The sequence below is a fragment of the Vombatus ursinus genome, unplaced genomic scaffold (genome assembly GCF_900497805.2).
Source record: "Vombatus ursinus unplaced genomic scaffold, bare-nosed wombat genome assembly UNPS02014870.1, whole genome shotgun sequence".
Taxonomy (NCBI): Eukaryota; Metazoa; Chordata; class Mammalia; order Diprotodontia; family Vombatidae; genus Vombatus; species Vombatus ursinus.
Window position 1 is genome coordinate 1,515,228 of NW_020954648.1, and position 144,179 is coordinate 1,659,406.

The window sequence follows — 144,179 nt, forward strand, 5'->3', positions numbered from 1 at the left end:
ATTCACAGGGAAAGCTACTTCCCTCACAACTCTTTTTTTTGGTTGGTTGTTTGTTTTTTCAGGTAACTGGGGTTAAGTGACTTGCCCAGGGTCAAACAGCTAGTAAGTGTCAAGTGTTTGGTCTGAGGTCGGATTTGAACTCAGACGGGCCCTGACTTCAGGGCCAGTGCTTTACCCACTTCACCACCTAGCTGCCCCTCCCTCACAACTCTTAAGGAAACCTGTGGCCCTTGGCTTACACTATATTCCTCCCCTCCCCTCTAAATGCTACAAATAATAAAGATTAAGTTAATAAATTTTTTCCAATCAGAACAGAAAACAGAAATTAGAGATGCTTTAGAGATTAGAATATGCTAGAAAATACACAAAAGTAAATGAGAGGTTTTAGCTTAAACTAGCACAGGGAGACTAGTCCCCACCAGGGCAGGTCTTCTCTCAGCCATCTCAGAATTTTAGACCCTGGAGGGTGAAGATCATACATGGGGACAGTTCTCATACACATTGGCAGCTTAGGCAGCTGCCTCTGCTGCTCAAAGTCTTTCTTTCTCTCTTGTCTCCTTGGAGCTCCTTTCTCCCTGTATCTTTCCCAAGAATACCTGGAAACAGCCTAGACAACCAGAATTCATGGCTTCCTTGTGCTATATGGCACCACACAAAACTGCCCCAGATTTCGGTGGCAGCCTGCTTATTACAATTGTATAAATTGTCTTCCTGGTTCCGCCTGCTTTACTTTTACATAAGCTCCCACTTCCCAGGATTCTCTGAAATAATTTCTTTCATTATTTAGTACAGCTCAATAGTATCCCATTACATGCACAGTATAATAATACATTTTTAATAGAACAGCAATTCTTAATTTTACCCATAATCTATTTCATATATAAATTGCATTACCTGCCACCATTAACATATTTTGAAAATTGTTATATTTTGTTCTTATATTACCCTCATCTCCAAATAAAACTCTCCTCCCCCCACATCAAAGAATAAAAAAGAAGGGGAAAGTAGTCCAGCAAAACTAACCAACACATCAATTAATCTGATAGTACACACACTTCTCCACACCCTTAGTTCCCTATATATAAAAAGAAAGGAGGGAGGTATTTTCCTATTTTCTTATTGGGGATATGCTTGGTTATTATTTGGCAGCATTCAGTTTCATTTTATTTTCCAACAAGTATTTATTAATGTGCATTCAGGGAAATGGAGATAAAAAGACAAAAACCAAAAACAATTTCTGCTTTCAGAAAGCTTACATGCTTTTTGAAAGGCAAGGCAACAATTGTTTATTAAGTACCTAACCGTGTTAGGTACTTGTGCTAAGCAGCATGGTTACAGATACAAGCACACCCCTCTCTTGCCCTCAAACAAACCAGCCAGTCCATAACCTTAAGGAGATTATTGGGGGAAGATAAGACAGCAAAAGGGAGCTGAAAAGTGAACCAAGAAGGGAATGAAGGTTGGTGGCCTGGGTCTTTCCCCAAAATGGAGGCCCTGAGTGTGGGGGGGATTGGGGGCGGGTGGAACTCACCAGTGGGAAAAAGGGACTGGGTAGAGGGTTGTTCCAGGCTCAGAAGGCCACAAGGAGAAGGAATATTACAGGGTAAGAAGGATCCAGGCACAGAAATATTGCAATTTCCAAAAAATGTTCTGGTGAGCTAGCAGTTAAGGCATGGCAGCAAAGTCTGGAAAAGCAGAAGCAGAGCCAGGAGAGGGATGATGGTTGGTTTGCCTGGGTCCTTCCACAAAATGGAGGCCTGAGGAGGAACATTCTGGTTGGAGAAGGAGGGGAAACATGGTAGAGGGATGATCCAGGCTGAGAAGACTATAGGGAAGGATGGATGTTCCAGGATGAGGAAGGGGGAAAACAGTAAGTACATAGATAACTCAGTAGAATATATACGAAGTAAATACAAATTAATTTACCAGGATGAAGCCTGCAAACAATTGAGGGACATGGGAAAAGGCCTTATGTAGGAGGTGAGTAGGGGTTCCCAGAGGCTGAAATGAAGGAGAGTGTGGTAGGCATATAGATAATTGTTTTCACTCATCTTTAATCATTGTACATACTGACTAGGAATCCAATCCATTACAATGACAAGAAGAATGGAAGTCCAGTCCCTTGTTTAGGGTATAAAGCTCCATTTCCAGGGCAGGGGAAAAAATTAGGGTGCAAAGAGATAATTTGATGTGCAGAGAGCTAAATTATAGGTACATAGATTATTGTTCTTTGAATCCATCTTGACCCAGCTTAACACAAAGCCTGGGCTTTTATTGTTTTCTCACCTAAAGTAAGGCATTTAACAAAATCTCTCATGTTCTCCTTGTGGACATGGCGGAGAAAAACAAAGGCGTGATGATAGTGGAGTTAGATGGATTCATAGCTGGTTAATCGACTAGATCTGAAGAGTGTTGATTAATGGATCGATGTCAACCCAGAGGGAGACCTCTCATGCTTACAGCAGGGCTCCCTGACCTTGGCCCTGTCCTGCTCAACATTTTTATCAATGACTTGGATGATCGCATAAAAGATGAACTTATCAAGTCAGTGGATGGCACATATTTAGGCAAGAGAGCTGACAAGGCCAAGGACATGGCACCGGGATGAGCATTGAAGATCTCTATTTTTAGATAATACATGAGACAGCACATGTTTATAAAATGCTTATGATTTTATATGTAACTGCTTGCACTGATATATTGGCTTATGTTTTGCAGAATACTTTCTTTGCAACAATTCTGTAAAGTGAGCACATTATTATTATCTCCATAGTGCAGATGAGGAAACTGAGGTTCAGAGAAATTTAATGACTTTCATATAGCTATTATAATGGCTTGTATACTGGAGCTGGGATTCAAACAGATCTTTTGACTCTAAGACATATAGGGATGTTTCCATTGATAGCATCATAGACTTATAGCTATTCAAGTTCAACCCTCCTATTTTACAGATGAGGAAACTGAGGTCCATGAAGGTTGAATGATTTGTCAGGGTTACACTGGTAGTATTGTCTGAGGTAGGATTTGAACTCAGATCTTCCTAACCCCAGGTTCAACTTTCTTTTCAATGTCACTTAGACAGCAGGTGCAGTCACAGGGAACATTCATATAGCACCTGGAAGCTTGAAAAGCACATGCTTTATCTTTTTTTGCTTCATAATAGCCCTGTTACTAGGTACTACAGGCTTTATTATCCCCATTTTACAAATGAGGAAACAGGTTTGGAGAGGTCAAGTGATTGTCCATGATCTCAGAGCTAGCAGGTGTTGGAGGTGGGACCTGAATCCAGATCTTCCTGACTCCATGTCTAGGACTTGAATGAGCAGACTGTACAGCTATTGTTATCCTCATTGTGCAGATGAATAAACAAACCAAGATAGTTAGGATTTGAATTCAGATCTTCTAACTCAAAGACCAATTCTCTTGCAACAATACCATGTTGAATACAAAAGGACTCTGAAAACTGTGATGTACTGTATAGCTATAAGACATTGTAATATTATTCAAGAGTCCCAAGACGAAAACCCTCGTGTTCTCTTAGTGTGGGTGTAGAGTGGTGCAATAAGTAGAGTTCTGGGCGTGGAATCAGTAAGACTCATCTTCCTGAGTTCAAATCTGGGCTCAAACTCTTAGTAGCTATGTGACCCTGGCAAGTCACTAAACCCTGTTGGCCTCTGTTTCCTTATTTGTAAAATGAGCTGAAGAAGAAAATGGCAAACCACACCAGTATGTTTGCCAAGAAAACCCCAAATAGAGTCACAATGGGTCAGACACAACTGAAATGACTGAACAACAACAGATATGACCAAAAGCTAACTTGGAGAGCCCTCTAAAATGGTTTTCTGAGTGTAGCCTAGGCATTTGTTACACCTCAGGATCCTATGTAGGGAGCTGAAAGAGAGCTCAGCTGCATTAAGTCTAATCCCCTCATTTTAGAGATAAGGACACTGAAGCCTAGAGCAGGTAAGTGACATGCCAAAGGCGGTACAGGTGGCAAGCAGCAGAAGAAAGATGTGAACCCCATTCTTCTGACTCCAGGGACAGTATTCTTTCCACTGTACCTACTTGATTCCCCCCTTGGTTTCTCTCCTTTTCTCTAATTTCCTTTGAGACCCCTTCCTGCACACCCCATTCCTTCCTACTGTATTCCATAGGCTCAAACAAAATATGCTAATTTTACCTTGGATGCTCCCATTAAACTGGATTTGAAAGCCATGTTTATTCTGAGGGCCGAGCAGAAGACAGTCTGTGGAAACAATTGGGCAGTGTCTTACTTATTAGGCTAATGCATTCTCACCCCCACATAAAAGTGTCAATCTCTCTTTTGAAACCTTCTTAGGATGATATTAGATTCTTGCTAAAGTGGAGGGTGGGGTGGGTGGGAAGAACTGATGGTCCGAGTAGCCATGAAGGACTAAGTGTTAATTATCAGAATTAATTCTAATTTCAGATCACAGCCAGCTGGCTACAAAACACAGCAGGGTCTCCTTGCTTACTGACCTGGGGGCTTCAACATAATGTAATGGGAGGAAAGCAGAGGTATTAACTGGCCTTGAAATTCTTAGGGATTTGGGAGGGTGGGGAAGACAATCTTATGGTTTTAATCAGCCTCAAGACAGCTGGAATGCCACATTGTTCCTGTCAAGTGAACTATGCTACCTCCTCGGGGAGGAAATGTATTGTGATAGGAAGAGGATGAGATTTAGAGTCAGAACAAGTCAGATGAAAATCTAATATTCTCATCTGTAAAATGGGCATAAAAAGTCTTGTATTATCTACCTCAGGATTGTTGGGGGGCTCAAATGTAAATGTTTTGTGATTCCATCAACGTGGCTTCTTCTAACGGTACAGATCACGACCAACCTATGCCTCTCATCGTGTGAGACTCTTATTTGTCTTCCCATAAATCATCCACCAAGGTCCACCCTTTATGTTTGGGGCCCTTCTCCTGTTATCTTCAAATTGCAAGTGTACCAATGCAGCAGTTGGGTTTTCCATCCTTTATCCATCACTCTGGCTATATAACTGGGCCGCTTCCTTTTCTGATCATACATCTCTTTGATGACATCCTTTATGTCACTTCATGTGCACCATTCATCATCTGTAATATGCTGGAACCTATTTATGCCCATCATGCATCTCTCCATTGCCCTTTTGTTGACCCATAATTTTGATTCCTCAGAGACTGTGGCACTCCATGATTTGTAGCCATGTTATATCCCTTGACGAGTACTGTTGTTAAAATGATACTATTTTATTTCAAAAAGGAGCCCGCAGTCATTGGAATCACTGCACAATTTCCCAAAGGCAATCAAGACTGCTCTCTTCTTATTCAATTCTGGGCCCAATCCTTTGCCCTTGTGCAACAGCAGTTCAAGATATAGGTACTATCAGACCAACTCTTCTGCCCACCCATCTAACTACATATTAGGGAGCTCCCTCTCATGGTAGGTCTCCAGGCAAAGGCCAAATGACCACTCAACTGGACAACAAGTATCCTCCATTCACCAGTTTTCCCTTTCTTGTTAGGTCTTTCGAAAGTTGTTGTTTGTCCTTTGTTCTTGATGAGGACCAGTGACATCATGGTGACTTGGATCTCATTTAGGTGACTCCACCATGTTCTGGGGGTTGAATCAGTGCCGTGTCAAACAGGAACATATGGAGGACCTCAGGGAATTACCTCTTCAATTTGGACGTTACTTTGCACGTTCTATGTGGTGATGGAAAACATTCCTGGTGAGTCTACATTTCATGTTTTATGCCTCGATGAATATTAATAATAATTAGGTGGTTATTAAAGTGATCTGTTTTTGAGTTGATCGAGGAATCTTAAAAGATCTAAATATTTACATGGAAGACACCTCATTGGAGGAGAGCCAGCTCATTTGATCTATCAAATCAAATGCTTTAAAAAATAGCTAATCATCAGTAAGCAATGGGATCTTGTGTTTTCTGCATCATTCATTTGATTATGTGACTGTAAAAATGACATTCTTGTAAGAATGTCTCTAGTGGAGTGCTACTGGGGTCTGTGCTTGGCTCTGTGCAGTTTGAGGTTGATATCATTGACTTGGACAAAGGTGGGGATCCCGTGTATATTAAATTTATGGATGACATTGAATAATAGAGTCAGGATCCATAAAGAGCTTGGCAGGCTGAATCTATTAACATGGACGTTGATAGAGGTAAATGCAAAAATCTTACACTTGTCTTCAAAAATCAACTACCTAAGTACAAGATGAGGGAAGCATGCTTCCAAAAAAAATCCTGGCATGTGAGTGGACTGTAAGTAAGGTGACTGGGTGGAGCAGTGGGTAGAGCGCTGGGTCTGGAGTCAAGAAGACCCACATTTAAATCTGGCCTCAGACGCTTACTAGCTATGTGACCCTGGGCTAGTCACTTATCCTCAATCTACCTCAGTGTCCTCAACTGTAAAGTGGGGAAAATAATAGCACCTACCTCCCAGGGTTATTGTGAGGATCAAGTGAGATAATATTTGTAAAGCACTTAGCACAGTGTCTAGCATACAATAGGTGCTTAATAAATGCTTGTTTCCTTCCTTTCTATAAATCAACAATGTGATTTAGCAGTTACAAAAGTCAATTTGAACTTAGGATGCAAGGGGAGAGGCACGGTGTTAGAGGTGTGACTGCCTGCCTTGATCAAATGACATCTGGGGTATCGTGTTCCTTTCTGGGAGCTACACTATGGTAAGTACCTTGCTTTATTGTAGAAAATCCAGAGGAGAGCAAACTAGGGTCCGAGAAAGGCTTCAAGATCATATCAGGTGTAGACTGATTTAAGGAACTGGGAAAGTTTAGCCTGAAGAAAAAAGACTTGGGAGGGTGAAGATGATAGCTGACTTGTTGGAGAGGAATTAGATCTGTTCTGCTTGGCCCCAGAGAGCAGAAGTAGGGGTCAACAAGCATTTATGAAGCACCTATTATGGCCAGGAGCAAAAGTTGTAGAGATAGATTTAAGCTCTTTAGTAAGGAAACACTTCCTAACTACAGTTATCCCAATGTGGAACAAGCTCATTTTGGAGGGAGTGAATTTCCCCTCATTGGAGATCTACAGGCAAAGGAGGGATGACTGCTTGCTGAGTATTATGGTGGAGGGGATTTTTGTTCCGGTCTAATTTAGACTGGCTGGCATCTGCGGTCCTTTCTAACTCAGATTCTGTAGTTCTGTGATTCTATGTGGTCTGCTGTGGAATAATGGTTTTTGAAAGCCTTCCTGATTCTTCCCATCTCATATTTTCAATAAGAATGCCTTTTATACAGGGTAAATTATTCTTTTAATGATTTTGGAGTGATGGAAAGTAGGCATATGGATCTGCAGTTATTGACAGCTTTTCAATTGCCTTGGGAGGAAGGATAAGAATAATATCTGTGATTTTTTTTTTTACAATTGTTTGTTATCTTCCCCTCTTTCAGATATCTTGAGAATTGATCCCTCAATGCCCTCAAAATTGTGCTGCTTCTTGCACAGACAAATGAAGGAAAATGGTTCACATTTATATAGTTTTTTAAGTCTGGAAAATGCCTTCCTCACAGTATCCTGTAGTAAAATGCCATATATAAACATAAGCTAATACTATTGTGAACTTACAGGGTTGAGCAAAGTCCCACTGAAGAAGGACTATAGTGGGTATTGAGCCTGCGGGGTACAGGACTCTCAAAGCTACAAATCAGGGCTTGATTTATTGGTATTTTTTTATTGTCCGGATTTAAGAAAGTGATGAAGAAAATGTGAGTGATGCAGATGAAATTTAAAATTGTGCCCTGCAGCTTGTTGTTAAATATTTACCAGCACACTCTGGATGCTGGCTCTCCCAGGTTTGATCTCTCCGTTCTAGTTTCCTCACCATGTTCCTGGAGTGCCTTGATAGTTCATCCAACTTGAAATTGGAAAATTGCCCTTGAATAGGACCAGAATTAGTTGGCATCCAGGCTTTGCCTGGGAAAAGAGGGTAGCTGGCTGGCTGGGATTTTGAACACCTCAGTTCCATTCTCAATTTTGCCAGTGGTTCTGAAGATGGGCAAGACATTCAGCAGGGCTGTGCCTTGGTTTCCCTGAGGTGAGCAAATTGAAGGGGAGGAGCAAAAGTGTGTCAACTTCTGAGGGGACAAAGAGGACAGATTAAAAATGGGCATTGAGGGGGAAAAGCAAAGAAAGCACAAAATTAGAGTTGGCACATGAGGGAAAGAGATTAAAAAGAAAAAAAAATCCCTAGCAGCTTTGAATTTACACAGCCAGAGTTTTTCCGCTGGGCAAGGGAAGCCTAAGTAATCCAAATTAATTTCTAGTTAAAGGCAGTCACTCAGAGAGCAATCAAACAGGTGACCACAGCTGGCACCAATTTCACTGGGAGATAAACCGCTAGAGCTAAAAATAAGCCATCGCCAAAAGTACTTGTCTTTGAGCTAAAGCAGGTGGTGGCTGGGGATGAAATAGGCCTCAACCCAAATTGGGGTGGTGGAAAGCAGGCCAGATCCTGGGTTTGAATCCTGCATCTGAGAGGTCACACTTATGTGACCTTGGACAGTTGGCTACTTGCCCTTCCCCACTCTATAAAGGTGAGGACAGGCTTTGGAGTGGAAAGGGAGGCCTCAGGCATAGGGGTAACACATTCACCTCTTTGAGAGTCAGTGTTAACCCCACATTGTCATGGGGAAGGAGCACTCCCTCTTTTTTTTGGCTAAGCAATGGGGTTAAGTGACTTGTCCAGGGTCACACAGGTAGGAAAGAGCACTCTTTAGGCAGAATTATCCTGGTTTAGTTTTGCTATAGCTCAGAGGAGGTGAGAGGTCATCAGAATGGGCAGGGAATCTGGGAGGCAAGAGCTATGACAATTATGATTACTCTACATCAGGGAATTCTTAGCCTTTTTTGTATCATGGACCCTGTTGGTAGTCTGGTGAAGGCTATGGAAACTCAGAATGTCGTTTTTAAACGCATGTAATAAAATACTTAAGATTACAGAGAATATTAATTATATATTGAAATACAGTTATCAAAATAAAAAAAATAAAAACAACTTCAGGTCGTGATTCTGAGGTAAAGAACTCTTGATTTATATTGACAAAATAATTGTAATTCATATGTCTATCATGCTTTAAGATTTATGAAATTCTCTCCAGTTCCAGTGAGCTGCTATCAGTCAGATTAGCTTTTACAAAGCAATATTTATTTCAAAGATACAATCATAAATATATAGACTGACTTCCTCAAAATGTGGGCAGCCTAATTTCCTATCCGCTCACATGTCAGTGTCTGCAGAGGGGAAGGGATAGGTTACCACAGACCCGTAGGCCAGCATCCTCCTTGGGCTGGAGTCCCAGACACCCTGGCCTCTCCGGGTTTCCCTGGTGAGCATGCAGGCTGCACCACCCCAGTTGGAATCCTGGCTCCAGAGATACCATGCTCAAAGTTCCAACTCTGGTACAAATTACTGTTGGCATGAATGGCAAAGAAGAGGAGCAAATACCCCCTCCTCCCTCTACCCCCAGGCTCATTTATCAGAGCCAGGGTAAAAGACAGGGAGACCAGGGGAAGGAAATGTTCCCCTGTCCTCAGTTCTGTTCACAGTGCCTCCATGTAAGGTGGGTAAACTGTGATCTTCACACCTTGGAGGCAACAGGAAAGGATGTGAACAAAAAAACCCCATGAGCTAGAAAGTAGCAGAAAGGGGGTGACTGTCTTAGGCTTGTCAGTTTTGAGGACACAGCCTATTCCAATTTTACAACCAACTGAAGCAGGCTACACCCACCAGTGTGGGAGGGGATATAGAATGCCTGCATCTTAAGAGATCTGGGCATGTCCAGGACAACGTCCTTAGGGCACTTCCATAGTAGGCAAGCTAAGCATGCTCCAGAGGCCGGCCCTCATCACGTGTGTTACGGACCCCTCTGGCAGTCTGGTGAAACCTACGGACCCCTTCTCAGGATAATGTTTTTAAATATGTAAAATATTTAGGATTAAAAAAAGAAACCAATTATATTGAAATGCAGTCATTAAATATTAACAGCAGCAGCAATACCCAAGTTCAAAGATCCTGAGTTATGAATCCTCTACAGACACAGTTGAAGTACATGTCATATTATTCCTGAGACTTGGCTCAGGTTTAAAGCTCTCAATAGTCCTTTTTAAATTCTCCCTGTTACCAGTAACCTTTGCATTTCTTTTTTTTTTTTTTTTGTTGGGAGGCAGACAATCAGAGTTAAGTGACCTGTGCAGGGTCACAGCAGCTAGTAAGTGTCAAGTGTCTGAGGTCACATTTGAACTCAGGTCCTCCTGACTCCAGGGTTGGTGCTCTATCTACTGCCCCACCTAGCTGCCCCACCTCTATACCTAATGCCCTTTTTTCTAGGTCCTCACCCTCCCTACTCCTTGGGGTACTTTTGCTGGTATGATAGATCCTAATTACAGGTGAATTGTAAACTCCCATTTGCCCATTGGATTATGGTTCTAATTAAGTCCTCCTATTTTCTTTCTCTGACCTTGGCCACAGGCCCAATTCGTAAGCTATTGACTGGTCCCTCTACTGTCTCTTTGCTAACAGTCAATCTCTCTGTCTCCCCCTCTCTCCCTCCCTCCCTCCTTCCCCCACCCCGTCTATCCTTCCCTGTCTTTCTCTCTTTACTGTTTTAAAAAAATTCTGAAATTAATAAACACCAAAGAAAATGAGCATTTTCAAAACACAAATTAGAACAGAAGAGGACTGTACATGAAACCTCGAATCTTTATTACTTACAAGCTGGCATTTCTTTTTATGTCTGTAACAGAGTCAACATGTAACTTTCAAAGCTGTTGTGCTAGTCTATGATTCTTTTTGGCTTTTCTTCTGTTCTCTTAAAAATTCCTTCAGCGACCGTCTTTTGTTTAATTTTCTTTTTTTCTGCAACTCTATAACTAGTACTCTTCTCCTTCCTAACTTTATTTCTCATGGTCAAGTAAAAGAATTTCCCACATTAGGAAAATGTTCATTTCTCTTAATATTAGTGATTTAGAGTATTTTTTTTTAATTTGGTCTTGGTAGTTTGGAATTCTTTGAGAACTGCTTGTTCATATCATTTGATCAATTAGCTCTTGGAGAATCAACATTTCTTTTACAGGCCACCTCACCTATACTGTCTCTCCCCCAACCTTCTCAAAAAATACCATTTAGGTCTTTCCAACTGTGACCCAAGTTTCCCGCTTTTGCTGTCCCCAGACTAGCTGACCATCCTTTGATCTTCCCATGTATTTTTTAAACTCCCTTTCTCTAATCATATACTCTATTATAATATTCCCATTTAAGGATTTACAGTAAACATTTCTGTTTTGAAAGGGAGCCTCCTTTAGTTTCTAGCAAGACTTAAATACCTAAAACCCTACATGAGCACTTTATATCCTTATATCTTGGGTTTCAGTATTTGAGGGCATGTATGTGTGTGTGTTGGGGGGGAGGAGGGAAGTGGACCTTGCAGTTCCAAATCTCTTTAAGAGAAAGAGAATTTTGACATAGAGGGTGCCATGTATTTTGCTATTAGGCTTGTAATCTCACCAAGGCTACTTTCCAACCTTAGGGATCGAGAGGAGTTTTAGCCAAACCAAGAAAGCACAACTACTTTTCCTGAGGAAAAAAACAAAAACAAAAAACAGAGCACTTCATAGGCTAAATCTGATAATAAGTCAGATTACAAGGAGTAGAACCCATTCCCTTGCCTCCAGATAAGTTTATAGATAAACCATGGATTGGAATCATGGAAGACTCCATTCAGAGAAAGGGACTTGACAATAGGATATTCTTTGTCAGTATCCATTCCTATATCTCTCTCTGTTAGGATGTTGGTATGTTTAGCTTTGAGACGTCCTGATAAGTCAACAAAGATATGATACTCTTTCTTGCCCCTGAGAGCAACACAAGCCAACCACAACTGAACCTGCAAAAATTCAGAGCTCTTGAGTAATTCAGTCTACTTTTGGTAAATCCACCGAAGTACTCTTGGGAAATAATAATAATGATGATGGTGATGATGATGATGTATTTATATAGTGCTTTAAGGTTTATAAAGTCATTCAAAGTAATTTTGTGTTGATATTATTATTCCTATTTTATAGATGTGGAATCTGAGACTCTTGAATTTATGTGACTTGCTCGTGATAACATAGGCATAGGTGTTTGAATCCAGGTCCCTGACTCCAGGTCCAACAATTTACCACGTCATTATCTGGGTTCTAAATTCAGTTCCCTCACTATAGAAATTGAAATAAGGATTCCTTGAGTTTAAAAATGAGGGGGAAACTTGATGAACCTTTTCTGCCCATTTCAATTCCTTTATTTGGCAGCTAATGCCTTTCCAAAGGCATCATTATGTAGAAACCCCTGCATCCACACTAGGGAGCAGAAAAGGAAAGCCACACACGAGACTTCTATATCCAAAGGAGATTTGTTAAAAAATATTCTTTATAGCCAGCTGAAGGTGAGAGTGGAACATTGTGGGCCTCCAAATCTGTGTCCATATTAGGGCAATAGTCTGACAAAGTCATCTTCCAAAGAGAACTTCACAATTTTCTCCTTTTGCACATGAAGATTCTCCTCGCTAACGTGTTTTAGAGATATTGTTCTCTTTTTGGGGGGAGGGATTTCTAGGATGTTGATTGGTGGGAGGTCAAATGTTATCTGATACTTCTGCCTCCAGATCTATGCTGTGGTATCTTCGAGTTCAATAATTGGCTGAGGGAGAACACGCGTATGAGACTAGGATGTTCCCTGGCTTATTAAAGGTTAGCCAACTAAGGAAACCTGGAGGGTCTTATCTATGATGCCAGGTGGTTTGGGACCTTCAGGACTTTATCTGTCAGAAGTGTTATCATTAGGCAAAGAAGAGACCTTTTTAGCTGGTTTTAGGGGTAAAACCAAAAAAGCAAAGGACAATTAACACTTAGGGGATACATACTAATTATCTGGTAAGTGCCATTATGCTGGCCTTCGGTTGTTTTCTCAAGTGAGGAATTAAAAGCCTCATGGAGATATATATTTGCCACCCTTGCTCTACCCTCCCTCTACCCCCAATCTACATGTAAAATGTGAATTCAGATTCCAAAAGGGACAGGGAATAACTGCTCAGTGTACAAAGATTCTAACAAGGGGTAAAGGCCTTACTTAATAGTATAATAGCTAGGTATAATTGTGTATGGCTGTTAGGTGGATGCATATATATGTTCTATAGCAAGCAGTATTTGATTTATTTACCTTCTTCAGAATGAAGAAAGAGATTACTTGCAGTTACAAAACTCTACAAAACAAAACCATATCCTTATACACATTATTAACATGTGTATACATAAATGTGTGTATATGTGTGTGTATATATACATACATATATGTGTATATAGTATATATAATAGACATATACACACATATATGCAAACATATGTATACAAATATATATGTATATATACATACATACATACACTATCTATCTATTTATCTACACAGAGAGAAAGAGAGAGAGGGGGAGAACACCACAGAGACCAGATGTCATAGAAAGCATTGAAGAAGTTTTGTGGGTTCTTTCTCAGATCTTTTGTATTCCTTAAGGATTCTGTTGATAGGGATAGTAAGAGTAATTCTAATCTGTTAGAATGCTGTTCCACAATTTGATTTCCTGGTATCATCGAGTTTCAGCGCTCATAGGCATCTTGGAAAGCATCAAATCTGCCTCCTTCATTTACCTTTGGGAAGGACTTCCTTATCTCCCCCAACTTGCACAGTGCCTTGGATATAGTAGGCACTGAATAGATGGTCACATAATCGAATTATATTTTGCTTATAAGCAAACAGAGACTTAGAAAGGTCAAGTTTATTATAACTGTCTGTGCTGGTGTCTTCTCCTACCACTGCACTGTAAGCTCCATGATGGTACGGGCCATGTCTTTCCTAAATTTTATCTCCACTTATCACCAAGCATAGTGTCTTATACATAGTAAACAATTAATAAATGTCTGTTCTATTGCCCTATGCCAAGACATTTGCCCAAGGCCACCCAGATAGTAAGTGTCAGAGCTAGGGCCCAAAGCCCGGTCTTTGAACTGTTTTTCTAGTTCTTCTGGCATCCACAAAGCGGGCGGGGGTGGGGTGGGGGTGGGAGAATGGAATTTTGCAGTAATCCTGTTGTGGGTTTGTGGTCAGTTCTATAGGAGTAAAAAAAAAAAATTCAGATTGAATGCTGGAATTTTACTTTTTTACCCTGTGTTTTCTGGTTAAACCAATTCAGAAAAGCCCACTGTCGCAGCATGATGCTTGTTTTGGGTACTTGTTTCATATCCCTAACCACAGGAAAGGTTGTTAGGCTGAACTGGATTTGTTATGTTATGTTACTTGAACATTACATGGTCCAAATCCACTTATCCTTACCTAGTGGAACAGGCTTGGAAGAATGTGATTTCTCTCCTTCCCTGAAGGCTATTAAGAAAAGAGCAGATAACCATCTACCTGAAGCAGCTTGAGCAGAAGCCTCCCTGGAGCCAAGTGGATGGACTAGATGATCTCTGGAGAGCCCTTTTAGCCTGAGGGTCCTATAAAATTACACCACCCCATATATTGTCATTGTTAGCTCCTGGTAAGGTATACTCAGGGAGCTATTTTGGTGATGAAAATGGTGATGAAGATCATCGGCACTGCTTGGCCACCCTGAACAATGGGAGTATTGGTGTTTAGATGGATGGATGAGATTGACTGTGGAGCCATCTTCTTCCAGCCTTCTGAAGCCTTACGCTCTGCTGCTGTGTTGGCATGCCTATACTTCAGCATTGCCGTGTTTCCCTCCTACGTTGCATTGCTTCGTGAAAAGCCAGCATTTAATCTAGTGGTTGATAGACACAGAGTAAGCTCCCACAAATAATTGCCTGAGAGGCTTACAGTTTAGAAGGAGGTCTTGCAGACTTTTCCTTATCTTTATCTATGATTGGCAGGACCATGTGGGGCACACAGGAGGGTTATTTTGCAAAGGAGTTGTGAAGAGAAGCAGTGGGCCCACTCCACAAAAATGTGTCTGTCAGGAACTTGAAGAGTAGGATAACATATCTGATCTTCTTTCCCCTTAACCTTGTCAACTGTCTTCTAGCTCAGAAAGTGCCAGCAGTTGACAACAGAAAGGGAGGATGTTGGGAAATCCTTTTCCTGGCAATAAGGAGCTCATTGTGAGGGTCAGTGAAAGCGATAGTGCGGTCTCATGAAGGGCTTCCCAAATGTTTCCCATAATTCACCTGTGGACATTTTGGGACACATTGGTCCTCTCATCTCTGCCAGACCCATTCCTCTTTCAGTCTGGTCAGTTGTCTAACCTTCTACACTTCTCCTCCCCTCCTCTGGGGAATCCCTACTCTGTCCCACCCACCCACAGTGTACATATATACCATGTCATTTATATTACACAGATATCATACTATTTAAAAACATTTCTTTTTATTTGGTTTATTGATGTCTTTTATTCTGATATCCCATTCATTTTCAAATACATCCCTCCTCTCTCCCCTGCTCATTGTCCTTTTCCTTGTAATTAAAATTTAAAAAGGAAAAAAAAATGAATAAAACCAACTAACATGTCAACCTCATCTGACAGTATATGTAACATTCTGCTCCTATAGTACCCCACTTCTCCAAAAAAATGGAGAGAGGTACATTTTCTCAAACCTTTTTGGGGCCAGGTTTGGTTATATTTCTGTAACATCAAGTTTCTTTTTATTGTTCTTTCTATTTACATTGTTGTAATCATGCATATCAAGAGACAGCTTGGCATAGTGAATAGTGCTGGACTTGGAGTCACAAAGAAGTGAATTTGAATCATGATTCAGACTATCTCTGTGAGCCTGGACAAATCACATGACCTCTCTCAGCCTCAGTTTCTTAATCCATGAAATGGGAATCATTATAGCATCTCTTTCACGGTGTTATGAGGATCAACCAAGATAATATACATCAGGCACTTTGCAAAACTTAAAGTGCTAAATACATTAGCTATTATTAATATTGGACAACTAGGTGGTGTTAGTGGATGGCATTCTGGACCTGGAGTTGGGAAAACTCATCTTCCTGAGTTCAAATCTGACCTCAGACACTTACTGGCTATGTGACCCTGGGCAAGTCACTTAACTCTGTTTGCCTCAGTTTCCTCATCTGTAAAATGGATTGGAAAAGGAAATGGCAAACCACTCTAGTATCTTCGCCAAGAAAACTGCAAATGGAGTCACAAAGAGATGTGATTGAAACAGCTGAACAACAGAAATTATTAATATTGCTTTCCTGTTTTACTTCACTGTCTAATTTCATATTTTCCCCATATTCCTCTGAATTCTTCTTATTTTTTACATTCACGTACCACAATTTGTTTAGTCGCTCCCCAATCCAAGGTTATCTAATTTTCCCCAAGTTCTTTATGTGCTAAGAAGTTCTGCAATGAATATTTTGGTGTTTCAGAGACCCTTCTTTCTATCTTTGAACTCCTCGTTACATGTGCCTAGCAGTGTGCTCCCTATGTCAAAGGGTATGGATGTTTTAATAACTTTTTTTGCGTAATTCTAAATGACTTTCCAGAGTATTTGAACTAAATTACAGCTCCAACAATGATGTGTTAATTTACACTATTCCACGTAGGGTGTCTGAAGTCACTTTTGCCCTGAATTTTAAAGTAGCCTATGCCAGTAAGACACTAGTAGTAGTAGTAATAATGATGATGATGATGATGTATATAGTGCTTTAAGTTCTGCAAAACACTTTACGATGGTCTAATTTTGTCCTTACAACAACCTTGTGAAGTAGGTACTTTTATTATCCCCATTCTATAGATGAAGAAACTGAGGTTAAGTGGCTTACCCAGGATTATACATCTAGTGAATGTTTGAGGCTAGATTTGAACTCAAGTCTTCCTAACTCTAGGTTCCGTGCTCTGTCTTCCATGCTACCTAGATACCCATTTGTCATTATTAGGTTGCTTTTCAGTCATGTCCAAATCTTTGTGACCCTTTTTGGTGATTTCTCGGCAAAGATATTGGAGTGATCTGCCATTTCCTTCTCCAGCTTCATTTTATAAATGGGGAAACTGAGGCAAACAGGGTCAAGTGATTCGCTGAAGGTCACATAGCTAGTAAGTGAGGTTAGATTTGAATTCAGGAAAAGAAGTCTACTAAATTTGAATATGTCTATCAAAATGGGTTTATTATTGCTGTTATCAGTCTAGAAGATTTATTGGTTAAAATGATCTCATACTTTTGATAGTAATAACAAGAACAGTAAGCATCCTCAATAACAATATCAAAAATGAATACCTTTTATTATAATAATAATAATAGCACATATTTCTAAAGCATTTCATATTTTACAAAGTACTTTCTTCATAGCAACCCTGTGAGATAATGGTACAAGTATTATTTTCTCCATTGAGAACTCCATGAAGGTCAGCAAGGTTAAGTGACCAGAATTAAACTGCTGGCTGACTTGAATTCTACACTTTTGATTAGAAATCCAGTATTCTTTTCTTTTTTCTCTGCTGCCAAGTCTAACTTTTAAAAGTTATTTGATAGTATCTATTAATAGGGTGCATTATATTTTATGTAGCGACTTATTCAGATCCCTGTGAGACAGATAGCACAAAGTTATCAACATTTTATAAATAGGAAGGCTTGGGTTCAGAGAAGTTGTCCCTTGTCCATGATCATCCAATAACTAGTAAACGTCCCTAACAGGATTTAGCCATCCATCTTTGGTTCTAAGTTGAGTGCACTAATTCTAGGACAATAAGAAACTTGTCTTGAGTTAATAGAATTTTAGATCTTGAAAGGACTTTAAAGACCATCTAGGCCAATGTCCTCATTTTACAGATGAGAATATTGAGAACCTTAGAAGGGAACTGACCTGTCCAGCTCATGGCTAATTTACTAGTGACTGGCATGGATAGAAGGGGCAGAAAGAGGATTTGAGCCCTGTTCTTTGGATTCTGTATGAGGTTCCTCTTTTCCTGGCCTAGTTGCAGAAGAAAAAATAATGGAGAAAGTTCTTTAATTGAGAGGTTCCACAGGTACATTTACTAGGGGTGAGGGAGGGCTTTGGTTGCAGAGATTTAGAGGAAGTGAGTTACTTGAAATATTTGGAAATATGCACCTTAACCGAGTTACCTTTCTTCTCTCTACTATGATAGAAAGAATTCTAGTTTCAGAAATGAATGTAATCTAAGCCAATTCTTTCTTGCTGCAAGTATGAATTAGTCCCCTTCCATCGCATCTCCCACATTGACTTTGCAAAGCCTTCCTTTGACCTGTCCTATAGGTCAGTATGGCACCAAGCCCCTAGGAACCCTACTCTAGCTCCAAAAACACTGCGTTAGAGTCACGGATTCTCACAATTAGAAGATATCTCAGAGGTCATCAATTTCAACTTGCGCATGCCCAAGGATATCATCCATAGCATCTCTGGTGAGTTGTTATCCAGACTTTGCTTGAAGACTTTCAGTGAGGGGGAACCCACAATGTCTGAAGAAAGTACATTCCTTTTCAGAACAGCTCCAATTGTTAGAAAAGTTTTCTTTCCATGGAGCCTAAATCTGCCTTCCTGCAGCCTCTACCCTTTGCTTCTAGTCCTGGCCTATTTTTCCTATTTCTCATTTTTTCCTAAGCAAATTTACTGATTGGTTGTTTAAAAAGGGTGTTGCCCTCTCTGAAAGTGTGGCTTCCTTACCTATTGTTCTAAATAGATATCTTGAGGACCGTCTTAGTGGGCGACGTGGGGCCTTTGATGGTAGAAGCTGTATTTCCCTGGACTCTCTCCATATTTCATACAGCATAGTATCTAGCACATAACAGGTGCTTAATTAGTACTTGTTAATCTATTAATTACATCACCTTCCTCTGACCAGCCACAAGTAGATTCCTGTTATTGTTTTCTTCTTTTCTGTCATCTTATTTCTTGGAGTTCTCACTTCTTGTATCGGGGGAACTTCCAGATTTCAGCTTATTTGAATAGAAAGGATGAAATTTAGTCCAAATCCTGAACTCACTGACTAGGACCCTTGCTTAAAGTTGCTATTCCTTCCCTTTCCCCTATATTCTCTCTGATGGCTCATTTTTCAGGTTTCTCCAAGCAAGTGTTCTTCTAGAATCCTATAATTATGATTTCCCAATACAAAATACTTTAAACCTTCAGTAAAAAACAAAACCAAACCAACTAAATAATAAATGTCATTTTTATCAAGGGAAGGGAAGACTCATAGGTCAAAAAGCAAAGGTAAATTGTGCTAGTATCTGTTGGGATTCTACCCAATGTAGGGGAAGAGAAGAGGACAGGACCATTGACCTTAGGTAAAGGACTGTTGGAAACCCTACTGCAAATTCAGGTCTCTCTTCTCATACTTCTAACCAAGCATGGACCTAATAATTTCTCATCTATTTTCTTCTGAAGCAAGGTTACAAAGACTAGCTTGGCCATATCACTTCCCTGCTTAGTAAACTCAGATGGCTTCTTATTACCTCATTTCCTATTGCTCATAGGATCAAATACTAATTCCTTGGGTTGGCATCCTCTATTCTTGAGTAGGGTGGCAGCTAGGTGGCACAGTGGTTAGAATGCTGGGCCTGGAGATATGAAGACCTGAGTTTACATCCAGCCTCAGACATTTACTAGTTGTGTGACTCTGGGCAAGTCACTTAACCCTGTTTGCCTCAGTTTCCTCATCTGTAAAATGAGCTGGAGAAGGAAGTGGCAAACCACTCCAGTATCTTTGCCAAGAAAACCCCAAATGGAATCATGAAGAGTTGAACTTGACTGAAAAATGACTAAAAGACAACTGCTTGAGTAAATTATCACCTCTAGCATACCTACTCTCTTACTAATCTCAGTCTCTCCTGGTCTACTAGCTGATTCCTTATTGTTGTCAAATGCATGTATTTCTCTCTCATCCTCAAAAAAAAAACCCCTTTATTTGATTCATTCATCCTTACTAGCTAATGTCCCATATATTTCCTCCCTAGAGAGTCGAGAATATCAAGGAGAAAAGGGTGATTGTCAAATGATTCATAGAAGTAAAAAAGAATAAGAATTGAGAAAAGGCCACTGGAATTGTCAGTTAAGAGATCATTAGTAACTTTGGAAAGCACAATTTCAGTTGAATGATGAGGACAGAAGCCAGACTGTAGAGTTAAGAAGAGAGTGAAAGAAAAGGAAGTGGAGGTACCAATTGTAGACAGCCTTCTCAAGGAATTTAGCCAGAAAAGAGGAGAAAAAAGGACAATACCTAGCAGAGATGGATCAGATCAAAGAAGAGCATTTTAAAGATGGGGGAGGCATGGGCATGTTTGTAGGCAACAGGGAAGCAGCCTATTGACAGGGAAAGATTGAAGATTAATGAGAGAGTGGAGATAATAGAAAGGACAATCTGCTGGAGAAGATAGAATAGAATGGGATCATTTGTGCACACAGAGGGATTTGCCCTGAAAGAGAAGATCTACTTCTTCATATGAGACAAGAGTGAAGGAGGAGAGTGTGGGGAAAGTGTTTGAGTGATGTGAGGAGGAGATGAGTAGGAAAGGGAGCTTTTAGCTAATGCCCTCAGTTTTCTTCAGTGAAATGTGGGGCCAGGTTCTCTGCAAGGAGGGCTGGGAAGAGGAGGCATGGGAGGTTGGAGGAGGGATGAAAATGTTTAGAACAGCTGTTATGGTAAGTGCAAAAGTGAATCAATTGGGGAGGTATAAAAGGATTGTCATGCTGCAGTGAAGGCTCAGTAGAGATTGCATGACAATTTTTTAGCAGACCCAGTCATTTCATGATTTTCTTCAGCTTCATTCAGTAGTATGTGAATAGGAGGGAAAGCAGTGGGTGGTAGGAGTGATCCAGAGCTGAGACTTTGCAGGACACATTTGCCAATAAAATCAATGGGCAAGGGACTTGGAAGAAGACAGTATAGAGTTGAACTGGTTCACCAAAGAGAAGAGAATGTAGCCAATGTAGGAGTGATGGAAAAGGAAAGAACTAAGGAACAGAAGAATTGGAGCTCACGGCGAGGATGAAAAACAGGGTTAGGAGGTTGTAATGTAGGAGCCAGATGGACTTATAAAAATTATGGTGGGATAAAAGAATTTTATCATGAGCCTAGAAATGGAACACTTATGGGTGATGGCAAAATCAAGGGTATAACTATCTCTGTGTATAGCTGAGGTAAAGTGGAGGAAGTCAGTCTTTGAAATTGAGTAAATCAAGTAACTAGTTATTTAGGATGTTTGAGGGACGTCCCCTAGTACGAGGGCAGGAGTTAAAGAGGAGAGAAAGATCATGAGCCAGCCACCATTGTTGTTGTTGTTGTTGATGATGTTGATGATGTTGATGATGATACTTGAAAAGGAACAATGACACCAAGAGGGTGATGTCTTGACTTGCAAGGGAATTGGATTTAAGTAATGCAGAGTTGTGCAAAGTAATCAACCTCACCCTCTCCTCAGAGTCATTGGAGTCCAGTGCCATGACATAGGTCAAGATGATTGGCCCTGACCCCTAGGAGAAAGGAAGGAGAGTGTCCCAGGAGTTAGCAGATAAAAGTTACCAGAATCTTGATTGGGTGATGAACGTGGCTTGGATTGGAGAGGTTACTGAGCGATAGGGGAATAGTCTGGAAGTGAGGATGCTCTTATTTTCTCATAGTCCTCAGCTCTCTCTCTCACTCAATAGGAATATTCTGACTCCCCTACCATGGTCAGTGAGTCCAGGGGAATGAGGGAAAGTGCAACCAGTACTGAAAAGGGTAGCCAGGGAAACTGAGTCATCAGGATAAAACCAGATTTCAGTGAGTGCTGAAAAAGGAGGAAGTGAGAACAGAGAAAGTTTAAAATGAAAGCAAGTTTCTTAACTATGGAGCACGTATTCTAGAGAGATTAGTGGAAGGGGGTATAGAGCTAGAGTGAGACATTGTAGGGTCTGATTGAGGAAGATGGCATTAAGGGAGTGGATGTCAGGGGATAGGGAAATGAGGTTTGTTCGATGACAACTGGGAGTTCCAAATCAGTGGCAGGGGTAGAGTATGTTGGGGTGAGAGAAGGTTAACAAGTGAGGAATGAGTTTGGGTAGATTATCAGTGACTAAAAAAAAAGTCCACTGAGAGAAGGAAGTGATCAGTTGGGTAGGTGATGATGTTGAGTTCTGTAAAGTTTAGAAGGCCCATGCCACAATAGGTGGGAATTGGTGAAGGTGCAGTTCAGGAAAGTCTAGACAGATATCAGAATCATTGAATATTTATTAAGCACCTACTATGTTCTAGGCACTGTGCTAAGCTCTGGGGATACAAAGAAAAGCATAAGACCTCAGAGAATAAAGTTTGTCTTTAAATAAAAAAAACAAACAATGGGATTTGGAGGCCACAGGCAGGTAGGCTTGCATTTGGACTGATGCCAGGGCAAAGGCAGAGGCCACACGAAGAGTGGCATCCTTTGCCCCCAGCACCATTCCTTTTTCCTTTCTAAATCATGCTGATTTTGGGATTCACCTATCTTCTTTCCCTATATTGAGTTTGCCCGTTGTACAGTCCTCAGCTCTCTCTCGACCAATCAGGGAGCCCCCTGAATACAGTAAGGATTTCTAGGGTTACGCCTGTATTAAATTCAACAAGCATTTATAAAATTCCTCCAGTGTATCAAGCTCTGTCCGAGGTGCTGGAGAAGAAATAAAGTTTAAATAAGATGTCCCTATTGCTTCATGATCACTAGGTACGCTCTCACCAAGGGAAACAGAAGGAAATGCAAGTGAAGTCATATAATTATATGGCTGACACTTATCTAGTCCTTTAAGGTTTTCAACATGCTTTACATACATCACTCATTCCACAATGAGGAATTGGAATATAACTTGAGTGGAAATATTTTACTATATTTATGTAAAATATAAGAGGCAGTGCGTTAGAGTGGATAAAGAGACAGTGTGACATAATAAGAAAAACAAACACTGGCTAAGGCAGACAGAGGACCTGGGTTTAAATCCCACCTTTGATGTTCACCACCCATGAGGCCTTGGGCAAATCATGTAACCTCCTGGTCCTCAGTTTCCTCATCTATAAAAAGAAGGGTTGGACTAGATTACCTCTGAGATCTCTTATAGTCTACATCTATGATCCTATGATCTCATTTAAGTGTCTACAACAACATTGTGTGGTGTTTTTGCTCCCATTTTTTAATGAAGAAACTGATTCTGGAGGGATAAATGCTTTACTAGCCCAGGGTCAGAAAGCTGGTAAGTGGAATTTGAACCCAGGTTTCCCTGACTTCAAGTCCAACACTCTATGCAATATGCCATGCTATCTATAGACAATGTTCCCATTATCTGAAAAAAATCAAAATAATTCAATCTGGCACACAGGACACTCCTATAGTTCACAAAAGACAGCTCCTTCCCTAATAGTTTCTCATAAAAATACTGTCCTGAGGAGCTTAAAAGTCCCTTACATATGTTCCTGTGATTCTAAGTAATAAGAAAATATTGACATCATCTTTATTTTATACACTGAAGATCCTAGGGGATGTTGGGGGTGGGGTGGGAAAGCAGCCCTTTAGCCCACTCTCTGGGAGCAGCATAAAAAGAGCATAAAAACCATTGTAGCCAAGGGTTAAAAATATTAAGAAGCCTCTTCAAAAACCTACCCCAAATGGTACAAATACCCAAGAGAAAGCTGGGGAATAATTGCAGATAGCTGAAAAGCCACTGCAGCTCTACAAATACCTTTTAAATGTGATTGGAAGGCACTCTGCAGATGTAGCCATGCAATATAAATGCTAAGTGGTGATGATAGATCCCATGGAAATGAGTGAGGAGCTTGCTGCCCACCCACCAATATCAGTTTTTTAAAACAAAAATTAAATCATGGATCTGTAGGTCTCATCCAAAGCATGGGGTACGGGGCAACTGCTGCTTCCCTGGGCCATTTTAGAGCAGCCCTGGAATTAGAGGGGGCAGTAAAGAGTCTTAGGGTCATTCCCCTTCATTTCATAGGGGTTATTGTAGTAGAGTAGCAAGGGCACTGGCTTTGGAAATAGGACCTGTATTCAAATCCTGCTTGGAAATGTTTATTATCTATGTAATCTTGGCCGAGTCAGCTATAAAATGAAGAGGTTGCACAGATTGCCTCTAAGGTCCTTTCCATATCTAAATTGAAGATTATGATCCTATTTCAGAATGAACTTACTGAGACCCTTTTAGCAGGTTTCCCTTAAAGCACCATTTCTTTTAATGAGCCATTCCATTCCCTTATTTTTTGAATTGAAATAGCAATTTCTATGTTATGATTTTTGGCATCTTCTACATCTGCTCCCACCCCCACTGTCACGGTAGAAGCAGAATGGCACCTCCCCAAATAAGGATTATTTTATGTCTTTCTATGTCGTGGGTTACCACAAGGGGGCAACCTAATGGTGATAAACCTCTCCAAACTAAACTAGTCTGGTCCTCCAAGATCAGCCATCATCTGTGACTGGAATGAAGACTTTTGAGCTTGGCAGAATCTGCCACGATTTGTGTCCCACTCTCACAGTCCTCGAGAACCCAGTATCGCCCCCATTCCACAGTGAAGCATTGGAGTAGCACCTTCGGTAGAGGAAATGTGTGATTAAAAAAAGGAGACACAACAAGAAGGGATAGAACTGGGATAGCCTGAGAGTTGTTCTGGTACCCATGAAACTTTACAAGACCTAGAGAATGGCCACCAGAATGTTGGGTAGATTTTACTTGGAGGATTTATTCATGGACATGGACAGGAATCTCAACAGGTTGCCATATGTAGAGTTGGAAGTCGAACCCACATAGACAACCAAGATTTATCTACTCCTTTAAGGTTTGGAGAGTACTTTTGCACATCTTATTCTATCCTGACAATAACCTGTAAGGTATGTTTTATTACTATCCCCATTTCATAGATGAGGAAACAAAGGCAGGCAGAAGTGAAATGACTTGCCCAGCGTTACATAGCTGGCAAATGTCAGAGGCAGAATTTAAATGCAAATCTTCCTGATTCCAAGTTTGGCATTCTGTCCACTACACTACTGAGATGTTAACATCGATGAAATCACAAATCTGGTAAGATAATAGGTATGATGTATCAAGTCTTAAATCAGTAAAAGAAGACTTTTCATTTTGTTCTCTTACCAAGGAAGGATTGAGAAGTGAGACTGGGAAATTGTTTCATCCTAAGCTCCTATCTTGTAGTAAACTTGGAGAGCCATGTTGCCCATGGTCCTATCCTAGGTGGAAATACCCTGGAGGCTTTGGTATCTCCTTTTAGACCAAGTGGAGGGGAAAAAAAAAAACACAATGTAGCAACAATAATAATTACTTGCACCAGTGTCACACTTGATGACTGCAAAGCACCATCACACGTTCTCAACTTGTAACTTTACAGCAGTCCTATGAGATGTTTTTGTTTGGTCTAGATCTGAGCTATTAAGGGTGCAGGGACTTCCTCAGTGAGGAAGTCTCTATCAATTCCTAATGGCTAGCTATTCTGTAAAGTTATGATCTTAGAGAGCTGCCTCTAAGGTAGTAGTACATGTAGTATTAATCCCATTTCACAGGTGAAGAAACTGAGGCACAGATAGATTAAGTAACTTGGGTGAGTAAGGACATGATAGCTACCTTCAAATACCTGAGGAGTTGCCACGTGGGAGAGTGATTTGACTTGTGTTGCTTGGCACCAGGTGGCTAAGCTAGGAACAATTGAAGAAAGTTGCAGGGAAGCATATTGTGACTCAATATAAGGAAAAAATTTCCTATTGATTGGAGCTATCCCAAAGTGGACTGAGCCTTGGGAACTTGCAGGTTCCTTGTCCTTGAAGGTCTTTAAGTTTAAAGTGGATGACCATTTGTTAGAAATGTCATTGAAGGGATTCCTGTTCACATTGGACAAGATGATTTCTGAGCCTCCTGCTGCTCTTCTGATTCTATGGAGATAGGAACTAGACCTGTGATTTCATCAGTACAGTGAGGAACTACCTCTACCAAGGCAGATAGGCACCTTCCCTGCAATTTAAAAGGCTTAGAGAGTTGCCTGGAGCACTGAGAGGTTAAGGGTCATACAGCCAGTAATGTGTCAGTGGTGGGACTTGAACCCACATCCAATTCAAGGCTATAACCAGGCTGTTTACAAGGTTGGCTCTATATTCACTATGCCGTTATCTTGATGATTCTATGGGTTGCTCAAAGTCACAATTGGAATCTGAATCCAAATCTTCTAACTTTAAGCTTGGAGTATTTTTCCTACCACTCCACATCGCCCCTCACCAAAATGTTATCATACTTGCAAAATCTGGGGACATGATTGTCTTTTGGCAAGCTGAGCAGAGAAAGGGGTCATAGTAGATAGTGGTCATAGCATTCAACAAGAAAGTAGGACTTCAGCATCCATAAAGAGTGGTAAAGAAGACAGGAGGTAAAAGGTGGTGGTTTGGGCAGCAACCCAAAGCAGTTGCTAATGGCAGCCAGTCTTGTCTTTACCGTTTGTGCCTTTTTTCTTTCTCTTTTTTTCTGTTTCTCTTTTCTCTCTACTTCCCTTTTCTTCCAATCTTTCATTCATTTATTCTATTCTCTTCTCCTCCCTCCCATCTTCAGGCCTTAGATGGGCTAGCACTTCCTACAGGTACTGCTTAACCTTTCTGACAGTGAACTCAGGCTAGAAACTTAGCTGTCTTTTGAGTTAGACTGTTATTTGCGGTGTGTGTGTGTGTGTGTGTGTGTGTGTGTGTGTGTGTAGATCCAGAGTCACACATAAGGCTAACAGGAAAGGGGCAATCAAGAGAGATGAGACTACATTTAGCCCAGTGCTTGGATAGTCAATGCATCTCTTGACCAATGGTCCATTTCACTCCTTCCCTAGTAAGGGAAGATAAGAAATGTTCTGATATTTCTTTGGGAGATCTTTAACAAGGTAATAGGGACCATTAAGCCCCCCTTCACCTAATGTTCATTCCTGGCTCTAATTTTGTCCTGGGACAGATGAGGGGAAAGGACCTGTTTCCTCCCTGCCTTTCCAGTGAGCTAATTCTCTGGGAGGAAACCATGGTTTATTGAACAGAGTGCTGGATTTGTAGGCAGAAGAGCTAGATTCAAATATTGCCTCTTCCAGTTACTGCTTATATGACCTTGGGTATGACACAATCTTTTTGGGCATTAATTTCCTTGGTGTAAAATGAGGGAGTTGGATTAGATGTCCTCAAAGGATCATTCCAGCTCTGATGTGATATACATTCATGTCTTCCTTCCCTCATTCCTTTCCTATCAGGCCCATTCTCTGCAGAGATGTTTTGCTGTACTTCTTTATACTATACTTAGCATCTATGTCTATACTTCCTTATACTATACTTAGCATCTATGTCATTTTCAGGTCAAGAAAGGCTAAATTTCTTGAGAAACCAGGGACTAGGAGACTTGGGGACATTGGCTTTTCTTTTTAGGTCAAAGTACAAGGTAGGAGATGGTGGGAAGGGTATTTCTTCATGGAGTCCATCCCACAGGAAAAGAGATTAAGAGAAGAGATAATTGGGGGTAAGAGAAACAATAAGAGGCATGTCCACAGGGGACCAAAATGGAGCCCAAATGGGATGGCTTCCTGTCTATGTGGTTTGGTTTAAGTAAAATCCTGCCTGAGGGGAGGTATTTCAGTGAGATGACCTCTGTCATGATCCTCAAAGAACTCCTGTATCCCAAAGATGAACCATCTGTGCCATTTTCCCTTCCAGTGGTGGAGGAGTCCAAGAAGGACTCATTCATCTTCATTCAGCCCCAGTCCTAGCCTGTTCCCTTAGCATTTGAAGCTGGCACTGTTCCAGGAGGCCCAGTTAGGCAGGGCCAGCCTAAAAGACAAGCTCATGGTCCCTTGACTAATTCACTCTTTTCCCTTTGCCTCCTGGGTGCTGCTGGAAGGCTACTCTCAAAAGAACTCAGTCTGAGTGCTGGGCTGACACCAGGGTGGCAGTGTGTGAACCTGTCTCAATCCGTATTTATTGACTCTGGTTGGCTGGCACTGTTGAGTGCCCAGAGGGAGGTGGAGAGAGAGAGCTCGGAACAGCCCAGCACACCACACACTGGCAGGCCCATTGCTATGAGAAGAGACAGACTGCTAAGTATCACCTTAGCACCTGTCAATCATCAGAAAACAGTTTTTCTCCCCACCCTTCATTTCCACTTCCTTAGGTGTTGAGAGATGTCAGTTGTTGATTATATGTCTCTAGCTCAGCATCTGTCTGGGCCTGATTTGTATTAAAAACTGTTTTCAATGGAATGCTAAGCACAGAGGCTGGATCTAGGAAGGACTGTTTTAAGATCATTCTGTTCTTGAATGGACAGGGACCACCAATGGGGGCCCTTGGATAGGGTTGGGAGATGGGGAGGAGGAAGAAACAGCAGTTTCCAATTGAATTCATCCTTCCTGAAATGCTGGGCTGGGGAAGATTGGGCAGAGGAAGGATTTAATGTACTTCCCACATATCCTACTTAAAGCTTCCTTTCAGCGCATGGAACTGTGGGAAATGAACTACTCAATTATTTACCTACAAAGCCCTTTGCAGTTGCTTTCTCTTAGTAATGCCCAGAACCCATATTGTGCCATCCCTAGACTTCACCCTTCTAGAGGACTGGTAGAGTACAAAGAACACTGAATTCAAAGTCAGGAGACATGGAACTTTGGTTCTAGATCCAGATTGGAAATTCAAGGTCAAAGAGTGAGTTTGTGGTTGACACAGGACATGATCTAGGCCTTTTAATTCCCAGACTTAATACTATGGCTCTGCTTGGTTTATTTTTGTCTGAGACACATGTTGTTGCTGAGCTGACCACACAAGGCAACTATTGCATTGGGTCCAGCTATTTGATTCCCTCTTCTCACTTGAGTTTTCTCCCTCAGGAAGATCCCACTCCTTCTCTGCTCCAGCTTTTAAAATTGCTGATGTTTCATAGGTTCTTGGATAGAGAGCTGGAAGGGACCTTAGAGATCATTTTGTCCTATCCCCCATTTTACAGATGAGTTTGGTCATTTCAGTTGTGAATTGATTGTGAGACATGGGAGACACTGGCACAGGACCCCACCCAGCATGACATGCCCACATCAAAGAAGGCACTGTGCTCTATGAGTAAAGCAGAGTTGCAGTAGTTCAAAAGAAACATGAGATGCACAAATTTAGAGACATCTCCACTCTACATTTTCACATGGACTATTTGTATCTGACCTGTGGTAGAGCCTTCCAAACTCATTGGTCTGATCTGCCACGGTCGGACACATTGGACCTTGACCCCAACATAATGATGTCATTTTGGTCCTCTTCAAGCATGAAGGACAACAAGTAAGCAGCCACAAAGTGGTTAAGTGACCTGTACAAATTCACACAGGTAGTAAGTGACCAAGCCAGGATTTGACCCCAGGTCATTTTACTCCAAATCAATTGTTCTTTCCACTGCATTGTGCTGTCTCATAGTTTGAATAAGCATGAACCTGGGGAGAAACATAGAGTAGTAGAATACTCTGGCCAATTGCAGAATGCTTTGGCTCAGGGAGATGTTTTGTTTATGGGAGATACAAGAAAATTAGGTGTTCTTCTTTTTAGAATTATACGATGACTAGTCTTATTGTTAAGGGTCATTAAAGTTGCAACCATAGTCAGTGGTTATAATGTTATTCACTATCATTCCATGGGAAGGGTGTCCCTACTAGAAACCTCACGAGCTTGATTTTTACTTACATTAGCATCTCATGATTCATATTTTATCAGTTGATGTGACATTAAATAAGGGGCATTACCATCTGCTTTGCTACTGCAATCTTAGGGCCATGGTGTCTTTCTCTGTGGCTTGCAGATGAACCCTTCCATGTGTTGTCTCCTCCTTTTGAATGTGACATTTTTGAAAGCAGGGGCTGTCTTACTTTTCTATTCATATCTCAGCTTTTAGCACAGTGCTGCACATACAGTAAGTGCTTAATAAATGCTTCATTCATTCATGTCCCATGATTCAAAGGAGCTGGGAGGGAGTCCCTGAGTAGTCAGAGGCTCATAGATTCTAAGCCAGAAGGGACTTTAGAAATCATCAAGGTCAAACCTTTCAATTTAGGTCACAGCTGAGACACAGAACATTTAAGTGACTTGTCCAATGTCACGTATCCAAGAAGTATCTGAAGCATGGTTAGAACCCAGGTCTTCCTGAATCCAAGTCTAGCACTCTATCCGCTATGCCACCTAGCTTCTTCAACATTCAAAACACATTGGCATTGTGACCATGGACACATCCCTTTATCTCTCAGTGCCTCAGGGAACAATAGAAGATTCTGAACTATGGCCTACCTTCAGAGATGCATTGGTAGAGGGGGTTTCTATACCTTTGGCCACTGGGAATATTTTTTTTAATTCTCAACCTTAAGAAATAAGACAGGCATTTCCATAATATAGAATAGAAAAAAAGATGATTGCTCATGAAATTGAAAATCTATTATGTACAATTTGCTATTCCTTTTAAATATATAACATTATTATATAACTTTCTTTTATTCCCTTTTTTCTCCCCCTCCCCCATCTAGAGATGGCTACCATTAGACAAAAATATGTGTATATGTGTAAAACCATTTCTATTTATTATTTCTTTCTCTGAATGCAGATAGTGTCTTCTTTCATAGGTCCTTTGTAGTTAAGTTGGGTATTTTATCATAGTCAAAATGATTTAGTTGCTCAAAGTTGTTCTTAAAACAGTATTGCTGTTACTGTACAATGTTCTCTTGGTTCTCATTTCACTCTTCATTATTTTGTGCAAGTCTACCCATAGTTTTCTAAGATCACCAAGCTCATAATTTCTTATAACACAATAGTATTTCATCATGATCATATTTCAGAACTTGTTGACATTTCCCAATTGATGGGCATTCCTACAATTTCCAGTTTTTGCTACCACAAAGAGAACTGCTATTAATATTTTAGAACATACAGATTCTTTTCCTTTTTCCCCAATCATCTTTAGAAACAGACTTAGTGGTATTGCTGGGTCAAAGGGTATAGACAGTTTAATAACTCTTTGAGCATAATTCCAGATTACTTTTCAAAATGGTTGGATCAGTTCACAGTTCCACCAACAGTGAATTAGTGTCCCAGTTTTTCCACATCCCCTCCAATGTTTGTTGCTTTTCCCTTCAATCGTTTTAGCCAATCTGATAAGTCTAAAATATCTTAAGGTTATTTTAATTTGCATTTCCCTAATCAATGATGATTTAGAGCATTTTTATGTGACTATTAATTGTTTTGATTTCTTCATTGTAAAACTGCCTATTCATATCCTTTGATCATTTATTGACTGGGAAAAGACTTGTATTCTTATAGATTTGACAAAGTTCTTTATTTATTTGAGATGAGACCTTTTTCTGAGAAACTGTCTATAAATTTCTCTCCCCCAAATTTCTGCTTTCCTTCTGATCTTGGCTTTATTTGTGCAAAAACTTTTAAATTGTATGTAATTTATATAATTGGAATTATCCATTTTATACCTCACACTGCTCTCTATATCTTGTTTATTCATAAATTGTTTGCCTATTTGTAAGTCTGATAGGCAATATGTTCCATGTTCTTCAAATTTTCTTGTAATATCTATCATGTGTCCATTTTAACCTTATTTTGGTAAATGATGTAAGATATTGGTCTATGCCCAATTTCTGCCAGGCTGCTTTCTAGCTTTCCCAATAATTTTTGCCAAATAATGAACTCATCCCCCAAACTGGTCTTTATACTTGTTAAACACAAGGTTACTATAGTCATTCACTGCTGTAAATTGTATGTCTACTCTGTCCACTGATCTACCTTTCTACTTCTTGGTACCAGATAGTTTATATTTACATATATAATATATATAGTTTTTATAATTACTGCCGTATAATATAGTTTAAGATCTGGTAAAGTTAAACCTTCTTGCTTTACATTATTTTCACTAGTTCCTTTGATATTTTTAATCTTCTGTTCTTCCAAATAAATTTTGTTATTATTTTTTCTAACTCAGTAAAATGATTTTTTGGTAATTTAATTGGGATGGCATTGAATATATAAATTAGTTTAGGTGAAATTGTCATTTTTATTACATTGGCCCTGCCTGCCCATTAACAATGACTATTTCTCCAATTATTTAAATATGATTTTTTTGTATAAAAAGTTTTTTTGTAATTTTGTTCATATAATTCCTGGCTTTGGTTTGACAGGCGTACTCCCAAGTATTTTATATTGCCTATATTCATTTTAAATGGGGTATCTTTTACTACCTCTTTTTTCAGGGTTTTGTTTATGATATATAGGAATGCTGATGGTTTATGTGGATTTACATTATATCCTGCTACTTTGCTAAAATTATTAATTGTTTCAACTAACTTTTTAGTTGAGTCTTTGGGACTTTCCAAATATATCATCATATTATCTGGAAAAAGAGGTAGTTTTATTACCTCATTTCCTATTCTGATCCTTCTATTTCTTTTTTCTTCTCTTATTGCTATTGCTAGGATTTCCAGTAAAATACTGAATAATGTTGGAGACAATGGGCATCCTTGTTTCACACCTGATCTTACTGGGAAGGCATCTAACTTATCTCCATTACAAATAATGCTTCCTGAGGTTTTTACGTAATTTTATTTACCAATTTAAGTAAAATTCTATTTATACCTATGCTTTCAAATGTTTTTAAATAGAAATGAATGTTGTACTTTATCAAAAGCTTTTTCTACATCTATTGATATAGTCATATGATTTTTGTTACTTTTGTTATTGGTATAATCACTCATGTTAATAGTTTTCCTTATGTTTAACCATCCCTGGTTTCTGGTATAAATCCTACCTGGTCATAATGTATAATCTTTGTAATATATTGTTGTAATGTTTTAGCTAGTATTTTATTTAGGATTTTTGAATTCATATTCATTAATGAAATTGGTCTATACTTTTCTTTCTCTGTTTTTACTCTTCTTGATTTACATATCAGTATCATATTTATTTCATAAAAGGAATTTGGTAGGACTCTTTCTTTGCCTATTATTCCAAATAATTTATTTAATATTGGAATTAGTTGGTCTTTAAATGTTTGTTATGGTTTCCTACATGGATTGTGCCATGCCACCTTGTTCTGTATTATTAGATTTCATGTATTTAAGTCTCCTTCAGGACTGCAAAAAAGCCATTACTGTGGGTGCTCTGTCAAAGGAAATCCATCACAATCATTACAGTTCCATGATCCATGATCCCTCCATGCTTTAGTAGATGGTTTCATGGGTTACAATGGAAAAAAATGTCACCTGGTGGCAAGCTTTCTGGTGATGAGCATCTCCAAGTTTACCTTGGCTAGTCATCAAATAATAGACAGAATCTAACAATGGGACTGTTTTCCAAGCCTTTGGAGTTTCATAGGAGCCTGATAGCATGTGCTTTGTTGGGGAGTCTTTAAGAACCCAGGCTCACCTCCATGTCACTTCTCTTGTAAGGGTCCCCAACCAATTAACCATAGGCTATCACTGGCTAATCTCCATGCCTTATGCTATAGATCAGTGGTGTCAAAATCAAACAGAAATGGATCTCTGATACTACATATTGACTTAGAAAACCTCAAATTAATATTATCGATGTTATATTGTATTTTTACTTATTTTGGCAAGCATTTCTCAATTACATTCTAATTTGTTTGGGGTGGTACTTGGGAGTTTGTGCTAGATACTTACAGGCCCTTGGGTCTTAAGTTTGACACTTTTGGAGATGATGTAGCATTTAAAACTTACAAATAGTAAGTGGTGCTTTTAAAAAGTATTTCCAATTTATGGAGGGCTTAGGGGATTGTGAAAAGTTTGTTCTTTTAAGCATTGGGACAATGGTGGTCAGGACTATGAGGAAAAAACATGAAAGACTTGATCTCTCGATTAAGGGGTCATCATAGCTATGAAGCATGCTTTGCTGTCAATCATGCATTCATTAGGGAGATGCAGGAAGCCTTATTTCTACCAGCTCTGACTCAAAAATAATAGCTTGCATTTATATAGTGATTTAAGGTTTGCAAAGTGCTTTATGACTCTCATCTCAAATATTTCATTTGATTGTCACAAAAACCCTGAGAGATAAGTGGTATTATTATCTCCATTTTCTAGATGAAGAACCTGAGACTGAGAGAGATGAAATGATTTGTTCAGAGTCACAAAGCTAGTAAAGTGCCTGAGATAGGATTTGAACTCAAATCTTCCTGATTCCAAGTCCAGTACTCTATCTATTTATTGTACCATGAGCTAAAATAAATATTCAAAAAGGGAGACTCCTACTGGTTTAAATCAATCCCACATAAATGACTCTCTTCCTTCCTTTGGAGCCTGGCTAGCTTCTTGTAGCATAAGGGTTATTGCTATTTTCTTCCAAGATTCAGGCATTGTTGGGAGACCTTGACTTTGCACAGCCCTACCTCACTTAAATCCAATTCACTTGCAAGTCAGGACATCACCTTCCTGATGCAAGAACGAAGGACAAACACCCACTACTACCACCACCACAGTTATAGTTTCCCTGCCCCATTAATGGATACCAAGTTGGGAATCTTCATAAACTGATGGCCCCTCTCTTTTTCAGGCTCAATATTCTGTCAACAAAATTCCCTGCAGTTTAACCTTAACAACCACCCAGAGGGGTACCATTTGTTCTGGAGAAGAAGACTTCTGCTTCTTCAACTCAAAAGACCTTGGCTCCCAAGAGAAACTTCTCCCTAAGGCCCTCCCTCAAAGCTCCAGTCCTAATGCTCATAAGGCATTAGTACCTTTCCTCAGCCAAGAGATCAATAACAGATAATGCTCCTTGGATTTCAGCGGTACTTCTCTCTTATTGAGCTGCATTGTAATGTAATGCATTTTAAGCTCATTAAAAAAAAAATCCTACCACTATGAGGTGAGTAGGGGATACCTCATGCTTTTTGCTCAGACTGCCAACATAGGAGGCCTATGTATTAGAGAATTTTGAGTAGAAATTATTATTTTTTTTGAGACTAGGTTTTCATATCTTACCCAGACTGAAAGTGACGAGCATGGAAACTTTGACTTGCTCTATTTTTGATCTGGTCTTGTTTTTCCCTCCTTAGGCATTCTGGTGGCCCATTACAGACTGGGGACTTACCATATTGATGCTGGTAGTGAGGACACTACCAGCCCTACTCACCTCCCTTGCTTAATGGATCCACCAACAACAGGAATGTTCCTCTATGCCCAGGTCTATGCCAAGTAAGGATTCATATCCTGTATTTGTGTCATTGATCCCTTTGGCAATCTGGTAAAAACTATAGACTTCAGAATGTTTTTAAATATGTAGAATTACAAAGGAAGTCAATTATATTGAAATGAAGTTGCAAAAATATTAAAACAAAAAACAAGTTCATGGACTCTAGGTTAAGAACTGCTGCATCTAGCACAGTGTAGCCACAAGATGAAGTGGCCAAGAGCATATTTAATTAGCATTAGGTCCATCTTTTGAGGTTGCCACCTTAGCACCATATCTAAGGTAGGATAAACAATCATGGCTTCCAGGAGTCTGAAAGACACCAGAGGGATCACTCTTTTTCTCTGCCTTTCTTTTTTTAAATTTTATTTTAAAAATTAATTTATTTATTTTTAGTTTTCAACATTCACTTCCACAAGATTTTAAGTTCCAAATTTTCTCCCCATCTCTCCCCTCCCCCATCCCAAGATAGCATGCATTCTGAATACTCTTGCCTCCAACCTGCCCTCCCTTCTATCACCGCCCCCGCCCCATCCTCTTTCCCTTCTACTTTCCTGTAGGGCAGGATAGATTTATATACCCTTTTGCCTGTATATCTTATTTCCTAGTTGCATGTAAAAACAGTTTTTAACATTTGTTTTTAAAACTTTGAGTTCCAAATTCTCTCCCTTCCTCTCTCCCCACTCACCCTCATTGAGAAGGCAAGCAATTCAATATAGGTTATGCATGTGTAGTCATGCAAAACACTTCCATAATAGTCATGTTGTGAAAAACTAACTGTATTTCCTTCCATCCTATCCTGCCCCCCTCATTTATTCTCTTCTCTCCTTTGACCCTGTTCCTCCCCAAAAGTGTTTGTTTCTGATTACCCCCTCCCTCAATCTGCCCTCCCTTCTATCATCCTCCCCTCTATTATTCCCTTCCCCACTATTTTCCTGTAGGGTAAGATAGATTTCCAAACCCAATTGAGTGTGTATGTTATTCCTTCTTTAAGCCAAATCTATTGAGAGTAAGATTTACTCATTCCCTCTCACCTTTCCCCTCTTCCCCTCCACTGTAAAAGCTTTTTTTTTTTTTTGGCTCTTTTATGTGAGATAATTTACCCCATTCTACCTCTCCCTTTCTCTTTCTCCCAGTACAATCCTCTCTTACCCTTAATTTTATTTTTTAGATATCATCCCTTCATATTCAACTCACTCTGTGCCTTCTGTCTATATATATATTCCCTCCAATTACCCTAATACTGAGAAAGGTCTCATGAGTTACAAATACCATCTTTCAATGTAGGAATGTAAGCAGTTCAACTTTAATAAGTCCCTTATGATTTATCTTTCCTGTTTACCTTCTCATGCCTCTCTTGAGTCTTATATTTTAAAGTTGAATTTTCTATTCAGCTCTGGTCTTTTCATCAAGAATGCTTGAATCCTTCTATTTCATTGAATTTCCACTTTTTCCCCCTAATGGATTATACTCAGTTTTGCTGAGTAGGTGATTCTTGGTTTTAATCCTAGCTCCTTTGACCTCAGGAATATCATGTTTCATGTCCTCCAATCCCTTAATGTAAAAGCTGCTAAATCTTGTGTTATCCTGATTGTGTCTCGACAACATTTGAATTGTTTCTTTCTTGCAATATTTTCTCTTTGACCTGGGAACTCTGGAATTTGGCTATAATATCCCTAGGAGTTTTCCTTTTGGGATCTATTTCAGCAGGTGATTGGTGTATTCTTTTAATTTCTATTTTACCCTCTGGTTCTAGAATATCAGGGGAATTTTCCTGGATGATTTCTTTTTTTTTGCATTTTTATTTTTAAATTTTGAAAGTTATTTTTAGTTTTCAACATTCACTTCCACAATCTTTTGAGTTTTAAATTTTCTCCCCCTTCTTCTCTGCCTCCCTCACTAAGACAGCATGCAATCTGATATAGGCTCTACATATACATTCCTATTAAACATTTCCACATTGGTCATATTGTAAAGAAGAATTAGAACCAATAGGAGGAACCACAAGAAAGAAGAAACAAAATGAAACAGAAGAAAAAAAAAGCAAATAGCATGCTTCAATCTGCATTCAAACTCCATAGTTCTTTCTCTGGATGTGGATAGCATTTTTCTTTCATGAGACTATTGCAGATGTCTTAGATCCTTGCATTGCTGAGAAGAGCTAAGTCTATCAAAGTTAGCTGTTGCACAATGTGGCTGTTACTGTGTGCAATGTTCTCCTGATTCTGGTTACTTCACTCAGTGTCAGTGCATACAAGTCTTTTCAGGTTTTTCTGAAGTCTACTTGCTTATCATTTCTTATAGCACAATAATATTCCGTTGCATTCATCTACATCCCCTCAACTTCCAATTCTTTGCCACCACAGAAAGAGCTGCTATACGTATTTTTGTACTCGTGGGTCCTTTTTCCCATTTTTATGATCTCTCTGAGATACAGCCCTAGAAGTGCTATTGCTGGGTCAAAAGCTATGCACATTTTTATAGTCCTTTGGGCATAGTTCCAAATTGCTCTCCAAAATGGCTGGATCAGTTCACAACTCCACCAACAATGTATTAATGTTCCAATTTTCCAGCATCTTCTCCAACATTTATCATTTTCTTGTACTTAACAATTTTTTAAAATATGATGTCTAGGCTTTTTTTTTTATCATGGCTTTCAGGTAGTCTAATAATTTTAAAATTATCTTTCCTAGATCTATTTCCCAGGTCAGTTGTTTTTCCAATGAGATGTTTTACATTATCTTCTATTTTTTCATTCTTTTGGTTTTGTTTTATAATTTCTTGATGTCTCATAGAGTCAGCTTCCATTTGCTCCACTCTAATTTTTAAGGAAGTATTTTCTTCAGTCAGCTTTTAGACCTCTTTTCCCATTTGGCCAATTCTGCTTTTTAAGGCATTCTTCTCATTGGCTTTTTGGACCTCTTTTGCCATTTGGGTTAGTCTATTTTTAAGACGTTATTTTCTTCAGTATTTCTGGGTGTCCTTTAGCAAGCTGTTGACTTGTTTTTCAAGATTTTCTTACATTGCTCTTATTTCTCATCCCAGTTTTTCCTCTACTTCTCTTACTTGCTTTTCAAAATCCTTTTTGAGCTTTTCCATGGCCTGAGACCAATTCATATTTTTTCTTGGAGACTTTGGATATAAGAGTTTTGACTTTGTTTTCTTCTTCTGGTTGTATGTTTGGATCTTCTTTGTCACCAAAGTAAGATTCTATAGTCTGAGTTTTTTCCACTGTTTACTCATGTCCCCAACCAATTACTTGACTTTTGAACTATTTGTTAAGGTAGGGCTCTACTTCCAATGTGGAGAATGTACTGTCCCAAACTGCATGGGTTTTGTGCAACTGTTTTCAGAGGTACTTCCAGGGACCTGTAAATTTTCAGTTCTTCCAAGGTGGTATGATCAAATGTGAAGTGTTTACTCCTCTCCTGGCCTGTGCTCTGGTCTGTGAGTGACCACAAGCACTCTTTTCTGCCTTGTAACTGTGAGGAGTATTCTCTCTCCACAGGCCACCACCAGCTCCTCCACTCCAGCACTTTTCCTTGCACCGGCACGGCCTTTCAGGACTGCAACCCAGATCCAAGCATGGGAAAGCAAGAGAACCCTGCCTCAGTGCCAGCAAAGAGATCCCTGCAATCCCCCTCTGATCAGCTGCTCAATACCCCCACCATCTATTGACCAAGAGCTCTGGAAGCAGCAGCTGCCTCTGCCCTGGGGCTGTGCCAGGGCCAGGCCAGACTCACCCATGTTGAACAGACCTTTTCTACTGACTTTCTAAGTTGTCTTTGGCATTTGTGGATTGAGAAGTCTGGAAACCACCACACCTGCCAGTGATTCAATCCTCTGAGGCCTGCTCCAGTTCACTGGGGCCCATGCTGAACTGCATTCCTCTCCCAGTCCGGTGCAACAGATCTTTCCCATCAACCATCCAGGTTGTCTTGGGCTGGAAATTTGTTTCATTCTGTCTTTTTGTGGATTCTGCTGCTCTAGAATTTGTTTAGAGTTATTTTCACAGGTATTTGGAGGCATTTGGAAGAGACACAAGCAAGTCACTCCTTTTACTCCATCTTGGTTCCCCCCCCACCTTTCTTTAGGACTTATGCACAAGACATGGATATAAAATGATGAGGCTGATTTAAAAAATTATCAACTCTGAAGCATTGATTAGGTACCCACAATGTTTCAGGCAGCATGCCAGATATTGGAAATACAAAAGACAAAAATGAAACATTTCCTGCCTTCAAGGAGTTTACAATCTGTTGGAGTAAAGCAACATACACACACACACACACACACACATATATATACATATACACATATAATACATATATACATACAGATGTATGTGTTTACAGAATAAATATATAGGAAATAAATACAAAATAAATTCAAGGTAATTAAGGAGGGAAGAAAGGCTTTATGTTTAGTCTCCAATTAAGTGTAATGGAAGTGAGGAGGGAGTGAATTCTAGGCATGGGGGTGGCTCATGAAAAGGCACGTAGATGAGAGATGGAGTGCCAAATGCGACAAGGAGAGAGGTTAGTTTCATTGGATTGTAGAGTACAAAGAGAAGAACATTGCATAATGAAGATGGATATATAAGTTGGGTCATGGTTATGAAGGGTTCAAATGCCAAATAGGATTTATATAGAATCCTGGTGACAATGGTATGTAGTCATTGCAGATTATTACAAAGGGGAGTGGCACAACTTTGACTTTTTGAGATGACCTTACAATTGTACCGTATATATCTTGTATAGGTATAGTAATATACATGTTATCTCTTGCTTCAGAATGTGAATTCTCTGAGGGCAGGGACCATGCTTTTGACTTTCTTTTTCTATCCTCAATGTTTAGTACAGTGCATAGCAATGTTAAACACTTAATAAATGCTTTTTTATTGACTTACTTGGTAGAATGGAAGAATGTTGATAACCTTGCCAGAAATAAAAAAGTTTGGTAAAGGGTTGGTTTGAGGGGAAAAGGTAGTGAGTTCTAATTGAATACATTGTATTTCAGCTGTCCAAGGGATATCCTGTTTGGAATATTTCGTGGGAAGTTGGTGTTTTGAGATTGGAGGTCTGGAGAGACACAGGAATTAGATGTCTAGATCTGGGAGTCATTGGCATAGAGGTGAAAGAAGTATAGTCAGAGAATCTATAGATTAGAATGGAACTTGATTATTTTATTTGGATTAGATGGCAGCAGAGGTCTTTTCCAGTTCTGTATCTATGATCCTATGATTTTGATTGGTGGCAGCTAGGTGGTACAGTGGATAGAGTGCTGCACCTGGAGTCAGGAAAACTTATCTTCCTGAGTTCAAATCTGGCCTTAGACACTAGCTGTGTGACTTAACCCTGTTTGCCTCAGTTCCTCATCTGTAAAATGAGCTGGAGAAGGAAATGGCAGTTTCCCTGCCAAGAAAACTCCAAATGGGATCACAAAAAGTTGGGCATGACTGGAATGACAAAACAACAAAAAATGATCTTGACTTACATTAGCCTCATTATTGGTCATCCTGATTCCAGTATTTTCCCTTTCCAAGCTATCTTCCATACAGCTAACTAAATAACTAATGCATGGGTCTCATGTCATTTTCTCACCCTAAAGTCTTCAGATTCCCTCTTGCTTCTACAATAAAGTATAGAATTCTTGGTCTTTGGCCCAGAAGTTAATGTATTTGGATGCAATATGTGAGGGTACCATGAGCTTATTATTACCCACAAGCTGAAAATGATAATTTCAATTCAGCCTGTCATTTTGTTAATTTTTAAAGCATCAAACAGTTCACTATTGAAATTACACTCAGCTAAAGAATATAGATTTTCTTCATGTGAATTGCTGCTAATACAATTGTCTAACATCCTTCATTTGTGCATCTGATTTTCTTTTGAACCTAAATTGAAGACTTGACATTGCATCTCTGTTAAACTTAACCTCATTGGTTTTAGCCAACTTTTTAAGCTCTTCTTGGAACAATTTCTGTCAACTAATATACTGGCTATCTTCTGGAGATGTGTTGTCTACACACTCTACATGCCTTCCATATCTTCATTCAGGTCATTGATAAAAATGAGGAAGAGTGGTAGATCCAAGACCTGGCCTTAGTTACAAGTTGTGTTGTGGCAGTGAGTGGGAAGGAAGGTGAGGGGGAGGATTCATAGGAAGGGAGCTTCTTTGGCAGAGCACTGGGAACTTCAGCCCTGGAGCTTGGGAGTGGAACGCAGTGACGGGGAATGAGAAGAATTGGGGAGGAAGATCTAGGACTTTTGACTTGTCTTTCAACTTGTGTGACTGTGGGAAATGGATGATGATGATAAAACAATACACAGTTATTGGCGGAAACAGACAGTGATTAAAGAGACTAAGAACTAATAAAGTAAGGGGAGAAAAACTAAAAATTGGGTTTGGTCATGTAAAAGTAATACTGATTACAGTCATTTATGTAAGCTGCTTCCTATTTATGCCTAATTACCAGGCAGCACAATAAAGATTACAACTATCATTAAATATATATCAGATTAACTTCATTGCCAGTTTTATTACGACAATAAATTATACACATATGGTCAGTCTTCATAGTTTGTTGCTCATGCAGCATGACTGCCTGTTCATAACTTGAAAAAAATTTCAAGGGAATATTGACTGATAGGCACGCTGAGTAGAACATTTTAGCAGGTTGGATGCAGAGCTCTGCACATTTCTTCTAACCTGTCCCTGGGACATTTGTCATTCTTCCCTTTGAAACTTCCTCCCTGCTCCTTCCTCCTCCCTTAATGCTTCCCCCACCCTCTCTGCCCAGCAAGGACTCAATGGTAATTTCAGGACATCTTACAAAACAGTGCCCAAGATTAATATATGATAGTAATTTTACGATTTAATAACCAAATACTTAGATTTACTATTTAATATTACCATTATAGTAATAGTATAATTAATAGTAATAGTTAGCATTTTTATAGCACTTCAAGGTTTGCTAAGTGTTTTACAAGTATTATCTTATTTTGTTTACAATAACCCTAGGGTGTAGGTCCTATTATTATCCCCATTTTACTGATGAGGAAACTGAGCCAGGTAGTGATTAAGTGACTTGCTCAGGGTCATACAGTTTGCAGGAGTCTGAGTATAATTTGAGTTAGGATCCAAGTTCAGTGATCAATATTCTCTGTGCCACCTTGGTGACCACACATCTGGGATCAGATCATTTTGTCCAGTCCCCTCATTTGACAGATAAAGAAACTAAAGGCTAGAAAAAAATCTAAGTGATTTGCCTTAAATCACACATGCTCTAAGTATTGGGGCTGGCATCAAAACTAGTTCCTCTGACTCCAGTTCTTATTCTCTTTCTTCTCTTATATGTCCTTTCTTCTTTTTTATTTTTAAATTTAAAAATATTTTATTCGTTTTAACCATACAAATTCCATCTTCTCACCATTTCCTCTACCCCCAACTCAGGACAGAAGAAAAACAAAACCCATTTCACAAAACACAGTCAAAGCAAATTTCCATATTGGCCAAGTCCTACAAAAAAAATTGCCTCATTCTTCACTCTGAGTCCCTCACCTCTCTCTCTCTCTCTGTCTCTGTCTCTGTCTGTCTGTCTGTCTGTCTGTAGTGTTTTAGCATTAGTCCTGTGGAATCCTATTTGGTCATGATGCTGACCAGAGTTCATTCAGCACAATAGTATTCCATCACATTTCAGACCATAACTTATTCATCTATTCTCCCCTCTCTTTTTATAACAAATTGCCTCTCTAATACTATTTACTCTCAAATGCCTGCTGCAAGTCACATGACTTCTCAAGTATCAATCTCCAGCACCTCCCTGGTGGGAGATGCAGCTAGAGTTACCACCATCTAGCCTGAAATATCCCCTTTATCCACTGACTGGCGAGGAAATGCAGGACTACCCTTCAGCCCTCCTTGGTCCTCTCTCCCTATTCCTTTGAATCCTAACCTCAAATAAACCCCTTTCCCAAAGTTTTCTTACGACATGAATGAGCTGGACTCTCCTTGCACACATCTTTTTATTTCTTCCCTTTTAAGTCTCAGTGATTTGGAATTATTAATTATTTATTGTTTATTGTAATGATGTGACACTTAGACTTCAGAATTTCAGTGTCCTGTATTCCCATTGGTGTGGGGCCTTTATTCAGTGATGTAAATCACAAGCCTTCCATGTCTTCTAATATAGTAGGATTCTTGTCCATGGTTTCCCATAAGTCCCCTACAATAGGCCCACTTAACATGCTAGAAGCTTCCCCTCTAGTTCTTTTAATATTTTGTGGCTATCAATCCCGAATTCAGCCACTGTTACCTCTTTCTTTATGAGGGCTCATTTCTTTTTCTGGGTTAGACCCATGATTTTTCAGCACAAGGAACTCCTTGATGAAGAAATTTCCTCAACAGGTTAGCACCTGTGCAATTTAGAGTTTTGTCCAGACTCTAGACAAATATCTCTACACTCTAAAGATTGTGAGAGGGGACCCCTTTTTATATTGTATTAAATTTTCCCGCCTCAGGTTTCTGTTTTTGTTTGTTTTTTGCTTGTACCTGCTTTATTTTGATATTTAGTTCATACATTTGAATGTTACTACATACTAGTGGATGAATCCAGGTAGGAGGTGCAGGGAGGCCAGGGAGGTTGGCACAATGGATTCTGGATTCCCTGAGTGTTGGACTCTTGTGTCTGTTTCCTTTTCTCCGTCCGTCTCTCACCCGTTTGCCCTTAGTACCTGATATTTTACAGCTAACCCAGTCCCCTTCTCTTTATTATGTTTATATATTATTTGTACATAGTTCATACTTGTACATAGTTGTTTTCACATTCTCTCTCTTATTAGACTGTGAGCTCCTTGAGGCAGGGACTGTTTTTTTTTCCCTTTCTTTGTATGGTGGGTACTTAATAAATGCTTGTTGAATTGACTTCTGTAGGAGAACTTTCCCGGTTCCTGCCGCTCCCCTTCAGCCCTTATCGCCTTTCCCTCTGAGATTACCTTGTATCTACTCAGTACATAGCTTATTGGATTTAAGTGAGGCAGTTCAAGAGCGAATCATATGGTGATGTCTGTCATTCATCTTCTTCCAAAATGAAGGATGAACAACGTAGAGCTTGTATATACCTAGCTAGTTCCATGTTTTCTCCCTCATTAGAATATAAGCTCCCTCCAAGCAGGGGCTATGTAGACCCATCCCCAGGACTTGGCACAATTCTTGGCACAGAAGGGCAGCTAGGTGGTGCAGTGGATAGAGCGGTGGCCCTAGAGTCAGGAGGACCTGAGTTCAAATCCAGCCTCAGACACATAACACCCACTAGCTGTGTGACACTGGGCAAGTCACGTAACCCCATTGCCTAGCCAAAAAAAAAAAATACTTGGCACATAATAAGCACTTAATACATGTTTATTGTCTTGACTTGAAAAGGCTAAAAGTCGCAAACACATAATGGATTTGAATATAGGTCACACTTTTATCCTTATATCTGACTTGCACTAAACTGATATGTGACTTATAAATGAGTCAAAGAATGAGAGTTTCAATGAAAGTTAACAACAATGACAAGAATGAATACACTTAGTATTGTTTTTTAGTCTTTCCCTAGATATTTTGCTTCTTTTCAGAGATCTCATTTTGGGGGGATGCAATTTAACAATTGGGGCAGCTAGGTGGTGAAGTGGATAGAGCACAGGGCCTGGAGTCAGAAAGACTCTTCCTTGTGAGTTCAAATCTGCCCTCAGATTCTTACTAGTTGTATGACCCTGGGCAAGTCACTTAACCCTATTTGCCTCAGTTTCCCCATCTATAAAACGAGTTGGAAAAGGAAATGGCAAACCTCTTCAGTATCTTTGCCAAGAAAATCCCAAATGGGGTCACAGAGTCAGATCCAACTGAAAATGACTGAACAGCAATGACAAATTTAACAGTCATAGATTTAGAGGGGAAGAAATCTTGGAGATCATAGTCCGATGACTCATTCTGTAGGGCAATGAAGGCCTCTAAAGTCAGATGGTTACATAGGTAGAAACCGACCTTTCCAGAATTTGATCCTAGTTCCTCTGACTCCACATTCTGCTTTCTTTCTGCACCACACTAACTTATATCTAGGGTAAGTTATATATGAACCAAGGGGCTGCTAGATTGCACAGTGGTTAGAGTGCTGAGTCTGGAGTCAGGAAGACTCATCTTCCTGAGTTCAAATCTGGCCTTAGATGCTTACTAGCTACATGATCCTGGGCAAGTCACTTAACCCTGTTTGCCTCAGTTTCCTCATCTGTAAAATGAACTGAAGAAGGAAATGGTAAACTACTCCATTATCTCTGCCAAGAAAACCCCATGTAGGGTCACAGAGTTGGATATGACTGAAATGACTGAACAACAACAAGAAATATTTGGATCAGCGTAATAACTGAATCTTGACAAAATTAATATTCCATCTTTGTGCCAAGGTGACCCTGGGTCCTTTAAGGATGTGCCAGTGAAATACAAGATCTAGCAAGGCCCTATCATTTGAGGGGGAACATTTGAGTACAGTCCTGGCAAAAGACTAGCTAAGTACAGACAGGTTCATTGACTGGCTATGAGGTGAGGAATTCCTTGGCTGTGGCAAGCCATGAGATGAAGAAAAACATGAACCAGCTTTGTTTTTTTGTGGATCATTTTGACAATGGGAGAATGGCAGGGGACCTGAGAATCACAATTTTAGAGCCTTTATAAACATTATAAAAATAACTAAGCGATTAGGGATACAAAGGAAAGCAAAAGCAGTCCCTGCCTCTAAGGAGCTTACAACCTAATGGGGGAGACAACAGAGAAACTCTGTACAAACTATACACACACACACACACACACACACACACACACACACACACACACATATTATGTATGTATACATATATGATAAATTGTAGGTAATCTCAGAGGAAAGGTACTAGCATTGAGGGAGGCTGGGAAAGGCTTCTTCTTTTGTAAGAATTTTCGGATTTTATTTGAGACTTTAAGGAAGCCAGGGTAACCAGTAGGCAGAGATGAGGAAGGAGAGAATTAGTAAAGGAATTGGTAGAGCTGATTTTATTATGTATCCAAAGGCAACAAGAAACATCATTTCATGGGATATTTGGTCATTTTACATATTGCAGTCCTCATGTAAGCATGAGCAAAAGATTATCATCAAGATAAATGCAGCTTATTGCTGAGGGCATGGAGGTAGAGAAATTCTGCAAGGAATTAGGTAAGATGCTAAAATTTAAATCATGTATTTTAATACTTGGCAGGGTTAATACAAAGGTGGTCATAAGGAAAGACAAAGAAAAATGTTGGAAAACATGGTTTATTAATAAAATATAACTACCAAGAAATAAAAGATACTAAAGGCCTATAGATTATGTAGAAGGCTTATGTTTATATATCAAGAAAATTTTTTTAAGGAGAGAGTTAGGAAGCCCTTGACATGGTAAGCATCAAATAATTCTGAAAAATTATGTTTTCACAATCATATGATCATATGAGATAATATATGTAAAGCAGTTTGCAAACTTTAAAGTATGAGATAAATGTTAGCCATTATTATAAGCATACACACAGGAACAACTTGTTACATGTGGAGGAGTCATTTCTGAATTAGCTATGAACAAACTATTGATTTGTTAAAGATGAAAATCAATACTAAATTAGAAAAGAGAATGAAAATGAAAAGAGATTGCAAGAATGAATGACTCAATCAATAAGCATTTATTAAACACTTACTATGTACCAAGCACTGTTCTAAATACAGGGGTGGAGTAGGGTGGTGTTTATAAAGACAGAAGCAAAATGGTCCTTACCCTCAAGGAGCTTATATTCTAATGGGGGAAACAATACTCAAAGGACCATGTGCAAATAAGATATATACAAGATAAATTAGAGGTAGTCAACAGAGGGAAAGTGCTAGCATTAAGGGGGACTAGGAAAGGCTAGAATTTTAGCTAAGACTTGATTGGATTCAGTGAATGCAGAAGATGAGGGGAACATTCTAGGGGTGGGTGACAACTAATGGAAATGCATAGAGTCAGGAGGTGGGGTATCCAGTGGGAGGAATAGCAAGGAGCCTGGGGTCACTGGATCACAGATCAAGTGAAGGGGAGTAAAATATAAGAAGATTGAGAAGGTAAGAAGGGGGCAGGTTGAAAGCCAAACAAAAAGATTTTAATTTTGATCTTGAAGTTCTAAGGAGCAGCTAGAGTTTAAAATGTGATCGATGTAAAGAAATCATTACAATGAGGAAGCCAGCATAGTTTAGAAACCGCCTCATCCAAACAGATACTTGCTTTTCTTGTCAGACTGACGGATATGGTAGCCACAGGCAAAAGCAGGTTAGAATACAAACTCATTTGTAAAATCTTATGGAAGATGGGGGACATTGATAAGCAGTATTGCTTCATAAAGCATCAAGAAATAGTGGAGACAAAAACTAGTTTACTGAAAGCTTGGCATTTTACCCAATTAAGTCAGATCATTCCAAGAACATTTGAGGATGAATGCATAAGGACGATAAAATGAAAAGAAAAAAAAAGGAAAAGATCTGTCAAGATTTCTACAACAAAATATTTTTCTTTACCAATAACAGCGGAGCCATGGCATTTGGAATCTACCATCACAGTCTCCAATATTCTACATTAAAAAAATAGAAATGACACTAAAGAAAACAAATATGGGAAGAGCAGCTGGACCCAAATAAGTATGCACGGAAGAAGTCTAAGCTGACAGTGTCGTAATATTGTGAATGTTGAGGGATTGATTCTTGAGAAATCTGAAAGACGGGAAGGTACAAAACAATTTTGGGGAAAAAAAAATCACAGATGTTATTACTGCCCAAAAAAGGCAATCTAGAACATATCAATCACTTCCAACCCTTGTGCCTACTTTCTCATCTGTCCAAAATCTTTATGAGAATAATTTACACACATATTGAGGGCATCATTGATGAAAATATGGGAAAGGAACATGCAAGATTCTGAAAATTATATTCTACAAGAGACCATATCTTCACAGTCACACAATTGTCTGAATGGCACAGAGGATATAAGATCCTGCTGTGTTTATTGTTGACTATAAAAAAGCATTTTACTTGGTAAAACAAAATACAGCTTTAAAGATTCTATTTCAGCAAGATGTTTCTCATGTATATGTTAAGACCATAAGAAGTTGATTAAAATTTACAAGAGAAATAACTTTATTCAATGCTCCTTTGATTGTAAATATTAAGGCATAAAACTAGGAAAGATATGTTCCCTAAAGGCCTTTGTTGTTGTCATACAGAATATCCAACAAGCACCAAGTTCAAATGGAGGAGGATTTCCATTGAAGAGTCCCTTAAATGAGATCCAAAATCACTCAAGAGTTTTCCACACAGGAAAAAGTCAGCAAACATTTATTAAAATTTGTACTATGTACCAGGTATTGTGTTAAGCAGTGGGGATACAAAGAAAGGCAAAAGACAGCCCTTGCCATCCAGGAGCTCACAAACTTGTGAGGGAGACAGTATGTAAACAATTATGTTACCAACAAGATATATACAGGGTAAATAGGAAATAATCAACAGAAGGAAGGCACTGAAATTAAGAAGGATTGGGAAAGGCTTCCTGTAGAAGGTGGGATTTAAACTGGCCCTTGAAGGAACTCAGAGAAGCCAGGAGTTAGAGATGAGAGAGAGAGAGAGAGAGAGAGTATTCCACAAGTGAGAGACAGCCAGTGAAAATTCCCAAGGTCAGAAGAGGCAGTGTCTTGTTCTAGGAATAGCAAGGAACCCTATGTCCCTGAATTTATCCCAGGGGAAGGTGTAAGAAGACTGCAAAGGTATAGGGGGCAGTTGGGAAGGGTTTGAACCGAGTAGACAAAGCATGTCTATTGTCCAGATTGTGATGGGCAGTTGGATGGACAGCCAACTTATAAAGCTGGTCTATCTATAGGTGTATCTTGACAGACACTGAAGGAAGAGATCAAACTGGGGCAGAATTGAATAGAAGGAAGAGACCAGGGTTAATTGCATTTTAGAAATTGTATAACCCTTTCAGTAACCTCAAGCTTCTCCCTGAAATAAAAACCCATCTTTTTAATAATCAATATCCTTCTGATAATCCTCTATAGTCATAAATCATGGGATTGTCACCATCTCCAAGGATTCAGAACCGCAGGCTATTTAAATGACAATGGTAAGCTGCCTGGTGTGTGTAAATAGACGGCAGCAGATGAATCAATGAAAAAGGTGGTCCAAAAGGTGATGTAAAAGAGATCTTCCAAGCTGTGTTTCTTCATCTGCAAAATTAAGGGGTTGGAATAGCTGACCTCTAAGTTCAAAAGCTCTAACGCTTTCTAGTTCTGATCCGTTGTGGTTAGGGTAGTTATGTCTGCCTGGAAAAGGAAACAGACCAATCGTATAGTGAGAGCGATGGATCACAGATGGATATCCCATGTGCTGCATTGCTACCCATGTAATGTCAAAGTCCCTAAGGAAGGCTGCCAGTTGGACAGAACTCTGGTAGAAGGGTTTACATGAGGAAATGGACAAGGGCTTCCTAGCCTGGTGAGGTGTAAATGGCTTATGATCTACAGTGTTTTGAAGGGAATAACCACATTAGTGAAATCACAGGCCCTTTGAAGTTTTGAAATATGGAGTAACTAGGAGAACTAACACATTGGGGTGAAGGTGTTTTAATCAGAATGTAAATGATGACATCAGATCCTTTTCTATCTTGATGGCGAGTATTAGAAAGCAAGATAACACTGGTGCCTGAATGAAGAGTGGGAGTTGGAGGAAGAGGTAAAGGAAGCCACTCAGGGTGATAAGAAGGAAGAAAAAAAAAGAGTACAAAGAATTTAAAAACAAAGAGATTACATCTCACTTTTGACATCTCTGTTTAGCTTCATCCATAATGCATTGAAGTTGTGCATAACGGTGTTTCTTTTTTAATATGGTAACCAACAGCAAAAGTCCTACAGGGAACCAGCCTGCTAAATGGACAACCATTTCAGACAATCCCTCAGCCCCCAATTATTTTTGCATCTATAGTAAATCTGGTATAGGAAACTCTAGAAGGCTGGGTCTCCCTAGCTGAGAGTAAAATCAGTCACAAACAAGGAATCCTTTGAGCCTACATTATGACTGGGGGTGAGATTCCTTCTGAAGCTTAACTCCTTTTAGGAGATCAGATGGTGGAGATATATTGGGGTCAGGGCTTTGGGGGAGCCAGCTCCTACCTAGCTGATTGTTACAGATTCAGTGTGAGCATTTACACCTTGAAAATCAGCAAAGGCTACAGATCAGGGCTTGATTTATTGTTTTATTGATTGTCTAGACTCAAGAAAGTGATGGGAAAATCTTAATAAAGCAGATTAAACTTAAGAGTTTGTTGTGCCGACATCCTCCCCCCTCCCTTTTAAAACACACAGTGCTCGGTACATAGTAGTCACTTAATAAATGTTTATTGATTGATATTTATCAGAATATTGCTAGTTAGAATCCAGAGAAGAGTTGCCCTGGGGCAGATGTCACTTAGCGTTTGAACCAGGTGGAAGGCTTCTTCCAAGTATTTACATATGTCTGACCCTTTAAAAAATAATTTTAAAACAAACTCCATTAATTTTTCATTCAACAAATATGCATTGAAAGCCTATGTAATACTGTAGTAAGCAATATGAGGAATACAAAAATGAATAAAAGTTGCCTTGATAGAACTTAGAATCCAGTGGGAGGATAAGCCATACGTGGAAATAGCTACAATACCAGGTTGAAGTGAAAGTTCTTTAAGAAAGATACAAAGAGGGGCAGCTAGGTAGCACAGTGGATAGAGCTCCAGCCTTGGAGTCAGAAGGGCCTGAGCTCAAATTTGACCTCAGACACTTGACACTAGCTGTGTGACCCTGGGCAAGTCACTTAACCCCAATTGCCTCACCAAAAAGCAAAATATATATATATATATATATTCCAGGGCTTTGGAATAGGAAACCAAGGCTCTGGTCTCCTTTACAGCAAGAATTCCTAAGCATTGGTCCATGGACAGATAAGTGGTCCATGGTTAGATTTCAGGGGATGGGGAGGTGGGGCACTGGGAATTTGGATGGGGAAAAATTACATCTTTATTTTCATTAACCTTGGTTTCCCTTATAATGTGAAGTACTTTATTTTATGCATTTAAAAACATGATTCTATAAGGGGTCTATAACTTCCAGTGAACTGCCCCAAACCTCCAAACACAAAAAAAGATTAAGAAACTTTCTTCCCCACCACCAAACTGGTAATATCATTTCCCTGATTTAAGCCCAGTTCTTTCAATGAGAAGAAAAAGACAACTATCTACTCTAAAACAGAAATCTCTGACAGAGCCGAGGGAATGAGGTTTCTGTCACTCCTGACAAAAACCAATGTGGTATGTGACAGTTTTTCTGAGGTCAGACAAAAGGGCAGGAACAGCTGGAGGGAGATGGAGGAAGGGTTGATCTGTAGGAGGCTCCATGGAGACAGGAGGGATGACCACTCAGTGGATTTACCACAGACCTGCTCATTCACCTCATTGTGTGAAGGAGCATGGGTCACAGGCATTAATCATACAGTTCTCCCAATCCACTATGTACAGCCTGGCCTCTAAGGCAAAAAATAAGAATATTGGAATTCCCACTGTTCATTGTGTGGCCTTCGAAAATCCTGTTTTCTCTGTACCTTGCTTTCCTTTCTTCTTAACTGAGTGATCAACTTCACCTCTCCTTCATGAATTTGGTTAGTATAGATTGAGTTGAAGCAAACTTTACTCTTTTGGGTTTTAGGCTAGATTTTCCCATAGCGTTTTATTTATTTTTTCTTGGGAAAAAAAATTAAAACATCATAGAAATTGTGATAAGAGGCAGAAAGACTCAGTTGGGAGGACCTAACAAGTTCACATTCTGAATATTTCTAATGGGTCAAGGGACATAATTATTCTCGTCATTCCAAGATGGTCAACACATGTTAACTTCTGTTTGTTTTTGCCAGACTTCTTGGTCATTCAAATTCTATACTATATGGTTGCAAAGAACTCTGTGTTTCTTGCAGTTAGCCTTTCCAACTTTCTACTGGATCATTGGCATCCTCACACCCTTTTATAGATGGAAAAAAAGTAGGGATCTGGGACGATACTGAGGCCACACCACAAACCTGTGCCAAGTTGGGGCTAGAACTTAGAAGTCTGACTCTTTCCTTTTCTCCTTCTGGGCTCCACTCAAGTTTCTTATTCAGTAGTGTACCTTAGGCATAGACAATTTTAAATTTTAAATCTTTCGTGTTCGCAAAAATTTTTTGAAAATTAATTTTTAAAATTACCACTTTTGGTAATAACTTAAATACATCTTATGTTTTCTTCATTGGTTATGGGGTGGTCAGAGGCCCTGGGTTCAAGGGGCTGGTCCTGGGTCTGCTTTATCAGATCATTTTATCTCTCTGGGTCTCAGCTGCCTCATCTATAAAATAAGATGGTTGGACTGGATGACGGTTGAGGTGCCTTCCAACTCTAACTCTAAGTTGATAATCCCATTGGACTCTGATGAAGCTACCGGGACATTTCGACTCCTCATTCAACAATGTGCTAGGTACTGTGGAAGATGAAGGTAACCCTTCCTCTTCAGTCTTCTATTGTGCAAGGGTTATTTTCCCCTACATTTTTCTGGATCTTTAGGTACCAATGAGAGACAGAAGGTCAGAGTAAAGTAGGCCCAGGGCCACCATGTCCGCGTTCATACTTTTTGGTAGGACTTCTACAACAATGATTTGTGATGTTGACTTTTTCTTTCGTTTGGCCTTTGGACGTTCCTTCTTTCTGGTTGACCTGACTCCCAGAATGTTTTAATACCCAGAATAGATAGGCATCTGACTGGATAGGTGGCTCAGAGAGAGGATCTGGAACCAGTCCATGGAAGTAATGAGTGGTTAACTTGCTCTTGGGCTTCTGGCTGCATTTGTGATACTTTGGGAAGAGATGTACAAAAGGAAATTGGGCTATGTGGGCAATGTGTGGGGAGAAATTTTCCTGGGGATCAGCAGCAGAAAGGCCAGGTAGCATGTTTTTCCTGCCTTCCTGGTAGGTGTAATGATTCCTATCAGTCATGAAACAAGACAAGGTGAACTGGAGTGAGGTTAGCCAATTTCCCTTTCCCCTCTATGACTTTGAGTCTGAGATTGCTTGAGAGCCCTTGTCTACAAACACTTTTGGGTCTGTTGATTTCTCCTTTCCCCGAAAGAGCAAAGGGCATGATACAGAATGTGACAAGAAGAGTTGAAAATTCAACTTTGCCAGGAGAAGTTGTGATCTGTTATTTAAGAGGTAATCATTATATTTTATTTTCATGTTTACTATAATAAATGCATTTAGACTATATGTTGATAGAGTGAATTCTTTTGTGAGAGGAGCAAAATAAAAATCCAAATATGTGGGGGACATAAGGTGAAAAATTGTGAGTTATTGTTGAAATTATTCCATATCCTCTGAAAGGAATGTGGAACTCTGAAAGCACCAGAAGGGAAAGATTGGGGAATGAATAAATGACTATAAAAGCATTTATGAAGCCCTTACTCTGTAGCAGGAACTGTGCTAAAGTGCTGGGGATACAAATAAAAAGAGGAAAAAAATCCCTATCCTCAAGGAGCTTATATTCTAATAAGATCACAACAACATGTAGGGGAGTCATGGCCAGGGAAGGATGTTTCAGTCAAGGAAGTCACAGGGATGGTATGCAAAGGCATAGAACAACTGATTGATATGTCCTTTCCAGCAATGGAAAAGCTGATTTGATTGTTGTTGCCAGAGTTGGAAGTGGAAATTGGGTAGAATTTAGGTGGTAGATAGGGAGCAGTTGGGCTAAAAATGATGAAATTTCACCAGAAGTCCAAGAACTCAGGGTAGTAGATGAAATGGTGAATTGGACATGGAGTATGCAGGATCATGGCATGAAGATGGCTAGGAAAGAGCAGAATGGTGGGTCTGTGACAGGCTATAGAAATAGTGGTCTCACCAATCAGAAATGCAGTTGAAGTGATGGTTTGAAGGTGAAGCCTGAAAAGCAAGAGCATGTAAAGATAGCCAGGGAAATACTAGCCTGGCTTAAGACTTTCTGGGTATATACTGCTGAAATTGATTGGCACAGCAGCAACTAGCCATCCATGTCCCATTCAGCCATCACTCTGATTATCTTCTTATTATCCATTCTGCTGGTGTTCCTAAAGGAATTCAGGGAAGGAAAAACCTACCTCTGATGATCATCATCCATGTGCCTTTGGGCAAGTCAACCTCCTAAGCTCAGTTTCCACATCTAAGAAATGAGGGGGTTCAACTACATGGCACCTGAAATTTTTTTTTTAGCTCTAGATCTATGATCTCTTGGCCTGAGAGCAGCATTGTAACGGTGTGTAAAGCATGTCCAGGAAGGATGAGGAACTGAGTAAAAGAATAACTGATTCTGATTCTTGTAATGGGGCTCTGATATTTCCCACTAGAAAACAAAAGTATTTCCTATGCAGGAAATTATAGCAGCAATAGGGACCCATCTACAACTGAAATTCATTAGAAGATCAAGGGAGGTAGTGTTAGCCCCATCATTAGGGCTCAAAAGGTTCTGGGCATAGTTATTGTGTTGAATTATGTTAACTGGGAAAAAAAAACCAACACCTGACAGTAGCTCAAACTTGTTTGGCCATCCTGTTTCTTACGCTCTTCCTAAACCTTAGTTCACACTTTCTTACATCACCTTTTTTTTTTTTAACCTCATACTCTAATTATGGATCTTGGACATGCCTCCTGATGCTGGCCCTTGACTCAATGTTACCTTGTGATGACTGGATCTCTTGCCTTGGATGACCCACCACTTACCTCTGGCAAGTTCACCCCTGGAATCAATGACACTGAAGATTACCTCACTCAGACCAAGCTGGTCTGCTCCATGCAGAGAGGAGCCAGGCACAAAATGACCAGACATATGGCAGGACATCCAGCTAGATTATACTCTAAAGTGAGCAAGAAGGAAATAGCAAAAACAGATATCAGCCTCGGAAAAAGAAACATGTTTGGAGAATTTTGTTTTAGGGAACATGGCCTAGAGCCTCTGGCAGAGACAATATTCCACCCACTCAAGGATAAGCCACCTGCTTACTCATCTCTTAATCCAAGAAAAACACCCACATCAGGCAAGATGTTGGGGTCCACCCCCGCAAATTTAATTGGTTGGTTGGTTAAATACATTCCTAATAGTTCTTGATTGAAAGCTGTTCGAAACCTGGCCCTTTGCTATTTTTCCAGTAGTACATATTACTTACTTACACATTAAATTCCTTAATATGTTCTGTGTTATAGCCATACTTACCTACCAGCTATTCTGAGTAAAGAAAGCTCTTGTCTCTGCACCTATGTAAAAGCTGCCTCCACCCCCATACCTGGGAAGTACTTCTTTCTCATCTCCACTTTTTGGAATCCCTGATTTCCTTTAAGATATAACTCATGTTTCTAAATGAAGCCTTTCCTGACCCTCCAATTGTTAATACTGTACCCCAACTACCTTATATTCATTTTCTATTTATTCTATATGTATTGAGACAATATGTGACATGCTGTCTCATCAATTAGACTGTAAAATTGAGGATATCTTTTTATCTCCAGGGCTTAGTAAAGTGTTTGGTACATAATAGATGCTTAACAAATGTTTGTTGATTGATTTATTTTTTGATCTAGTCATTATTTATGATGTCATTTAAAATCTCCACCTATATCTATATCTTTTGCTTTTGTTCCTTGTAATAATTACTATTTTTGTGTTACGTTCTATAAAGGGTACATTTAATTTTTTGCCTTTTTACATTTATCTACAATAATTCTATATCCTACCATATAGTGTAATTTTATAAAGGTAATATATAACACTGAGAAATATGCATATTTTTATGTTCCCATTCATGAGTTGCCACACATCTTTCACATCTAACTTCAGCAGTCAATTCAGTTTTATATTTTCCTTAAATTTTTTAGTCTTTCTATTGGATTAATTCCTCCCCTCCTTCCTTCTTCTCCCCCCTTATCCTTCTCTCTTCTGCCATAGGGAAGTATGTAGTAACAAACTTAAGCATTCTCTTCTATCTCATTTCAATGATAGTGCATTTGCTGCTCTTACCTCATTCTCACTTCTTGTATATTTATTTTATTTATTTTTATTTGATCTTAGCAAGATCACCTCACCTTGTATCTCACTCCTAGAAATATCAATTAATGAAGGAAGCAGTGACACATAGTGATATTTAGAGTCATTAGATCCAGTCCTACCCTTACCCTTACCATGATAATTAACACTTCCTAAGGCCAGCATATCAGATTTTTGGATGTCACCTACCCCTCTGGCCAGCCCTGAGGACTTGAAAATCTTCTCTCCTGGGGTGGAATTCTATCCTGGAAAGCATAATCCTTGCTCAAAGAAGGTAATCTTTTATTGTACCCCTTCCTCCCAGGCAAAATTCACTAGAAAGCCTGTTTTTCACCACAGACAAGTAGCTTATCCCTATTGACATTCTTTCATTCCCTCCTTCTAGGGTGTGATCTGGCTTACATTCCTCCTACTCCATTCCAGTCTCTTCTCTCCACTTCTTTAATCTTGTTCGACAGCTCCCCACACTTGTTGAGAGACTAAAGAAATTATTTTTCTTTCTCTGCTTACTGCCTGGTTGGGAAGAGTGGGAAGGGATTTAGTTCATCTTTCCTCTGTCTATTGCCTCCTCTCCCTAATCAAGATGCTCTCTACTGTTTCCTCCTCAATCTATGACATGGAGTAATTAAAAAAAAATCAACTCTCAGTACCAGCTAAGACAGGGCTTGGATACAAACATTCTCCACCCTCCAGTTCAGGTCATACTGAGTTCCTGTGGTACAGTGGAAAGAACCTGAATTTGGAATCAAGAGACCAGAGTTTGAGTCCCAACTCTGACACTTAGTTGTTGTCCTTAGTGCTCAAAGAGGACCAAATGGGCATCACTACATCAGGGTCAATGTATCGTGTGTGATTGTGGCTGATCAAACCAGTACGAGCTTAGAAGGCTCTACCACACATCAGTCCGTATGACCATTTGGGAGGGAGATGTCTCTAGATTTAAGCACCTCACATTTCTTTTGAGCTAATGTAATTCTGTGTTGCTCATAGAGCACATTGCTTTCTGGCATGCCATGCTGGATGGTCCTGTGCCAATGTCTCCCATGTTTCACATTTGATACCAAAGTTCTTCAGAGAGACCTTGAGAGTTTCCTTCTAATGCTTCTTCTGACCTCTGTCTGAGAGCTTGCCTTGTGTGAGTTCTCCATAAAATAGTCTTTTAGGCAAACTTAAGTTTGCATTTGAACAATGAGGCCAACCCATCAGAATTGTGCTTTCTGCAGCGGAATTTAAATGCTTGGCAGTTCAACTCCAGAAAGAACCTCAGTGTTCAGTACCTTATCTTGCCAGGTGATTTTCAGAATCTTCCTAAGACAATTCAAATAGAAGTGATTCAGTTTCCTGGCATGGCGCTGGTAGACTGTCCAAGTCTCACAGCCATACAATGAGGTCAGTACAATGGCTCTGTAGACCTTCAGTTTGATAGGCCTAATACCTCTTCTCTTCCACACTTTCCTTTGGAGACTTCCAAATACTGAGCTAATTCTGGAAATGTGTAGGTCAACCTCATCATCTTTGAGTACATCCCTGGAAAGTATACTGCCAAGGCAAGTGAACTGATGCTTACTAGTCACATAGCATTGGGCAAGTCACTTCTGCTCTTGGAGCCTCAGTGTCCACATCAGTGAAATGGGGATAATGAAGACAATGATTTTTTACCACCTATCAACACAATATCAACAAAGTTGTTTTGAGGAGAGGATTTGGAAAGCTCTGAAGTGAAATGTGAGTTGCTATTGTTATTAGCATGTTCAAAACCAGAGGGAGGTCTGAGACTATATATATATATATATATATATATACACACACATATCTGAGACTATATATATAGTATAATAACATAATATAATAATAATAATAATATATAATTATATTATAATTCTTATAATTCTTTTCAGTGTCAGGATTTTGTGATTCTGATGTACTGATTAAACAAATTGTTCCTAAAATCATACAATTGCAAGTCAGTTTTCCTTCAGTGTTAGTTGGAGATGGGATTAGAAACTTCAGCCTTAGAAAGTATGTGTGTGTGTGTGTCTGTGTGTGTGTGTTTGTGGTGTGGGTTGTATGTGTACAGACAGAGGTGGAAGTAAACTTTCCTTCAAACTTTCCAGCTGCCACTGTTTAACTAGGCTTTATATATTCCTGTTTAATGGAAGCAAAGAGTGTTCTGCATCTAGAAAAACTGACAAAACACACAATGGTGCCATATTGGAAAAAGAACTAGATGAGGATCTAGAGTTCTACTACCAGCTTTGGTACAATTCAGATGTGTAATTTAGGGCAAGTCATTTCCTTTCTCTGGGCCTCAGTCTCCCTCTATGTCAGGCCTGCACAACATTAGGTCTGCGGGCCGCCAAAGGATTTTGGGTGGCCCACAAAAAATGTAGAGGGTATAAAAGAAAGTAAAGATGTAATGACTGCTTTGTCCATACCCTGCTTGACCCACCTTCCACTAGTCACTACTGTGCGGTCGTGTAAGTTGACAGGTGGGTTGCCACAGTGCACTCTCTCTGTTTGTCATGTGATCCACAGCAACTAAACCATCATCAGTCTGTCTTTAGTCTGAGAGGAGCGATTTCATGATAAATAAAAATCTTATTAAGTGTAATTAATTGATATTATATTTTATATTATATATTTTATATATAATATATTTATGTATAATATATTATATTTGATTATAATTGCTATTAATTGAAATTTCCCTTTTTAAAAAATATGGTTTATTAGCAAAATAATTTAATCATTAATTGTTCCTTTACTTGGAAAGTGAGCTGCTAAAAACCTATCTGCGGCCCAAAGAAGTTTAGCCTATTTTAATTTTGGCCTCTCCCTACTGCCAAGTTGTGTACGTGTGCTACATGTAAACAGAGGGGGCTGTGCTAGATGCCTCCTAAGGTCCCTTTCTGCTCATTCTAAGATTCATGGCTATATATTAGTATATATCAAGAGCGATACAATGGTATGGCTCCATTGGGGCACCAAGCAGGTAGATGGGTTGGTGAAAAGGACACATCTAAGGCAGAAGGGGAAGAAGTCTTGGTACCCCTGTTTTCAGTCTTTCCTGTTTCTAATCTATCTGCCACATAGCTGCCAAATAGATAATATTTAGTCTGTTAATCAAGAACCACTTGCTAATAGCTTACACTGTGCCAGGCATTATGACAGATGTTGGTGATACAATTACAAAGAACGAAACTTCAATTTAATTTCCAACAGGGAAGATGTTACTAAAACATAGATTTCATCATGCCATTCACTGATCAAAAATCTCCAGTGGTTCTCTATTGCCTCAATGATAAAAGGAAAATCCTTTGCCCAACATTTAAAGCCCTCTCTCTCTATGACGTGGTTCTTGTCTACCTTTCCAGTCATTTTGTATTACTCCCCTTTATACTTTCCCCATTCAAAGAAAACTGATCTGCTAGCTATTTCCTGTAAATAGCATTTAATCTCCTGCCTCCAAGTCTTTGAACAGATAGTCTGCCATGTCTGAAAGGTACTCACTCCTCACCTTTATCACTTAGAATATTTACTATCCTACAGGGTACAACTCAGGTGCTGCCTCCTACATGAGACCTTCTATGGTCTCCCCCACTCCAGTTTGTGTTCTCTCCTTGAAATTACATTATATAACCTTGTACTTCCTTATCTGTGTATACATTATGTCTTCCACCCCCTTCCTGCATCTCTCCCTTCTCCCCACCCCTCCCTCAATGTAAGGCAGGCAGGGTCTAGTACAGTGCCTTTAATATTTCAAGGACCTGTAAGTTCACTGATGGGATGCCACACTGAGGCAAATTCCAACTTCTCTTAAAGAATTGACTTGTCCATGGTCACACAATAAGTGTCAGAGACAGAATATGAATCAAGATTTTCCTAATTCCAAGTTTAGTATCCTGTCTCTAGCTTTGCACTGGTAGATGCTTAATAAATATTTGTTGAAGTTACTAACATCTATAGGCACCTCTGCTAACAATATTTGAAATTGGCAAATAACTGATAGGTGGTTTAAAATAATGATGGCTATTAATGCTACTTTTCCATCTGTTCCTGACCCAATGGCTGCTACATGGGTGAGTTGGGTGGCTAAGGCCTTTCTTCCCTTTGCCACATTTTATTACCATGTTGCAGTAGCAGGGGTATAATGGATGAGTTGAAAGCACTGTCTTGTTTACTACCATATACAAAAACTGTGAGTGATAATTAGGTATATGGATATTTAAGATCCTTCTCTAAGACTGGACATGCCCATGGCAATCTAAGTCACATACCTAGGGTCTCCTTCCTTCTTAGCAAAATTTCTAAAAAACATCAAAAAAATCTTTCTGGTTTGAGGCAGAGTGGTATGATGGAGAGAATATGGGTCTTGGAATCAAAAGACATGAGTTAAAAATCTCAGCTTTGACAAGGCCCTGGGAAAGTCTTTTTGTGTCTCAGTTTCTCATAAGCAAAAAGATGGAGAAAAAAGAATACTCAGGCCACCTATTTCACCATGGTGTTGTGAGGAAAATCTGTTCTAAACTTTAAAGTAGGATAAAATGTGAACTTTATTACTATTCCTGCCCTTGATCTATGGGCACAGTATGTAGTTAGTTTGGATTGACTTGACATAGCAATTCTCTGCCCCCAGGGGTTGAGATTCAGGGTTGGGAGGATAGGAAGGGGTGGCAGGTATATGCAACAGGCTCCTACATTCTATTCTTGGCAACTAATTTGTTCCTTCTGCTGAATGTGAAAGTGTGACCAGCCCCAGGGGCCTCTCTAGCTCAGCTGCAGCCAAATTGCATTCTTGGGAATAAACAATAAGGAAATAACCAGACTGTTTGATGTTCATCATCATGACTCTTCTGTCTGGCCAGAGGTTGACTGACTGGCGTTGGCACTCACTGTGTAACTGAAAGTGGGACTGACTAAATTCCATCAAAAGGGGAAGGAGAGGAAAGAAAGGTGAGAGAGAAGAAATTGGTGAGGGCAAGAGATGGCTGGTAGCAGAGGGAAAAAATGAGAGAGAGGAGAATAAGGAAAGGGAAGAAGTGAGTGAAAGTGGAGGCTGAGATGTGCAGGGGGTGGATTGGAAAGGAGGAAGAGGTGAGGAAACATTGAGAGGGGAGTAAAGGAAGGGAAGACGAGGGAGGGGAAGAGCTGGGAGTAGGCATGGAAGAGTTAGGGGAAAAAAGAGAAAGCCAGGTGGGGAAAAGGTAGGTAGAAGGAAAGAGAAGAAGGTAAATGGAGAAAAGAAGAGATGGAAAGTGAAAAGAGAGTAAGATGGAAGTGGGAGGGGGAGTACAGAATTGCAGATCTAAAAATAAGAGCTTAGAGCGGTGAGGAAGGGAATCATGCATGAGAGAAAAGGGGTAAAACATTTCTCTTTATTAAGTATTTCCCACTTCTTCTTACCACTCTGGAGCAGGTCTGTGGAGCTCAGCTGTTATGAGGGAGAAATCTAATCTTCAGACATAGTCAATACTTTCTTCAACAGAATAGGTTTTAGTGTAACAGTCTTATTCAATAATACATTGACTTTACACAAGTCTTCTTACCAATATACATAAATTATACCAAAACAAGGTTTAATATTGATAGAAAGTGTATTATCCAACATGATGGTGTAGAGGCAGCTGTTCTACATTTAGTTGGTTAATATTGACATAAGGCATTTGGATAATGTTAACATTATTTGGCTAAAATTCAGAAAAAGATCTCACTTTGGGTCTTCACGAGTTGAATATTAACCAAAGACTAGGCATATGTATGTGTATATATGTATGCATGTACATATATACATACATATGTATGTGCATATGGATAGATGTATACATGTATATATACATGTGTGCCTACATATATACACATGTATGTGTTATTTCACTAAGTTGATTGCTCTTTGTGTATATTTTAAAAGTTTCACTCTATTCCTTATGTATATATTCTATGCACAAGTAAAGCTTCCAGTGAACACAACAATATGAAAGTTTATTGGAGCTGTTTTTGAGGGAAGGAGGCTTTTCTCTTGTTTGCTCCCTGCAAAATGAGTAGAGACAAAAGCTTTCAAAAGAGAATGGCTTTTTAGATTTTGGAAGCAAATAAATGCAATATTATGTAGACATAGGAGACAGAGTGTCTGCATCTCCCCCCTCACCCATTCCCCTCTGGCTGCCTTCCCTTATTCCTTATCGATGCAGCGTTCCCTGGCTGGAATTGCAAGCCCTGTTGCTTAGCAGTTCATCTGCTCCTGCCTGCTCCCCTCCTGTCCCCAGGAACACAGGGCCATGTGTTCCCTTGGCCCACACGCTGACAAGCAACTTACCACCCAACCTGCCACCAGCCAGGGCCACCTGCTCAGTTGCCTGCCCCTCTCCATCTTCCAGAGGCAAGGGTGAGAGATGGGTGGGTGTTTGTGAGGGAAGGGAGAGAGGAAAAGGTTCCCCAGCGGAAGTTCAGGACTTCCCGTGCTAAAGCGGTTACATTTGCCCAAGTACTTCCAAAAACTGATCTCTGAACTAAGGGAGGCTTTGGGGATGCAAAGAAGCCAGGATAGGCTGAGTGTAGAGCAGAGAAACCAAGGCTGTTCCATGGATAGCATCTGTACTACTGATTTCAACAGTCAGTCAACTTTACATGGAGTAGTCTAATGATGAGATTTGAGTCCAGTGGCCAGAGGAAAGATAGGAGCAGAGAGTACAATGGTATGCTCTGTCCCTTAGCATGGTGGGTTTCAAATAATTTCTTCTGTCCTGCCTGAGGTGAAAACACTTGTCCAAATAAATTAGTCAATCAGACATTAGATTTTTGCTGAATGCTATACGAGGCAGTGAAAAGAGGGTTGAACTCAGAGGCACAGGACCATTTACCACCTTATGACATTGGTCATGTGAAGCTCTCTAAGCCTCAGTTTCTTCATCTGTACAATGAAGGGGTTGACCGAGATGACCCTAAGGTCCCTTTCAGCTCTAAATCTACGGTCCTATGACCTTATGAACTAACTCATCCAAGGAATTGTGATCCATCTATAACAAAGCCTAAGATAAAGGAACCATACTCAGGGAGCTTAGAGTCCGATTGGGGATGATAAGACAGATGCCCAAGATGAGATAATGAATAATAATAGTACATTACATGTTATGCCTATCATGGCTCTATGATGGAGGAAGACCTAAGTATTACACTGATTTTAGGGGGAAGGAAACTGAGGCTGAAGCTTAAGTGATGTGTTTAACGTTGTTTAGCTAGTAATTGGAAGAGCTAGGACCAGAAAGCAGTTCTTCTGACTCCAGAGGCAATGTACTTTCCACCATGGCTCATTTACCTCCCTAAGAAAAGGTATTAGATGATTAAAAGCTAAATGAATCACAAAAAATAGAGAATGTCAGAGGTGGCAGGGAGAGGAGGAAGAGGCCTCTGTGGTTTAGAAAGACTTAGGGAAAAAGGGCACCACTTTGGGTAGAAGTAATGTGAAAACGATCAATGAGGGACATCGTAAAGAAATTATAATTAGGTACCATACACCCAGCAATGTGCTGGAGCCAGCTCAAAGCAGCTCATGAGAATCAATTGTTACATTTTCAGTGTGAGTGTTTCTATCTTGGAAACTGGCAAATGCTACAAATCAGGGCTTTGAGTTATTGTTTTGTTGATTGTCTAGACCTAAGAAAATGATGGAGAAAGTGTTAGCAATGCAGATTAAACTTAAAAGTTTGCATGCATTTCAGGGATGGTTGTTGAAGAATTACTAGAACACACATGCATAAACAATGCTAATAATAATAGTTAGCATTTATATAGTTCTTTAAGGTTTGCGAAGCGCTTTACAAATATTATCTCATTTTATCCTCACAACAACTCTGACAGATATTATTATTATCCACATTTTACAATTGAGGAAACTGAAGCAGGCAGAGATTATGTGATTTGCCCAAGGTCACACAACTGGCAAGTGTCTGAGGCCAGATTTGACCTGAGGTCTCTCTGACTCCAGGTTAATTAGTCTATGAAAGATACTCCTGAGTTGCCTCAATATGGTTTTAAAAAATGTTATAAGCATTAACATACCACATGTGAGCTTTATTCTCACCATTCAATATCACCTGAAGGATGAATGCTCCATGTCCCCACAGCTGCCAGCTGTGGGTCTGAGTTATTATCAATGAGTTAATATGATTCCATTATTAATGGAGATCAGTGTTCCATTTTCTTGGAGTCAGCATGAAGGATGATGCTGAGGGAATCACAGGTTAGCTGGCTCCTCCTTCGGCTCCCTGACTGGGAAAGTGTAGCTCTTGGTATGCTCATAATTTGGTAGCTCCCTCACAACTTCTAACGGTGGTAGCTGACTTCAGAGCACATATATTTGGACTAAACACTGGAATAAGAAAGAGAGAGGGGCCAACCGTGAAGCATGGAAGCTGGCTCTATTCTGGACCTCTAATTGCAGACAGTTCCACAGCTGTCAGCTGGAGTGGAGGACTGTGGAATCATGAAGCACAACTGGATACTTTAAATAGATTTGCCTTCTGTGATATTTAGTGATGCTGCTGCTGCAGATGAAGATTAGTTAGGTTATCTGCACTTGCCAATGGATCTGGAGTTTACTTTCAAGCAGAACCATAAATAGGAATGTTCCTGCCTGGGGCAAGAACCTCAAAGGACATCTAGAATGATAGGCACTTTGTAGGGGGGAAGGTACTCTGACCTAGAAGGGGGAGGAACAGCCTGGTAGTTATCTATTTTAATTAATTATTCTTGCTAATTAGATGCTAAGCTCTGTTGTTTCTATGATGTTTCTATGATGTTCAGTCCTTTCTATGAAGGACCGGAAGTACCATCAACATTCTTTAAATTCATCACCCTGGAGCAGAGCCCTGATTGCTCCATCCCGGTTATGCCTCTGTTTTTCAGATTTGACCAAAAATCTATTTACAGTGTTCCTCTCTGGGATCTTCCAAAGCTATGTGCACAAGTGTGGTACACATTTGTGTGTGTGTGTGTGTGTGTGTGTGGGTGCATGCACGCACATGCAGCCAGAAGAGGAGTCAGGTAGGCGAACAGAATATGGTCTCTTAGTTTAGTGCCAAAATTATTTTTTTAATTTACTTGAACTTCATGGTAACACAGTGATATAGCTAACACAGGTAGTATTGTCACCCTCGTTTTACATACAGGAAAATCAAAGCTAAGAGGTAGGATTTGAACCCAGACTTGAAGACTAGGAGTCTATCTACTATGCCATGGTACGTATCATAATTGCCAAAAAACTTTGCTCCATTTCCTAGTCAGAGACAATGACCTTTCACCCCCATCTCTTTTTTGTGTTCATACCTGTGATTTTAAGTTTGATTCTACAGCTTAGCACGGTGCCTAGGACACAATAGGCACTTAATAAATGCTAGGTGACTGACTGATTTCATGAGAACAGGGAGGTGCCCAGTAAAGGTAAAGATATTCCCATTACTAATACAGACTAGCAACTCTTTTACCACTTCACGTTGTTTGGGTCACTAAGAGGTTGAAGTACTTGCCCAGGGTGACACAGCTAGTATGCCCAGGCTAGACCTCTATCTACAATGTAACTACTATGTATCTGCTCTGTTGGGTTTGTAGGTAGAGATGGCTCATAAAACTGTCTCTGTTACAGGGACCTACCTCACAGCAATTTATACTACATACTGTATTATTGTCTAATCAGGATGCGTATCTTCATCGCCATCTCTGAGAATCTCTAGTTTCCTTCAAGGTTCAGTTCAAGCACCATCTTTCACATGACACCATTCCTGCTCCCTTCCCACCTGCTAGTAACTTCCTGTCCCCCCATACCCCACCACTGACATTGTTTCTATTTTTGTATGTGTGTGTGGATATATGCATATATATATGTTTAGGACAATATCTGGCATGTAGAAGGTATTTAATAAATGCTTTTTGATTGATTAATTGGAAGGGAGCACATAGTATAGATTGATTTAAATCTTTTACTTAAGCAGTCCATCCCATTCTGGGTCTACCACTTAGCACCCATATGACTTTGATTAAGTCATTTCATGTCTGTATACCTGAGGTTCCTCGGCTTATAAAATGGGGAATTAGGCTTAATGGCCTCTAAGGTCCCTTTTAGCTCCAGATCTTCTGGGAAATATCTAAGGCAGACATAGGCCAAGAGTACTGAATGCTTTACAAGTGGGGCCAGGAGTTTAATTAGGAGAGACAGACAGACAGACAGAGACAGAGAGACAGAGGCAGAAGAGTGAGACAGAGACACAGAGAAGAGACAGAAAAAAGAGAAGAAAGACTGAGAAGAGAGAGAGACAGAGAGGGAGAGAGAAGGAGAAGAGGGAAGAGAGAAATGGCAGCTTTCTCCACCAAAAGCTAGAGTTCAGATAGGGGAGGGGAGGGTAGAGGCCCCAATTCCTGTTATCTTTCTAGCTTTTAGGTTGCCCACACAGTTTGCCATATCCTGTCTTGACAGATTGCTTGCTGTATGTGTGACTGGGTATGTGTGTTTTTTTTTTTTGGAGGGGGGTGCTAATTTTCCTTTTTTCCCCTCCCTTCTTCCTCATCCTTTGTCAAAACAATTCACACCCCTGCAAGGCAGATGGGAAGAGAAGAGGAGGGTGGGGGAGGAGTATAGAGACCTTTGGATAAAGACCTGACTGGATAGGCCTAGGAAGCTAATGACCATATGACAGTAACCATCTGAGAGACTCCAGATCACCTGTCTGGAATGGGGCTGTGAGCCTGTATCCTGAGAAGGCATCCTTTCTCAGGGACCATGGAAGGACATCATGCCATCTCGTGAGCCCAGTGCCTCCCCATTCACTAAAGCCATGTGCTAACAAGCTGTTGGCAGAGGCTGAGATAAAGGCATTTTCGAAAACAACAATAATAAAAAAATGCAAGCCACTTGTCAGGGCTGTGGACCCTCACTGCATCTCATTAGCACCTGGGGGTGGGAGGAAAGGGGCTGCCAGGCATTGCCAACGCCCATGTGTCCCAAAAGCCAATCCAGGATACTGGAGGTGGGTGGGATCTGGCCCAGCTTGCAACTCTGAAAAGGGCTTGCGTGTTCTGTGTTGTTTTTGTTTGTTCCTTTCTGTGTATGTGCACGCACATGAGGGAATGAGTGTGTGTTTACAAAAAGCAGTATCTATGGTACAATAAGACACTTGGGCAGGGCAGCAAGAGATTTGGATTAAGATTTTGGCTATGCCGCTAACTAGTTCCATGCCCTGGAGAAAGTAATTTACTGTCTCAGTTCTAACCCTAATTCCTCATTTGTAATGTCAATAACAATGGGGAAACAGTCATGGTTCAAGAGCAATGAATTTGGAATTAGGAGATCGGGGTACAAATTCTTCTTCTTTCACTTACTATTTATTTGTATCTGTGAGTTAGGGCAAATTATTTTAACATTTCTGAGTCTCAGTTTCCCCATCTATAAAATGGGAGAATTGAAACAGATGTCTTTTATGGTCCTTCCCAGCCCCAGATATATGATCCTATAAGCGGTAATAATTATAACTGACCTTGTTTCCCTCTTTAAGGTTTCCAAAGCATATGACAAAGGTTAGCTCATTTGATAACACAACAAGCCTGTGAGAAAAGTACTTTATTATTATCCTTATCTGGTCAGGTCCCGATTAATGCAAATAATGAATCCCCTGAAGTGGTTGTAAGTATCTGAATTCACAGTATTTGGAGTTTTAATTATGTAAGACATGGTAATTGGTTCCAGGCTAATGGAAATATGCAATGTGAATTCAAATAATGAGAACACCGGAGGGAGGGGAGGCATCGTTATTCTCACATAGCTAGTTGTATAGCAGATGGGGAAACTGAGGTTTGGGCTCGTAGCATAGATCTGTCTGTAGCTGAAATGGACCTCAGTGGCCATCTAGTTTATTTTATAGATGAGGAATCTAAGGCCCATAGAGGTTAAGAGACTGACCCAAGGTCCCACAGGTAAGCTTCACAGACTTGTTTCTGGTCACACAGCTAGAAGGCATGAAAGGTGGGATTCCAACCCCGGACTCTGCTGACCCTGAGGTCGGCATGCTTTCCATTATACTACATTGCTTTTTTTTTTTTTTTTATCATCTGTAAAATGAGAAGCATTTAAATCAGATGATCTCTTAGGTCCCTCCTAGCTCTGGAATTCTGATTCTGTGATTCTGAGGTACTGGCTTCCAATCTCATGTACTAAGAACATTGTTGTTTTGTCATTTTCAGTCATGTACAACTCTTTGTGACCCCTTTTTGGGGTTTTCTTGGCAAAGATACTGAAGTGATTTGCCATTTCCTTCTCCAGCTCATTTTACAGATGAGGAAATTGAGGCAAACATGGTTAAATGAATTGCTCAGGGTCACGCAGCTAGTAAGTGTCTGAGGCCAGATTTCAACTCAGATCTTCCTGACTCCAGGCCCAGCGCTCTATCCACTGCACTACCTAGATGCCCCAGTACTAAGAACACAGTGCTATGAATTCCTTTTTACCTCCAAAAAGTCTTCCTGTGGTGCCTTATTCTGGCTTGGAGAGGGCTCTAAATTCTCAAAGCCTGCTGTGACAGATCATGAGCTCTGGCAGGTCCTCTCAAGGACCTGGCAACGGTGCCCAAGTTTCCTATCTGAGGACCAGCCCATCTAAGTTCAGAGAGGCTGATCATCCAGTTTACCCAATGATGACAGATATTTTGGCTACTGCAGTTCTTGATAGCTCTCCACCCGGGACAGCTAGGTAGCGCAGTGGATAGAGCTCCAGCCTTGGAGTCAGGAGGACCTGAGTTCAAATCTGGCCTCAGACACTTGACACTTACTAGCTGTGTGACCCTGGGCAAGTCACTTAACCCCGATTGCCTCACCAAAACAAAGGCCAAAAAAAAAAATTCTCTACCAAGGTATAAGAAAATTGTTCTCTGTATCTATCGGAGTCCTTGCAACAACAAAATCCTAGATGATTAAAGAATGCTTAGGTGTGTCTTTTGTCTTTTCATCACCTTCATTTCTAAGTAACCCCCCTCCCTTACCTGGAGATCTTTCTTGTAACAAAGAATGTTTTACAAGTAGTCCAGCAAAACTAACCAGTTCAGCAACTGCTTCTGAGTATATATGCGTGTTCTCCATCCCTGAAAAGAAGTAGGGAGGTGTATTTTCTTATCTCTTCTTTGGGAACAAGCTTGGTCATGGTAATTGCATGGCATCAAAGGATTATGTATTGAAGAATGACCTCCCTTAGCAAAACTTTAATAAGAGAAGGTTGTTGGTGATATAGATGGTCATCAGTCTTTTGGGCCACCAATGGCTCCCACAGGCTGATGACATCCTACTTTATTAGCTGGCATCAAGCCAAACTGGCCCCCATGGATCTCATTGCACTAAATGACCCTCAAATTACACTCTGCTCCTGCCCTACCTACTGCCAGAGTCTTGACTAGCCTATCTAAGCACTTCTCTGTGGCGTGGATTGTTGGGGTATGGGGAGATGCAAGGACAGCCAATGGACTACAAGAATTTTTCCCTCCTAATGCTTCAGAAAACACACATATAAGTCATAGGATCATGGGTTTAGAGTTAGAAGTGACCTTAGAGATAACTTAACCCAATCTCCTTATTGACAGATGAAGAACTAAGACCCAGAGACATTCAACATTCAATGATTTATCCAAAGAAGAGCCAAGATTTGAATCAAATTGTCTGACTCCAAATCTAATCCTTTTTCGTGTAAAAAAAAAAATCCTCCCCTAGTCCATTTTCCCTAAACTCTTGCAGTATTTACTGCATGGGGTAACAATAGTTATTATAGGAACTCTCCCCCTTGCCCCATATTCAGCCAAGCAGCCAGGGTGTCATCTGTTGCTACTGAATCAATCAGTTAAGACTTTTACCATTAGCTGAAATGTATCTGTGCTTAGCTCCAAAGGGATACTTCTCAAAAGGTTCCTAACTGGGCAGGGCAACTGTGGCTTTGTTTCAAGAGTGCTAAAATTTAGAGTATGGGGGCAGCTAGGTGGCACAGTGAATAGAGCACCAGCCCTGGATTCAGAAGGACCTGAGTTCAAATCTGGCCTCAGACACATAACACTTACTAGCTGAGTGACCCTGGGCAAGTCACTTAACCCCATTGCCTAGCCAAAAAAAAAAGAAAAAAGAAAAAGAAAAAAAAATTAGAGTATGCTGACAATACTTAAACCTCTTCAGCAGCACAGAAGCAACTGAACTCAGTAGGTAGTTAGCAAGAATAATTAGTGAAAATAAGAGGCTACCAGATGTCCCATTTTTTCTCCTGATAGCCACAACCTATACACTCTATTTTGGCCTGGCCCTTCTTCCCTTAGGGTTTTAGTCTTCCAGCAGTGGTCCCCTGCAGAATTCTGGGGCTTCTAATTCTGGCACATCTCCCATCCCTCCGAAATAAATTTACCTTAAAAAATATTTTAAGAATTTGTTTCATGCTGCTTGCCCCAAGCACAGATAATTTGTTGTTGTTCGGTCATTTCAGTACTGTCTCACTTTTTGTGACCCCGTTTGGGGTTTTTTGGCAAAGATACTGGTGTGGTTTGTCATTTCTTTCTCCAGCTCATTTTACAGATGAAGAAACTGAGGCAAACAGGGTGAATTGACTTGCCCAGGGTCACACAGACACAGTAAGTGTCTGTGGTCACATTTGAACTCAGGTCTTCCTGACTTCAGGACCAAGGCTCTAATTCGCTGTGCCACAAATACAATGAAACTAGCATAAATTGCTAGTTGTGGCTTTGCTTCCCAAAATCCTTCTTGAAGAATTTCTCACTCTGTAATTGAAGGAGGGGATTACCTAAACTAGTTATATGAAAAGGCAGCAAGGAAAAGTGGGAAACAGTGTTATGGGGGATGACTTTCACCAGGGTGTAAGAAACAGAAACATTCTATCTTTAATTCTGTGACTCAGTCATCCATTCTCTGCATAGTCTGGTAGTGACCTCAAGGATCTATTCTTGGATAATGGTTCCTTAAATGTATTCCAGCTTGGAGAAGATATTCTGTTGCGACAACCAGGCGGTTTAGGTATTTGAGAGACAGAGTAGTATAGTGGATGTATAGCCAGTTTCAGAGTTAGGGAAGACCTGAGTTAGAGTCCAGTCTCTGATACCTACCGACTGCATGATCACGGTCAAATCACTTGAGATTTTGGTGCTTCAGCAATGCTATAAGACCTGTAAGTTGCTGAGCAGTGCCGATCTGTTTTGGAAGAGGGTTTTCTCTCATTGGGAGTTCCCTGTGTCAGTGAAACTCGAGGCCTATCAAAGCAGCTAAGTAGATGTACATCACAGGAAATGGTCAGTGTAGAACTTTGTGATTCACTATTGTTCCTCTAACGATGGTTCACAAAGCTTTTCCTTGAACTTAATTGTCTAGAGCTTGGAGTCCAAGATCCCTTTCCTGAAATATTATCTTAACTGGAGATGGGCTAGCAGAGCATTTTAGAAGGAACATTAAAAGGTATAACATCATTTTCATGGATGAAGAAACTGAGGCTCAGCAACATGAAATGACTTACTCAAAATCTCCTAGATAATTAGGGGCCAAATGGAACTAGGACTATAATAGAGGTCTTCTGACTCGGGTTTTTCCCCACTATGCCATGTTGCTTTGAAAGTGCCAACCTTTTGCAGACACTTGTCAGGGCTCTTGTGGGATCACCTAAGCCAGAGTTCCTTAGTATACTCCTATCACTGTAGCTGTTGGGATCCTTTTGGGTGTTGTGGTACCCCAGTTTTAATTGATGGGTTGGAAATATAAGTACTCAAAGTTGAATGAAAAAACACTTGTTAAACACATAACATGCTAGTCGATGAGCACTTATTAAGTGCTTACTACATACCAGGCACTAAGTGCTTGGGATACAAATACAAAATTGAAACAGTCTTTGTCCTTATAGAGCTTATGTTGTGAAAGGGGGATAGAGTATAAGTTTATACTGTGTAAGTTTAATTTGTATAAGTTTATTTGCTTCTTAACAATAAAATACAAATTAAGGACAAGAAAACTTCCTGGTTTCTTGAGTAGACATTAGACTGTAACTCTCTCCCACTAGACTATAAGCTTCTTGAAAATAGGGACTATCTTTTACCTTTTGTTGTATCCTCAACACTTATTATATTGTCCAGAACATAGTAGGTGCTTAATAAATGCTTGTTGACTGACTGAGGCACATGAGTTTTGGAAAAATGCTTTCTTCAGAGCTACCTTGATATTTAATTTGATTTGGGGTAGGGGTATCCTTGAAAGAAAGAGCTGAATCTTCATTTTTGAGTATTATAGTGAGGAGAACAGAACAAATTTTCTGGGGTTGAGGATATCCTTCCTTCCCTAGGACCCTAAAATTCCAATGCCTTGCTTATTTTTCAAAATATTAGAATCCTCAGAATTTCCTAGAGCTGGAAGGGACATTAGTGATCATCATATGAAGAATTCCCCTCATTTTCTTCCTGGAATCACCAGTCAGAAGCTGACTCCCCCAGGAGTCTTTGAATGGAGTTTGGCTTCCATCTCCCAAATGAGCACTACATTCTGGAACATTCCAGGAAGCACAAAACCAGGATGCGGAGAGGACTGAAGAAGTTTAACCGGGAGAAAACAAGACATAGGAGAAACATGAAAGAAAACTTCAAATATTTGAAGGACTGTCATGTGAAATAGGGATTCTTATTGTTCTGCTTGGCAGATTTAGATGACAGAGTTCGGAGCAATGGGTAGAATTTGTCTAGAGGCAGATTTCTGTAACTTCTCTCTGTTATTCTAACCATTCTGTCCCACTAACAGGAAATAATTGAAAACCAAATGATGTCTGTCTCTCTCTTCTCTCCTTGAGGGTGCCAGTTCTTTGAGGCCAGGGTCTATTTCCTGTACGTTCCACATGCCTAGCATGTTATGAGCCTTCAGTAAACAGGGGATGGATGGATGGTGTTCAGCCCTTTGAAGATGAGAAGCATACTTGAAGTAAAGCATTGGTAACAAATGAAAGGAAGCAAAGATGAGCCTTACTTGCCACTGACAAACAGACAGCTCGGATGTACCTCCTCCTTTGCTCCCAACTGTGGAAACCATTGTAATGTGTGGAATTTGGAAAGCATGATCTTTTTGCTTCTAGAGCTAAAGCCTCAGTTATGCATATTCTATTTTTTCCCCTTTCAGACAGCTCAGACTTGGATGTTGCTTTCCAAATGAAAGCAACCCTATAAGGTCGTTGGGAACAGTGAATTGTGATTATGCTGGTACATTTTTAATTCTGTCTCATTACAGCTGCTGTTAAGGCTGCATTATAATAATTGCTTTAGTTCTGCTATGGTATGTTTCAAGCTTCTTAATGTAGCTGTAATCTCTGTGTGTATATTGAAGTAAGTAGAACCAAAGAGTAGGGGTAGTTTTATTAGGGAGTAGAAATGGAGGTGGAGGGAGCACATAATCAAGATGGCAGAAATGTTCCAGTGGGATGGCAGAAGAGCAGTGAGAGTGGCTAGAAGCAGAGAGAGTTGTTGGCTCCAGACCCACTAATAGATTCAGGTAGAATGCTGTAGTGTTTTATCCTTGAGTGTGTTCTATTCAGCATTTTAAAATCATTTTTATTTCTTGAATAAAACAGATGTATTAAATTTATCAAATTTAATGCTGCTGGCCCAAAGCTGGGAGAGATAGTTAATATTTTCAATGACTGGATTTATATCCAAAAATATATCAACAGGTTGAAATGATGGACTGAAACTAATGAGATAAAATTTAATCAGATTAAATGTAAAGTTCTGTACTTGGGTTCAAAAAGTTAATTGATGTTAAAATCAATGTGGTGTTCATTTTGATCAAGTAGAAGTAGCCAGGCATTAGTTTCTCTGTCTACCAACAGACACTAAAGTTCTTTTTTGGAGATGTTTAAAGCTCTTAGGAAATAGACAGATGTCTTGTCCAATTCCAATTTGTCCTTCTTTGAATCCAGAGTGGATACGAATAGGGATGTCTCTAAAGTAGAAACTTTAGAAGGATATTCTTTCCTAAGAAAAGCACATATGGACATTCACTAAATATGATGATGTTGAATCACTCCCCCAACCTCTCTTCTCCCCCAAACCCAGTTCCTTCTGGGAAATAATTTTTTAGCCTTCCCTTCTGAGCTCCCAACTCTGTTAATGTATAGTCAATAAGGCTTAGGCTAGAGACAGAGTGTGTGTGCCTGTGTGTGTGGGGCTATATGGTTAATTTGGGTTACTAACTAATCCGCACTGGAGTACAGGTGTTCTTACCCCATACAATATCTTAATCTGCATAATATGAAGGAAGGAAACAAACATTTGTTAAGTGCTTACTATGTGTCAGGTGCTGGGGTAAGTGTTTATAAATATTATCTCATTTGATCCTCATAACAACCCTAGAAGATAGATGCTATTATTGTCAATTTTTTGATCGCAGAGATGGAGGCAGAGGTGAAATGACTTGCCCAGGGTCACATGATTAGTAAGGATCTGAGGATAAATTTGAACTCAGGTCTTCCTGATTCTTTGCCCAGCCCTCTTATCCACTGTACTACCTAGCTGTCTCAACCTTCCTGGAGACTTTGTATAGCCCTGGAGAAAAGAAGTGGGACAAATGTGTAGAAGTAACAGAGAGGCATATTTTGCTTTAATCAATCAATCAATCAACAAGCATTTAAGTGCCTACTATGTGACAACTCTGTGTTAGTCACTGGAAAGACAAAGACAAAGAGTGAAACAATCTCTATTCTCAAGGAATTTATATTCTATCTGGGAAGACAACATGTACGTACAGAAATATATATGGAATAAAAATGTGCATACCCTTTGACCCAGCAACACTGCTTCTAGGTCTGTATTCCAAAGAGATCATACAAGTGGGCAAAGGACCCACGTGTACAAAAATATTTATAGCAGCTCTTTTTGTGGTGGCAAAGAATTGAAAATTGAGGGGAATTGCTAAACAAGTTGTGGTATATGAATGTAAAGGAATACTATTGTGCTATAAGAAATGATGAGCTGGTGGACTTTAGAAAAACCTGGAAAGACTTATATAAACTGATGTTGAGTGAATTGAGCAGAACCAGGAAAACATTGTACTCAGTAACAGCCACAATGTGTGATTACTGGCTTTGATAGACATCTCTTCTTAGCAATGCAAGGATCCAAGACAATGCCAAAGGACTCATGATGGAAAATGTTGTCCATATCCAGAAAAAGAACTCTGGAGTCTGAATACAGATCAAAGCATATTATTTGCTCTGTCTTTTTTCTTTTTCTTCTTTTTTTGTTTGTTTCTTCTTTCTTGTATTTTCTCCCATTGGTTCTAATAAATAAATTAAATATGTATATATATATATATATACAGAATAAATACAAAATAATTAAATACAGAGCAGTTGGGGTAGGGCACTAACATTTGTGGGGAGGGGATCATTAAATGCTTATAAAAGGGAATATACATGAGCTGTGTCTTAAAGGAAGTGACAGATTCCATGAGGTTAGAGGCAAGTAAATTCTAGACGTGGAGGATAGTTACTGCAAAGGCATGGAGGTGAGAGCTTGAACACTATGAATAAAAAAATGAGAGAAGGCTAGTTTGGCTGGTCATAGAATAAAGGAAGGAGAAGACTATAACATGAAACCAAAAAAAAAAAAGATTGGGGGCCAGGAGATGAAGTCCTTTAAAATCCAAGAAGAAGAATATATGCTTCATCCTAGAGGCAATAAGAGGACTCTTGGAGTTTATTGAGTAGGTGGCACAGTCAGATCTATACTTAAGGGAAGTCAGTTTGGCTTGGCTTAGGGTAGGGAAACTCTTGAGGAAAGGAAACAAATTAGGAGTTCATTGAAATAGCTCAAATGAAAGGCGATAAAAACAAAGGTGGTAGTTGTGGATTAGAGAGAAGGGGTTACATATGAGAAATATTATGGAGGTAAAATCAGCAAGATTTGACAACTGATTGTATATATTGGGTGAAGGATAGTGAGGAGTTGAAGGTAACATTTAGATTATGAATCCATGAGACTGGAAGAATAATGGTGTTCTTAAAAGAAATAGAGAAGAGTAGTAGAGCAGCAGCAGCAGCAGCAGCAGTAGCAGTAGTAGTAGTAGTAATAGTGGTAGTAGTTGTTGTTTCATTTCAGTTGTGTCTGACTCTTTGTGACCCCATTTGGGGCTTTTTTTTTTGGCAAAGATACTGGGTTGGTTTGCCATTTCCCCTTCCCCAAGAGAAGTGTAGCAGAAAGGTAGTTTGTTTTTTTTTTTTCCCCTGGGAAAGAAGAGGTCTGTTTTGAACACATTGAGTTTGAGATTCCTCACAACATACAGTTTGAAATGTACATTTGTCAGCAATAGACCATTGATGGTTTGAGACTGGGGCTGGGTATACAGATCTACACAGAGGTGATATTTAATCCTATGGGAGCTGATGAAGTTTCTGAGAGAGAAAGTAGAGATTTCAAATTAGGTAAGAACTCTGCAAAATGGAATGGATTGCTTTATGAGGTAGTGAGTTCCTAACTGTTGGAATGGACTAGATAAAGCTTGAATGACCACTTTCAGGGATGCTGTAAGGAGAATTCCTGTTCAGATGTGAATGGACTAAAAGTCCTCTGTGGACCTTTCCAACTCTGGAATGCAATGGTTCCGAGTTTTCAGAACACCACAATGGGGGCTTTCTACCTGAGCTCCTTAGTCCTTAGTGTGAAAATTATTTAGAATGGTACCAATCATAGTTTTTGGTCACCATTCTCCACCAAAGTATTTGGATTTAGGGTTGTTCTGGACTCCACACATTCAAATTCCTATTTCTCTAGAATTAGGAAGGTGAGCCCAATAACTGAAGGGTATGTGTATATGTGGGAGGGGGGGGTCTCTTTTACCAGTCCATGAAAGATTTGTCACTGGGCAACTGTCCAACCACTAGTTTACCAAACTTAAGAGAATGCCACCCTCAGGAAGTTGAGTAATGATGATATCTGCTAAAACTTCAGCCTATTATCAGTGAATAGAAATGGTCATCTGGAGCCCCAGAAATGGTGGTATCCCTTTAGGAGAGAAGCAAATGTTCCATAACATAATTAACTCCAATCATGTCATTATCAACATACTTGGTAGTTGAGAAAAGAAAGATGCTAGCAACAAAGACATCTTGAGTTGGTTCATCTTAATCCCTTCTCTGAGTCACATAGTGCCCAAAACATTCCAGACAGATGAATATTTTTCCTGTCTTTTGCATGAAGGAGATTTTAAAGCCTCTTCCATTCTGTCTTCTATGACCTTCCAAGGCAAAACATTATTCATTGCATTCAATTTAAATCCTATCTGTTGTAACACAAAGTCTTAGACACTGACCTTCCACTCAGTGCCACTATCCCCTTGACAACTTTTCTGACAGGTGGTCATCCCAGCTTAGGCTTGAATATTTCCAAAGAGAGAGAACTCATTGTTACCCCAGGTAGCCTATTATATGATCAAACAGGTTTTTTTGTTTTTGTGTTTCTATAAAACTAAAATCTAGTTTTGCCTTCTGGAGCTATACAACATGTCTCACAAGTATTTGCCATGATTTAAGTGCTTTTACTATTTGAAGAAAACTATCACAACTTCCCAAAGCTTTTCTTCTCCAATCTAAACGTAGAAATGAACTCACATATAATAAGATTGTAGATTTAGAGATAGAAGCAGCATTAAGGGTCACTGAGGCCAATCCCCCTCAATTAAAGATGAGGAAACTGAGGCACACAAAGTTTTGATTTGCCTAGGATCACATGGCTAGTAAATATCTTAGAAGAAAGCCAGTCTTTCTTGGTCCTTGCAGGGTTACTAAGCACTTTTCTCATATACCTGGGAGACAGGTAGTACAAATATTATTATCCTCATTTTACGGATGAGGAAATTGATGCTCAGAGAAGTTAAATAATTTGCCTATAGACAGTGAGTGAATTTTGGATCTAGGATTTGAATCAAGGGCTTCTGACTCAGGGTTCAATCTTTTTTCTATTATAATATGTTGCTCAAGGATAGTCCCAGTTCGTTCAATTGAGGAGGAAGTATTATTACTAGTAAAAATCACATCAACGACTGGAGAGTACCCAACTCTTGACCGATTGCCTCCTCCTTCCTGTGAATTCTGCTGGCAGTTGACCCGCAGTGATAGAAATATGTTCCAACAGTGCTCTCTGTTGTCTATAATAAGTACTACAACAGAAGCTTCCACAAGTCCGCCATCCATCCAAGCCAACGAACGCCATGAAGTTCTTTCACCAGCTGGTGCAGTACTGTAAGGTTCCCTCTCGTGTTGGGCCTCTTTTGCCTCTATCTGTGGTTTTGCTTACTCTTGTTCTAGAGTAACCTTTCAATTCTCCACTATCCTCTCCGGCAGGGACTCTGTAGTCTCCCCAGAGAATTCCCCTCAATTAGTTAACAAAAATTTCTATCATGAGACCAGCTGAGTTCCCCCAGAAAAACCAGTGACAGATCTGAGCACCATTTGGTCTAATTAGTTCGGATATTTCACACAACATATTTGTGAGTTTTCTTTGGAGGGAGGGGGGAAAGGCAAGGGAGAAGACATCTATAAAAAGAACAGCAGGAGGCTTGGATAAAAGGAAGGGACAGGATTGGGGTCCATTTTTCTGTGGAGTGGCAATTGGAATATTTGTGTAATCTTTACTGCTCCTCATCTTTATTCACATACATTGGACCTTTTCCATCTAATAATAATAATAACAATAATAATTAGCATTTATATAGTGTTTACTCTGTGCCAGGTGCTTTATATTTATATCTAAATATATGTATTTATATATAAGTATACGTTCATATATGTATCTATTTATATATAAAGCACTAGGTACTTTATAAATATCTCATTTGATCCTCATAACAACTTTAGAAGGTAGGTGCTATTGTCATCCCCATTTTATAATTGAGGAAACTGAGGCAAACAGAGGTGAAGTGACTTGCCCAGGGTCACACAGCTTGTTAAGTGCTGAAGGTCAGATTTGAACTCAGGTCTTCCTGAGTCCAGGCCCAGCACTCTATCCACTGTACAGAACAGGCTATAGCTAACCAGACTATCTGCTCACCTTTCAAACCCACTTCTCCATCTCAACACACTGTACTCTTAGAAAATATTTCCCAACCTGTGGTTTTGGGAAGCACATGGAATCATGGGAAGAAGACTAGATTAGGGATTAAAGGATCTATGTTCAAATCCCAGATTTCTCACTTCCTACCTTTGCAATTTTGGGCAAGTCACCTTTCTAGGCCTCGTTTTCCTCTTCTAAAAAGTGAAAAAGTAGATAAAGTATATAGCCTCTAGGAATCCTGTGACCTTGGTCACCCTGGACCTCGAAATGACTTAGGATCATAGATTTGAAGCTGAGAAGAGACTAAATTTGAACTTTTTAACTTTTTTGTGTGTCATGGGTACCTCAGGCAGTCTGGTGAAGCCTGGGTCTGAGACCCCTTTTCAGAAAAATATTTTTAAATGCATAAAGTAAAATACATAGCACTACAAAGGAAACAATTTAATTCAATACAGTTATAAAATTATACTAGATCAATATTATGTATCAATTTTATTATGGTATAAATCAATCATATTATGGTATATATCAATTATATTATAGTATAATATATCAATTATATCATAGTATATCAATTATAGTGTAACATATCAATTATATTCCATTAAATGGATATATATCATTTTATATTGATATATCAATTATATTACATTATAGCATATATCAATCATGTTATAGTATAGTACATATCAATTATATTATATTGATGTTATATATCATTATAAATTATATATCATTATGTATTATGTTGATATATAAATTATATCAATATATATTGATTATGTTATAATATATCATTTATAGTATAATATATCAATTATATTGATATTATATTATGATTATATATTAGTGATCTCCAATAAAGTTATCAAAAATTCTTTTAAAACAATTCATGGATTTGGGCTTAAGAAACCCTGGACTGGGTGAAGAAAATGAAGCCCCACCCCAGGGGTATGGTGAGTTGTCCAAGGTTGCTGGGGTAGCCAGTAACTTGGTCCTCTAACTGGAAATTCAGTTCTCTTTCCTGCTCCTTCTTCTGGGCTTCTGTTCCCTCATCTGCAAAATAATGGAGTTAGATAAGATTCTCTTTAAGGTTCTCCAAGCTCCAGGGTTCCATGACTTGCATCTTTACTTTATTCTTCTCCTAAAAGAGTTGCTTTAGTCTTTGCATTTTCATAGCAAATAACACAGTGCCTGGCATAGAACAGCCACTTGATTAAGCTTGCTGACTGATCTATGGATGCTAGTCAGTGACTTTCTAAGAAGTCTCTGATCTGGGTAACTGCCTGCCTTCTTTCTCCTCAGTCAGGGGAAGTTTTGCAAAAGAAGGGAGTGTAACTAGAAGATTAGCATGGGGATTGGGGAAGTCAGGAATCCTGAGACCTAATCCTTCTCCAGCCCTGCCTGGCTCTGTGACCCCTGTGTACCATTTTCTAATTTGGTGGGGAGCAGAGGAGCTGGGGATTGCAAGTGGTGAAATGTTTGGGAGAATTTGGAATCACCCCTTCAGGCTACTGGGGCGTAGCTATCTTTCATTTTGTGGCAGCTCAATAGATGGAATTTTCACTGTTACAGAATTTATAAGCACGGAGACCTAACACTTGCATTCCTCTGTGCTGTCTGCTGTCCTTGCTCTCTAACTTGAGGTTATAAATCCAAGTTTCAAAAGCTTTATTCGTTAATGAAAGCTACTGAACCTTGGGTATGATGTCACCAGTGGCTTTGGGTGCCTTCATTTCCATGGTTTTAAAGACAACCAGGAATTTCCTGCTGCCATTTAAAAAAATAACCTATATATTAGACATAGGAATATAATTATCTATACCTCCATATGGAGGTACAATAATAATAGCCAACATCTATATAGGGCTTACTCTGTGCTAAACACTTTACGATTATCTCCTCTGATCCTCACAACAATCCTGGGAGGTAGGTGCTGTTATTATCCCCATTTTACAATTGAGGAAACTGAGGCAAACAGATGAAGTGACTTGCCCAGGGTCACACAGTTGGTAAGTGTCTGAGGCTGAATTTGAATGCAGGTCCAGTGCTCTATCCACTGCACCACCTAGCTGTCCACAGCTAATTTTAGCCAACATTAAGTAGTTAAAAGTAAATTAAGCTTTAGACTTGTTATGTTTTGTTACCCAGGATAAGAGTGGGACCACTGGGTGGAAGTTCGAGAGGGATAATTTTTTTGGGGGGGGACAAGGCATTTGGGGTTGGGGTTAAGTGATTTACCCAGGGTCACATCAGTACTAAGTGTTAATTGGTTTGAAGCTGGATTTGAACTCAGGTCTTCCTGACTCCAGGGCCAGTGCTCTATTCACTGTGCCACCTAGCTGCCAGAGGGATAAATTTTAAGGAAGACCCTCCTCTAACAACTGGAGTGATCCCAAGGTAGGCTGGCTTGCTTTCCAGGCAGGTGAGTGAGTGTCCTCTCTCAGGAACTCTTCCCTCAATCAGGATATTAACCACGGACTTCAGGCATTTTAGCAGTTAGCCTCTGAGGTCCCTTTTGACCCTGAGGTTCTAGGAGTCTAAGTAATCAAACCACTTTTGCAGGGAATAATCATAGGTGTCGTTTACTACTTGGCTCCCTAATACTTTATTGCTATCCACTTATTCCAGCCCCATTTTCTGCACATGAGAATGCCTTTTTCATATTTGCCCCAATTCTTGAGTGAACTTGGGGCATATCTGCAGTTCTACAGCTTTAGGTAAACTTCTAGCCCCTTTTTTCCTGCCTATCTCAGTCACAGGCAGTTTATCCAGCCTGTCTAATCTATTAGAACTAATTAAACAGATGGCCACAATTTGCCTTTCTAGATGTGCCGGAGTTGGTGAGGTCATATAAGAAGATTCAGAGGAACGAAATATACAATAAAACAAATGAAACGACTACTCCAAAGAAGCAGGGCTCTCATAACTAATGAAAAGACAATAGTGGTCTTTGGGAAGGGATTAGGAAACATACCTTTTTCCTCTTATCCAAGAAGTGGAGGTAGGAAGAGGGGCAATGAAGGTAGAACGTTGTGTATATTGTCAGACGGGGTCATTGCGCTTTGGAGCTTTTGCTTGGCTGTTTGTCTCTGTTACAAGGTGGTGGTGGGCAGGAACAAGAATTTATTGAGTGTCTACTATGTGCAATTAGGTGGCATAGTTGAAAGTGCAGGGCCTGGGGTCAGGAAGGCCTGATTTCAAATTTATACTCGGACATTTGCTAGCTATATGAACCTGGGCAAGTGACTTAACCCAGTTTTCTTATCTGTAAAATGATCTGGAAAAGGAAATAGAAAACCACTCCAGTATCTTTGCCAAGAAAACCCCAAGTGGGGTCACTAAGTGTCCAATGTACCTGAAAAAATGACTGACCAGTGCCAGACACTGTTAAGTGCATTACTTCAAGTATTATTTCATTTAATCCTTACAACAAACCTGAGAGGTAGATGCTATTATTATTCCAGTTTTATAGTTGAGGAAACTGAGGCAATCAGTTTTAGTGATTTGCCCAGGTTCACACGAATAGTAAGTGTCAGAGGTCATATTTGAACTCGGGTCTTCTTGAATCTAGGCTAGGTACCTACTACTCTATCTAACTGCCTCTAGGCAGCTCTTATTATTTGATAGGGAATAAAGGAGTATATCTCCAGAAATGATTCTGATGTAAAATCAAAAAGCATTAACACAGTTTTTTTTGTTTTGTTTTTGGTGAGGCAATTGGGATTAAGTGACTTGCTTAGGGTTGCACAGCTAGCGTCAAGTGTCTGAAACCAAATTTGAACTCGGGTCCTTCTGACTCCAGGGCCGGTGATCTATCCACTGCGCCACTTAGCTGCCCCTCAGTGAACTATCTTTGTTCTTAACCAGTGTACCACGTTTCTACCTATCTCAAACCTCGCCTTTTAGCCTTTGACCACCCTTGACATTGTGGTCTGTCCTGATTTATATATGGCCTGCTCTTGTTTAAACCTTAGTAGCACCTACTTGTCCTGACCCCTGCACTGGTGAATTTCCCGGTGGCTTAGCCCTTCTGCTTGACCCCGCTGCACCCAGGACCAGCAGCTTGTTGCTCTGGCTGAGTTCCTGACACCAATGTCTTCCCTGCCATGCAACAGAAGTGGAAAGAACTATTTTGGCCCTGTTTACAGTTTCTCTACATTTGGGATCATGGTTTTCCCCAATCAAATTTCTCTGCCAGTATGTTTCTTCATCTTTAGGAGGATTGGGATAGTACTTGGATCTGTGAAGGCAATTTCTAGGTGAGGAAATTTAGTTTGCTAACAGATTAGTGTCTTAGAGCAGGGTTTCTTAACTTGGGATCTGTGATCTCTCTCTCTCCCCCCCCCCTTCTCTCTCTTCCTCTCCTCTCTCTCCCCCTCTCCCCCCCTCTCTTTATCCTTCCTTCCCTCCATCTCTTTCCTCCTCTCTTTCTCCCTTCTTCCCCCCTCTTTCTTTCTCTCTGTATATATGTATATACACACACATATACATATACACATTCCATATATTCAATTGTACTTTTTATATGGGTATGTATTTCAAAATAGCTGGTTTCCTTTGTACTCCCATATATTTTCTTCATTTAAAAACATTATTCTGAGAAGGGGTCCATAGACTTCCCCCAGAGTGCCAAAGGGGGCCACAAATACCAAAAAGGTGAAGACCTTCTGCCCTAGAGCATTGCTTCAAACCCTGAGAGCTGACATGATTTACCTAAGGTCACACAAGCCAAATGTGTATGAGATTGGATTTGAACCAGGGTCACCCTGGTCTTGTGGATAGCTCTTTCTCCACTAAGCCAAGCTGCCTCTCCTTTTAATGATCTCTGCCTAATTTGATTTGATTTTCACAGGATCATAGATTGTGAGCTGAAAAGAGACTTTAGAGGCCTTGTAGTACAAACTCATTTTACAGATGAGGAAACAGAAGCACAGAGAGGCTAATTTAACTATCCAGGGTCACACAGATAGTAAGTAGAGGAGGTGAGACTTGAACCCATAACTTTTTGACTCCAAGTCCAGTACTCCATCCACATAGCCCACCATGTTGCCTTTTATTTTGTTGAGAGGCCCTACTCCTCCTCCCCCCTTTACTAGTACATAAAAACAGAGAATCTAGGCTGGAAACTTTCTTAAATATAATCTCATCTAATCCCACCCCTCTCTCATTTTACAGATAAGGAAACTGAGGACTCAAGAGTAGAAGTGCATCTGCATAAAATTACTTCCTTTACCTGCAAATTTTGCAATTTGCTTCTGGAACAATTCTTTTTTAGGAAATTATTTTTAAAGGTTGTGAATCTTCCTATAAGTAATTTTAAAACATCATTTGAACAATGTTTTCAGTGTGTATCTTAATTCCATTCACCTCATTCTCATTATGTCTTTAATACTGGATACAAACTTTTTTTTTTTTGCTCCCTCTGATGTTACAGGAACTTATTGTCAACCTGGGTGCATCCTCGGTTGTACAATTCCCTCTCTCCTCTCCCGTAGCTGGGTTCCTATACTTCCGCCCCACTTTAGGCTAGACTAAAGACTCTTCAGTTTGAAAGGTCTGCAGTGCTCATAGTTTTTGACAAAGAAAAAAAAAGCATGCCATCTTGCCTTTGTTCTACATTAGAACTTTTAACTGTTCTGTTAAACATTGAGAGTCCAGCTCATTTGCACTCATGTTTTGCATTTTTTTAAATTTTGCATTATTAAGCATTATTGTCCCAGGTTTGTAACCTTGAAGTTATCATCAACTCTCCATCTTCTCCACACTCTACTCCCATATGCAATCAGCTGACAAGTATTGTGGATTCTGTGCCCATCCCTCTCATCCATCCCCTTCTTTCTATCTATCTGGTGATCACCCTGGCTTAGTCCTGCCTGGACTATTGAAGACTCAGGGATGATCCTTTCCTGATACTCTGAGTTTTTAATGATCTCTACACAAAAATTATTTTGTTTTTATATGTAGAGTGGGCATGGTCATAAACTAACCCATGGTCAGTGCAGGTTGTAGGAATGGCATCTAATATAAAATTATACCTCCTTTCTGTCTTTCTCTGGACTGGCTTACTTACCCAACCTTTCCTTATACCAGATATGGTATAGAGTTGAGGTCACTACCACGACCACATAATTTATGTTCTTTTTTTTTTTTTTTGGCAATTGGGGTTGAGTGACTTGCCCAGGGTCACACAGCTAGTAAGTGTCAAGTGTCTGAGGCCAGATTTGATCTCAGGTCCTCCTGACTTCAGGGCCGGTGCTCCATTCACTGCGCCACCTAGCTGCCACTATACTCTTTCTTAGGGTATTAGAAGTAGCCCTAGAATGGGGCTGGCTACAAACTGCTATTGTAACTCCTGATCCCCCATTGATGTGCTCTTCTTTTACACAAAATTAATCCCAGTGACACCCTGAACTCTGAATCATTAAACATTTGCTAAATGATAAAGTGAAGGTAATGATAATCACTAAGTTTACTCAATAGAAGGCAAAGATGGGTATAAGCCTGAGTTTTACTCAATAGAAAGTAAAAGCAGGAAAAATCAAAACATCACAGTCCACCCATACACCTTGGTCACACCCTCCTACCAATACATGTAGTGTGTCTGAGAGAGAGTGGGGTGTGTGTGTGGGGGGGTGGTGGTGGGTGTGTGTGTGGGTGTGTGTGGAGAAATAGAAACCATAGTTATTTTCAAACATCTTGATGGGCTAATGCCCCAACCACCTGGTGGCCCAACATTAGAAAGTCCTCAACTCCTGTTAAAGGAGAAATAAAAGCTAAACAGAGCAAGGACATGGTAAGACAAACAGTCCCATGCATTGCTGTAACAACTACTTTTTGCCTATGGATAATAGACTTTGCAGTTTTGTCTGAAAGCACTTATTTTTCAATTGAAAAAATATTTGTTCACCTCCCCTTGTCTCTTTCCCTTGAATAGGGAAAGTTTTCTTATAATAAATATTGTCATCTGCATTCCAGATACTCTTCTTTTCTTCCTTTGCTGAATCCTCTTTCTCTGCTTCTCCCTCTCCTGTGAAAGTCTTTCCTTGTCTATTCTAAATTGTAATAGAATGCTGCTGATTGGCTGTATACTCTAAAAGGTTATAAAAAAAAAACAAATCTGTACCCAAGGAAGTTGAAGCTGTTACTCAGAGCAATATTCTTTAGCATACTAATAAATTCCTTTGTTTTCAGTTTAGCTTCCCATCTTTGAACTATAGACATTCCCCTCCCCCCCAAAAAACAACACTCATCTGAGGAAATAGATAGCTTCAAGGAATATAACCCCTTCTACCCGAGAAAAATATTGACTTATGGACTCAAAAAAGGAATTCCAGACCATAAAGCATCAGCAGTTGTAAGTTGCTCCTTTGACATGCATCTATCTTACATATGTATCTCACTACCATTGTACTTCAAGTTTGAGCCCACCTTCCCAAGGGTCTGTGTGTCTTTGTTGGAGGAGAGCACATCCGAGGCTTTGGTGGGGGGCTGTGGGGGGAGGGTGGGGCTTGTGGTGGTGGTAATATATTTTGTACCAACTCTTCTTACTCTACCATCTTAGCAAATACATTTACTAAATGCTAATTGAGTTAGTTGGCTAATTGTTCATGAGGAGCCATGCTTGTGGGGGATCGTGAATGACAATATTAGAAAATCAGTCTTTTAGGGATATTGCAGAACCCTGAGAGTAGTAGCAGTCACCTTCAGTTTCCCCTGTGAGGAGTGGGAGTTGGAAAGAGTAGACCCAGAGGTGGTGCTAGATTTATCAAATTTGTATTTACTCATATAATTTATATTTACTTATCTATGTACATTTTATTTCTTCATGGTACGTGTGAGCTTTCTGAGGGCAGGGGCTATTTGTGTCTTTGTATTCCTAGGTCTAACACAATGTCTTATGTTCATTAGGCACTTATTAAATGCTTGCCGTATAACCAGAAAGTTATTGTGGCCTTTGAAAACCTTTAAAAGGTTTTCTGTATAGAATGTAAGCTTATTACATTTTCAAGACCTCCTCCTCCACCATCACAATGAAGTACAACCCTCATTTTATCATGGAAGTCAATGGAAAAAGAAGATATATTTTATGGAAATTTGCTTTATAGGCAACTTCCTTGAAGCGTGAAGGATACCTGTACAAATACAGAAAGCCATCTTTTTTTTTGTAGTTTGCATTTCAAGACCCCCTTCTGAGGAGACTTTGATAAACCCTTTGACTAAAGAGAATTTGTTGTTGGTAAGAGCATTTTTGCAGCTTGAATCAGAGCTCAGGTTTCCTGGATCATGTTAGATACTGAAACCCTTCTTTCTCTGCTGCATATTTGCCATCCTCTGCTAGGGCTTGCTCTCTGTTTCTGAAGCCCTTGGGCGGCTTTCATCGGACTCCATGGGAGACTAAGCACACCTAGTCTCACTCCAAAGCTCCTGACACTTTAACTTTCTTTTCCCATTCCCATTTTCCTTACCTAGTAGAAAAAAATTGAATTCAAGAGAACTAGAGTTTATGTACATATCAAACACTCCATCCTCATTTGACCCTCCATGAATGCAAAGCAGTGTTCTACCTCTTCCATTCACAGAATCTCATAATTCGAAGGGAGCTCAGAGGTCACTTAGTACAATGGATATCTGACCAAGAATCCCTTCTATTCCCCAGCAATTGACTCTTCTTTTACCTAAATATCTCCAGTGGGGGTGGGAAGAGGCGCTCTTTTCTGAGACAGCTCATTCCAATTTTGGGACAGCAATAACTATTGGAATTTTTCCTTATACCAAACCCATATCTCTGCAACGCCCCCCCCCCCCATTACTCCTAATTGTGCCTTATGTACCAAGTAGAACAAGCCTAATCCCTCCTCATCTTTGAAATAATTAGAGATTGTAGTCATGTTCTCCCTCAGTCTTCTCTTTTTCAGGCTAAACGTCCCCAGCTCTTTCAACTAATATTCTCTCATAGTCTTGATTGCTCCATCTAGACTTCCAGCTTGTCTAAGTCCATCCTAAAATGTGGCATGCAGAACTGGGGACAGAATGCAATTCAACTAACATGCCCCTCATTCTGGGCCTTAGGTCTCCCAATTCAGCTTAGGAGAGAATTAGCTTTTTTTGGATCACCATGGTCCATTCTTGGTTCATATTGAATTTTCACTCCACTAAAACAAGCTCCTAGATATTTTTCATGGGAACCTTTGACTAATTACATCTCCTCCATCTTATACTTGTGAAGTCATTTTTTGGAACCCAGACGCAGAAAAATTAATTCCACAAATTCTATCACATGTGTTAAAAAAATCTTGTCAAAGAATTTTGTTATTGGAACTCTTGTCCACCTTGTTCTCTGTCCATCTGGCAGTTGTTTCTGGGAGTCCAGATGGCGATCCTCATAGTTCATCTATGATCTTGACATTGGAATCAATTGGACATTGGATGTCTGCCCCATTCTTTATTGGCATGGTAAATTTCCTGTGTGACATCAGTTAAATACATTTAGTGTCTGATCACCTAAGGAGACTGTGTATTACATAAATGCAAATCTTGTTGCTGTATCTAGGGCAACAAAAGGCAAGCTGAGGATTTGGACCCTTTGACTTTTAGAAGTTAAAGAGTTCTGTGCAGACACATGGGAAGTCCTTTCTATAGGTTGCATTTCATTAAGGTTTGACTATTACAAGAATTGCATTTTTTTTCCTGCTGAGTCCCAGGGAGTACAAGTAGAACCAATACATAGAAGGCATGGAGAAGAAGATTTGGGCTCAGTATAGGGACCGGCCTCCTAATAGAGTTGTCTGATAGTGGAATAGGCTATCTGACGAGTTAGTACCATCCTTTCTCAGGAGGTCTTTAAACAGAGCCTTCATGATCTCATGATCCAGAAAAGCATTCCAACTTTAGATACTAGTTGTCCCCTGAAAGCCCTTCTTCCTCTGAGATTTTATGATTCTATGATTTCATCTCTCTGGATCTCAGTTTTTTCATCTAAAAAGTGAGAGAGTTGCATTAAAAATTTTCTAAACTTCCCTTCAGCTTTAAGAGTTTAAAGGGCTGGAAAAATGTCACTTGGAGGTGGGGGGGAAGCATGACAGAGAACCCCATCTCATTGAACGGGACGGTCAGTTTACCGAAGCTTGACCAGAGGCTGTCAAGGCCCTCTCTTTGCTTAGGAGTGAAGCAAAAGAGAATGGTAGGCAATTAAAATTGAAGCTGACGTTTCAGGTGGCAGGCTGTTGCATTCATTATCAGATTTCCTGATTAATAATGTCTACTCAGATGACTTTCCACATTTCCCTTCTGCTGCACTCCCCTAACTTTTAAGGTTGACATTGGGCAATGTCTGGCCCATCTCCTCTTGGCATTGTAAATTGCCTCCATGACATCAGTCACTGACTTACTTCCTGGCTCATTTCTTCATTTGGCACTTCTCTCTTAAGGAGACTGTGGAATGTGTCAACAGAAATCTAATTGAAGTAGTTAGAGTAAATAAGGACAAGGTCATTCTTTTCTTCCATCACAGCTGGGACTTATTAGGGTATGGCATGACCAGTTCTCCAAGGGAGGTGGCGAACGGTTCTGACAGGCAATTGGGGTGGGGACCAATATACTCCTTAGAGTCAATAAAAAGGGGAGATTCTGGAAGCGAGCCTCTGGGCAGAAAGGCAAGCCAAAGTCCCAGGCAGGCAATGCTGTGCTACCTCCTCAAAACTACCTGGGAAATGTTCATGGTCCTTGGGTGTGGGGTAGAACATCCAGAAGACAGACAATGAGCACAGAATGACAGAATAATAGAATGTTAAACCTGGAGGGGACCTTCTAGGTTATCTAATGGAAAGCCTCAATCTTACAGATGAGGACAGTCCATTCCCTGAAGCGATACTGAAATGATATTTAGAGCACAAGGTACCCTCTAAGATAATGTTGGAATATCATAGGGTCATAGAATCCAAGACCTGGAAGGAGCCTTTAGAGGTTATCCAGCAGAATATAAGCTTCTTGAGGACAGAGACTACCTCACTTTTGTCCTTGTAGCCCAGTGCCTGGCACACAATAAACACTTGGTAAATGCTGATTGATTAATTGATTGATTGATGTGGTCTAACCCCCTGCCTAGTGCATGAAGCCCCTTTATAACATCCCTGACAAAGGACCAAGCTACCATCTGCTTGAACACCTCCAGTAACAAGGAAAATAATTTCCTGTTCCTCTTCTCCCTTGTCCTTCCCCATCCCAACCACTGTCACTGCTTTCTGGTCATGATGGATTTTTCAGGCCTCATTTAGTGACATAACCATCCCAGTAAAACATACAAATGGCCCAGCCATGGAGCCTAACGTGCAATAAACGGTTTTTCACCTCATATCATTTTTTATGGGAAGAAATTGGCTTGGTGCTTCCCCCTTCAGCCCCCCTCTCCTTAGGCCTCCCCCTTCCCAGGTGGACTCTGGAAGGGGGAGTGAATTGGCTCTCCTCCTTCATCTGCCCGCTTGTCAGCTCTCTTCCAAGCACCACTCACTCACCATGGGGTGGGGGTGGGGGGGAGGGCAGTTCAGCTTTGATTAACTGTCCCGTGTGATATTAATTTCCGATGTGAGGCTCGTGCGGTTGTTTCGACTGGAGAGAGAAGGAGGAGGGGAAGAGTGAGACTGCAGGATTCCTGATTAGATTTAGTTATTTATTTATTTGTCTATTTGTTTTCAGAACTAGCTTCCTTGGCAGTAGTAACCCTTTCTCTTCTGCATTAATGCTGCCCATTCTTTCAAAAGATTCTTCAGTAGTAGAATTCTGCTTGGCCTCATAGAGCATAACTGGGCCACTGGGATCAATGGGTAGAAGGTCAGGAAAATGCATTTTAGGTGAATATGAGGAAGAACATCCATGACTGCTGTTCAACAACGGAATAAGCTGCCTCTGAAAATCACAGGATGATAACCTTGATGTCGGAAGGTCCCTCAGAGGTCTCTGAGACTGCAGATGACTGAGGCAGCATGGCACAGTGGAAAAACACTGTCTCTGGGATGATATCTGACCTCTGATGAGCACTGACTGTAGGATACTGGATAAGTCATTTAACCTCCATGGGCCTTCATTGCCCTATCTCTAAAACAAGACAGACCACCTGGCCTCCAAGGTCCCATCCAGCTCTTGGTGTATGATCCTACAATTCTCTTATGGGTGCTCAAAGGGAGGGCCAATGTCCACATGTATGGGATGCTGTTGCAGAGGAGATTCACGCTTTAAGTATGGATTAGAATAAATAACCTGTTGTTCTTTGCTCTCTATGATGCTGTGAGGATACTTGGGTATGATGGTATCTTGAGATCCCCACCTTTGCATTACTAGCTGTCATCTGGCTGTATCTTCATTTCCAACTCTGTGAAATGTGGACAATTTAACTGGTAGGGAGGATGAGGGAAGTCAGGAAGTCGGGATGACTAGATACTAAAAAGGCCATCACTTCCAAATTGTCCAAACCTTACACTTGATGTGCCTTCGTGCTCTCTCCCCCACCCCCTATCCTAAGCTTATTGCTATAAAACTTTTAGAGGAAAAAAAGCATTCTAATTTCACTGTCTCTACTTCCTTGCCTCCCCCTCACTCCTGAACCTCCTGCAATCGGGCTTCTGTTCCTACCACTGTTTTGAAACTGTTTTCTCCACAGTTACTAATGACTACCATGTTGCTAGATCCAATGCCCTTTTTTGTCCTCATTCTTGGTTTCCATGACATTGTGTTGTCAATATTCTCTTTGTTCCTTTACTGGGTTATCATCTTACTCCTATCTGATAAATGCAGGGGCTCTCCAAGGCTGTTTCCTTATATTTTCTTCTCCTTTCTCTCTCTATTCTGCTCCAACCTTTTCCCAGAGCTCTAGTCTTGTATTTCCAAAAGTTAACCAGCTAACTCCACCCGAATGTTTGATTATGCATATCAAATTCAATAGCCTAAAATGGCTTACCTCCAAACTTACCTCCAACTCATCCACTTACCTCATCAACTTACCTTCAAACCTAGTTCTCCTCAAAATTTCTTAATTTCTATCAATGGCATTACCATCCTCCCAGCCATTTAGGTTCTAAATCATTTACTATCATTTAAAGATGATTATTGTTATAAAATTTGGCCCCAGAGAAGAAATGAGATAACACACTTCATTCCTTTTGTTCCAGAGGTGAGAGTCTATGGGTATTCAACACTGGATATACTCTCAGACTTGGTTTTTTGTGTTGCTTAGCTTTGTTGAACTTAAATTTTTTTTAAAAAAGAATTCTTTGTTAAAAGGGATGACTTGCTAATTAGGGGAGGGGATAGGGATATATTCACAAAGATGATATAAAAACAAAATATAAAGATAAAAAATTAAAGAAGATGATCATTGCCATGGATAGTAACTGAAGTGACAGATGAAGTGAATTTAGAGAGTGGCTAGTCTTAAAAACAAAAACAAAAACAAAACAAAACAAAACTCTTCACAAAAATAGCCATGTGTGGGAAGATGTCTGAGTATAGCAGACTGAGAAAACCGTTGAACTTGTATTCCCGTTACATGTTTCAGGGTCACACCCTGTAGCCTGACCATAGACTGTGTTTCTTTGTTTACTCTCTTGGACTCTGTTCTTGATCCTAATACTCATTTTCATGAGTTCAAATGTGGCCTGAGACACTAGCTAGACTCAGACTCTGGGCAAGTCACTTAACCCTGTTTGCTTCAGTTTCCACACCTATAAAATGTGCTGAAGAAGAAATCTCCAGTATCTTTACCAAGAAAACCCCAAATGGAAGTCCAAACAAGAGCTCTGGACCATAGAGCTGGCCCAGCCCAATGGCTGACTCATCTTTTCCTCTTTTGGTTGGTCATATTCAGACATGTCAGGAGGCAGCTATACCAGGGAGCAAAGTCCCGACTTGTCTCCTTGCTGTAGGTATTTAAACCTGAGGGTTATCACCTATCTGCTGTTCTGTTTTTTAGGACCTGTGCCCTCATCTTCCTTCTCCCCCATCAGATTTAAGAGAGTCATTCCCATCCTTATACAGGCAAATGTGCAATTTCAAATATCTTCTGATATAGATGGTATCTTAAGCACTTCACACATTCCAGCTTTGGAACCAGAGGCTCTGGTTAGACCAAAACTATTACTCTTGAAGTTGTTGAAGTTTGCTGGTGCACAGAAAGACACATTCACAATGAAGGAGGTTTTATTTTATCTTGGTCAGTATATTTTGTCAAGACAAGTATATGATAAAAAGCAACAGCACATTGTCTGTTGTTCAGATGACCTTCTTGGAGATCTGTTTGGGGGTACCAAGTTTCTCTGTGAAAGAGCATAGCAGATTATATGCAGTGATTTCTAGAAACTTGATATCAGTCAGTCAACAAGCATTTGCTAGTCCAAATGCTTCTACAAATGAAACCAGGTGTCAGCTTAAAATTGGAAGTGGTCAAAAGGAGTCGATGCAAGAATTACAGGAAGAGAAGTGACCACCAGATTTGAATTCTAGACCTAGATGGCTTCCAAGGTCCCATCCAGCTCTGGGTCTATGATCCTGCAATTCTGTTATAGGTGCTCAAAAGGAGGGTGAATGTCCACGTTATGAGATGTTGTAGAGGAGACTCATGTTTCAGTCATGGATTAGAATAAATAACCTGTTGTCCTCATCTAGGAGAACACACAGTGAAACAGGTGAAAATTGGGATGAGTTGCCTGGTGAAAGACACAGAAAATGGTATAAGTCAGATTTCCCTTATGTTTGATGAAAGCTGTTCCCTATGTGTCATCAGCAAGATATGCTATGACCGAAGCAATAGAAATGACTCAACAGAAATCCCTTCAAGTCTGAATATTGATACTGGTATATTAAATGAAAATTCAGATGATTCAGCTTCAGTCCAATTCAGTGTTGAGTTTGAAGTTGAGTCTATTGATTCAGAAAATGATAGTTATAATGAAGAAGGACAAGAACTCACAGACGGAGATGATGAGATATACCAGATAGTCATATATCAGGCAGAGGAGAGTGTCACTAACTCATTTGAAGAAGACCCTGAAATAGCCTTAGCCAACTATTAGAAGTGTACTTCCTGTGATAAAATGAACCCTCCACTCCTACCCCATTGCCACAGATGCTGGGCTTTGCAAGAGAATTGATTTCCTGAGGAGAAAAGTGATGTGTTGGATAAAGGCAAACTAGAAAGCCCCACACAAGAGGAGGAAGAGGGCTTTGACATTCTAGATTGTAAAAAAAAAAAAATGACTCACAAGAGTCACATGTTGAGGAAAGTGATGAAAAAATAGTACAGACGTCAGACTCCCAAGAAAGTGAAGACCACGCCTAGCCATCTACATCTAAAAGTATCATCTGTAGTAGTCAGGAAGATACTAGAGAATTTGAGAGAGAACTGCAAGACAAAGAAAAAAGTGGGGAATCTATTCTTTCCCCAGCACAATAGAGCCCTGTGTCATCTGTCAGAGCTGACTTAAAAATGGTTACATTGTCCATGGAAGGATAGGACATCTTATGGCATGTTTTACATGGGCTTAGAAGCTGAAAAAGGGAAATAAGCCTTGTCCATTGTACGGGCAGCCAATTCAAATGATTGTGTTAACTTATTTTCTCTAAATGTGATATACTAAAAGTGGAACCACGGAACCCTACATATGAAATGCTTAAGAATGTTCACACATGGCTTGTGAAATTTATTTAAAATTTTATTTTTGTACATTTTTTCTGAGAAAATGAATATTTTAATCCATTTTAGTCATCTCTAGTGCAATTTGCTTTTTGGAAAGAATTTTTTTATTCTCTTCCTTTAGGAAAAAACATTTTGGTTGCTATTTTCCCTTTACTTTTATTAGTTTTCATTTGTATTACTTATAGAGGCAGCAGAATATAGTGGATAGAGTGCTAGTCTGGAAAGATCTAGGTCCAGATATCACATTGGACACTTAAAACTTATTTGACTCAGGATGAATCATTCAACCTCTTTGTGCCTTAGTCAATTCCTAAGACTTATCTGTTAAGTCAGATAATTTGGGAATAAGTCATAGACACTTGTATTGGGTATGTTGAAACTATAGATCCTTTATTGTTTGCATTCATTAAGAAGTACTAGCTATTTTGAAGACTGACTATTTCTATTTGTTAAACAGTTGCTGTTTCCTCTAGTTGGGGCATGTCAAATTTTTTGTTTTGGAAAAATTTGTGTAAATAGTAAATTTAATAAATATTATTTAAGTTTAATACTATTGGTAAAAGGTGGGGATGATTCATGAAAATGCTTATTTTTGAGTTGCAAATAAGATACTCTTCAGGTTTCTGATTCTTTGAAGCTTTATCTGTTCTTAATTCCAAGAATCATTGAAAATACCTGCTAGAAAAAAAAGCCTGATATTTTTCATTTGTTACTTAGAGATCATTTGCTATTGTATATACAAACACAAAAGAAGGATGACTTAATCTTTTGTAGAGTCCATTGTAATTAATTCTTCGTATATTCCTTTGAGCACACCAGGCAGGTCTCTTTAAGGGCCTCAAGTACAATTTAGCATTGACCTTTTGACTGAATACTGGCTTACTGCAGACCCTTTTTACACTTGAAGTTAGGATTTGAATGTCTGTTTCCACCAAGATGAAAGTAATTCGGATGTGACTCAATATGTGATCTTGGTCTGGATACATGGCACCTGGTGAGTATCTAGGTTTTAACACAATCAGAGCCAGTTTTAAGAAGTAACAAGTTCAGAAATTACACAAATGAAAGCATGTTCTTATAGAATCTTTTATTTTTTTTCAGGCTAACTGCCAATAAAATATTTACTAGATTAATATTGTAGTTAAACCATTTGCCATATGCTTGATTTTAATGTTTTAAAGGTTGGGGACATTAGCCACAATTATTTAAAACAGATATTAACATGAATTTCTTTTTTTCCATGCTAATGATGGTGAGCTTTGATCCACTTTAAGATTTTGGGTAGGGGCACCTCCAAAGTAAATACATTATGATTTTTTTTGGGGGGAGAGCAGATTGCCTTTATAATTATTGTGGCTTAGTTAGTAACTTCCCTGAGCCACAGACTAATTTGCTGAATAGAAAGCTAATTCAGGTTTGAAAATTTATTGCAAAAATTCATGTGGCTAATTGAAAATTGATTATAAATGTGCATGTGGAAATTAATAAAGGAAATAAAATATATTTAAAAAAACAAATGGGGTTGTGAAGAGTCAACACAACTGAAATAACTGGACAGTGATAACAAAAGTACTAGAAGTGTAGAATATCAGAATTGTAAGAGACTTCTTTAAAAAAATGTGCTTCAGCTCCAAATGTCACCTCCTGTGTCTGGCTCCTCAATGAAATAACACGTATCAGAAATAGATTGACTTTTCACAATATATGCATCCCTCAACAACTCAGGACCTTCTCTGGCCAGTTTTCCCTTATTTTAACCTAGCTGTGCCAAGCATTCCTGTCCAGCCACCTCTTATGGTAGGCTCTGTCCATGGTCCTTCTGAGGGATGGGGAATGGAAGGACAGTTCAGAAACCTGAGTCATCTCTGACTTTTCACTCACCCTCACCCTCCATATCTAATCTGCTGCCAAATCCTCTTGGTTACACCTCTGCCATAACTCTTATATCTAGGATATGTGGCACAGTGGATAAAACAATTCATTTGCTATTAGGAAAAACTGAGTCCAAATTCTGTATCAGATATTGACTAACTGTGTGAACCTAGGCAAATCACTTAATTTCTCTCTGCTTTTATTTCCTCACCTGTAAATGAAGAGATTATATTAGACAGCTTCCAAGGGCCCTTTCTGGTTCTAAATCTATGATCCTATGATCAGTCTCCTCCTCTCTACTTCCACTGAAACCTCTCTAATTCAGCCCCTCTTCTCTTATTTAGATTCCTATTAAAACATCAGAGATGTTTTTCCTTCCTCCAGTTTCTCAGTTCTCCAATCTGGTGTTCATACAATTGCCCAAATAATCTTACTAATTTGCTGATTGTGGTCATTACTTTATTTAAAAATCTTTAGTGGGCCCTGAGTATTTACAAAATTGAATCTGAATGGATCCTCATTTTTAAGGCACTCCAGAATGCGATTTCTCTCTGCTTTTGACGCCTTATCTAATACTACTGCTTTTCTCACATTCTATATGCCACCCAAACTGGACTACCCCTGGCTCCTTGTTCTTGCTCTCCACTCTCTCATCTCTGTTCCTTTGCTAATATTGCTACCTAGAACTTCCTGTTGAATTTCCTTCCTTCCCTCAATTGAAGTTCTCCCTCTTCTTTGAAGCTTTCTCACCCATCCCCAAGCTGAAAATCACCTCCCTCTCCTCCTCTCCCTCTCCCTTTCTTCCTCTTCCCCTCCCTCTTTTTTATAGTTCTCTACCTGAATCTCCCCATTGTATTCACCCCATATCATAGCTATTTGTGTACATTTTCACATCACCCTATTAGATTATAAGTTCCTTGAGGGCAGGGACTTTGTCCTAGTTCCCTTTATATCCTTATTGTTTTGCTCATATAGTAGACACTTAGAAAATGTTTGTTAGATTATTGTATGTATTTTCCACCCCTGTTTTGGTGTGACCTAGGGAAATCAGGTAGCTAATATTTATGGACTGCCCACTTCCTGAAACACTCTCCTCACTGGCCTCAGTGACACTGGACTTTTTTGGTTCTTCTTATACCTCTCTGACTGCTTCTTTTCAGCTTCCTTGGCTAAACATTCATCCTCTTTATGTTTCTCCTTTTTCAGCTGTGGATGTCTCCAAGACTCTGACCTCAAGCTTCTCCCTTTTCTCTCTATACTTTCACTATGAGAATTTCCAAATAGAGAATGATTTTGGTGGATGGGATTCTATTAGCCCAAAGAGTCTAAGTGTGACCAGTATTATTAAGGAGGTTGATATTAACTGAATTTTCCTATTTATAAAATGATATAGCTAGGCTAGATAGCCTCTGAGGTCTCTTCTTGTCCTAGAACTATTCTACAATTCTACAATTCTACTCTAGGTTCTTAAATAGAGACTGAATCTTCTTGTTCCCTTGGGCAGTTGCTTCTTATCTTCCCTAACTTCCTCCATCTAACAGGGTGGAAGAGAGATGCTTCCATGCTAGCTGCTTCCTACTCAACAGTAGGAGATCAGATCTTCTGCTATGGTGGAGGTGATGGGATAGGGGTGGTGCTGACAGACAGCGGAAAGTGTGAGCTGCTGCTGTGCACAGCCCTAACTTCTCTCCTGGTCTCCAGTTCTGCATCTCCGTAATGCAGCCAGCCTGTCTCATCTCTACTGGCAGGTCCTATCAGTATCTCAAACTAAACATGGCCAAACCAAGCTCAGTACCAATCTCTCCAAACACCTCTTTCTCACTCTTCCTCTCATGCCCCCAAAACAAAACTTGCTGTTTTTTTTTCCAGATTTTCCTATTTCTGTTGAGGCCATTCTCTTGGTTAAGTGGATTCATAACCCAAACTATCCTTGACTCAATCCCTACATCCAGTCAGTTGCCAAGTATTAACACTCTACCTCTACAGTATCTCTGGCATCTGTCCCTTTTTCTCTCCTCATACTCCTATTAGGCTGACTTAGGTCCGTATAACCTCCTTCCTGGACTATTGTAATAACTTTTAAATTGTTCTTCAAGCTTCTAGGAACTCCTCTCTGTAATCCCTCATATAGCTTCCAAAATAATCTTCCTAAGGCACAGTCCTGACTATGTCACTCCTTTGCTCAAGGATCTTCAGTAGCTTCCTATTGTCTTTGTACTCAAATAAAAACTCATTAGTTTGACATTTAAGAACCTCAGCAGTCTGATTCCAGCCTACCTTTCCAACCTCATTTCATATTATTCCCTTTCATATACCCTATATTTCAACCAAGCTGGAAATAGCTATTACCTAAATCCCATGTTTTCTTTTTTACCTCTGTTTATTTACTTTTCCCTGGAGTGTATTCCCTTCAAATTTAGGCTTCTCAGAATCCTTATCTTCCTTCAAGGTTCAGTTCAGATGCTATTTCCTCTACAAAGCTTCCCAAATCTTCCTCTTTTTCCTCATTCCCAGTTATTAATGTCCCTCCTTAAAATTACCTTCAGTTGACATATCTATGTTGTCGTCTCCTAGTAGAATTTAAGCTTGAGAGTAATCAATGAATCAACAAGCATTTATTAAGGCCTTACTATACTCCAGGCACTGTGCTAAGACATCAAAGAATCTAAGACAAAAGTAATTCAGTTTCTTCCCTCAAAGAGCTTACATTCTAATCAAAGGAGACAACATTTACCTAGATAGATAGATCCAAGATACATGTAAGATATATAGCTCCAGCACCTCGCACAGAGCTTTGCACCTAGTTGGCCTTTAATAAATATTTGTTGAATTGAAATACAATGAGGAGTTATCTACAGGCTGAATAAAAAGGTGACTGAGCAGCAGTAAGGGCCTAGCAGTGTGTAGTGAACGTGGGTTTCTAGAGGCAGAGCCAAAGGTCCTGCTCTCGTGGTTGTCCAGTAAAGTTCAGCAAGCTTAGAAATAGGAGTGGCAAGAATGAAGAGTGGAGTTTATTTACCACTGGGAATTAATAAGAATACAATGGAAGAACACAGGACAAAGGATCCTGGGGCCTTATGGAGAGCATCCATTGAAACTCTGAGTATAAATATGGAAGGTGAAGAATGAAAAGACATTGAACCCAAGAGTAAAAGGTCCTCTAAACATTTTGTATTAGGAAAAGTTAAGGTGAGCAGAGAGAGAGACCTGGGTTCAAATCCTGTCTCTGACACATACTTGGCATCTGGTCAAGTCAATGAGCCCCTCAGAGTCCCAGGAAACTCTCCAAGATTATGTTACAAAGCAGACGCTATTCTGCATTCTTAGATGGAGTCTCCTTAAAGGGAGCGCTTCATACTAATGAAGTCACAGGTCTTGTCCAAACAGTGTTTTTGTTTTTTTTTTTCATTTCCCTCACTTCCCCTAGCCCAACCAAGAGTCTCCATCTTCCTTCCTCCAGTCCAGCAGCTGTCTCTCCCTGAGACCTGGCCTCCACCTCTCCTCTCACCACAGGTGAAGGAGCCAACAGGCAAATGAGGTACAAAGAGGAGTATGACTAAGCCCATGATTTAGGAGACAAAAAGCATGGCAGTGAAAACAAATCTATTTAGGAGCCTCCAGCAGATTTCAGACACCTTGATTAATCATAACTTGCTACCCATTATTTCCCTATAAACAAACTACAACGTTACTCGTATAAACAGCTTTATCTTGACAGCTGCAAAATGTCAGGATTTAATGTAGAAGGAGCAGAGATACACCATATGTTAGCACTCCAGGCCTGGAACAAGCTCATTCACAGCACATTGCTTACCCGAAGAGGTGATTATCAAAAAGAGGGGCTTGGTCCTGGCCTTATTTTAATTGCCTGCATTCTCTCCAAGTTCCCTTTTCTCCTTTGCCTTGGGTTATAATGACTCAGATGCAATCAGGGGACTGCTCACAGGATTGTATAGTAAATGAGCAAATTCCAAGCCAAAAAGTGAAGACGTGTTTTCCTTAAATTAAGACTCCAAGGTGTATTCTTAAAGGAAGACTCCTATGCAGAAACCTTCACATTCAGGAGGAAAAATAGATCAATTCAACAGTCATTGTACTCTGGATCTCCTGCTGAGAAGGATTGCTTGCTAACGTCTTCGCTACATGAAAGACACTAGATAAATGGAATGAGCTCATCAAATAAACAATTAAAAAAACAACTAATTGCAAGAAAAAGCAGTACATGGCCAATCACTTTTGGTATGGGCACCAGCATTTAATAAGGGATTACTTACCTGAGGATAGTTTTATTCTGATGAGATGGAAGAAGTGTGTCTCTCTTCTTATATTCTGAATTGATAGAGATGATGAGGTGGGGGCATTTTTTTCAGCATTGATACAATATTTGTCTATTCTAACTTATTTTAAGTGATTTATTAAATATCTCATCAAAAACTCTACCTCATGTCCCCTTAAAATATGGGACTTCAAGAGATCTACTGCTAACATGTTTAGCCTCAGGTTCATAAGTTCCACCCTCACAAGGCTGCTAAAATCCCTTTAGGCATTTGACTTGCAATGAGATTGAGCTGCCGCCAGGTGGTGGTACTGATTCAGTCATGTGGTATAGATTTTAAATGACAGATACATGCATAAGTAAGAATGTGATCAGAACCATGAATTTTCCATTAACCTTTTATAAGCAAAAAATATATCACTTTATTAAAATAGATAATATGGTCCCTTTAAACAGAGAGCAGATACACACTGTTATATATAATATACATTGTCCCTGTGGTGAACTTATAGGAAGATATGAAAAAGAGGTACCTATGATAGGTAGGCATAGATGGATTATTGCCTGTATTATTGTAAGGCATATCCACACCAATGAAATCACAGATCCACTTGATTATCGAGTATCTGAGCATACAGAGCAAACAGTTAGGTACCTTATTCATTCTTAGTTGTTATGGTTCCTAGACCTTTTCCTCTTTTCTTTTTGCAACACCTAGGGCACTACCCAACTCTTCTATGGGTGCCTCTAATCAAGGATTCCTCAGGTTCAAGGAACCCTATTGATCTCTATCTGTTAAAAACCATAGTCATGAGCCCCTGTGGATGTGTTTACTTTTGCTTATCCACCAGGTGATACAATTAGTTCAGTCAAGACATATAATAAGATCATACTCTGAAGTTGGGTGGGGCAGTGGATAGAATGCTAGACCTGGAGACAGGAAGACTCATCTTCCTGATTTCAAACCTGACTTCAGACTTACTAGCTAGTATGTGACCCTGGACAAGTCATTTAACCATGTTTGCCTCATTTCCTTATCTGCAAAATAAGTTGAAGAAGGAAATTGCAAACCAGCTCCACTATCTTTGCCAAGAAAACTCCAGATGGAGTACTAAGAGTAGGACACATCTGTGCTGACTGAACAACAATTCTGGCCACTTATGTTCTATACATGGATCCCTCCTTCATTTCCTATGCTTTTATGCTCTTCTAAGCTCTTTGCAATCTAGGTTAAAATTTCACCATTCAACTAAAACTGCTCTTTCCAAAGTTGCCAGTGATCTTTTAATTGCCATATCTAATGACCTAATCTCAAACTTCATTCTTATTTGACCTCTCTGCAATGGTGTAGCTCTGCTTTTTCTGTACCACCACCTAGATACTTTTTCCTCTCTGGGTATTTTGTGCTGCTCTTCTCCCTTGGTTCTCCTCCTTCTGTTTGACCCCTCCTTAGGTTCTTTTGCTTGATGTCCACTCATGGCCTGTCCACTTAGTGTGTGTATCTGCCAAAGTTTTTTTTTGTTTGTTTTTCTTAGGCAATTGGGGTTAAGTGACTTGCCCAGGGTCACACAGCTAGTAAGTGTCAAGTGTTTGGTCTGAGGCAGGATTTGAACTCAGGTCCTCCTGACTTCAGGGCCAGTGTTCTATCCACTGTGCCACCTAGCTGCCCCCAAAGCTTTGTTTTGAGCCCTCTTTTCTTCTCCCTTTATATTCTCTCAATTGGTGATCATCAGGTCCCATGGATTTAATTGCCATCTCTAAGCTGTCTCTATCTCTTCTCTTTCTCCTGAGCTCCAATCTCACTTTACCAACTGTCTATTTAACATTTTGAATGGAATGTCCTCTAGGCACTTCAGAACTCAACATGTCCAAAGCATTACTTAGTCACACCCTCAAACCCATTCTTTCCAAACTTCCTTCTAACTGTTGAGGGCACTACTGTCCTCCTAGTTATTTCAGTTTGCAACCTTGGTGTCATCCTTGACTCCTTACGGTTACCCTTCATTTACAATCATTGACCAAATCTTGTCATTTTTCCTTCTACAGCATCTCTTTTATAGGTCCCTTTCTCTCTACTCACAAATCTGCCATCTTAGTTTACGCCCTCATCACCTGAACTACTTCAACAGCTTTACAATTGGTATTCCTGTCTTCTCTGATCTTTCCTTCACACATCTACCCGAGTGACTTTCTGATATAATAGGTTTGACCATATCTTCTTCCTCATCCCAACCACTTGAAAAACTCCAGTGGCTGTTTATAACTTCTAGAATCAGATATAAAATCCTTTGTTTGGCATTTAAAGACCTTTACAATCTGGCCCCTTTCTACTTTCCAGTCTTCTTACACATTGATCCCCTCTGTGTACTTTAAAGGGCAGCTACATCAGCCTACTTACTGTACCTCACACATAACACTTCATCTCCCATCACCATGTCTTGGTGAAAACTATTTCCTATGAAGTGTTCTCCCTCCTCATCTCCACCTTTTTGAATTACTGGCTTCCTTAAAGACTCAGTTGAAAGAACATCTTTTATAGGAAGTCTTTCTTTCCTCCTCTAGCTGCTGGGGTCTTCTCTCAGTTGTATGTATCTTGTATGGACTCATTTATGTTCATCTTGTCTTCCCCTGTAGAACATAAGCTCTTTGAGGGCAGAGACTGTTTTTGCTTTTTCTTTGTATTACCAGTGCTTAGCATAGTGCTGGGAACATTGTGAGCAATGTTAATTAATTGACAAACCTGGAGCACACTTTACCACAAATACACATAGCAATTGTGTAAAGAGTAGGTATATGTAGAGAACGTGTATGGAGAAACACACGAAAGGATCCTGAAAGCTAGGTGCATTCTTGGAAGGAACCCACAAGTAAGAATCATGCATAGGCAGATGTGTGGAAGGGCACACCTATGGCCAGGCTTCCAGATCAAGGATTGCCCTTGTTTTCCCATCATCCTTGTTAAGCTTTTGCCTTATTTCTCTTGTGTGTCAAGCAGTCTCTGCTAGGCTTGTGGGGATGATAATGTAGCCTCTGTGGGATATTGCTTTCTCTCCAGACCACTCTTTGACACAACTCTACTGATCCTGTGGTTGCTCCTGGCTGCTGCCAGGCATGGCCTTTATTGGGCACCACATTGTGGAATGTCCTTGCTTTCAGTTTCTGGCTGTAGCTAAGTTTTTCAGATGAGGAGTTATTTCTTCCCTTATAAGAGGAGGAGTAGATTCTGTTATCATTCTTCTAGCTTAAATCCCAGAGGCTTTTTGCTAAAGCTCTTTTGGAAAAGCAAAGTTCTAACGCACTCGGTCATTGGAATAAGGAGAAAAAAAAACCCTTAGCTACTCTCATGGTGGTAGTAAAGGGGGATTTTTTTGGGGGGAAGAGGGGTTGTCTATTTATTTGGGACTTGGCTGAAATGTACACATCTTCTCCAGAAGTCAAGGGAAATCAAAAAACATTTATTAAGTGCCTACTATTTGCCAGACACCATACTAAGGGCTGAAGATACAAATATAAGCAAAAAGAAAGATAGTCTCTGCTCGCATGGAGTTTACATTCTAGTAGAAGACAACATAAAAAGAGGGAGCTGAAAAGCAGGGTAGGGGTAGGTGGAGAATAAAAGATTGCTGATCCTTCCTCAGAATGGGAGCTCTTGGAAGTACTCCACAGAAGGGGCTGCAGGGATGGAGGGAGCAGGCAGCTGAAAAGGACATGCCTTTCCTTAGGCACCAAGTTCTTTGAAACCCAGAGCAACCCAGCTATTTAGTGCTCACAGGCTTAAATCTGTGTTGATATTTTTAAATCCCAGTCTCCTGATCACCAAGGCCAAATCCCTATCAGGGCAACTGATAGAGGCTACCCTTCCATCACTCTTCCCTCACTTTCTTCAACTCCAAGGAACTTTTGGTTTTATGTAAACATAAGTAGGAAGTAGGCTAGAACAACTATGTACTGAACAGCTTTCTCTTGCCTAGCGGCATTCCTGCTTTTAATATATAAACAAGCCTGACCTAAACTTTCATAACTTGGCCTCTTTACCAATGTATTTGATTCAGTGTTGAAATTCCCCAGATATTATCAAGATTGTTTCTACATTTTTTTGGTGTGGAAGTACCTGTAACTTCTTTCATAACTGCAGGCTATGACTGATATCTCTGTCCTTCCCTTTCTCAGCTCACAAAGGGAGATCTTGGCATGGTGTTAGAAAGGGAAGAGGGAGAAGAGATCTGGCATTTCTCTTACACTAGGTCATCATAATAAAGCTGATGTCCTTCCTATCTTAAATTTGGAGGGGCTAGAGGAGGGAAGAGGGAAGAGGGAGGGGGGAGGAAGGGAGAGGAGAGAGGACTATCTTTCCCCAGTTCTGTTTCCTAGAGAGTTTATCTTTTTGAAAGAGGAGTGAGACAAAGAACCTGGCCTTCTCTATATTCCCTATCCCCTTAGCTTACTTACTGCCTTCTGTAGCTAGAGGTTGTGTAAACTGAGACTTAAATAGGACATTAAATTTAAACATTAAACACTTCTCAGTTGGTTTCCTTAGCAGAGTCTCTGGCTTACAAAGTCGATTCAATAAAAATGCTTTCTTTTACAGGACTTTTAATTACAAATCCAAACTTGCACCAAAGCATAATATCTTTTACAAGTAGATTGAAACTAGGATTTGAAACATTTAAAATGTTTTCATGATGGCTGGAGTCTTAAGTTTATTATAGAAGAAAAAATATTTTCCCCATGAGCACATCTCTAGTTTTTAATGGAAATCAATAAGAAAATAGGATTCAATTAATAGAAACTTGATTCACACACATTTTCCTGAGAAACCCTCGAGTCTGTAAATTGAGCTACAGATGAAGTCAGATAAATAAAAGGTTTCATCAAAAGGTTATCCTGTTACTTTGCCTTCAGAAATAACTTTGGTGCATTCCACCTTAAAGATCTATAAAGAAAGAATGCCAAAACTTCCCTCCATCTCATTCCTTACATATTAGGTTTCTGCAAAATCTAACCTATCAATGTCCCCCTAGTTAGAAATCCCTAGTCTCTCTGTTTCTCTGGTTTAAGTACATTTGGCAAGGATTTATGTTAATTACTTGAAGATGTCAGTGCCACCATAGGAAACAAGAAGTCATGCCAGTTGTATTCTGTGCAAGGCCCAGTGAAGGTGAAATTTGTTCCATAGTGAACATCTCACACTTTGTAACATCTGTCCCACTGCTAAAATACAACTACTTATAAGAACCTCCCTGTAAGCTCAGCTCTCCTCACCTTGTCCCAGAGAAGATCAGAATACACATGTAGATATCCTATTTTTCTTTAGAATCAACTGTAATCATTTTCTTGTAGTTATTGATGGGGGCCCAAGACCATTTACACTTACTCATAGGCTGTTAACTGATTGACTATGTGAGGGAAAAAGAAAGACGTAGAGAAAAATCATCATAAGAAGGAGTAGGAGAACCAGAATATCTCTGGATCTAAAGGTTGAGAGAATATACTGGGGGAGGGGCTGTCAACAGTGTCAGACTCTGTAGAAAATTTAAACTAGGGAATAACTGGTGATTAGAAGACTATTAGTGACAGTTGGGAAAGCTAATTCAATAGAAGAATGTTGTTGGGATGCCAGATTTTCTGATCAAGGAAGTAGATATTGAGGAAGTAGAATCATCCATGGCTTTTCTTTTCTGATTTAAAAAAAATTCTGATTACACATAAAACATTTTTAACATTAATTTTTTTTAAAAATTGAGTTTCAAATTCTCTCTCTCCCTCTTTCCCCTCCACTCTCCTTGAGAAGGCAAGCAATTTGACATAGATTATGCATTTACAGTCATACAAAACATATTTCCACATTACTCATGTTGTGAAAGAAAACACAGACCAAAAAAAAAAAAAACCCAAGAAAAACAGAGAAAGTTAAATAACAATGTGCTTCAATCTGCATTCAGACTGCATCAGTTCTTCCTTTAGAGGTGGATAATATTTTTCATCATACGTCATTTAGAATTGTCTTAGATCATTGTATTGCTGAAGATAGCTAAGCCATTCACAGTTTATAATTGTACAATATTGCTGTTCCTATGTACAATGTTCTCCTGGTTCTGTTCACTTTATTTTGCATCAGTTCGTGTAAGTCTTTTCAGGTTTTTCTGAAAGCATCCTGCTTGACATTTCTTTTAGCACAAGAGGTTTGCATCACAATCATGCACCACAACTTGTACAGCCATTCCCCAATTGATAAACATCCTCTAAATTTCTAATTCTTTGCCACCACAAAAAGAGCTCCTCTAAATATTTTTGTACATTTAGATCCTTTTCCTTTTTAAAAAAATCTCTTTGTGATACAGACCTACTAGTGCTGTTGCTAGATAACAGAGCATGCACAGTTTTATACCCTTTTGGGCATAGTTCCAAACTGCTTTCCAGAATGATTGGATCAGTGCACAACTCCAACGGTGTATTAGTGTCCTAATTTTCCCACATCCCCTCCAACATTCATCATTTTTCTTTTCTGTCATATTAGCCAATCCAATAGGTGTGAGGTGCTACCTCAGAGTTATTTTAATTTTCATTTCTCTAATCAATAGTGATTCAGAGCAGTTTTAAAATATGACTAGAAATAGTTTTGATTTCTTCATCTGAAAACTGCCTGCTTGTATCCTTTGACCATTTATCAATTGGGGAATGACTTATATTCTATAAATTAAGCTCAGTTCTCAATATATTTGAGAAATGAGGCCTTTATCAGAGAAACTTGCTATAAAATTTTTCTCCTTAGTTTTTTTGCTTTCCTTGTAATCTTAGCTGCATTAGTTTTGTTTGTGTGAAACCTTTTTAATTTAATGTAACCAAATTATCCATTTTACATCTTGTAATGCTCTCTAATTCATATTTGTTCATAAATTCTTCCCTCATCCATAGATCTGACAGATAAACTATTCCATGCTCCCCTAATTTACTTATGGTATCACGTTGTATGTCTAAATCATGCAGCCATTTTGACCTTATCTTAGTATATGGTGTGAGATGCTGGTCTATACCTAGTTTCTGCCAAACTGCTTTCAAGTTTTTCTAGTAGTTTTTGGTCAAATAGTGAGCTCTTGTCCCAAATGGGTTTATCAAACACTAAATTACTATGGCTATTTACTACTGTGTATTATGTATGGAATCTGTTCCACTGATGGTAGATAATTTTTACAAAAACGTTTTGCAGTGAAAATTAAGAAAGAGGTAGGACAGTAGTTGGATGGGGAGAAAGACTTTCTGATGATTAGAACAATCCAAAAATGATGAGTACCTTGGGAGGTAGTGGATCTTAAAGACCTTAAAGGTCTTCAAACACAGCCTGGATGTCAACTTATCAATATGTTATAGTGGGAATGCTTTTTCAGGCATAGGTTGGGCTCAGGGGTATGATGGTAAATGTTTAACAATCATCCCTTTGTGCCCAAAAGAAGGGCATGCTTTTAAATTTAATCTGCATGATTAACACTTCCTTAAGTCTAGATAATCAACAAAACAATAAATCAAGCCCTGATTTGTAATGTTTGCTAATTTCCAGTGGAAGTTGGCTCTAGCATACACCTGGTTAGACTAGATGAACACTTAGGTCACTTCTAACTCTGAAATTCCGTTATTCTGTTTCTGAAAGGCTTTTATTAAGAAAGCATGTTTCATGAAAGGTGCAATTTTAAGTTTGTCATTGAGGGGATTTCCTCCATAAGAAGAAGCCAGAGAAAAATGAGGAATCAACATTAGAGGGAATGACTGTTGGTGCTACTGTTTTGGAGATTGGTTTTTTCCCATTTTACAGGTGGGAAAATGCAGGTCCTTGGGGAAGAGATTGCCTGATGGACCATAGGGATATTTGCCATGGAGATATGATATAAACCCTGGTCCTTCTGTCCCAATGTTTTTCTGTTAGATCATGAGACAGTCTTTAAAACATCTATTTTTAGAATTCTGAATTGTACAATGAACAGAAAGGAATCTGTTTAGTATTAAGGAGATCATCAGGGAAAAGGATGAAACATTGTCCTCTGATGGCTTTGCCTTTAGCCTAGTATTCTCCTGATCAGCCAAAGGGATCTTATAACAATAATCTTGGGGCAACACCTGTTTAGATAGCAAGATATGTAAACAATTATCCGCAATGATTATCCTACTCTCTAGTGTTACTATGACATAAAGGCTCCAGGGACATTGACAATGTGTAAACATCTCACATTCCAATCACTCCTGTTCATTGAACGATTTCTTATGGCCTAGGAAAGACCAACCAGGTGATTCCTCTCCAGTCGGGTGGGTCAGCCAGAGAAGCAGAGCCTCAGGCCTCTAAAGGTATTCAGACAGGAACCTTAGTGGCCTGAGATGAGAAAAGCTTCCAAAAGAAGGACTGATTCCGTAGCTTCAGGGTGCACCTTGGGGGTTATTGGCAGAACTCATTTTCTGGCACTGGGGTCTCACTCAAGTACTGTATGATCAATAACCAATCTGGAAAATGATAAGCGATCTCCTCCATGTCTTCTGTGATTGGCAGCAAAGATGTTCAATCTAAAAGGAAGTCTCAGTAAGAGTGCTTACTTCTTGAGCAGAAATAACAGTGATGCTGTATAATGATCAATTGTGAATAACTTAGCTATTCTCAGCAATATAATAATCCAAGACGGTTCCAAAGGACTCATGATGAAAAAATGCTATCCATCTCTAGAGAAAGAACTAATAGAGTCTGAATGCAAATTGAAGTATACTATTTTTCACTTTCTGTATTTTGTATGTGTGTGTTTTTTTTCCTTTGGGTCTTTGTCTCTTTTCACAACATGACTAATATGGTAATATGTTTTGCATGATTGAACATGTATAACCTATATCAAACTGACTGGCTAAGGAAGAAGGGAGGTGAGGGAGGGAGAGAGAAAATTTGGAACCCAAAAAATTCTAAAAATGAATGCTAAAAATTGTCTCCACATGTAACTGGGGAAAAATAAAATATTTTTTTTTTGAAAAAAGAGTGCTTACTTCTTCACTGGGTTTTATACCAATGAAGTAGAGCTAGAAGGCTCTTCAAAACTATGCTACCAAACATAGGGAAAACCAGCCTAATCTGAGGTCAGTTCCTATCAATGATGACCACTTCCTAATCAGAATAATGGAAACCAACTTCCCAATTCTCTCATGCACAAAGAGACACTGGCACTGGGTCCTGATCACATGGTGTCTTGAGAAACATGACAACAAGATACCATTTCTTAGATTTAGATATGAATAGGCAGGTTCTACGGAAGCCAGATTAATTCATGCATATATAATATGAGCATTTCAGGGGAATGACGGATGTTCAATGGTTTTGAAAGTGTCCTTGAGAGTGTCCATTTGTTACTTAAAAATAACTTGCCCTTTGTAAGTGGGGACAAGTGGTGAGGTAAGATCACTATCCCTGAGCCCTAGAGGTTATTGGTTTCTATAGGCTACTAGATCAGTGTTAATGGAGGGTATCACCAACTGAAATACTCAGACACCATAGTATAGAATCAAGTGCCCTAGGCCCAGACTCAGGAGAACCAGGTTCTGATTCCTGCTCTTTTACTGCCTTGCAGTAGCAGACAGGACCTTAAACAAGTCATTTCCCCTATCTCAAACTCAGTTTCCTCATCTCTCAAAATTAAGGGAGTGGACGATATGATTTCTAAGTCTCTTTAGTTAATGCCTTCCCTCTGTTATCTCCAATTTATTCTATGCATAACTTGTTTGTTCATAATTGTTTTCATGTTGTTTCCCCAATTAGGCTGTGAGGTTTTTGAAAGCAGGGACTATCTTTTGCCTTTCTTTGTATCTCCAGCACTTGGAACATGGCTGACACATAGTAGGAGCTTAATAAACGCTTATTTTCTCACTGACTAATATTTTGTGATTCCGTGAAAAGAACAGTTTTTAGCTCCATGGTTCTCACTTCTTTCCCCCTATCCTTATCTGCACATTTGTGATTTCTGTCTTATTTACACAGCTCCCTGTCTCCTGTGTGCCCTTCTGTGTGGGTGTATGGCTTCAATTTCCTGCACTCTGGTTATCAAATGCCCAGGCATCTGCATGAGTGATGCATCATTAGTAATCTGGCCTTAGTTACTTTCTCCCACTCCCCCTTGGCTTTCAATTCTGCACAGCCCTCTTTGTCTCTCCTTTATTCTCCTGCTGTAAAATGTGATGGGAAGAAGATGGAAAATTTGGCTAATGGGTCAGCCCCGAGGTGAGCAAAAAGAGCCCTCCTCTTTCTGGTTCAGGGATTCTTAAACTTTTTATGTCACAACTCCTATGTAAGTCTGGGGAGGTCTATGGACCCCTTCTCAGAATACTGTTTTTAAATGCATAAATGAAAATATGTGGAATTACAAAGGAAATCAATTATAATTAAACATAAATTACATATGATGTATTTTTCCCTTCCAAGTCTAATCTCTCCATGGACCCCTTAGGCAACCATGGGCCTCAGTTTAAGAAATCCTTTTCTATCTCTAAGCCCTAGGCTCCTTACAGGAGATGGCATTCCTTCTCACAGATTTCCATGTCAGTCATTGTCCATTTCTCCTGTTTCCTTTGGGGGCTTGACTGTGGAAAACAAATAGTTTCTTAGGGCTGTGGAGTGAAGGAAGTGGGAGAAATAGAAAGATGGGGCTTCTTTGATCTACAGCAATTTATTGTCATAGACCCTAGAACCAATCTCTATGTATGAATTTGGTATTGTGGGGCAAGTTGCAAGTAGATGGCACAATGGATAGAGTACCAGGTCTAGAGTCAGGAAGACCTAAGTCCAGATCTGACCTCAAACTTTTACTAGTTGTTTGACTTTGGGCAAGTCACTTAATCTCATTTTCTTCATATATAAAATGGGAATAATAATATCACCTACCTCCAAGAGTTGTTATAAAGATCAAATGAGATAATATTTATAAAGCACTTAGCACAGTGCCTGGCACATAGAAAGTGCCATATAACTGTTGTTATTATTATTATTGTTATTGTTATTGACTAGGGAGAATAAATCAGCCATTAGTTCCAGTGTTCACCAATTAGACTACCCTAGGTTGTAACAAGCTTGGGTGATTGTATGTGGGTGAATGCGCGTCTGCATGTGTGTCTATAAAATGTGAGCATATTTGGAAATGCTAAAGAAAGATATGATAAGCTGACTTATTCCATTGTTCATATCATCTCTTTCCTTTCTATGCATGAGTCCTCCACTAATATCTTGATCTCATGCTTCATCGTAGTGTGCAAGTGACCTTGGGTTCTCCAATGCTATGACCGGAGAGAGCACTAGCTCAGGTCCTACCAAGCTAGAAAGACTTCCTTAGCGTTTGTACCCAATGGTGGAATAGATGCCCATTGTCCAAGAACTAGTTTGGCAAATTTTGGTGAGACTCATTATCGTGAGTTCGGTCACTGGGAAATTTTATACACACATATATGTATGTATGTAAATATATATCTATATATATGCATATACATATGTACACATATATATAGATACACATTTGGAGGGGCAGAGCAACTTATAAAGTCTGCCTAGTAAGGCACAGAATCATAAATTTAGCCCTGTAAGGGGCCTCTAATTCCCTCATTTTTTATGTGAGCAAATTGAGGCATTGGGAGGTTAAATAACTTACCTATGGTTACTTAATAAGTGTCTGAGGTGGGATTTGAACCTGGGTCTTCCTGCCTTTAAATTCTAGTGCCCTATCCATTATGCTGTATTGTTTTCATATTGCTAAGATCTGTTTGGGTAGAGGAATTCCTCACATCTATAGAATGAAGGATCCTTGAAATATTGGCTAAGACACAGAGTCTTAACTAGAAATTCTGGTGCTCAGAGAAAAATTCATTTGTGAGTTGGGTGGGAATTATGGTCCAACATCTTCTTCCTAGCCCATTGCTCAGCTAGGGGCTTTACTTTACCATTGTTCTCCCTGCTCTGACTGTGCTGCATACACTATAAACTGCTTTGAAGTAACCTGGGACACTGTCCTTGACATGTTTCCTCTCCCCAAGAACTTCTATGTATAGGCAAACATTCCTCCTTCCCTGGAGAAGCCTCATCCCTATTTCAAGAGAACAGAACCAATTCCCAGCCTGTGACATGTCCTGGTGCTACTTAGGAGATGCAGTGCCCCTCTGCCCATAACTACCTGCTTTAGAAATGAAGCTTCTTCCCAGTGGACTTTGAACTTGTCCATTCTTTATCTCAAAACAGACCCATTGGAAACTTGGAATCTCTCTCACCTTGTCACCTCTATTCTTCCAGAAAACCACCTAGGGGAAAGAAGCATGCAACTTTCTGGTAAGCTAGGAATTTGATTAGGCTGGTCAAATCAGGTCAACAGGCATTTATTAGAGACTTACTATATGCCAGGCACTGTGTGAGGGGTTGAAGTTACAAGCAAAAAGAAAAAGACTCCCTGACCATAAGGAGCTTGCAGTCTAATGGGGGAAGACAGTATATAAAAGGGAGCTGAAAGTGTGGGGGAAGGGAAGGAAGCTATGTTGGCAAAGTTTGGAGAATGAAAGATCGTTTGTCTGGACTTTTCCTCGAAATGGAGGTTGTAAGAAGAATTCACAATGGGAAAATGGGGATATAGGGGCATAGACAAGGCAATAAGGAATGCCCTTTAGGTGGATAACTGAGGATATAGTCACCTTGGTAATATCCAATAGGGAGAGGCCTCCTGAGAAGTATATACACAATTAAGCTATTTTCATGGGGCTTAGCAGATCACTCTCTGGAGTGCCACCTTTACCTGAGCACCACTGAGCTTTTATTTTGGCAGTACAATAGAAAGACTAGGGAAAGCTACAATAACCATATATCCTTGCACCCCTGCTTACAAACTATATGGTACCTCGGGAAAGCAACTATTTACTTGCATCTCAGGTTCCAAGTGCTCCGTTATGTCTGATCAGAATCCTGTCCAGACCATCCTTCCCCTACCCTGTCAGAGTCCTGGGACAAAACCCAGGTTGTTCTGCCCTACTTAAAGCTCTGTTTAAAAAGTAACTATGAATAACTGAGTCTAGCTTAAAGTCACTCCCTCAGAGATCCAGAGCTTTAAGTAACTGTTGACAACTTTAGACAAGTTTTTATCAGGTTCTTTAGAATATATAGGCAATTAAAAGTTAGCTGTGCTAGTGGAGGCCAACAGGGCCAAGTCACTTCTCCAAACAATGGATAATCCTCAAATTACCTGCATTTAGCTTTTCGATGCATTATGGTAGGGTCCCACCACCATGGTGGCCAAACCTTGCCAACCACCATTTTGATTAGGCTAATAATAAAATTACTTTGAATTCTCTTCAGTGAAAAATGATACAAACTTTTGACACATTAATGAAGTCGCGGTGTGTGTGATAAACTTGCCCAGGACACCTTCCAAGAGGAAGTCATTCCACTTTATGTCTAATTGCTTCTACCTGTACCAGCCATGGAACTAAGCAGATGGTCTCTTTTAGATATGGACCTTGGGGCCCATCTCTTGGCCCATACTCTTTACCTGTACCTCAATCCCCTGGAGGAGGTCATAAAATCACAGATATAGAGCTGGAACTCAGGGTGACAATAGCTCACACAGTCAGACATTTTGTGTGCCAAATCTACTTTCCTGTTGACCTACCTTTTGAAGAATTTGGGGTTGCAAACTAGATACAGTGTAGCTAACAACAGCAACAGCTTCAATTTTATGGAACTTAAAGCATTTTCTTTGTAACGGAACTTACAGGTACCCAGTATAGTCATTGAATATAGCTTGCCTCATAAATCTAGTTTTGACAGTTCCAACCAATTTCTCCCAGGGACCTGCGAGCTCATTATTACCCCTGGTCCTTGGAGACAGTCAGTTTATTATAGCTGAGTTCCTCAGTTTCAGTTTGAAATTGCCTTCTCTGTAACACCTGAACTTTGGTCTAGCTGCTTGTTCCCTGAGAATCCACCCCATGTATTTTTAATGGATGTCTCTTCCTTAGGCCTTCTTTGCCCAGCAGGTCATCTCTGTTCTCTCCCTCTTGTGTTTCAATTCCTTCTTTCCTCTAGTTTCTTTGTGGGTACTCAAGTTCCCAATGGTTTTTTCTCAGTCATTGTAGTCCTGGACCACCCTGCAATTATATGGCACAGTTGACTATTTCTTTCCTCTTGAAATCATCTCCCTTGGATTCCATGACATTATACTATCTTAATTCTCTTGCTATCTCTCTTTTCTGTCTTTTTCCCTTGGTTGTTCTCCCTCCTCTTTCCTAGGTAAGCTCTACTTGCTAAATGTGCACATCTCTATAATCTGTTACAGATCTTCTCCTATGCTCTCCTTCACTGATCTCATCTGACTTCATTTATCATTTCTATGCAGATGACTTCTGCATCTGTACCTCTAGTCTTAACGTTTCTCTCAAACTCTAGTCCCATATATCCCATTGATCTTGGACATTTCCTTTGGTTATCCTGAACTCACTTCAATTTGGATTGCTGATTTTTCTCTCAAAATCTCTCTTGGGTCTCCACCTTTTCAATTCCTGTGGCCACCATGCTGAGACTTTTATTGCCTCACACTTGGACTTTTAAAATAGCTTCCTAACTGATTTTCCTGTACCCAAATGTAGAGGATGTATTCTTGGATAGGCTTCATTTTCCATAATGTCTGGGACTATGGTAACTATGTTCAGAGGAAAATTCTTTGGACTACACTTCTCAAAAAACTGTACATAAACCTGATAAATTTTCTTTATTTTTAAAAATTAATTAATTCATTTTTAGTTTTTAACATTTCCTTCCACAAGATTTTGAGTTCCAAATTTTCTCTCCATCTCTCCCCTTCCCCCACCCCACGATGGTGTGCATTCTGAATACCCTTTCCACCAATCTGTCCTCCCTTCTTATCACCCCCCCCTTCTCTTATCCCCTTCTCCTTCTATTTTCCTGTAGGGCAGGAAAGATTTCTATACCCCTTTGCCTGTATATCTTATTTCCCAGTTGCATGCAAAAACAATTTTTAACATTAGTTTTTAAAACTTTGAGTTCCAAATTTTCTCCCTTCCTCCTTCCCCATCTGCTTTCGTTGAGAAGACAAACAATTTGATATAGGTTATACATGTGTAGTCATGCAAAACACTTTCATAATAGTCACGTTGTGAAATACTAACTATATTTCCCTCCATCCTATCTTGCCCCCCATTTATTCTATTCTCTTCTTTGACCTTGTCCCTCCTCAAAAGTGTCTGTTTCTGATTATTCCCTGTCCCAATCTACTCTCCCTTCTGTCATTCCCCCCTCTCTTACCTCCTTTCCCCCTATTTCCTGTAGGGTAAGATAGATTTACATACCCAATTGAGTGTGTATGTTATTCCCTCCTTAAGCCAAATCTGATGAGAGTAAGATTCACTTATTCCCTCTCACCTCCCTCTTCTTCCCCTCCACTGTAAAAGTGTTTTCTTGCCTCTTTTATGTGAGATAATTTACCCCATTCTACCTCTCCTTTTCTCTTTCTCCCAGTACAATCCTCTCTCACCCTTTAATTTTATTTTTTAGATATCATCCTTTCATATTCAACTCATCCTGTGCCCTCTGTGTGTGTGTGTGTGTGTGTGTGTGTGTGTGTGTGTGTGTTCCCTCCAACTACCCTAATACTGACAAAGGTCTCATGAGTTACAAATATCATCTTTCCATGTAGGAATATAAAACAGTTCAACTTTAAAAGTCCCTTATGATTTCTCTTTCCTGTTTACCTTTTCATGCTTCTCTTGAGTCTTGTATTTGAAAGTCAAATTTTCTTTAGCTCAGGTCTTTTCATCAAGAATGCTTGAAAGTCCTGTATTTCATTGAATGTCCATTTTCCCCTGAAGGATTATACTCAGTTTTGCTGGGTATGTGATTCTTGGTTTTAATCCTAGCTCCTTTGCCCTTCAGAATATCACATTCCAAGCCCTCCAACCCTTTAATGTAGAAGCTGTTAAATCTTGGGTTATCCTGATTGTGTTTCCATAATACTTTGCTCCATTCTAATTTTTAAGGAAGTATTTTCTCCAGTAAGCTTTTGTACTTCCTTTTCCATTTGGCCAATTCTGCTTTTTAAATTTTTTTTCATTATTTTTATTTTTTATTGTAATTTTATTTATTTATTTTTTTGTTTTCAACATTTACTTCCACAAGATTTTGAGCTCTAAATTTTCACCCATCTTGCCCCTCCCCCACCCCAAGATGGCATGCATTCTAAATACCCCTTCCCCTAGTCTGCCTTCCCTTCTATCTCTCCCCCTCTTCTCTTATCCCCTTCCCCTTCAATTTTCCTGTAGGGCAGGATGGATTTCTGTACCCCATTTCCTATATTTCTTATTTCCCAGTTGCATGTGAAAACATTTTTTTTAAACATGTGTTTTTAAAACTTTGGGTTCCAAATTTTCTCCCTTCCTCCCTCCCCACCCACCCTCATTGATAAAGCAAGCAACTAAATATAGGTTATATATGTGCAGTTATACAAAACACTTCCATAGTAGACATGCTGTGAAAAATTAACTCTATTTCCTTTAATCCTATCCTGCCCACCCATTTATTCTATTCTTTCTTTTGACCCTGTCTCTCCTCAGAACTATTTGCTTCTGATTACTCCCTTTCCCAATCTGTCCTCCTCTCTGTCATTCCCCTACTCTCTTGTCCCCTTCCCCCCGCCCATTTTCCTGTAGGGTAAGACAGATTTCCATACCCAATTGAGTGTGTATGTTATTCCCTCCTTAAGTCAAATTCTATGAGAATAAGATTCACTCATTCCCTCTCACCTTCCCCTGTTTCCCCTCCACTGTAAGAGCCTTTTCTTTTCTGTTTTTTTTTTGTGGGATAATTTACCCTGTTCTACCTCTCCCTTTCTCCTTCACCTAGTATAATCCTCTCTCACCCCTTAATTTTATTCTCCAGATATGAACCCTTCATTTTCAACTCACCCTGTGCCCTCTCTCTATCTCTCTATATCTATATATACGTACATATAATTTTTTTCCCTCCAACTACCCTAAGACTGACAAAGGTCTCATGAGTTACAAATATCATCTTTCCATGCAGGAATGTAAACAGTTCAACCTTAATAAGTCTCTTATGATTTTCTCTTTCCTGTTTACCTCTTCATGTTCCACTCGAGTCTTGTATTTGAAAATCAAATTTTCTATTCAACTCTGGTCTTTTCATCAAGAATGCTTGAAAGTCCTCTATTTCACTGAATAACCATTTTTTCCCCTGCAGGATTATACTCAGTTTTGCTGGGTAGGTGATTCTTGGTTGTAATCCTATCTCCTTTGCTCTCCGGAATATTATATTCCATGCCCTGCAGTCCCTTAATGTAGAAGCAGCTAAATCTTGTGTTATCCTGATTGTGTTTCCACAATACTTGAATTGTTTCTTTCTGGCTACTTGTAATATTTTTTCCTTGACCTGGGAACTCTGGAATTTGGCTACAATATTCCTAGGAGTTTTCCTTTGGGGATCTCTTTCAGGAGCAGATCAGTGGATTCTTTCAATTTCTATTTTGCCCTCTGGTTCCAAAATATCAGGACAGTTTTCCTGGATAATTTCTTGAAAGATGATGTCTAGGCTCTTTTTTGGATCATGGCTTTCAGATGGTCCAATAATTTTTAAATTCTCTCTCCTAGATCTATTTTCCAGGTCAGTTGTTTTTCCAATGAGATATTTCACATTCTTTTCTAATTTTTCATTCTTTTGGATTTGTTTTATATTGTCTTGATTTCTCATAAAGTCACTAGCTTTCAATTGCTCTATTCTAATTTTTAAGGAAGTATTTTCTTCAGTAATCTTTTGGACTTCCTTTTCCATTGGGCCAATTTTGCTTTTTAGGGCATTCTTCTCCTCATTGGCTTTTTGGACCTCTTTTGCCATTTGGGTTAGGCTATTTTTTAAGGTGTTATTTTCTTCAGTATTTTTTTGGGTCTCCTTTAGCAAGCTGTTGACTTGTTTTTCATGATTTTCTTGCATCACTCTCAGTTTTTCCTCTACTTCTCTTACTTGCTTCTCAAAATTCCTTTTGAGCTCTTCCAAGGCCTGGGACTGATTCATATTTTTCTTGGAGGCTTTGGATGTAGGAGCTTTGGCTTTGTTGTCTTTTTCTGGTTGTATGTTTTGATCTTCTTTGTCACCTAGGTAAGATAATATAGTCTGACTCTTTTTGTGCTGCTTACTCATGATCCCGGCCAATTACTTGAGTTTTAAACTCTTTGTTAAGGTAAAAGTCTGCTTCTAATGTGAAGAGTGTACTGTCCCAAGCTTCGGGAGTTTGTACAGCTGTTTTCAGAGGTAATTCTAGGGACTTGTAAATTTTCAGTTCTTCCAAGGTGGTATGATAAGGGGTGAGGTGTTTTCTCTCCACCACCACAACAAGCTCCACCACACCAGTGTTCCTCCTCACCCCAGGGCCGCCCCTCAGAACTGTGACCCAGATCCAAGAACGGGCAAAGCAAGAGATTCCTGCCTCAGCACTGGCAAAGAGATCCCTGCAATCCCCCTCTGATCAGCCACTGGATTCCCCCTCAGTCTGTGGGCTGGAAGCTCAGGAGGCAGCCGCTGTCCCAGAGGCTGTGCTTGGGATTTGCGGCTGAGACCTAGCTTCTTCTCTCACCACAGTCACAGACTTTTCCCACTGACCTTCTAAGTTGTCTTTGGCGTTTGTGGGTTGAGAAGTCTGGAAACCACCACAGCTGCTCGTGATTCAGTCTCCTGAGGCCTCCTCTGGATTTGCTGGGTAAATTTCTTTTATTAAGTGCCCCTTTATAAGCCCCAAGAATTTTGGGAGATGAAGTCTGTCCTTGAACACATCATCTATTGAAGTCCATATTACATATTGTGCTAGACTGAGGAATCTTTAAAAAAAATCTCATCTCTTTAATTATGTTCCTTCCTGTCTTAAAAAAAACTCAATGGCTCCTCATTGTTTATTTAATAAAGGCCTAACACTTTGACCTAGCATTTCAGGGCTCCCAATAATGTGACCGTTAGCTAGCTTTCCATTTTAATCTGCCATTACTCCTGCAGGATAGGCAGTGTTGTGTAGTAGAGAAAGGTTCAAGTTAGCTTCTGATAATGCTAATAGTATGACCCCTGTCAATCACTTGAACTTTCAGTTGTTGTTATTCAGTTGTTTTGAGTCGTGTCTAACTCTTCATAGCCCCATTTGGGTTCTCTTGGCAAAGATCCTGGAGTAGTTTGACATTTCCTTCTCCAGTTTGTTTTACAGATGAGGAAACACAGGCAAACAGTGAGAGACTTGCCCAGGGTCACACAGCTACTATGTGTGTGAGGCCAGAATAGAACTCAGTAAGATGAGTCTTCCTGATTCCAGGTCCAGCACTCTATCCACTCTATCCAGCTGCCCCATTAAACTCTCAGGGCCCCATGGCCACTCTCTAAAACTGTATTACAGGTCTTCATTGGTGGAAATAGGTTTCACAGTGGGAGTCCCAGCACTGATGAAATTATAAGTATAGATTCCTTTTTTCTCTTCCCTCCCTATAACCTCTCCCCAATTCCCTTATATGAATCCTTTTCTCGCCATCCTCCTAACTTGCTGCATTCTTTGCCACCTCCATACTGTTACTTCACCCTTGGAATTTGCCCCTCTCCTCCCCTACAGATCTCTGACTCTTAGAATTCTTTCTATCCTTTTAGGCTCTGTTCAAAATTTCCCTCATCTGCTGGTCAGAAAAGTTCCCAGACAACCCTTACAGTTCTTAGCGTATCCTACTTTTTTGTGTTGTGTTTTTTCTTCCATCTCCTACTAGATGAAAAGCTGAGAGGCCAAGAACTTTGGTTTAGCTATCTGCATATCCCCTTCAGTGTCTTGTCTCCAATGTGTGTTCAGTAGATATTGATTGAAAGAAAGAAAGGAAAAAAAAAAACTCCTCCTCTTCCAACTGTTTTGCTGCCGCCTCATTGAAGCTTAGCCCCCTTGGTTCACCTTCTCCCAATGGAATTCTTTCTCTTTTAAGCAGGCTTTTTACTTTGAATCCCTCTCCCCCTTCACCCCATCCCCATACAGCTTCCTTCATTTGTGCATACTTTCTAACCCTTTCCAATCCTATTTTCTCTTCTTGTCCTATAGCTTGACAATGGATTTCTTCCCTATCACAAAATCAGCATGGCTAAAACTCACTTTTACATTTGCCATCCTAGGTACATTGTGCCTACAAAAAAGGAAGGGCAATTAGGTGATAATTAAAACACACATAAAACTAAAGGGGATTTGTCATATACATTTTTAAACTGGTATGAATGAATGGGAAAAAAACACCTAATAAGTGCTTACTATGTGCAAAACACTGGGAATACAGATAGAGGGAGTTCACAGTCTAATAAGTATGGGAGACAACACATATGGAAAGTTTCATTTGAATAGAAAGGTCCTGTCGTACTTAGGGTGTGGTGGAAAAGTAAAAGGTAATAGTTATTTCCATTGATAAAACCACATCCATTTCTGACATTGAACCATGTAACAGTGTTTTTCGGTCTTCAGTGGGGGGGTGGCTCCTGAAGTATATGAGTGTGTATGTGGCGGGGAGGAGAAGGGTGTTCAGCACTGGCAGAAGCAGTTGCCAGGTCTAATTAATTCCTTCAGTGATGACTTTGGGAGCTGTACTAGAGGCAGAGCCAGTGGTCTGGGAGATGCTACTATTCTCTTTGGCTCCGCGCTCTCTCCATTGGGATCTGAGGGAAGATTTTGGTCAAGGTGGTATCGGTTGCTTGAATTGCCTGACCCGTGCTGCCTCCTGCTTATCTCTCAGGGTGCCCAGCCCCTTTAGCTAGGCTGGTCTTTGTGTAGCAGTTGGTCAACAGCTGGTGGAGATGATTGACTCTTTCTGCACAGCGAGGATAGCTGCTGGAGCTGTGCTGGAAGCAGAGCTGGTGGTCTGTAGTGGGGGGGGGGCTGCTAGTCCCCTGGTCACGATCATGATCCTGGGCTGTTTCTACGGGGCTATTGATGGGAGGTGGTGCTAGTGGTTTGACTTGCCTGGCATAATCCACCTTTTATCTCTCCCTTAGGGTGACTTCTGCCATCCATTTAAGGATAGCATAGTGAACACTTATTTCAATACTTCTAAAGAACCATGATTTAATTAGTGTAGTAGTCTGGTTACACATCTAGGCTCTATCTTTCATGCCTTAGTAGATGGTTTTGAGAGTTCTTGTCACACAGGTGCAACTAGGGCAGGGTAACTTGGACTTTTCTTCAGGGAGGTGAATTTTGAGGGTGCTAACAGTACTTTGGTCTTCAAGCAACATAGAAATAAAAGCAAGAATAAGTAGTTAAAATAACAACCTACCGGATAGTGAGCTAGGGTAAGCTCCCCACCCACTCTATGTGGTGGCCTCCCCAAGGAGCTCACACAAGTATGGCAGGGGTCTCTGCCTTCCCCTAATTGGCCAGTGTCCCTTACATAGCAACTGTGGGTGTGCATCATGCCTCTTGTCCCAGGTGTAATTTGTTATTTCCTATAGGTGCAAAATTCCTATTCATGGCTCTGTGCTGTGGCCAAAAAGATTTATCATTTTCTGGCCAGTTTGGGGGCGATGAGCTTCTCTGAACTTAGCAAAGTTGGTCTTCAGACGACAGCTTATTCCTCTGCTATACTTGGAGCCTTTGCAAAGCTCCAAAACCTGCCTGATCTTATTTTCTCCTGTCATAGCCTTAGAGAGGCCAGGGTTACTTACACGTCATGATGAGGCATTGGAGTAGGATTTTAGAGGAGCAAGTTAAGATTTACTTTTTTATTGCCAGGTAAGTTGCCCAAGGGACAAGTTCTTTATGGGATTCTGGAAACTAAAAGGGAAAGTGATCACTTTTTTTTTTGACAGAACAGGGTACAGTTGATAAGAGCTGTACTTTATTTAGAGATAAAGATGTATTCATTGACCCTGTTTTTCTAACAGATATTACTGTTCACTCATTCAGCAAATATTTATTGAAAATCATCAGCAAAGATTTGCAGGTAGAGACATAATTTTCCCAACACTTTTTAATTTGGTGTTGACATTCTTGGTGAAAAATAAAACTGTCTAAGCATTTTCACTTGAAATAAAAGTATTGATTATTTCAAATGTCTGCTGGAGCTAAAATCTAAGAAGAAAGGTTCTGGGTACCCATTAATTCTGAGAGTGGAGGTCTGCTTCTTCCCTCATAAATTATTCACAAGAAAGGCTTCACAATTTTAATGACAAAGAAAACCAGCCCAGTCTAGAATAGCACCCACCAAAACTTCTAATGAAAATGCCAGAATTAAGAACCCATCCCGATCTGTTGGCCAAATTTAGAGAACTGATCAATTTTTACCAAATCATCAAAGTCTCCACTCAGGAACTTAGAACCTTGGAATGACTTTTTCTAATTTGCTTGACTTTCTACTGAATTATTCTTCAGCCTTTAACTGTCATGAATTTCATTAATATTAACTAGATTGATCAATGACCAGACCGGTTATTTCCAGCCAACATCTTCCAAAAGAAATCCATAAATCAACAATATCATCTTTTGGAACAGACCATGTGTATGGGTGGGTGGGGCATGTTGGGAGTGAGGTAGTAGTAGTTAGAGAGGATGAGAGAATTGATGGGGAAGGAGGAAATTTATTTTTTCTATTATTGTTTCAATTATACTCACTGTTATTTATTTGGCTGGGCTGGAATGGCCTCATTTAACTGCTAATATTCATGATGATAACTATTTTTACTCTAGATAACAATGGGGTAGCTCATTACAGAATGACCATAACAAATATCCTTAATCCCATAGTTTCTAATCAGAGTCCATTTTTTTTTCGTAGTCAAGCCCATCTCTCAGGCCAGGACCTTTTCACCTATCTCTTAGACTATTGAAAGAGCTTCTTTGTTGAAGGTCTCTTTCTTTTCCAGTCTATCTTGTACTCAGCTGTCAGTGATTTTCATAAATCAGTTTTTACCATGTTACTCCCTTGCTCATTCAACTCCAATGGTTGCCTAATGATGCAGGAGCTAAAATAAATACCTCTGGCTTTTAAAACTTTTCATAACCAGACCCCAACCTATCTACCAAGACAGCAAGGTGGTGCAGGGGGTAGAGCGCTGGACTTGGAATTAAGAGGGCCTGAGTTCAAATAGTGACCCAGACACTTAATAGCTGTGGGATCCTTGGTACCTCAGTTTCCTCATTGGTAAAATGGGGACAACCATAGCATCTACCTACTGGGGTTGTGAGGATGAAATGAGATATTGCAAACCTTAAAGCATTGTGTAAATGCTCACTACTATTATCTTTCCAACCTTATTATGTATTACTCTTCCTGCACTGTACAATTCAGTCAAACTGACTTTCTTATCATTGTTTCCACATAACACTGCCTTTTTCTTCACTGCCTTCTCCCTACATGTCCCCCACGTACTCCCTCCTTATCTCCACCTCTCACTTTCTTTTGCTTCGCTCAAAACTCTGTTCACTTGCCACGTTCTACATAAAGCCTTTCCTGGCCCATTCCCCAATCCCACCCCTCAGCGGCTAGAGCTCATTTCCAACTATGTTGTATTTATCTTTATATATTCTGCATAGGCCTATTTAAGGACATGCTCACTCCCAGAAAGCCCCCTGAGGGCAGGCATCTTTTCATTTCTGTCTTTGCATTCACAATGTTTTGTATGGTACCTGGCATTTAGTGGGTGCTTAATAAGTGCGTATTGATTGATTTGCCATAGAATTAGACTCATATAATGTTAGAACTCTAATATACCTTAGGTATTGTCTCGTTCAATCTCTACATTTTATAAACGAGGGAGAGAAGGCTCAGGTACATGAGACAACTTACTCATGGCCATGCTGTGCTATATTATCCCTCCTTGTATTCAAAGTTCATCTGTCCCCATTAGTGTCTGGCCAGGTATCAGTTGCACAGTTAGGTGATTCTAAGGCACTGTGACTGGAATGGGAGTTTTAACCTGTTCTTTTCTTCTCCAATCTTGACTGATTACCTTTTTCTAGGTAACCTGGCCTTCAGTCTCTGAGGACTCATAACATTAATGCAGAATGTGGACACCTGATCCACTCAGCCCACTGTAGCTCAGAACTACTGAGTTCAAGAGATCTGTTGGTCTCACATCCCTGGCAGCAGGAATTACATATATACTCACCATGCCTAACTCTAGGGTGCTGTTGACAGGATAAAAGCAATTGTTGGTGGTCCTCTGTCCTTTCCCAATATATGTCCCCTTTGCTTCCCCATTCCCTTCTGTTCTCCCCATCCTCCTTTCTTGCCCTTTTCTTTTGCTCACTTCCTTTCCCTTTCTTTTTGTTGATGCATTCAGTTAGCCAGTAATCCAATGATAGTGCTCTGCCCTGCTAGTGTCACTGTGTTTGAACCCTGGGTCAACTCTGTTAAGTCAGAAGCCTGGCATACTAGGCCCCTGACCACTTCCTCCAGGAGAATGCATCAAAAAATACATGGAGATCTGGCAGCAGAGTAAGAAGGAAGAATGAAAGAAAGGGAGAGTTGACTAGTCATGACAGTAGCTACACATTGATACTATCTCTGTGAAGCTCGTGGTGCATAGACTGGCACCATGTGATGGGATGTCTACAGGGATCAGAAGACAAACAACCAGTTTTGAGTGATTTGTTCATCTGTAACCCACTTCACAGAACCCTTAGGGAGTTATCTGCTCCTATTCAGCAATGCTATCTGCTTTCATGCTCAGAGAACTTGGGGAAGGCAACGCAGCTGGTCAGACCTGTTGGCCACAAAACTGGGGATCCTGTTGCTTCCTGTGAACATAGTCAGTTTTGGTTTGGAATAAGTGATACTGTGGGAGGTGAGATGGGGAGGGGGAACACCAATACCTCAGAAAACAGATCTGGGAGCCTCACCTGGTAGATTGTTTGGTGGATGCTATACTTTTATGTGAAATGGGATGAAGTAGTAGAATGGCATTCCACTTATAATAAAAGCTAGCATGCATGTATATAGGCGTGTATATATAAGCATTCACATATATACACACATCTTTAAGGTTTATAAAACACTTTACATGTTATCTCATTTGATCCTCATGACAGTCCTGTAAGATAGATGCCATTATCATTCCCATTTTACAGATGAGAAAACTGAGACTGAGAAGTTAAGTGATTTTTGCCTCACATCACATAGTTATTGTTGTTGTTTGTTCTTCATTCTCAAAGGGGACCATGACATTAGGGAGGTGATGCCATGACATGCAAGTGAATTGTATTAAAGTGAGGAAGGGCTGTGCAAAGTCACCAGCCTCACTTTCTCCTCTACAGCCTTCTGGGTCCAGTGGTGAGATACAGATCAGGATAACTGGAGATGACTCTGGATGCAGTGGGAGACCCTGACCTTTTTAATCTAAGGTTTTTGACAGGTCTCAATTTGACTGAGGCAATGCCTCATTTGGTGATTAAGGCTAGGTAAAAAAATGAGTCAGAGAATGGCCTCTTAGTCAAATCATGTACCCATTTTGATGTTAACTTGGTGTGTGATGTGGGATATTGGTCTATACCTAGTTTCTACCATACTGTTTTCCAGTTTTCCAAGCAGTGTTTGTCAAATAATGAATTCTTGTCCCAAAAGCTGGGGTGTTTGGGTTTATCAAACACTAAATTTCTATGGTCATTTACTACTGTCTCTTGTGTACCTAATCTATTCCACTGATTCACCACTCTATCCTTAGCCTGTACCAGATTGTTTTGACAATTACCTCTTTATAATACAGTTTGAGATCTGGAACTGCTAGGCCACCTTCCTTCACATTTTTTTTTTCGTTGATTCCCTTGAAATTCTTGACCTTTTGTTTTTCCAGATAAATTTTCCAGATAAATTTTGTTATTTTTTCTAGCTCTATAAAATAATTTTTGGTAGTCTGATTGATATGGCACCAAATAAGTAAACTAATTTAGGTAGAATTGTCATTTTTATTATATTGGCTCAGCCTACTCATAAGCAATTGATATTTTTCCAGTTGTTTAGAACTAACTTTATTTATAGGAAGAGTGTTTTGTAATTGTGTTCATATAGTTCCTGGGTTTGTCTTGGCAGGTCGACTTCCAAGTAGTTTATATTGTCTACAATTATTTTAAATGAAATTTCTTTTTCTATCTCTTGCTGCTGGGCTTTGCTGACAATCTGTAGACATGCTAATGATTTATGTGGGTTTATTTTATATCCTACAACTTTGCTAAAGTTGTTTATCCCAACTAGTTTTTTAGTTGATTCTCTAGAATTCTCTAAGTATATCATCATATCATATGTGACGAATGATAATTTCGTTTTCTCATGGCCCATTACAATTCTTTCCATTTCTTTTTCTTCTCTTATTGCTACAGCTAGCATTTCTAGCACAATATTGAATAATAGTCATGATAATGGGCATTCTTGCTTTACTCTTGATCTTGTTGGGAAGACTTCTGGCTTATCCTCATTAGAGATAATGCTTGCTCATCTTTTTAGATATATACTGCTTATCATTTTAAGGAAAACTCCCTTCATTCCTATGTTCTCCAATGTTTTTAATAGGAACGGGTGCTGTTTTGTCAAAAGTTTTTTTCTGCATTTATTGAGATAATCATGTGATTTCTGTTGGTTGTATTATTGATGTGGTCATTTATGCTAATAGTTTTCCTAATACTGAACCAGCCTGCATTCCTGGTATAAATGCCACTTGATTATAATGTATGATCTTTGTGACATATTGCTATAATCTCTTCGCTAGTATTTTATCTAAAATTTTTCCATCATTATTCATTAGGGAAATTAGTCTATAGTTTTTTTGTTTTTTGTTTTTTTTGTTTTTTGCTTTTCCTGGTTTAGGTATCAGCACCATATTTATATCATAAAAGGAATTTGGTAGGATTCCTTCTTGGCCTATTTTTCCAAATAGTTTATATGGTATTAGGACTAATTATTCTTTAAATGTTTGGTAGAATTCATTTGTGAATCCATCTGGCCCTGGGGATTTTTTCTTTGGGAGTTCAATGACGGTTTATTCAATTTCTTTTTTCTAAAATGGGGTTATTTAAGTATTCTATTTCCTTCTGTTAATCTGAGTAATTTATATTTTTGTAAATGTTCATCCGTTTTGCTTAGATTGTCAGATTTATTGGCATATAATTGGGCAAAATAGCTCTTAATTGCTTTAGTTTCTTTGTCATTGGTGGTGAATTCAACCTTTTCATTTTTAATACTGGTAATTTGTTTTCTTTTTTTCTTTTTTTCAAACAAATTAATCAATGGTTTGTCTATTTTATTGGGTTTTTTCATAAAACTAGAGTCTAGTTTTATTTTATTACTTGAATGTTTTTCTTATTTTCAATTTTATTAATTTCTTCTTCAATTTTCAGGATTTCCAATTTAGTCTTTGAGGACTTTTAATTTGTTCTTTTTCTAGTTTTTTTTTTAAGTTGCATGTCCAATTCATTGATCTGCTGTTTCTCCATTTTATTGATATGTGTTTAGACATATAAAACTTCCTCTAAGTACTGCTTTGGCTGTATCCCACAAGTTTGGGAATGTTGTTTCATTGCTGTCCTTCTCTTTAATGAAATTGATTGTTTCTCTGAGCTGTTCTTTGACCCACTTATTTTTTAGGATTAGATTTTTATGCCCTAATCCATGGCCGATTTTGGTGTAGGTGCCATACCTCACTGGAAAAAAAAGGGTATATTCCTTTCTCTTCACATTCAGTTTTCTCCAGAGGTATATCATTTCTAACTTTTCTTAAATTCTATTCACCTCCTTAATTTCTTCCTTGTTTTTTTTTTTTTGGTTAGATTTATCTAGTACTGAGAGGAGAAAGTTGAGGTTCCCCACTAGTATAATTTTACTGCCTCTTTCTTCCTGTTACTCATTTAACTTCTTTAAAAAAATTAGATGCTATACCATTTGGTGCATATATTTAGTATTGAAATGACTTCATTGTCTATGATACCTTTTAGCAAGATGTAGTTTCCTTCCTTAACTTTTTAATTAGATCTATTTTTGCTTTGTCTCAGATCATGATTGCTACCCCTGCTTTTTTTTAAAATTTCAGCTGAAGCATAATAAATTCTGCTCCAACTCCTTACATTTACTTTGTGTGTGTGTTCATCCCATTCACAGTTATGGTAACTGTATTTCCCTCCATCATAGTTTCTCTCTCTCTCCATCTCTCACCCCTTAATTTTTTTAGTCATGCTCTGTCTATGTATACTCTTTCTAACTGACCTAATAGCAATAAAGTTCTAGATGAGTAGAGCCCATCTCCTCCCATAGTACTTAGTAAATGCTTTTTAAATTGATTTGAATAACTATGGTCTTCAGAGACTTTTGATTAATGGATTAGGGGGTTGTTAATGGGAGAAATGTGTCTTCAGTACTATTCTATTCAACATTTTTCTCGGTGACTTGGGTGAATAATGACAAAAATAGATGAATAATTCAATAAACTAGCAATAATTTATTAAATACCTACTATGTGCCAGACCCTCTTTTAGGCACTAGGAATATAGGAAAAAAAAACAATCCTTGTTCTCAAGCAGCTTACATTTCAAATGGAGGAAATAGCACGAAGTCATATATATGAATACATAATGTAAAATACAAAACATTTTATTCATTCCCCCCCCATTCATCCATATATTTATTGATTGATTTAATTATTCATCCCTTTGTTTATGAGATTGGGTCTCCCTATCTTGCCCAGGTTGGTTCGCTCCTCTTTGGCAACTCTGGTGGCTCATCGAATTACTGCTAGAATTAGTGTAGTGACCCAAATAATTTAGTCTATTGCAGCTCAGAACTCTCAAGCTCAAGTCATTCACTAGCCTCCACATCTTATGAGGTAACAGGGTTTATAAGACACCATGGAGGAGGTGGCATTTGAGGTGAGGAGAGAGAGTGCATTCCATTCACAGCAGACCAGTTATTCAAAGGCATGGAGATGTGAAGTGGAATTCACCTATGACAACAGCAATAGGAGCAGTTCTGCAATGATTTAGAGTTAGAAGGGAACTCTGAAGTTTATTTGGTCCAACTCCTTTATTTTACAGATGGGGAAATTGAGAGCCCAGAGATTTCCCAAGGATTCACACCCAGGTCCTCCAATTCCGATTCCTGCCTCTTATAGTCCAACAAAGCACTTTCCTCACAACAATGCTATGAAGTATGTAGGGTAAGTACTGTCATCCTAATTTGGCAAATGTTGAAACTCAGGGGGATAGAAGCGAAATGATTTGCTCAGGCTTCTCCAGTGAGTGGGTGCCAGTGTCGGGACTTTGATCCACTCTTCCTTATTCTTAGTGATCATTTTGCTTCACCATGCTGAAGACAAAGAAAGTAGCTCATTGAATTAGTAGAGGACAAATCCAGGAAAGACAGCTAATAGGTTGGAAGACAGAACCAGGGTTCAAAAATACTTTGACAGTCTGGAATGATGTGATAAACCTTAAAAAGGATATGTATAAAGGCAGCTAGGTGGTACAGTGGATAGAGCACCAGCCCTGGAATCAGGAGGACCTGAGTTCAAAACACTTACTGGCTGTGTGACCCTGGGCGAGTCACTTAACCCAATTGCCTAGTCAAAAAAAGAAAAGAAAAGGATACATGTCAAGTCTTTTTTTAGACATAAGTTAAAAAAACCAGCTGCACAAGTGCAGCATGGAGAGACTGCTTAACTGCACTATGCATCCAAAAAAAAAAAAGGCTTCAGTAGATTTCAGGTGTTACATGAGTCATCACTGTGGCATGGCTACTATAAGAGCTAAGGAATCTTATTCTTTTTTAATGGAGTCATAGTGTCTAGGACAAGGGAAGCAATTATGTTTGTCATTGGTCACATCCAATGTATTATGTTGGGCACCACATTTTAAGAACTGGAGAGCCTCCAGAGGAAGGCAAACAGGATGGTGAGGGCTCTCAAAATCATCCCAAATGAGAGAAAGAGCAGTTGAAGGAACTGGGCATGTTCGCCTTGGAGAAGGAAAGCCTCATGGGGGGGGGGGGATGCGATAGCTGTCTTCAGATATCTGAAACGCTGTCACACGGAAGAGGGATTATACTTATTCAATGTGGCTCTGGAGGGCAAAACTTGGACCAGTGGTTGGAAGTTACAAGGAGAGAGATTGAGGCTTAATGAAAGAAAGAACTTTCTAACCATTATAGCTGTCAAAAAATGGAATAGGTTTTCTTGTGAGGTAGTGAATTCAGTATAACTACAAGTCCTCCAGCAAAAAGCTGGATGGATAATCACCTGTCAGTGATAATGTAAACGGAGTTCTTTGCATGAGGTTACATTAGATGATCTTTAAAGTCTTTTCCCATAATTAGATTTTATCCTGTTACACTCTATCCTATTCTATGTGACATGGGTATTAGTGTGTTAACAGCTACAACTCTGTAAGCCTCTCTACACACAAACAAGATGCTGCTCGCCAACAGGCAAGTGGGCGATCTTTCTTGGACTTGTTGCCCTGTGGCTACTTGGAAATCTGCCCCTACTTTTGTCCTTCAGCACGGTAGCAAGCCTAGTGTACAATTCTGGTTGCTTCACCCATTGCAAGGAGGTTGTGTGTTCTGGTAATGGAGACTCATTTTAATATTGGGTACATGTAATGCAAAAAAAGAAATCACATTCAAAATGAAGAGAGTAATGACTTTTGGCCTATCTGAATGATCTATGCCACTCTGGTGCTCCATTAGCATGGATAATTGAGAGTTGGCTCTAGAATTTATTAAGTACCCTGTCAAATACAGTGCAGTGTCAGATATGGTCTCTTTCTCTTTAAGAGTTCACAAAATGATACAGATGACATTGATTTGGCTGTGCAAATAGACATGTACAAGGTAATCCAGAGATGATGATAGTACATAGTGCAGAATTAAGAATAATAAATTACTCAATGCATATTTACAAGGTGAGCTAGCTGTGACTGGTATCTCAGAATGGGAAGCATCGGAGCTAATTTCTCGAGACAGGGGTGTCTCCTGGGAGGAGAGGCTGGATAGGGGAGGGAGCTAGGAATCTGAATGCCTTGGAAGGAAGGGTATTTCATGCATTGGCTGGTGCATTTGAGAAGGCACAGGAGACAGTAGTTCTCTGAGCAAGCAGACTTTGGAGCTGAGTGTTGGGCATTTCCTGCTAGGAATGTTGGAGGATGAAGCTCTGAGAGTACAGATAGGAAGGCAGCATATCCCTGATGATTTAATTGGAAATACTTCACTGAGCACATAAACCTGAAATATGACAGTCCCAGCTCCCTTAATTGTCAGGCAAGCCAACTCCAGTCACCGAGAGGATGGGGGACCACCTTCATCTAGACACTCACCCTTGGCACCATTAATGTCCAAGCAACATGAAATAGTAAAGGAAAGACAAATTGTGAGGTGGGGTGGGGTCACACACTGTAAGCTCAATAGGCCATTTTATAGACAAGCCTTAAGTATCTGTGGAAAGGAAAACCTGGCTGAGTCTGATGGGGCTACAGATGGGTGAGCTAGGAGAGTTAGGCCTGCTTGTCAGTCAACAAGTATTTATTAAGCAAAGACAATGTGCCAGGCACTGTGCTAAATGCTGGGGATATAATGAAAGGGGGAAAAAAAAGTCCCTGCTCTGAAGGAGATCACATTTTAATGGGGGAAACAATATATAAACAACAATGTACAAAAAATATATACAGGATAAATTGGAGATAATCCAATGTGGTCCCAGGGTCCAATGCCTTCACAGCTGAATTATGACTACTTATCACCTAGTTTCTCTGTCTCTCAGAAGCTGAGGCTGGGTAGTATAATGGCATTGGATTGGTTGTCAGTCTTCATGCTGGAGATGTTGATAGGAAAGGGATGGGTGTTTGGGGGGATGAAGCAGAGTAGAACTGCAAAGAATTACTTGAGTATAGAAGGGGAAAAGCTCTGCTTCTGGTCTGGGCTGTTTATAGAAACTACTCAAGGAACCCAGATGAGATCTGATGACAGAATTAGGGAGATGACATTATGTTTGTATGGACATGTGGAAATGGTGGCAGAGCCAAGAGGAGGTCAGGTCATGCCTCATAGGAGGCTGGGGAGAGAGAGCTAGGTAGAGCTAGGGATAAGGATTGGACCAGATAAGAGTATTCCCTCTACCAATATAGGCAAGCACCTTTTCTTCAACTTACTCTTAGAGCAACTAAGGAGTTACACAATTTGTCCATGGTCATGTAACCAGGAGATGTCAGAGGCTTTCTGGATCTGAGGTCCTTTATGTTCACTATGTCATGCTGGGAGAGAGAATGAGGTAGAAATGATGGTGATCTCTTTTCCCATTTTTATTTTGTTTGGGGGAACAGATTATAGAGTCATACTACTGGTTATTTGATTTTAGTTTATAGCTCTATAAATGTTGAGAAACTGACTTCTAAAACACTTTCTAACTTCTAGTTTCTGTGATGCTTTGACCTACACCAAGCCATGGGTCACTATATCATGGGAGGAGTCACTTTGATTTTTAACTTCCCTGTCTGAAAAATCAAATCTTTTTTTTTTAATGATTTCAAGTTGGTCTTTGTGATTCCTGTGTTAATGCTTCTGTGAGGTTTTTTTTGTTTGTTTGTTTTGTTTTTTAGGCAATTGGGGTTAAGTGACTTGCCCAAAGTGACTTGCCCAGGGTCACACAGCTAGTAAGTGTCAAGTGTTTGGTCTGAGGCTAGATGTGAACTCAGGTCCTCTTGACTTCAGGGTCGGGGCTGTATCTACTGCACCACTTAGTTGTCCCTTCTGTGAGGTTCTTAAAAACAACACTACCACTGGGGCATAAATTTTGGTAGGTTTAAGCAAGGTTCTGGCAACTGTGGCTTCCAAGTGAGGACCAGCCAAATTAACTGTGGATGGGCTAATCTGTAGAAACTAGGTGATGACTTCTTGGAGCAGGCAAAAATATTGAAAGACCTCAGTCCCAGGGGCTCCCTTTGATTTTTGGAGTGATAATGTCAAAGAAGTAGAAAGATGGGGAGAGGACACCAATACTCATGCAATATTTAGCTTCCTCCCTCCATGAGCTTTATTGTTGGTATTCTAAAATTTAGATATTTGTCCAACTATTAGACATAATAGACAGACAGATAATAGATAGGTAGATGAAATATTTATTAAGTACTTACTATATACCAAGCACTATGTTGTAGCATGGTGGTTGGCCTTGGAAGGAGGCAGACCTGGGATAGAATCTGACCTCAGACCCTGAGTAAGTCCAGTTCTCTCATCTGTAAAGTGAAAGGTAAGGGTACTCTGATAGGATCAACATCTACCAACACCCCTTCAAGAAAAAGGTGACAAAGCTAGAACTTTAGTGGTCCAGGGGTGGGGGAAGGCTCAAGCTGTATGTCCCTTCACAGCTTCCTGGTGACTACTTTCTGGTCACTCAGGGACATAAAAGGTCCCACCCACACAGGGGTAGGTTCTCTTCAATTTGACAGATGTCTGAAAACCATACAAATCCCATATCTTTCCCTGCTCAACAGATATTTTTCTACATGGAGATGAAAGGAAGGGACATGTCTATGAAAACTAAGTCCCATGGTATCCTAGCGGTATATATTTGCTGTGTTAGGGGTAAACAAAACTCCTTTCATTAACTTTTCAATGACTTAGAGAGTTTTGTTTCAACCTAACATTTTAACCTGAACTGACAGGGTGCTGGCATCAGGCCTGCCTCTAAGAGACACACTCTGAGTGAAACCCATATCCATATGGGCATGCTCAATGACAACAAGAAAAATCATTTATTTCATAGGACATTTGGTGGTCTTATTAATGCTCACAGGAAGTGCCAGCAAACAGACTCCAATGATGATAATTGCAGCCAACACCCAACAATAAAACTAGATAAATTCTACTCCTCGAGTCCCTCAAAAAGTTTTTGGCTAAGCAATCAACATGGGTGAAATTAAATGGATGAAAAATTCACATTGCTCAGGTTATGACATGTGCTTGGGTGGCCAGCCCATTGATACAGTCTGGACAGGTCTGTCTTGGACAGGTCATGAACTAGACCAAAGGCTAAATAGGAGGAGGAGTTAAGACTGGATCTCATTTGGAAAAATTCACAGTGCTTGTGTTGTTCACAAGAGACTTCCTACTCTAGAAGCTCATCTTTTTTAATGCTGGAATTCTCTCAGGATGCCATGTGACTACAAATCATGGAATGCTATACTCTCAGAAGATGCAGAATTACAGATGACCAAAGTACAATGGAAAAACACATAATGGGAATGAGTAGGTAATAGCCAATTGCTTATGATGCTTTGGACATTAAAAGTGATGTGGTTAAAATACATGCTCAAATGTATATGACCCAGAAAGAAGGAGGGCAGGCTATATAGTGAGAGTATAGGATAACAGGTAGACAACTGGCATTTTGCATTGGTGAGTGTGAAATACTAAAGAAATTCTTCCTTTGCATCAAGTAGATGATGTAGGGGAAGCTTTATGGAAATATAGGATTGGGAAAGTTGATCTGGTAGTGGGAATGAGAGTTAATAGATGACAGATGTCAGCCCTCAAGACAGATTAAAAGCTCTAGAAGACGACCTCCTACACATTGGGTAGATCTTGTATTGAGTCTAGATGGTATGAGTCAGTCAAGAATTATGCAAAGAAAGAATATTTTGAGAGGAATACTGACATTTATGAGATCATAAGTGAAATGAGGCAGTGGAGAATGGCGACAAGAACCACACTACATGAACCAGTTAGCACATACGTTTTGTATCTCTATTCTCACAGAGAACCCTTCATGAGGACAGATATCTTACCTTCTCCTTCTGTATATACTTTGGCATGTAGTACAGAGCCCTGCCTCTAGTAGGCACTTAGTATGTATTGCCCATGTATCACCCTTCTCTTTTCCTGCCTCTTATATAGGAGACAGGTAGCTAGGGTGTTATTCTTTTATTTTTTTTATTTTTAGGCAATTGGGGTTAAGTGACTTGCCCAGGGTCACACAGCTAGTAAGTGTTAAGTGTTTGATATGAGGCCAGATTTGAACTCAGGTTCTCCTGACTTCAGGGCCAGTGCTCTATCCACTGTGCCACCTAGCAGCTCCTTGTAGGGTGTTATTCTAGTCCAAACAACTCTGAGGCTTCACCTCATATTTGACAAAGACAGGAATAGTTGATGCCAGAAGGGCTGTGAGTAATACATTGTTGGTGGAGTTGTAAATTGGCTCAAACATTCTGGAAAACAATTTGGAATTATCCAAGAAAAGTTACTATTCATGTAAATGAAAACAACTCTAAAAAAGAAGCTTACCTCAGATTTAAGGGGATGAGCAGCATAGGTTCCAGAAGACAGACAATGAAACATCCTCTTCTTCTGGGTAGCAAGATGGAGCAACTTCTGGCTTGGAATGTGGCAAATGCTGTTAGAAGGTGCTGTGCCCTTTTGTTTCACTTGTGCTTTTCTCTGTTATGAGGAGGTTTCTATAGGCCGGGAGATATTGGGAAATGTCTATACTATTTTTTAAAAAAAATTAAAGTGTCAAACAGAAATGGCAAGTGAAATTGGCATCCCACAGATACAACGATGTCTCTTATTCATTTCTTCTGCATAGATGTCAATGTCTCAAACACCCCAAACTCTTTATTTCTGTTGTATCTCAGCTTGGGTTCTTCTCTAGGCCCAATCTCTCATGTTCTGACCCTACAGAAAAGGCAAATTTCACAGCTTTCTGTAGTTTTTGCTGCCTATATAGGACACACAAGGTTCATGCTGTAATGCCTGCTTGCCCATGACATTCCTCTATTCATCCTTGATAATCAATTGTGGTCTCTAATTGCCTCCATTAACATTCTTATTAACTTCAAATCAGTGATCCTGAATTGTGGGCTTCCCCTCAGACATCTTTATGTGTCCGTGGTTCCTATCAGGATGATATCTGAGCTTCATACTATCTAAAATTAAGCTAATTTCAATTAGTCTTTTGATAGAGGACAGAGAGGTTTTCTTCCTGCTACTCTCACAGGTTACTGTGAGTGTTCCACAGTTTAATGGCCAGTGTTTTCCCCAGAATGAGCTCTGGAGACTTCCCTTGTAACTTTCTAGAGGGATATATGGACTTCCATGTTAAGTATCCAGGCTTATAGGTTTAGAGTTTGAAGGGACCTTAAACTTCATCTAGTTCAATTTCCTCATTTTACAGATGAAGAAACTGACATCTGGAGAGGTTGAGGAACTTCTCTAAGGTCCCTCGACACCACAACCTCAGTAATAATAAGTGATCGAGACTTATCTACAAACACTGAGCACTTTAAGTTTTACTAAGCACTTTCCTCACTCTAGCCCTGAAAAGTAAGTGGTACAAATTATTGTTATTCCTATTTCCCAGGGTCACACAACTAATAAATATCAGAGCTAGGATTTAAGGTTGCTTCTGACTCCAGATCCAGTGCTCTTCCCAGTATATTATTTAGCCTTTTTAAATCCTTGTTCATCTCTTTATAGATGGGAAATAAAGGGGGCAGCTGGGGTTACACTGGCCCATGTTCAGGGATTGGAAGTATTCTGCTGCTGAGACACGTTCCATCCCTACCACTATTCATTCCCCTTTTCTTACTGTACAGGGTGCCACCCAGAACATATGGCAGCCTCAGTTTCGGAACTGGAGGACAGTCTTGGGGAAGAAGAAAAATGTCTGGTTACTCCAGAGTTGATGGCATTGTCAAAATGCTATGGAGGACCATTTCTCTGATGCATCTGTGAGTATATCAAGCTATATGGTCTTGGTGTGTTTTCTCCATGTTGACTGTCAACAGAGCTCCTCTCTCTCTCTCCCCTTCCCCCACCTCCACAGAACCATTTTGAGGACAGATTGCCCCAATGAGCACATTTCAGATTTCAGTCTGTTTTCTTTCTTCCGCTTCTTGCTCCATGCTAGCAGGCGGTCTGCTGCTGCAGCCAGGGCAAACCCCAGTCTTCCTTTGACTAGAGCAGAAATGAAACAGCCCTCCTGTGTGCTGCCAGTGCTGCTGGGCAGCAATTTATTAACCCTGACATCAAGGCCAAGGGGCAGGGGATGAATGTAGAGTCTTACGCGCATCACAAAAAGGAGGATTGAGAGCAAGACCACATAGTGCTACTCTGTCAGTTAATCACAGATCTGGATCCTCTGTATGCTAGCTGCTGCTGATGCTTAAGCAGCCTTTGCAAGGGTCAGAGGCTGATGGACCTTCCTGCAACTGGCTCACAAGTCATACAGTCCATACCTCTGGGAAGTTCCACTCTTACCACTAGTGTTTTTCCCCAGTCACTGGAGACTTCTAAAGCTCCTTCCAACATTTCATTGAATATGTCAGTTAAACCCTCCCAACTTCTTGAAGATCATATTCTCAAGCCAAGCCAAATCAGTACAATGCAATCCAATTCAGTCTTATCTAAACCAAACCAATCCAATGCAATACAGGCCCATACAACTCAATCCCATCCACACGAATATGCATCTGCTGTATGTAAGGCACTGTGTTAGGCAGTGGAGATACAAAGACAAATGAAAAAAGACCCAATCCTCAAGAAAGTTACATGTTACTGGGAAAAGGGAGAAGGTACAACATAAACAGAGAAATATATACGAGACAATTTGGAAAGGAGGGAGTTCACTGACAGCCAAGGGGAGGAGGAAAGACTTCTTATGGAAGATTATGCAGGAACCCAGCCTTTTAGGAAGTGAGGGATTCCAGGAGGGGGAAATGAGGAAGAAGTGAATTCCAGGAATGGGGTAGACTGTTTGCAGGCACAATCAGTCAACGACTCAATTAGCATTTATTCAGCACCTAAGATGAGCCAGGAGGTAGAATAGATAGTTCATGAAACAGCAAATAGGTCTGTCTGGCTACAAGGTAGAACGTGTGAACGCAAGCAATGTGCAATAAGCCTGAAAGGGCAGTAAAGTGGAGGGACCTAGCTTAGGGTTGTAAATGTCAAGCAGAGGAGTTTGCATTTTAGCCTAGAGGCAATAGGGAGCCAGCACAGTTTCTCAAAAAGGGTAATCCCTCATGGGACTCTTATTTTGCATTTGGAATATTCAAAAGTCATCCTCTTCTCTCCTTAGAAGTAAAAAATGCTGTTAAGGAGCCTCTCTACAGCAGGAAGGCAGGCAGTCAGAAATATAAAGAGTGAGTGGGGGGGAAACTTTTATGGTGAAATTGTAACAATGGCTGATTTCTTTGATTTATGAAGCACTTTATACCTTATCTCTCTTGAATCTTCCATACAATCAGATGAATTGGAGAGTTCAATTTCCTCATTCGTTAAATTGGCATAATGTTTGAAGGTCAGAGAAATCAGTTGACTTGCCCAAGGTCACACAACATCTAAGTGGCAGAATGGAGACTCTAACCCAGGGTTGTTGACTACAAATTAAGTGCTTTTTGTACTACCTTACAGTTATGCCAAGGCCTGCAGGGATAAACCTCACACTTGAACCCTAGATTATCCTGTTTTTCCCACTGTCTTTCTAATAGGGTGCCAGTACTCTAATGATATCTGAGATATTCTGGTACCATGACTGCCAACATAAGACTCCCTAGATCTCTGCCCTTACCTCTTCACACGGAGATATGCACAAATCACAATTTTCCTTTTTTTCTTCTTTCTTTCTATTGACAGGTTGAGATATATTGGACAGACACTGCAAATGGACCATGAGCTAGATCCAGAACTGTCCACAAGGGAGGGGGAAATTGGCCAGATGGCCTCTGGAAAATGGCGCAGTTGTTTTTACTCTCCTCCCTCCCCTCCCCCCTGCAACATCTTTGTCATCTTGTGTGGCTTTGAGACATGGAATGTCAAAGTCTCTAAAAGATGAAAGTTGTGGATTACCCAAAGGGCAATGGAGAGTCACAGGGTGCTGTGACAGACTGCAATATATTTCAAATGAATTTATACAGGAGAAACAACATAAGGCATATCATTGGAGAAATTTAGTACCAGGGGAAAAAAAAAAAGATAAACACTGTAGCGAAAATGAAGCATAATCAGTAGAGAGCTTATATATTGCATCACATCACAAGGGAACTGGAGCACAGCCCCCAAGTATGTCAGAGGGGCTTCCTATGGCAGATTATGGGAGGAAATAGGCAGAAAACGCAGAGGTCTGGCCGGAATGGGACAGTCATAATCTTCATTTTGAAGGTACAAGTGGGCAGTTGGATTCATTTAAGTGTGGAAGACTACTACTAAACACAAGTGGGTAGAGCTGAAACTTGGACCCCAGAGTTTATTTTATTGTGGCTATTACAGTCTTTTCTTTCAGATGTTGGCAGAGCTACAAATGAGATTATTGTTTCCTGGGGACAGTCTGTTGTAATTATATACGATTTGCCTCTGTGCCCTGCACTTATTCATATACTGTAGATTTAGAAGTGAAGGGACCTTACAGGGTATCAGGCTGCCCAAAGTCACACAGGTAGTGATGCCAGAAGTGATGTCTGAACCCAGGTCCTCCAACTCAAGAGTCAGTGGTCTTTTCTTGGTACCTAACCACCTCTTAATCCCAGGAACACAGAAGGGAACATAGTGGCCATCTAGTCCAACCAACCCATTTTTACAGATAAGGAAAGTGAAGCATAGAGAGTTGAAATGAGTTGTTCTAGATCACACAAGTAATAAATGGCAGAACTGGGATCATCTATAGTTAATGGGGACATTTAGCTATAACTCAGTGCTAACGAGACCAAGTTTATGCATGTGGAAAAAAACTTATCTCCCTGAAATCATATATAGAATAATCCCACTCTGGCTAGTGCTAGCATAATCAAAAAGTAATTGGATTTTAGACATGTCCATGTTTACTGTATTGCTAGAATAGAGAAGATGATTAGAAAATACACAGACCTTGTATCACTCAGTGGTCTGATGATATGGATGAGCAAAGAAGGGAAGAAACTCATGGTACTTAGCAAGTCTGGTTTAAACATCAAGAAGATGCACCGAGCAATGAAGAGCAGTGGTGTTTATTTTGGGGTTTTGTTCTGGGTTGAGTACCAGGAAAAGGACAGTTCAAAACCGTGATTGAATGGTTCCTCCCGGAATCTCCATTTTAGGAAGACCCCAAGGTAGGCATGTCTTTATTGCACACCAGGCTACACTCAGAACTTCTCAACCATGTCCAAGGTGCCTCCATTCCTCACCTCCTTTCCACTTCCTTTTATGTCTGGTCTTCCCCCATTAGAATGTAAGCTCCTCGAAAATAGGAACTTTCATTGGGGAAGAGGGTAGTCAGAAGTAAAACACTTGTGAGGAGAGAGAAAGAAACTGGGGGGAAATAGGATGGAGAGGAAAACACAGTTATCACTGTAAATGTGAATGGGATGAACTCCTCCCAAAACAGAAGATAGCAGAATGGAATAAAAGGCAAAATCTTACAACATGCTGTTTAAAAGAAACACATTTGAAGCACGAAGATAGACACACACACACACACACACACTGAAGGTAAGGGGCTGGAATAGAATCTATTATGCTTCAGCTGAAGTAAAAGAAGCAAGAGTAGCAATCATGATCTGAGATAAAGCAAAAGCAAAAAATAGATCTAATTAGAGTTAAGGGAGAAAACTATATCTTGTTAAAAGGCACCATCGACAATGAAGTAATATCAATGCTGAACATGTATGCGCCAAATGGTATAGCATCCACATTTTTAAAGAAGTAGTTAAATGAGTTACAGGAGGAAATAGTAAAATTATACTAGTGGGGGACCTCAACTTTCCCCTCTCGGTACTAGATAAATCTAACCAAAAAATAAACAAGGAAGAAATTAAGGAGGTGAATAGAATTTTAGAAAAGTTAGATATGACAGACCTCTGGAGAAAACTGAATGAGAATAGAAAGGAATGTATACCTTTTTCTTAGGGGTACATGGCACCTACACTAAAATGGACTATGTATTAGGGCATAAAAACCTCACCATCAAATGCAGAAATATGAAATGCATCTTTTCCAGATCAATGCAACAAAAATTAAATTTAACAAAGGGCAATGGGAAGATAGATTAAAAATTGGAAATTAAATCTAATCCTAAAAAAAAAAGTAGGTTAAAGAACAACCCGTAGAAACAAACAATTTCATTAAAGAGAATAACAACAATGAGACAACATATCAAAACTGATGGGATACAACAAAATCAGTACTATGGGGAAATTTATATCTCTAAACACTTACATCAATAAAATAAAGAGTAGATCAATGGATTGGTCATGCAACTAAAAAAGCTAGAAAAAGAACAAATTAAAACACTAAAATTAATTAAAAATTAAACAAATTAAATACCAAATTGGAAATCCTGAAAATCAAAGGAGAGATTAATAAAACTGAAAGTAAGAAAATTATTGCACTAATAAATACAACTAGAAGCTGGTTTTATGGAAAAAACAATAAAATAAAAGAAAAACAAAATACCAGTATCAAAAATGACAGGAGTGAATTCACCAATAAGGAAGAGGAAATGAAAGCAACTATTGGAAACTATTTTGCCCAATTATATAAATCTGACAATCTAAGCAAAATAGATGACTGTTTTTATCCAGATTAACAAAAGAGGAAATATAATATTTAACCCCAGCTTAGAAAAAGAAATTGAACAAGCCTTCAGTGAATGCCCTAAGAAAAAGATCCTCAGGGCCAGATGGATTCACAAGTGAATTCTACCAAACATTTAAAAAACAATTACTTTTTAATACTATAAAAACTATTTGAAAAAAAATCGGTGAAGGAGTCCTACCAAATTTCTTTTATGACATGCCATCTACCACTAAGAAAAATGTGTATTCCTATTATGGTGCCAATTCCTAAATCAGAAAGAGCAAAAACAGACAAAGAAAACTATAGACCAATTTCACTGATGAATATTAATGCAAAAATTTTAGATAAAATACTAGCAAAGATATTACATCAATAGATCACAAGGATCATACACTATGACCAGGTGCAATTCATACCAGGAATGCAGGACTGGTTCAATATTTGGAAAACTAACAGCAAAATTGACCAGATCAATAACAAAACCAACAAAAATCGTAGGATTATCTCCATAGATCCAGAAAAAGCCTTTGGTAAAACACAACACCCATTCCTATTAAAAACACTAGAGAGCACAGGAATAAGGAAAGCTTTCCTTATAATGATAAGTAGTTTATATCTAAAATCATCAGCAAGCATTTTCAGTAATGAGGATAAGCTAGAAGCCTTCCCAAGAAGATCATAGGTGAAGCAAGAATGCCTGTTATCACCACTATTATTCAATATTGTGCTAGAAATGTTAGCTATAGCAATAAGAGAAGAAATTGAAGGAATTAGAATAGGCAATAAGGAAACAAAACTATCACTCTTTGCAGATGAAATGATGGTACACTTAGAAAATCCTAAAGAAGCAACCGAAAAACTAGTGGAAATAATTAACTTTGGCAAAGTTGGAGGATATAAAATAAACCCACATAAATCACCAGCATTTCTATATATTACAAAGTCTAGCAGTAAGACATAGAAAGAGATATTCCTTTTAAAATAATAGTAGACAATATAAAACACTTGGGAGTCAACCTGCCAAAATAAACTCAAGAACTACATGAATGCAATTACAAAACACTCCACGCAAATAAAGTCAGATTTAAACAATTGGAAAAATATCAATTGCTCATACCAAAATGCAAACTGTATTATAAAGTAGTAATCATCAAAACAATCCAATACTGGCTAAGAAATAGAGTGGTGGATCAGTGGAATAGAATAGGTACACAATATATTAAATGACCATAGAAATTTAGCAAAGATCCAAGCT

General features: G+C 39.7%; 1 pseudogene; it reads left to right on the top strand.

Annotated features, from left to right (window-relative positions):
* Positions 1-14,711: 14,711 nt before the first annotated feature.
* On the top strand, positions 14,712-95,129 carry LOC114028094 (annotated as a pseudogene).
* Positions 95,130-144,179: the final 49,050 nt, after the last annotated feature.